This window comes from Oncorhynchus keta, chromosome 1, assembly GCF_023373465.1.
Source record: "Oncorhynchus keta strain PuntledgeMale-10-30-2019 chromosome 1, Oket_V2, whole genome shotgun sequence".
NCBI classification, from domain to species: Eukaryota; Metazoa; Chordata; class Actinopteri; order Salmoniformes; family Salmonidae; genus Oncorhynchus; species Oncorhynchus keta.
Window position 1 is genome coordinate 55,397,885 of NC_068421.1, and position 101,791 is coordinate 55,499,675.

The window sequence follows — 101,791 nt, forward strand, 5'->3', positions numbered from 1 at the left end:
GGCACGCAGATCGGTAGAAATGGTAGGATAAATTCTTAGCTTCCCCAAATGTGAAATGTAACCATGGCCAGTAGAGAGGAAAGGAAAGGGAGCTAGGAAAGGAAATAAGGACATGAAATAGGGAAGGAAGCTAGGAAATGGAAAGGAGGAAAAGGAAACGATGAAAGGAGAAAAGGAAACTAGGAAAGACTATTAATGAAGGAAAGGAGGAAATTAAGAGGAAAGGAATTAAGGAAACGGATATAGGAAATGGAGGTATGGAAAGAAAGGAAGTCATCAAAAGGAGGAAAGGAAGCTAGGACATGAGGGAAGGAAAGGGAAAGGAATCTAGAAACAAAAAGGAGGAGTTCATACATGTGGTAGGGATTAACCACGGCCAGTAAGGAGGTAAGGAAGGGAGAGAGAAAAGGAGATAACGAAAGGGAGCCAGTAAAGAAAAGGAAGCAAGGAAAGGTGGAAAGAAATCTAGGAAAGAAGAGGAGTTCACAAATATGTGGTAGGGATTAAACACGGCCAGTAGATGGCGATAGTATTGCTTTTAATGACTGGCTAGTTTCGTCGCAGGGCTGCAGCTCCATACTATTGGTCATACCAGCTAAACTTGTGTTGTATGAAGCTTGCTGAACACGCACCAGTTCAAAATAACTTCTTAAACAAAAGATAGGACAATGTGTGCCTTCAATATCAAATGCCATACGGAAACAATTTATTATAAAACCGTTTGGAAACATCAAGTAAAAACACAAAATAGATCAATCTTGACACTTGTACCAAGGATGGCCGGCATCCCTACTCAAACAAAAGCAGACAGATGGTCAAACGAGGCAAAGTGATGTGAGCCTGCAAAATTGTTCGAATTCTCAGGTACACAAGCACTTCTCGGCAAACACATTCAATAGTCCAACCCAATCATAGGCATATTCACATCCTAGCCAACTATTTACTCAACATTTGCTTTTGTTTGAATAGGGCGCTAGGCCATACAGTTAGAACCACAAAAAGAAAAACTAGTCAGACAAAACTGGCTTCAAATGAAACAAATATGAACACCACCATACTCTCCATATTCACATAAAATGGACATTAGCACTGTACCTCCAGTATTTCTAACCCAATCACAGAATTAAACAAAAGGGAAAGAATGAATGTGGACATGTTTTTGCATATGTGTCCATTCGACCCTGTAAGTGTGTGACAATGTGTACAGGTACCCTTGTCTACAACTAAGTCAGCATAGAGGCGTTCCGAGAGCAGATAAAATGGAAAATGTGTTCAAATGAGGGTTAAATGCAAGAGAGACAAACCACTGTAGACTAATGGACTATGCTAGTAGCCTAACCGTCTAAGCTTCACTCCCAGCCCTCGAACCGCATGCATCCCCCTTTATGACGTAGATGACGAAAGAGATTATTTTACCGCCCAGTGTTGAGAAAGTGAAAAACATTAGACATACACATCCCGAGAGTGGAAGATTTCATCCCAGTACACACAGAACAAGACCTACAACTATTAGGAAAACAGACCAGTTGTCTATTTGTGGTTCAGGGTATGATGAGTAGGAGTCAAGAGGAAAGTGAAAAAGTTGACTTTGCACACAAATGCTCTATTAGACACACTGTAGAAACCCCAGCACGGGCTGTAGAAACCCAGAGTACCATGCAATCAAGTATGATGTGTCCTTGTCTCATGCAGCATGCAGCTAACAAAGGCGTAAACAAGAGAAAATGCATCATAGTGTATTCTCATAGAACAGTTCGGAAGTTTTACAGTTCCAAAAAGGTACTTGAGTAAAGCCTTTAAAACGGTGTAGTGTTGAAATGCACAGACTGCAATACAATACCTACACAGTACATAGAAACACAGGATTACAAAATACCATTTGTTCAAATTGTACATAGCATGTTCGTTGTAAACAATTCTGACCGGCTTTGCGAGATAGCATGTCCTGGGTATAATTCCATTTCACCACCACTGACTTCTGAGTAGTTCATCAAATCTGAAAATATAGACCTCTTTTGAGGATCTGTTGAGACTTCGAAAGAACCCCCCCTCTGCCAACGTTTGATATATACAGACCGTTACATAACAGCAAGTAAAAATGTACACAATATCAACCTTCAGAACTACTGTAGTGTATAAAAGGCCCAAAATGATGGTGTTCAACACAACATCACTAATTGTACAATATGCATTGCAATACTGATGTGATTCCCCAACCAGCTTCATCCTTGAGGCACATTTTTACAGCTATTTTGTTCACATCGCTTGTGCAACTGGTATGTTGGTATACTCCAAAATATAATAATATTAAGTATAATAATAATGCATATGGCATTAACAGACTCCGATATAAAAATACACAGTGAGGGAAAAAAGTATTTGATCCCCTGCTGATTTTGTACATTTGCCCACTGACAAAGAAATTATCCGTCTATAATTTTAATGGTAGGTTTATTTGAACAGTCAGAGACAGAATAACAAAATAAAATCCAGAAAAACGCATGTCAAAAATTTTATAAATTGATTTGCATTTTAATGAGGGAAATAAGTATTTGACCCCTCTGAAAACATGACTTAGTTCTCCAAGTCATTAAGGTTTCGAGGCTGATGTTTGGCAACTCGAACCTTCAGCTCCCTCCACAGATTTTCTATGGGATTAAGGTCTGGAGACTGGCTAGGCCACTTCAGGACCTTAATGTGCTTCTTCTTGAGTCACTCCTTTGTTGCCTTGGCCGTGTGTTTTGGGTCATTGTCATGCTGGAATACCTATCCACGACCCATTTTCAATGCCCTGGCTGAGGGAAGGAGGTTCTCACCCAAGATTTGACGGTACATCGTCCCTTTGATGCGGGGAAGTTGTCCTGTCCACTTAGCAGAAAAATACCCCCAAAGCATAATGTTTCCACCTCCATGTTTGACAGTGGGGATGGTGTTCTTGGGGTCATAAGCAGCATTCCTCCTCCTCCAAACACGGTGAGTTGAGTTGATGCCAAAAAGCTCCATTTTGGTCTCATCTGACCACAACACTTTCAATCGGCAGGGTAGCCTAGTGGTTAGGGTAGCCTGGTGGTTAGAGTGTTGGACTAGTAACCGAAAGGTTGCAAGTTCGAATCCCCGAGCTGACAAGGTACAAACCTGTCGTTCTGCCCCTGAACAGGCAGTTAACCCAATGTTCCTAGGCCGTCATTGAAAATAAGAATTTGTTCTTAACTGACTTGCCTAGTAAAATAAAGGTAAAATATATATATATTTTAAATCAGTTGTCCTCTGAATCATTCAGATGTTCATTGGCAAACTTCAGACGGGCATGTATATGTGCTTTCTTGAGCAGGGGAACCTTGCGGGCGCTGCAGGATTTCAGCATTCACGGCGTAGTGTGTTACCAATTGTTTTCTTGGTGACTATGGTCCCAGCTGCCTTGAGATCATTGACAAGATCCTCCCGTGTAGTTCTGGGCTGATTCCTCACCATTCTCATGATCATTGTAACTCCACGAGGTGAGATCTTGCATGGAGCCCCAGGCCGAGGGAGATTGACAGTTATTTTGTGTTTCTTCCATTTGCGAATAATCGCACCAACTGTTGTCACCTTCTCACCAAGCTGCTTGGCGATGGGCTTGTAGCCCATTCCAGCCTTGTGTAGGTCTACAATCTTGTCCCTGACATCCTTGGAGAGCTCTTTGGTCTTGGCCATGGTGGAGAGTTTGGAATCTGATTGATTGATTGCTTCTATGGACAGGTGTCTTTTATACAGGTAACAATCTGAGATTAGGAGCACTCCCTTTAAGAGTGTGCTCCTAATCTCAGCTTGTTACCTGTATAAAAGACACCTGGGAGCCAGAAATCTTTCTGATTTCCCTCTCATTAAAATGCAAATCAATTTATAACATTTTTGACATGCATTTTTCTGGATTTTTTTGTTGTTCAAATCATTTTAATGGTAGGTTCAAATAAACCTCACATTACAATTATAGACTGATAATTTCTTTGTCAGCTGGCAAACATACAAAATCAACAGGGGATCAAATACTTTTTTCTCCTCACTGTAAATAAATACATGTACAGTACAAAGACATAAAACTATCATCTGTTTCTAATATCTAAGCCCTGGGTTCTGACTGAAGGTATGTGACACTCCTCCATCGTTGCCTCTTCCTTATGTCGTTTACAAAATTCATGTCAAAATATATATTTTCCTTAGTGCACTTTACCCCAATGTAAACATCAACACACAGAAGGAGATGAAAGAGGAATGGGTTTCTTACGCATGGACATTTTCACACGCACACTAGTCACTGTGCTCAAAAAGAGTCTAATATGTAGATAAAAGGTCAAAGGCTGCATTGAGGATAATTAGAAAATATGCAAGCGGATCTTGTGGAAAGCTTAAACGGTTTATCTTTAACTTGGTGATGTCATCTGGACAGCTGAATTCTAGGATGTAGCCTAAAAACAGGTTTGAGAGCAAAACTATCTGTGGCTTATCAAAACAATATCCTGTCAACAATTGCCTCTGTGACAGAGATTAGGTGACAGCATTTGATAGGATTAAAATTATGCTTTAGAAGTACAAGCATTGGCAGCAAGCTCAAATTGCCATGCTACCATGATTTCAGCGAAATCATGTGGTATAAACCCTGTTGTCCATCAGAATCAGTACAGAGAAACCAGGAAACCCAGAAGTGGATGAGGTCGGGATGAACGAACATAAGGATGAGGTTATGGCATAATATTGTGCAATATAATCAGTAGGTTTCAAAACGAACTAAACCAATAAGATTGGAAGAAATACCCTCTTTGTGATTTGGGTAAAAATGCTTAGAAATATAAACTTGCAAAATAATTGAAGCATTCGTAAAGGTGACTGCATTTTCCTGCTACTATCAAGCCTGCAAACAAGGGAATAAGAGCTATTTGTCAAAGAAGAAAGGCCCTCATTCCATAAGTTATGGGTTAAGAGAACAAAAACAAAACAAATCTGTTTCATGGCAGCTAATACCATTTGTTAGTAATACAATGTCTTCACATCAACTAAAACCTGAACTAGCCACAGTGCATTCGGAAAGTATTCAGACCCCTTGACCTTTTCCACATTGTTACGTTACAGCCTTACTCTAAAATGAATTAAATAGTTCAATCCCCATAATGACAATGTAAAAACAGGTTCTTAGATTTTTTTGCAAATATCTAAAAAACAACAAAACTGATATCATATTTTACATAAATATGCAGACCCTTTACTCAGTACTTTGTTTAAACATCTTTGGTGATTACAGCCTCGATTCTTCTTGGGTATGACCCTACAAGCTTGGCACACCTGTATTTGGGGAGTTTCCCCCCATTCTTCTCTGCAGATCCTCTCGAGCTCTGTGAAGATGGATGGGGGGCGTTGCTGCACAGCTATGAGAGATGTTCGATCGGGTCCAAGTCTGGGCTCTGGCTGGGCCACTCAAGGACATTGAAACTTGTCCTAAAGCAACTCCTGCGTTGTCTTGGCTGTGTGCTTAGGGTCGTTGTCTTGGCTGTGTGCTTAGGGTCATTGGAGCAGGTTATCATGAAGGATTTCTCTGTACTTTGCTCCGTTCATCTTTCCCTCGATCCTGACTATTCTCCCACTCCCTGCCGCTGAAAAACATCCCCACAGCATGATGCTGCCACCTCCATGCTTCACTGTAGAGCTGGTGCCAGGTTTCCTCCAGACGTGACGCTTGGAATTCAGGCCAAAGAGTTCAATCTTGGTTTCATCAGACCAGAGAATCTTGTTTTTCATGGTCTGAGTCCTTTAGGTACCTTTTGGCAAACACCAAGCGGGCTGTCATGTGCCTTTTACTGAGGAGTGGCTTCTGTCTGGCCGCTCTACCATAAAGGCCTGATTTGGTGGAGTGCTACAGAGATGGTTGTCCTTCTGGAAGGTTCTCCCATCTCAACAGAGGAACTCTGTTGAGATGTTCTGTCAGAGTGACCATCGGGTTCTTGGTCACCTCCCTGACCAAGGGCCTTCTCCCCCGATTGCTCAGGAAGAGTCTTGGTGGTTCCAAACTTCTTCCATTTAAGAATGATGGAGGCCACTGTGTTCTTGGGGAACTTCAATGCTGCAGGCATTTTTTGGTAGCTTTCCCCAGATCTGTGCCTCGACACAATTCTCTGTCGGAGCTCTTAGGACAATTCCTTCGACCTCATGGCTCGGCTTTTGCTCTGACTTGCGCTGTCAACTGTGAGACCTTATATAGACAGGTGTCTGCCTTTCCAAATCATGTCCAATCAATTGAATTTACCACAGGTAGAATCCAATCAAATTGTAGAAACATCAAGGATGATCAATGGAAACAGGATGCACCTGAGCTCAATTTCGAGTCTCATAGCAAAGGGTTTTAATACTTATGTAAATAAGGTATCCGTTTTTTATTTTAAATACATTTGCAACAAAAAAAAAAATCAAAAAACAGTTTTTGCTTTGTCATTATGGGGTATTGTGTGTAGATTGAGGTAACTATTAAATAAATGTTTTAATAAGTGTGTAAAGTAACAAATTGTGGAAAAAAGGTGTCTGAATACTTTACGAATGCACTGTAATTAGTTCAAATAACAATTGCCCTGCAGTTTTATATGATTCAAAATATACTTCAAACTGTTCAAGACGCAGTCCGGGATCTTAAGCACAACAAATTCTTAATATATTGTTTGAATTGGATTTGCAACAAATCATACGAATTGAAAAAAGAAAGAAAAAACGTAATGGATGGCATTGTACACAATTGGATGATGTAGTACCCGTTTTGGGACCCGTTTTGGCTCGTTAGCACCACTTTCAAAACTACTGTCTGAGATTATACAAAAGCATCACTCAGTCTCAGTAAACGAGCCTAAATCAAAACATGAATGTGTAAAAAATGAATTCCTCTCAAACTACTCACTTCTTTGAACTACTATTAGCAACTACTCTGTAGAATGTTTTAAAATAGACATAACAACAAAATATATGGACACAAAACATGATTTAACCTTGGCTAGCCACTATCAATTTAACATTTTCCTTTTTTGGCCCCAAAAATCCACTTAGCTTATAAAAGTAATAAATAAGCCCAGGAAATAAAGTGCAATCTATTTCCTAGTGTTACATATTTATAAAACAATATCCTGGATCAAGTGAAATCTACAAAATAAAATCAAAGTCGTGATTCGTTTGAGTTCCTTCGGAGAAACACTCTTTTGCCCAAACATTTCCTTCCTTCAACAGTGAGTGTCAAGGTGCATCCTTGGAAGATATGTGCTGCATGAAATGATTCAAGGAAATGTCACTTTCTTGGCTTCCCTTTCTGGGGGCTAGAGTCTTCTGCGGTATCCCCAACCTTATCAGAGGCAGTCTTTATGTAAAGCAGCTGTCGCTTCTGGTGCCTTACTGGAGACGTTCACCGTGAGAGAGACATCCTTAACAAGCTGCTGTGTGCCAACGTTGTTATCGGTAGATTCGGGCTCCTGTCTCTTGCCGTCCTCCTCCTCTCCGTCTGAGCACGGCTCCCAGTCATCCTGCTCTTCACTCTCCGTCGAGCCCTGCACAGCAATCTGAGGCACCAGGGTGAAGCGTTTCACCTCAGTCACCTCCTCGCTGGGTTGGGACATGGGCGTCCAGGAGGCTGCCCTCTGCTGGAGCCTGTTGGCTCCAGGGGCAGTGAGCATCACGGTGAACGTGGGACTTGTCTTCTGGTCGTCAGACTCGTCAAAGCTCACCTCCTGCACCGCCTCCTGCTTCTTGAAGGAGTCACGGCGTTCCGAAAGGTTGAGCTTCCTCATCACCACCAATTGCTCTGAACGCTCCGCCGCCCAGTCCCTCAACCTCTGGCAGCCCCCGTAACCCCCCAGCAGCCTCCCGTGGTCCCCGAGGTAGGAGACCCCCCCGCCGCAGACCCCCTCCACCTCCACGTCCTCTCCCTCGCCCTGGAAAGGCACCTCCAACGTGTGCCTCCGGTGGGGGTACGACTTCTTGTCAACGTGGTAGGCGCTGGAGAGCCTCTCAGCCGACTGCACCCTCTTTAGGAGGGGAGAGCGGGGCGGCTCTGCGCTGCGGGGGCGCACACAATGGCGAACAATGGTTGGGGGGGACAGAGTCTTGCCACGGACTGTGTGGAAGGTCTTGGTGATGCCAGGGAGGGGAGAAGGGGAGCGCTGGGGCGACAGAGGCTGGGGAGAGGAGTTGCAGGCCAAGGGGGACGGGGGGATGCTGCTGGTGGACTTGCGGCGACCCACCTTGGTGTAACGCTGGATACTCAGCTTGGAGCCCAGGCCGTGCAGGGAGCTGGGCCGGATGTGTGCAGCCGGGGAGCTGGGAGAGCTGGAACAGGGAGAAGTGCTCTGTGGAGAGTTTGTGTCTGAGGGAGAGGTAAATACAGAGTAAGTTTACAGTCCACCTCAAAGGGGCTATTGCATTGTCATGGACTAAGAGATATTGCAAGCAAAATGGGGAGATAAAAGCTCAAGTTAGTGGTAACAGTAGTCGTTTTAGTAGTAGCCTAGTAATACAGTAGTGACTGTAGCCACAGTAGTAGTAATAGTGACAGTAGTATTAGTAGTCATAGTTACAGTGTCAGTAGCAACATTGCTGCAGGAGCGTGGGCCTTGTCTTACCTGCAGCCTGGTGGTCGGGGGCAGGACTGCGGCAGGGGGTGGAGGGGCCAGGTGATAGGCTGTGTGTGGGGGAGCCTGGCAGGCTCTCGCTGGACGACACAGAGTGGTGCTGCAGTCCAGAGTTGAAGCTGCGGCTGCTGTGAATCACCGTGCTCTGCTTGGACAGCTTCTTCAGGATGCTCCTCCGCCTAGCTCAGTCAGTGGTTACAAAGAGTTATGAAGGGGTTGCGAAGGGTTTCGAAGGGTAAATAGAGCCCTAACATTATTATTATAGTACGTGATTCACGTCTTTTTTTTCTGAAAATGTATACTGTAAAACAAATTTCTCATCAAGGATCATTTGTTTTTCTAATTGATCGGGGTTAGGTCAACTTGTTTCACGATGATGACAGTAGAGTTATAGAAATGAGAGGGAATACTCTGTGCACTAAGGAGGTCTTCTACAGTATGTATACCTTACGTTTCTTAACCTAAAGTCAAGGCTTAGATTTCTTACTCCATTTTGAAAAAAGGCGACACAGGTGAGGTATGCAGTTTGTCGTCATCCATGCGGTAGTGTGTTGTGTGAAGTGATCTCGATTGAACACTGGGGGGAGATTCACGTCGACGGGCGTCAAGTTCCTCTGTGTCCACATCACTAAGGATCTATCATGGTCCACACACCAACACATGCCTCTTCCCCCTCAGGAGACTGAAAAGATTTGGCTAAGATCCTCAAAAATGTTATACAGCTGCACCATTGAGAGCATCTTGACAGGCTGCGTCACCGCTTGGTATGGCAACTGCTTGGCATCCGACCGCAGGGCGATACAGAGGCTTGTGCGTATGGACCAGTACATCACTGAGGCCGAGCTTCCTGCCATCCAGGACCACTATACTAGGCAATGTCAGAGGAAGGCCCTAAAGACTCCAGCCAATCAATTCAAGTCTGGAACCAACAGGACCCTGAACAGCTTCTACCCCCAAGCCATAAGACTGCTAAATAGTTTGTTAAAAAGTTTACCAAATTGCTACTCGGACTATCTGCATTGACCCTTTTTGCATGAACCCTTTGGACTCATCACATACACTGCTGTTACTGTCACGTTATTCCTAGTTAAATGTACATATATAGCTCAATTACTTTGTACCCTTGCACATTGACTCGGTACTGGTACCTTGTGTGTATAAAGCCAAGTTATCGTTAACCATTGTGTATTTATTATTACGCAAATACTTTTCTATTATTCCTCTACTTTATTTCTCTCTGCATTGTTGGGAAGGGCCGGTGGGTAAACATTTTTCTGTTAGTCTACACCTGTTGCTTACGAAGCATGTAACAAATACAATTTGACTCGATTTGGAATAGTGACTTTTGCAGTACGACTCTTGCCGGATGTACTTATAACAAATGGCAATACGGCAGCAATATTCCATCAAATTAAATGAGCACAAAAACATATCTAAATATTTTCCCTCACCTGTCCTGATTGTCCCTTCTTTTGCTCTTCTTGCTGCGTCTTGCCATCTTCCCCTTGTGGCTGGTCTTTCGAGCCGGCCCAACCTTGATAGACGTGTTCTCCAATGCCGTAGTCTGAAGGGCCACCTTGCCGCCACTCTGTTGGGTGTTTCACAAAAAAAAAACTATGAAGGATTGGATCTTCTACTATCTCCAACAGTGTTGTTATAGGTTGACAATAGGTATAGGCTCTAGGGTGTGTATTGTTTTCTATACCTTCAGAAGCAGCTCCATCATCTCTGTGTGGACCAGACCCTGCACGGACTCTCCGTTCACGTGAGTGATGAGGTCACCAGCCCTCAGTCCTGCCTCGTGGGCTGGGCTGCCATCTTCAACACTCTGTAAAACAAGTGTTTTTTTTATTATCACAATTCCTCAGTCTTTGCGGGGTGATGCCGCCTTTTATTGTGTGACTATTGGCTAATTCTGGAGCAGGATAGAAAAGCGGCACTCACCGAGACCATGTGGTGCACCGTGTAAACGTCGCTGTCGCCCATGTAGACGCGGATGGCCTGCATGGTGAAGCCGTATTTCTTCCCTGAGCTGTGGATGACGATGGGTGGCCGCAGGCTTCTGAGGCTAAGCGACAGGTCACGGCTGGGGGACGAATCACGGGACGAATGATTGGAGGAGAGCGAGCGCGAAGAGATGGGGCTGGGCTGGAGGCCGCTGGGCATATCATCTGGAATGGTACACAAAGGATGAGTTCAAGTTCAAGAAATGAGAAAAGGCATTGGGTAATGGTTGTATTTAGAACAAGAGCCTGCTCTTGTTTAGCATTTACAATCAACTTAACAGCCATTAGCTCTGTACAAACACACCTGCCATACCATACCCTATTCAGTGTATGACTAACTTACAACAACGCAGCCACTGCCAGCTAGCCTACTTCAGCAGTACTGTATCATTTTAATCATTTTAGTCAATAAGATTCTTGCTACGTAAGCTTAACTTTCTGAACATTCGAGACGTGTAGTCCACTTGTCATTCCAATCTCCTTTGCATTAGCATAGCCTCTTCTGTAGCCTGTCAACTATGTGTCTGTCTATCCCTGTTCTCTCCTCTCTGCACAGACCATACAAACGCTCCACACCGCGTGGCCGCGCCACCTAATCTGGTGGTCCCAGCGCACGACCCACGTGGAGTTCCAGGTCTCCGGTAGCCTCTGGAACTGCTGATCTGCGGCCAACAAGGCAGAGTTCATCTCAGCCTATGCCTCCCTCCAGTCCCTCGACTTCTTGGCACTGACGGAAACATGGATCACCACAGACAACACTGCTACTCCCACTGCTCTCTCTTCGTCCGCCCACGTGTTCTCGCACACACCGTGGTGGCACCGGGATCCTCATCTCTCCCAAGTGGTCATTCTCTCTTTCTCCCCTTACCCATCTGTCTATCGCCTCCTTTGAATTCCATGCTGTCACAGTTACCAGCCCTTTCAAGCTTAACATCCTTATCATTTATCGCCCTCCAGGTCCCCTCGAGAGTTCATCAATGAGCTTGATGCCTTGATAAGCTCCTTTCCTGAGGACGGCTCACCTCTCACAGTTCTGGGCGACTTTAACCTCCCCACGTCTACCTTTGACTCATTCCTCTCTGCCTCCTTCTTTCCACTCCTCTCCTCTTTTGACCTCACCCTCTCACCTTCCCCCTACTCACAAGGCAGGCAATACGCTCGACCTCATCTTTACTAGATGCTGTTCTTCCACTAACCTCATTGCAACTCCCTCCAAGTCTCCGACCACTACCTTGTATCCTTTTTCCCTCTCGCTCTCATCCAACACTCCCACACTGCCCCTACTCGGATGGTATCGCGCCGTCCCAACCTTCGCTCTCTCTCCCCCGCTACTCTCTCCTCTTCCATCCTATCATCTCTTCCTCTGCTCAAACCTTCTCCAACCTATCTCCTGATTCTGCCTCCTCAACCCTCCTCTCCTCCCTTTCTGCATCCTTTGACTCTCTATGTCCCCTATCCTCCAGGCCGGCTCGGTCCTCCCCTCCCGCCCCGTGGCTCGACGACTCATTGCGAGCTCACAGAACAGGGCTCCGGGCAGCCGAGCGGAAATGGAGGAAAACTCGCCTCCTGCGGACCTGGCATCCTTTCACTCCCTCCTCTCTACATTTTCCTCCTCTGTCTCTGCTGCTAAAGCCACTTTCTACCACTCTAAATTCCAAGCATCTGCCTCTAACCCTAGGAAGCTCTTTGCCACCTTCTCCTCCCTCCTGAATCCTCCTCCCTCCCCCCCTCCTCTCTGCAGATGACTTCGTCAACCATTTTGAAAAGAAGGTCGACGACATCCGATCCTCGTTTGCTAAGTCAAACGACACCGCTGGTTCTGCTCACACTGCCCTACCCTGTGCTCTGACCTCTTTCTCCCCTCTCTCTCCAGATGAAATCTCGCGTTTTGTGACGGCCGGCCGCCCAACAACCTGCCCGCTTGACCCTATCCCCTCCTCTCTTCTCCAGACCATTTCCGGAGACCTTCTCCCTTACCTCACCTCGCTCATCAACTCATCCCTGACCGCTGGCTACGTCCCTTCCGTCCTTCAAGAGAGCGAGAGTTGCACCCCTTCTGAAAAAACCTACACTCGATCCCTCCGATGTCAACAACTACAGACCAGTATCCCTTCTTTCTTTTCTCTCCAAAACTCTTGAACGTGCCGTCCTTGGCCAGCTCTCCCGCTATCTCTCTCAGAATGACCTTCTTGATCCAAATCAGTCAGGTTTCAAGACTAGTCATTCAACTGAGACTGCTCTTCTCTGTATCACGGAGGCGCTCCGCACTGCTAAAGCTAACTCTCTCTCCTCTGCTCTCATCCTTCTAGACCTATCGGCTGCCTTCGATACTGTGAACCATCAGATCCTCCTCTCCACCCTCTCCGAGTTGGGCATCTCCGGCGCGGCCCACGCTTGATTGCGTCCTACCTGACAGGTCGCTCCTACCAGGTGGCGTGGCGAGAATCTGTCTCCTCACCACGCGCTCTCACCACTGGTGTCCCCCAGGGCTCTGTTCTAGGCCCTCTCCTATTCTCGCTATACACCAAGTCACTTGGCTCTGTCATAACCTCACATGGTCTCTCCTATCATTGCTATGCAGACGACACACAATTAATCTTCCTTTCCCCTTCTGATGACCAGGTGGCGAATCGCATCTCTGCATGTCTGGCAGACATATCAGTGTGGATGACGGATCACCACCTCAAGCTGAACCTCGGCAAGACGGAGCTGCTCTTCCTCCCGGGAAGGACTGCCCGTTCCATGATCTCGCCATCACGGTTGACAACTCCATTGTGTCCTCCTCCCAGAGCGCTAAGAACCTTGGCGTGATCCTGGACAACACCCTGTCGTTCTCAACTAACATCAAGGCGGTGGCCCGTTCCTGTAGGTTCATGCTCTACAACATCCGCAGAGTACGACCCTGCCTCACACAGGAAGCGGCGCAGGTCCTAATCCAGGCACTTGTCATCTCCCGTCTGGATTACTGCAACTCGCTGTTGGCTGGGCTCCCTGCCTGTGCCATTAAACCCCTACAACTCATCCAGAACGCGCAGCCCGTCTGGTGTTCAACCTTCCCAAGTTCTCTCACGTCACCCCGCTCCTCCCGCTCTCCACTGGCTTCCAGTTGAAGCTCGCATCCGCTACAAGACCATGGTGCTTGCCTACGGAGCTGTGAGGGGAACGGCACCTCAGTACCTCCAGGCTCTGATCAGGCCCTACACCCAAACAAGGGCACTGCGTTCATCCACCTCTGGCCTGCTCGCCTCCCTACCACTGAGGAAGTACAGTTCCCGCTCAGCCCAGTCAAAACTGTTCGCTGCTCTGGCCCCCAATGGTGGAACAAACTCCCTCACGACGCCAGGACAGCGGAGTCAATCACCACCTTCCGGAGACACCTGAAACCCCACCTCTTTAAGGAATACCTAGGATAGGATAAGTAATCCTTCTCACCCCCCCTAAAAGATTTAGATGCACTATTGTAAAGTGACTGTTCCACTGATGTCATAAGGTGGCGAAGTGGTAGGCCACACAAGCTTTCAAAACGGGACCACAGAGTGCTGAACCGCTTCACGCATAAAAATAGCCTGTCCTCGGTTGCAACACTCACTACTGAGTCCCAAACTGCCTCTGGAAGCAACGTCAGCTCATTAACTGTTCTTCAGGAGCTTCATGAAATGGGTTTCCATGGCCGAGCAGCCGCACACAAGCCTAATATCACCATGCGCAATGCCAAGGGTCGCCTGGAATGGTGTAAAGCTCGCCACCATTGGACTCTGGAGCAATAGAAACGCGTTCTCTGGAGTGACGAATCACGCTTCACCATCTGTCAATTCGGCGGACTAATCTGGGTTAGGCGGATGCCAGGAGAACGCTACCTGTCACAATTCATAATGCCAACTGTAAAGTTTGGTGGAGGAGGAATAATAGTGTGGGGATGTTTTTCATGGTTCGGGCTAGGCCCCTTAGTTCCAGTGAAGGGAAATCATAACGCAACAGCATACAATGACATTCTAGATGATTCTGTGCTTCCAGCAACAGTTTGGGAAAGGCCCTGTCCTGTTTCAGCATGACAAATCCCCCGTGCACAAAGCGAGGACAAAAAATCACCAATTCTGTAGGAGCGAACAGGGCCGTGTGCACTCTGACAGAGATGGGCTATTTATGAACTCAGGTTTGATCACTAGTTTCTCCTGGCATCTGTGGCGCTGCTTTCCTGTGCTAGTCTACAAGCCATATGCACTTTAAGCCAAACATCTGTACAGATTTCCTATCTTTTCATTAAAAATCTTTCTCTCGAGCTGGCCAGTTCTGGTTGTAGACCACACGTACACAGACACATAGAAATGTATAGAGGGAACACTTGCCACTACACGGGAAAGCCCTCCATGGGCTTTGTTTTCACAGAAGTGATCAATGGCAAAGATCAGAGGTGAGCCCTCTATATATTTCTATGGACAGCAACTGTCATGACATTTCTCCAAACCAGAGAGCTCGTTCAAGATTGACGTCGAAATTGAACATCTATCCATGTCCCAAGGCCGTCGGGAAATGCCTTCAAAACTGTCCATTAGGGGCAACAGTGAGCACTATTACCATCAAGTAGGCTTGTGTTTTGCTAGGGTGCTGTGGACAGAGGTGGTGGATAAGTGTTATCCCATGACTCTGGATCAGAAGGTTGTGTGTTTGATTCCAGTCGTGGACACAGGTTTCACATGATTTCTTTTAACCCTATTCCAAACCTTACCTTAACCCTTAACTTCGAAATTTGATGTTTGGAGAAATGGGCCCACATAGAGCAGCAGGAGTCAACCCAGGGTGTCAAAAACACTCTGAAATTTGGAGCAACGTGGATAAATGTCTAATTCAGCAGTGAGACTGTGAGAGCTTGTTGCCTTTCTGTAATCGCTCGAGAAATAAATGAGGAAACAAGTCGAGATCAGATCATGGAAACGTGCCCGTTAGAGATATGATTGTGAAAGTAACGCAAGCGTTGTTTGACAAAGCAACTGTAATAATATTACCCCGTTTGACAAAGTAACCCATTACTTTCCTCAGTTACTCATAAAAGTAATCTGATTTACGTAACGATTTACTTTTGTAATGCATTACCCCCAACACAGACCTGCAGTGATGATGAGAGACAGGGCGGAGATGGAGGCAGACTTGGGGACTTTGCCCCCAAGCCTCGGTCTGTCTGGTGTCTGTCTATCTGGTGTCTCCAGCTGGTTTCCAAAGCGTTGGGGGGCTCTGTGATTCCTGGGAGAAGAGTGTTTGGCCCCGGTGCTGTTGCTACGAATCCTGATCCGATGCAGGTTTGACACTACCACCTCAGCTGTAATACACAGGAATAAGGGTTCAAATCAAATGTGTTTGACCAAAAAAGGCAATGTCTGAAGTATCTTTGCAAATAATTTGGTCTGGATGGAAGCTCACTATAAAGAGAAAGTCCATACACTTGAACTCTGTGTTTGTGACTAGACTGCTTTTTGTTTTGACAGTTTGCCCTTTGATCAGTCTGCACCTGGCTTGGTCATGAATCCTCCTATCGACACAAATCTGTTTGTGAAGAATGTTTCAAGAGAAATTAAATATCTTATGTAATATTTCAATTTTTGTTGGTTTCCATGAAGCTGTGGAGACTTGAAGAAGAGTGGAGGGGCTTGAGACTGAGCTCACCTTCGTCGTCTGTGGAGAAGGCGAAGCGGGGCATGGTCTCCAGACTGTGGGTGCTGCTCATCACCAGGGGGCTGGTGCCCCTCTCAGAATGGAAGGAATTGGACGAGGCCCGAGGGCGCAGGCTGCAACACATCAACGGCAGTGTCAGTTAGGAGTAGAAGGGGCAATGGTGACATCCTATCTACAGCTAAAATAGTAATTGATGATGTGTGCAGCCATTGGTTATGCCCATCCTATTCAGCAAACATTTCTTGACTTTTCAGAACTAATCATCATTTTATGCACTTTTCGCCCACTGTTTTGGAGTGCCTCCAATAAATATGTGTTTTAACTCTTACACAGGGAATCCTAACAGAAACAGAGCGCTACAAACTCATTCTGGCTCTGCTCACCTTCCCCTGCGATCTTGGTGCTGGCGTTCCTGTCTCAGAATGTCTCCTCCCGGGGAGGGTGTGAAACGCCCATCCCAGCCCTCTTTGTCCTCACTGTGGCTGCGGTCCGATGAGAAGCTCAGGTTGGACGGTGTGGCCAGATGTTCTGTGCTGCTGTACACCTGAAAGCATGGAGTAGCCACGTTAGCTAGGGTGGTCACGCTTGGTGAACTTGGCACCAACAAAACCTTTTTTTTTCTCTTTCACAGATTTAAGGAGTTTTCCATTATATTGATATTTACAAAGAACTGCTCAGCAAATGACTGATATTATTGACATTTCTAATATTTGAAAAGTTACGTTCCGAACCTTGCTGAAGCGGTTTGACCAGGAGGAAAACTGACGGATTTCCAGGGAAGACTCTTCATCGTTGGTTTCGTCATCCTCATCTGAGGCCAAATGGTGGTAACGCTCTAAGCGAGCTGAAAACATGACAACACAAAATGAGTGGAACTCAGGAACAGGGACCGTACCATAAAATCCGAACCAGGACATTTAGTGTATTTCAGGAAAACATATAGTTTTCATTAAACACAATTGACTAATGAGAATATCAATAAGCATTAGACAGGCATGAAGAGCAAATATCACTACATCTGTGGAGATATACTGGCAATAGAAAGAATGAATCTTTAATAAAAGCACTTATGAAGGACTGCCCGTACTGTCAAAGTAACTGGTGTCGTCCTCCGCTTCCAGTTGGGGGATGAATTCGGCTTTCAGTCGCAGTAGCCCGTTCCAGTCCAGACTTAAGAAAAAGGGGTGTTGTTTTACCTCAGATGCTCCTCCTAGAACAACATTTATTTTTCCGATTACAGTCGTGCGCAAATCTCAGGAAAAATAGCCAACAGCAAAACGTCAGACCAGGAAAAACGAGGCCCCGGGTTCCAATATCTAGACTAGCGCACCACTTAGAATGAAGCAATAGGACATGCATTCTAAGTGGGATGCTAGTATGGACATTGGAACGTAATTTTGTGGTCTATACGAACCTGTCCCCAGGCGCTCCAGAGGGCTCTGCCTCAACAGCCGTGTGATCATGTCCTGGGCGTCTGCAGGTAAAGCATCATCCCCATCGGGCCAGATGATGTCATCTGTACATCGAGCAAGCAAACGTTAATGAGAGGATCTCCACATTGTACACAATTAAAGAAAGCCTACATACTGTACATATTCCAGCAACGGAATACTTACCACTGACAACCTGCCCAAAGAGTTCCTCGGGCGTGTCCCCAAAGAAGGGCACACATCCAACCAGGAACTCGTACAGGATGACTCCCATGGCCCACCAGTCTACTGGCTTCCCATAGCCCTGTCTCAGTATCACCTCTGGGGCTATGTACTCTGGGGTGCCACACACCTAGAGAACCACACCAATAATATTCAGTTATACTGTAACATTTGCATTCAGATTTCTGTAACACAATGGAGTTGAGTTACAACAGTAGTTATGAGATGGTATACCTATCCTGGGTTGAGTATTTGAACGTATTTGACCTATGCATTTGACCCTGGTGTGAGGATGTGTTCACAAAACTTGTCTGGCATTTGGTTATATTGTTTTCCTGAATGTGTTTATAGTGAAAGGACAAAAAGAGTTACGCGGTTGACAAGACTCTCACCTGTTTGTCGATGAACTCCCTGGTGTCTTTCTCCATGTGACCCTCGTAAAGGTTGGTGGTCATGTTCATCAGGCCAATTCTGGACAGGCCAAAGTCGGTCAATTTGATGTGGCCCATAGAAGTGATCAACAAGCTGCAGGTGGCATAGAGAGAAATGTTAAAGATATATTTTCTTTGACTTGAGGTACGGTACCTTCAGAAAGTATTCACACTCATTTTTCCACATTTGGATGTGTTACAGCCAGATTTTAAAATGGATGACATTTAGATTTTGTGTCACTGGCCTACACACAATAACCCATAATGTCAAAGTGGAATTACATTTTTAGAAATAGCTACACATTTCCTAAAAATTAAAAGCTGTAATGTCTTTAAGTAAATAAGTATTCAACCCCTTCGTTATAGCAGGCCTAAATAAGTTCAGGAGTAAATATTTGCTTAACCAGTCACATAAGTTGCATGGATTCACTCTGTGTGCAATAATAGTGGTTAACATGATTTTTTAATGACTACCTCATCTCTGTACCCCACACATAAAATGACCTGTAAGGTCCCTGAGTTGAACAGTGAATTTCAAACACAGATTCAATCACAAAGACCAGGGAGGTTTTCCAATGCCTTGCAAAGAAGGGCACCTATTGGCAGAAAAAAAGACATTGAATACCCCTTTGAGCAGGATGAAGTTATTCATCATTCTTTGGATGGTGTATCAATACACCCAGTCACTACAAAGATACAGGCGTCCTTCCTAACGCCTAAGTTGCCAGAGAGGAAGGAAACTGCCCAGGGATTTCACCATGAGGTGAACCAATGGTGACTTTAAAACAACAGTGTTTAATGGCTGTGATAGAAGAAAACTGAAGAAGGATCAACAACATTGTAGTTGCTCCACAATACTAACCTAAATGACAGAGTGAAAAGAAGGAAGCCTGTAGAGAATAAAAATATTCCAAAACATGCATCCTGTTTGCAATAAGGCACTTTAGTAAAGCTGAAAAAAAAATGGCCTGAATACAAAGTGTTATGTTTAGTGCAAATCCAATGCAACACATCACTGAGTACCACTCTTCATAGTTGTGGCTACATCATGTTATGGGTATGCTTGTCATCGGCAAAGACTAAGGAGTTAAAATAATTATAATAATTAAATGTACGGAATAGAGCTAAGCACGTGCAAAATCCTAAAGAAAAACCTGTTTCAGTCTATTGTTCAACAGACACTGGGAGACAAATTCACCTTTCAGCAGGACAACCACTAAAACACATGGCCAAATCTATACTGGAGTTGTTTACCAAGACGACATTGAGTGTTCTTTAGCTCCTAGTTACAGTTTTGACTTAAATTGTCTTGAAAACTTATGGCAAGACTTGAAAATGGCTGTCTAGAAATGATCAACAACCAACTTAAAAGAGCTGAAGAATAAAAAAATAATGTGCAGATATTGTACAATCCTGCTGTGCAAACCTCTGAAGAGACATGCCCAGAAAGACAGCTGTATTTGCTGCCAAAGGTGATTCTAACATGTATCGACTTAGGGGTGTGACAAATTTGCAAAAATGTAGATGTATTTTATTTTCTTAACTTTGTCATTATGGGGTATTGTGGGTAGATGGGTGAGGGGGGGAACAACTATTTAATCCATTTTGAATTCAGGGGGTATGAATACTTTCTGAAGGCACTGCTTGTAAAGAGGTTTAAAGTTTGTTCTGGACTCACTTGTCAGGTTTGAGGTCTCTATGAACAATGCCGTAGTTGTGAAGGTATTCCAAGGCCAACACAGTCTCAGCAAAGTACATCCGGGTCATGTCCACGGGAAGGGGGCCCATGTTCTTCAGCAGGTTAGCACAATCCCCACCTACAAGAGATAATCAACAGTTATGCTAAAGCTAGGAGAAATCATGGGTGGATCAAATTCGCCTTTCCAACTATACTGAACAAAAATATTATATATATAAACACAACATGTAAAGTGTTGGTCCCATGTTTCATGAGCTGAAATAAAAGATCCCAGAAATGTTTCATACCCACAGAAAAGCTTATTTCTCTCAAATTTGGTGCACAAACGTGTTTGCTTCCCTGTTAGTGAGCATTTCTCCTTTGCCAAGATAATCCATCCACCTGACAGGTGTGGCATATCAAGAATCTGATTAAACAGCATGATCGTTACATAGGTGCACCTTGTGTTGGGGGACAATAAATGGTCACTCTATAATGTGCCGTTTTGTCACACAACACAATGCCACAGATGTCTCAAGTTTTGAGGGAGCATGCAATTGGCATTCTGATTGCAGGAATGTCCACCAGAGCTGTTGCCAGAGAATTAAATGTTAATTTCTCAACATAAGCCGCCTCCAACGTCGTTTTAGAGAATTTGGAAGTACGTCCAACCAGCCTCACAACCGCAGACCACGTGTAACTACACCAGCCCAGGAGCTCTACATCCAGCTTCTTCACCTGTGGGATCATCTGAGACCAGCCTCCCTGACAGCTGATGAAACTGAGGAGTATTTCTGTCTGTAATAAAACCCTTTTGTGTGGAAAAACTGATTATGATTGGTTGGGCCTGGGAGGGCATAGGCCCATCCACTTTGGAGCCAGGACCAAACAATCAGAATTAGTTTTTCCACACAAAAGGGCTGTGTCCCTACCCAGTCATGTAAAATCCATAGATTAGAGCCTAATTGACGGATTTCCTTATATGCACTGTAACTCAGTAAAATCGTTCATTGTTGCGTTTATATTTTTGTTCAGTATATTTCCATTCCAACATGACGAACAGAGTCATGATAAACATATCGCTTTTGGGTTAGAATATCATGACATTACCTTCCACATACTCCATCACCATGCACAGGTGGCGTCGTGTCTCAAAGGAGCAGAACATGGAGACCACAAATGGGTTCTCGGCAAAGGTCAGGATGTCCCGCTCCACAAACACCTGCTGGATCTGGTTCCTCAGGACCAGGTTTTGCCTGTTGATCTTCTTCATGGCGAAACGCTGCCGAGTGTCTCTGTGTCGGACCAGGTATACAGCCCTGCCAACCACCACAGTACAGGAGCCGTGTCATACAAGACCTCCACATTGATAATCCATGACTACAGGGACACTTCAATCCATAAAAGGTGGAATTGTAGTTAATATTCAATAGTTTTCTAAATGTTTACTAACCATGACAGAAGTCTACAGTTTGCATTTTACTGTTAAACCTTTAACTGACTATATCTGAGGTGACAGAGTGCATTGATTTCAGATCAACATGATAATAGCTAATTGGGAGTCCATGTTTTCAGTGATCAGCGTGGTTAACCACTTGCCTGTTTAGCGCTTACCCATAGGCTCCATTACTGATGAGCTTGATGGTTTCAAAGTCACTCTCCAGTGGTTTCCTTCGCGTCGGGGTGAGTGCCTGGGGACACTTGTTCTGCTGCAAACAGTGCAAACAATTAGAGAATTAAGAGGCAGCCATTATTCAAAAGGTGCCGGGGGACCCATTAACCCACTGGTGCCAGTATGATTACATAGCCAGTCTACCAAATAACGTCATGTAAATAAAGCTGCCTATGTTGTTAACTGAAAGTCCAGTTTATGTGATTCTGTTGGCAATCTCACACTAAAAACCTAGTACATCACAGGCAAGCTAATGCCCAATTTGCAGTAAGTCATCTTAACGCAATCTCGCTCTGCTACTGGATGGAGCGCATAGGGTTTCACAATGCAAGACAAAATGGAGGAGAGCCTAGTTTCTCGTCCGAGAACACATTTATTTTGCAAAATAGGCCCTTTTCATTCAAGACTGTAGAAACATATTGTTTCAGGTGATAATAAAACATGTTTCGTTGAGTTACTTTTTCCTCAACTTCTTTCTCAAACTTTCTATCAAGTCAAGCTAGCTTACAGAGCAACTAGCTAGCTAACTAAAAGCAAGGCTAGGTTGAAAATACTGTAGCTAGTGATCTCCACCTAAACATTATTATCAAAAACAAAAGTCATTATCATCACAATAAACCAAAACAGACATATAATATAATTGGCTTAACAGCCAACATTTCTATTAAAATAGTACTCAATTATAGGAATGGGTAATTGTTTAGAAGTTGCTAGTTAAAGCCATCGCCGAAAACCACATATATTTTCATCTTGTTCTGTGGTTTGGTAACTTCCTATTCTATTGACAGACTCGGGTTGCACTGAAGACGTTGCATAGTTTGGAAAAGTGTGTCACCCGTTTCGCAATGGAGCCTTCAACCGCAGGGGGGTGCTGCGATACCACTCCGTTAAGGAAAGTTCAGGCGGAATGTGAATGAGGCATAACTCCTTACCTCCACAGACTCATCAGACTCCAATGTCATCGATGGAGCGGACTCATACTGCTCAAGCTGTACCATATCTAAAATAGCAGGGTAGAAAGATATGATTTAACAGCAATGCAATGATGTTGATTGGTACTGGATGTCTGTCTCAAGTGCGGGAAATTCAGGTCAATGTTATGGCAAAGGATATACCAATACCTTCGAGGGGGTCGCGAGTCAAGCCCAGTTGGTTGATGATGTAACGTGGAATATCCGTCTTGATGCCCTGGCCCTCTTTGGCATGACCTTCGGCTGCCTCCAGCAGATGATAGAACTCTTCCGGGTCAAATTCCTGCCAATGACATCCAAGGGCCATTAGATTAGATTGGATTAAAGTGAATAAAATCACTTAGTCATGAAAGAGCTTATTGGCGATACAGTGGCTTAAAAACCAGAGACAAAACAGATTAAGAGAGACAGCTTTCCAACGCTCTCAACAGAATCAAATCGCATTTTCAATCGGAATTAGATTTTCTCTCCGTCTCACCAGGCACTCGAGCAGCCTCGCCGGTCGGGATATGATGATGAGAATCTTCTTCACCAGCTGGGTGATGACAGATACCTCCTCGCTCTCCGAGCGATCGTACGCCTGAAATGCAAAGCCAAAATGTTATCAGCTTCTGAACAGAGCACAACATGGAGATGATAAACTTTGTTGATGACGCAGATAGCTCAAAAACAGAGGATCCTTTATCTCTCTTTCACCATAGCAAGAGCGCAACCACATAGCATTAAAGCCAACCTAGCTACCTGCAGCATGACCACAGAATGCAGTACTTGCAGACATAGGCCCTGTCTAGAAAGAAACCCTGCCCCCTAGGCACTTCTGTAGATCTGAGAGGACTGAATAAATTATATAGCGATAATTCCACCCAAGTGCTTAGGGGGAAGGTACAATGGGTTGTTCTTTGTTCTTCAGTGGTTAATCAATTCCAGAGAATAAATTGTTCTACAGAACACAAATCAGGAAGCCAATGGATCTTAAGCCCTCGCACTATGCATCATTATTGGCTACCCCAAGCATCACAATCAAGTACCTGGGCGGCAGGTAGCCTAGTGGTTAGTGTTGGCCCAGTAACCAAAAGAGCACTAGTTCGAATCACAGAGCCGACTAGTTGAAAAATCTGTTAATGTGCCCTTGAGCAAGGCACTTAACCCTTATTGCTCCAGGGATGCCGTTGATAATGGCTGACCATGGCCATGACCTCACTCTCTGAGGTTGTCTCGGGGGCAGTTGGAGTATGCAAAAAACACTGACGGAAAATTTGATGTGAAGAGACAGCCTTGAAAATGTTCATCTTGTCTTAGTGTCATAAATAATCCTTGGTTCCTGCCTGTGCTTGGTAAAGACATGAGGGGTGGCGACATGACCCCCTCCTTAAGACCATCTGACAGAATGCCAAGAATATGGTCTATAAGTTAAGATAGGAGACAGTGCCTGACAAATGCCCAGAACCAACCCAATGAACTATGCCTATGTAAGCAGTATATAAGAGATCTAACAGGACTGCCCCGGGGGAGCTCACTTCAAACCGGTACTTTAAGCATCTAAGTTTGACTGTGACCTCTCCAGCTTGCTGTCAATAAACAATGATTAATTTAAGATTGACTTCGAGTGTCCTTGTGTAGAATTTCCACGACAACACATTTGAAATAAGACAAATATAAGCACCTACCAAATTATTATTACCGGTATGTTTTAGTTTGTATACCAGGACCAATAGGGAGAATAGCATTGGCTTTTGATTCGCTGTCCTTCTGAGGCCAGTTGCAAGTGACTGGACAGCTGGGTCACAATGTACAGACACCAGACCTGAGTTCAAATACATGTGTATTTGAGTATTTTCAAATAGTGTGGACAAAATCTACTACTGCTATTTGAAGTATTTGAAAGTATTTTCAAATAATTTCCTATTTAGCCTAATAACTATTAGGTTAAAGTGCATTGGAGTATTTATTTGTATTTGAAAAGACACTGTGTATTTTAGTATTTTCAAATACATGCCAAGACTTTCCTAGTGTATTTCCAAATATGTTCCAATATTCAACTACTATTATTTTCCAAATAAATGATCTGAATACTTACTCTTAAATATATGTGAAAGTAATCCAAATAATTGAAATAGTATTTGAACTCAGGTCTGATACACACACACAAAGAGGATGACTAACTACACTGAACAAAAATATAAACGCAAAATGTAAAGTGTTGGTCCCATTTTTTATGAGCTGAAATAAAAGATCCCAGATATGTTCAATATGCACAAAAATATTATTTTTCAAACATTTTGGGCACAAATAGTGAGCATTTGTCCTTTACCAAGATAATCCATCTACTTGACAGGTGTGGCATATCCAGAAGCTGATTAAACCACATGATCATTACACAGGTGCATCTTGAGCTGAGGACAATAGGAGGTCACTAAAATGTGCAGTTTTGTCACACAACACAATGCTACAGATGTCTCAAGTAGAGGGAGCTTGCAATTGGCATGCTGACTGCAGGAATGTCAACCAGAGCTGTTGCCAGATAATTGAATGTTCATTTCTCTACAATAAGCCACCTCCAACGGCATTTTAGATAATATTTCAGTATGCCCAACTGTCCTCACAACCACAGACCATGTGCATGACGTCGTGTGGGCGAGTGGTTTGCTGATGTCAACGTTATGAACAGGGTGCCCCATGAATGCACAGAGATACTGTGACGAGATCCTGAGGCCCATTGTTGTGCCATTCATCTGCCGCCAGATGTGTTTCAGCATGATAATACATGGCCCCATGTCGCAAGGATCTGTACACAATTCCTGGAAGCTGAAAATGTCCCAGTTCTTCCATGGCCTGGATACTCACTAGACATGTCACCCATTGAGCAAGCTTGAGAAGCTCTGGATCGACTAGTAAGGCAGCGTGTTCAAGTTCCCGGCAACTGCTCCGCCCACAACCGTAAGGCTCTCCAGAGGGTAGTGAGGTCTGCACAACGCATCACAGAGTGCAAACTACCTGCCCTCCAGGACACCTACACCACCCGATGTCACAGGAAGGCCATACAGATAATCAAGGACAACAACCATCCGAGCCACTGCCTGTTCAACCCGCTATTTTTTATTTATTTTTATTTCACCTTTATTTAACCAGGCAGGCTAGTTGAGAACAAGTTCTCATTTGCAACTGCGACCTGGCCAAGATAAAGCATAGCAGTGTGAACAGACAACACAGAGTTACATATGGAGTAAACAATAAACAAGTCAATAACACAGTAGAAAAAAAAGGGGGAGTCTATATACAATGTGTGCAAAAAACATGAGGAGGTAGGCGAATAATTACAATATTGCAGATTAACACTGGAGTGATAAATGATCAGATGATCATGTACAGGTAGAGATATTGGTGTGCAAAAGAGCAGAAAAGTAAATAAATAAAAACTGTGGGGATGAGGTAGGTGAAAATGGGTGGGCTATTTACCAATAGATTATGTACAGCTGCAGCGATCGGTTAGCTGCTCAGATAGCTGATGTTTGAAGTTGGTGCAATTCGTTCCAGTCACATGCAGCAGAGTACTGGAACGAAAGGCGGCCGAATGAGGTGTTGGTTTTAGGGATGATCAGTGAGATACACCTGCTGGAGCGCGTGCTACGGATGGGTGTTGCCATCGTGACCAGTGAACTGAGATAAGGCGGAGCTTTACCTAGCATGGCCTTGTAGATGACCTGGAGCCAGTGGCTCTGGCGACGAATATGTAGCGAGGGCCAGCCGACTAGAAAAATCAAATCAAATCAAATTTTATTTGTCACATACACATGGTTAGCAGATGTTAAATGAGAGTGTAGCGAAATGCTTGTGCTTCTAGTTCCGACAATGCAGTGATAACCAACAAGTAATCTAACTAACAATTCCAAAACTACTGTCTTATACACAGTGTAAGGGGATAAGGAATATGTACATAAGGATATATGAATGAGTGATGGTACAGAGTAGACTAGAGCATACAAGTCGCAGTGGTGGGTAGTATAAGGTGCTTTAGTGACAAAACGGATGGCACTGTGATAAACTGCATCCATTTTCCTGAGTAGAGTGTTGGAAGCTATTTTGTAGATGACATCGCCGAAGTCGAGGATCGGTAGGATAGTCAGTTTTACTAGGGTAAGCTTGGCAGCGTGAGTGAAGGAGGCTTTGTTGCGGAATAGAAAGCCGACTCTTGATTTGATTTTCGATTGGAGATGTTTGATATGAGTCTGGAAGGAGAGTTTGCAGTCTAGCCAGACACCTAGGTACTTATAGGTGTCCACATATTCAAGGTCGGAACCATCCAGTGTGGTGATGCTAGTCGGGCATGCGGGTGCAGGCAGCGATCGGTTGAAAAGCATGCATTTGGTTTTACTAGCGTTTAAGAGCGGTTGGAGGCCACGGAAGGAGTGTTGTCTGGCATTGAAGCTCGTTTGGAGGTTAGATAGCACAGTGTCCAATGACGGGCCGAAAGTATATAGAATGGTGTCGTCTGCGTAGAGGTGGATCAGGGAATCGCCCGCAGCAAGAGCAACATCATTGATATATACAGAGAAAAGAGTCGGCCCGAGAATTGAACCCTGTGGCACCCCCATAGAGACTGCCAGAGGACCGGACAGCATGCCCTCCGATTTGACACACTGAACTCTGTCTGCAAAGTAATTGGTGAACCAGGCAAGGCAGTCATCCGAAAAACCGAGGCTACTGAGTCTGCCGATAAGAATATGGTGATTGACAGAGTCGAAAGCCTTGGCAAGGTCGATGAAGACGGCTGCACAGTACTGTCTTTTATCGATGGCGGTTATGATATCGTTTAGTACCTTGAGTGTGGCTGAGGTGCACCCGTGACCGGCTCGGAAACCAGATTGCATAGCGGAGAAGGTACGGTGGGATTCGAGATGGTCAGTGACCTGTTTGTTGACTTGGCTTTCGAAGACCTTAGATAGGCAGGGCTATCATGCAGAAGGCGAGGTCAGTACAGGTGCATCAATGCAGGGACCAAGAGACTGAAAAACAGCTTCTATCTCAAGGCCATCAGACTGTTAAACAGCCACCACTAACATTGAGTGGCTGCTGCCAACATACAGACTCAACTCCAGCCACTTTAATATTGGACAAACTGATATAAAAAATGTATCACTAGCCACTTTAAACAATGCCACTTAATATAATGTTTACATACCCTATATTACTCTTCTCATATGTATATACTCTACTCGATACCATCTACTGCATCTTGCCTATGCCATTCTGTACCATCACTCATTCATATATCTTTATGTACATATTCTTCATCCCTTTACACTTGTGTGTATAAGGTAGTTGTTGTGAATTGTTAGGTTAGATTACTCGTTGGTTATTACTGCATTGTCGGAACTAGAAGCACAAGCATTTTGCTACACTCGCATTAACATCTGCTAACGATGTGTATGTGACAAATAAAATTGGATTTGTTTTGATATACAGCATCTTCACACAGCTATTGAAGAGTGGGACAACATCCCACAGGCCACAATCAACAGCCTGATCAACTCTATGCGAAGGAGATGTGTCGCACTGCATGAGGCAAATGTTGGTCAACAGAGCTGTTGCCAGAAAATGAAATGTTAATTTCTCTACCATAATCCGCCTCCAACGTCATTTTAGAGAATTTGGCAGTACGTCCAAATGGCTTCATAAGCGCTGACCTCGTGTATGATGTCATTTGGCAGAGCGGTTTGCGGATGTCAACGTTGTGAACAGTGCCCCATGGTGGCGGAGTGGTTATGGTATGGGCAGGCATAAGCTGCGGACAAGGAACACAATTGCATTTTACCGATGGCAATTTGAATGCTCAGTGATACCGTGACGAGTTCCTGAGGCCCATTGTCGTACCATTCATCCGCTGTCATCATCTCATTTCAGCATGATAATGCACAGCCCATGTCGCAAGGATCTGTACATAATTCCTGGAAGCTGAAAATGTCCCAATTTGTCCATGGCCTGCATACCCATCAGACTTGTCACCCATTGAGCAGGTTTGGGATGCTCTGGATCGACGTCTATGACAGTGTTCCAGTTTCCGACAATATTCAGCAACTTTGCACAGCCATTAAAGAGGAGTGGGACAACATTCCCCAGGCCACAATCAACAGCCTGATCAACTCCATGCGAAGGAGATGTGTCGCACAGCATGAGGCAACTGATGGTCACACCAGATACGGACAGTTTTTCTGATCCACACCCCAACAGATGCATATCTGTATTCCCAGTCATGTGAAATCCATAGATTAGGGCCAAATACATTCATTTCAATTGACTGGATTTCCTCATATGAACTGTAACTCAGTAAGATATTTGAAATTGTTCCATGTTGCATTTATATTTTTGTTCAGTACATTTACCACACAACAGTGGTAAAGTGAGTTTGCCTTTAAGGAAAACTGTCTGCTTGGAGTGGTGAGAGCAAGACTAAGTTTCGGTATAAGCGGAACTCAGGGGAAGAGAATGCACGCTGCTCTGGATAGAGAAGCTCTGGATAGAGGAGATCTGGATAGAGGAGCTCTGGATAGAGGAGCTCTGGATAGAGAAGCTCTGGATAGAGGAGCTCTGGATAGAGGAGCTAAACACAGAACAATAGTGGGCAGTGAGAACTCCTGAAATGTGTTGCGCATCACAGAAAAACGACTAGCTGGAAACAACCCCACGGAACCACATGAGACAGCCTCAGTCATGCTGTGGCCTCCGTGAGGGCAAATTTGATCCATCAATAACAAAACAAGCCAAGGCAATGAGGACGAACGTCTGAAAAAGGAGGAGAAAAGCGATGTGTCCTTAACAGATGGGTTAAATGTGGCCAGAAATATTATACACACACACGTATCCCCAAGAAAATGCATCAGACAGGACGTTACATCAACAAAGGAGAATACTCCTTGGCTGTATTCTGAGGGCCTCCTGATTCAAACGGTGAGTCCTCATCATTGGCTGCGCTACCTAAACCATACAAATAACATGCCATCCAAAAACAACTTATTCATTCCTCAGGGGGTTGACATATCATATGCAAATCATAAAACAACTGGATGCCCAAGGGAAGTGGTGAGGAAACACATTTTAGACTCAAGTGCCGGCAGTTATCGTCCGATCACACTGATAAACCTAGACGCAAAGATATTTGTGGATATCCCACCTCGTGGAGCAGCTTCTCCAGTTTCTCCTGCAGCTCCACAAAGTAGCGTGAAGTGACCAGGCCCGTGTGGGACTTGTCCAGGCAGTCTCGGACCAGCTCCACCAGCTGGTGCTGGATGAAGCCCAGCACGCCATCGGACAGTGGGAGGGTGCTGTCTGGGGAGCAGGCGGTGATGATATCCAGCAAGCGCTCTTCCATCTGTGCTGTGGCCTAAAAGGACAGCAAACACACACAACATTACACCAACAAAAAAAAAACACAATTAAGCATTAGTTCAGAAATAGAAATAGAGAAAATGCATTCAATCACAGCCTGTAATCCTCAGTAGCACCCAAAACAGGGTGCTACTGGTTAAGTGGTCCTTCTGGAGCACCCACTACTGCTAACTACCTTCAGACATGTTATGGCGACCATGGTTAGTCCAAGTGCAACGTTCAGAAAGTCAGATAAGTCAGAGTAATCACATTCCCCAGGAGCAGAGGGGAAATTAGCTTTCGGATTATGGCAAATACAAACAGACATTGCTTCCTGTACAACAAAGGGGGAGGAGACAACATGACATACCTTGGGGAACCGTTCTTTGTAAACATGGTTCATCATGACGACCTCATTATCGAATGAACCCATTGTTCTTCCGGGGCTAGAACAGAAAAGGACACAGATCTTGTCAATGTTTATTATTCCAATCCAACCAAATGGACTGACAAGAGCTCGCAAAAATCTGTGAAGCAGTCGGTATTGACAGTTCTTATTGGGTGTTTGCAATATTTTGAATAGTGGCTAAAATGATCATCCCAGGTGAAGATTCATTGTGGAATAGTGAACGTGCAACATTGCGTCCAAGCTCATTTCCTGTTTTACTTTGCTACTTTAGATTTTTTTTTTTACCCTTCAGTTTTAGGTAAGAGAACAGCTGGTGTAAGACATGGCCACATCTACACTGTCTGTCTGGCCCATGTAACAGACCAACAGGCCCTTCCCTCTCACGTTGTCCCGCCTAATCTCATTGTCCAAGAGTTAGGGGTACGGTGCAGAAATGCACCCCAGCCACAGACGCATTCAGCGCTTTTTTTTTTGCAATGAAAGAGGCTTCTGTTGCAGCAGATGGCAGCCTGACCACCACACACTGCAGCCCGCCCCCTCCCCCTAACCCTCCCCCTCCCCATAACCCGCCCCCCCGAGAACCTCCAGTCTAGCTGGTCCCCGCAGTGCTCTGCACCCACCCACCCACCTACGCATTGCACGCCATGCCACGACAACACAGGGAGCTCGGACAGAGCATGGTACACAACGCTGCTCGCCTTAGGCCACGCAGCAACACCACGCTCTGCGTCCTAATCTATGCTTAAATCGGACCCGACGAGAGTCCCACAAATTGGTACAGTATGTTACTTATTACAAAACAGGCTCATTTTCTACAATATTATACCACACGAGAACAGTGAAGGTGGGAACTGCAATCCCACTGTGTCGTGAGTTTAGCTAGAGGTCAAATTGAGGCGTACTGAACATTAGCAACCGCAAAATACTTTAGCTTTGCTTTGTTACAGGACTGAATACATTTTGACTGACCACACTGTGAGAACTAACATCAGGGATGGATTGTACAAAGCAGGATCAATAACTAGCTAACGCATTGATTGTGCTTTGTGACACAGCCCCCCAGGTAAGGGGATGTAGACGAATACATTGACTCCATTCGTCAGTTCAAAATACTCCACTGACTCATGCTGTCGTCCACACCTAAGTTCTCTATCGCAACACAAAGTGAGGTGCGTTCATTAAGAACCAGGCAAAACAATGAGATCCTGGTACGGTAGAGTCAAATCTGGATTTGACTTAACACATTGTATTTGAAGATGTTCCAATTAGCATGTAATAAATTCCTAGGTCTGATTGGGAAAAAAAATCCTCAAAAATGTACGTAAGGGCAATGATGCATTAAATCTCATTTTGATGATATGGCACATTACAGTTAAGGCGAGGATTAACGGACGGCTACCTGAGGCTGCGGGAGCGAGGGCGCATGAAAGGCGAGGGTCGCACATCCTCGTCTGTTACGCTCTCTGAGCTGCGGAAGTGCTTGAACAGGAAGTGGAGCTCGTCTTGAGTGGGCTGGTAGGGGAGCTGGTGCAGGCGCTCCTGGGAAGAGGAGGAGGACTGGAGGAAAATTAGTACTTTTAACATTCAAACGCCAACACTTTATCCTGAAGGATGGAGGATCGGTATCATAATTAGGACAAGAGAACGGTTATTTCATGTGGCTTTTGAGGCTGAGTACATTATTTTCCTGATTATTTTTATGAGATGAAAGGCACACTCCGGCAGCTCCTGGCAATCTGTCAGATGTTTTTCCCCATGGGTCCTGAATAGCAGTAGATCATGGTGACTTGGCCTGCTGCATCTGTGATGCCCCTTTTCTGCCTGCTCATAAAGAGGTCACTGAGGATCACTGAAAGGCCTATTGTCTCAGTCTGACCTTGCCGCATATGCCGACCTTTCCCTTATAAAACTACTCACAAATGGAGGAACACATGGCCTGTTCTCATCTTAGACCTTCATCTAATTTTTACACCACCCTTCTCCTTCAGAATGGAGACCTTGAATTATTATTTATTTCAACCTAATTCAGCCTTGGGACTACATTTTTCTTGAGCGGATGGTCAGGGGGCCAGAACATAATTACAAATAAATCTGAAGACTGCTAATTGACCGCAAGAAGTCCAAACATACAGTGCATTCGGAAAGTATTCAGACCCCTTGACTTTTCCCCCCTTTTTGTTACGTTACAGCATGATTCTAAAATTGATTAAAATGTTTTTTTCCTCATCAATCTACACACAATACCCCATAATGGCAAAGCAAAAACAGGTTTTTAGACATTTTTGCAAATGTATAAAAAATAAAAAAGCGTAAATAATACATTTACATAAATATTCAGACCCTTTACTCAGTACTGTGTTGAAGCACCTTTGGCAGCGATTACAGCCTCGAGTCTTCTTGGTTATGACATTACAAGCTTAGCACACCTGTATTTGGGTAGTTTCTCCCATTCTTCCCAGCAGATCCTCTCAAGCTCTGTCAGGTTGGATGGGGAACGTCGCTGCACAGCTATTTTCAGGTCTCTCCAGAGATGTTCGAGGTCCTGAGCGCTCTGGAGCAGGTTTCCATCAAGAATCTCTTTCCACTTTGTTCCATTCATCTTTCCCTCGATCCTGACTAGTCTCCCAGGCCCTGCTAGTGAAAAACATCCCCACAACATGATGCTGCCACCACCATGCTTCACCGTAGGAATGGTGCCAGGTTTCCTCCAAACATGACACTTGGCATTCAGGCCAAAGAGTTCAATCTTGGTTTCATCAGAGCAGAGAACCTTGTTTCTCATGGTCTGAGAGTCCTTTAAGTGCCTTTTGACAAACTCCAAGCAGGCCTTCATGCCTTTTACTGAGGAGTGGCAATGGAGCATCAATGCTGCAGAGATTTTTTGGTACCCTTCCCCAGATCTGTGCCTCAACACAATCCTTTCTCTGAGCTCTATGGACAATTCCTTCGACCTCATGGCTTGGTTTTTGCTCTGACATGCAATGTCAACTGTGGGACCTTACATAGACAGGTGTGTGCCTTTCCAAATCATGTCCTATCAACTGAATTTACCACAGGTGGACTCCAATCAAGTTGAAGAAACATCTCAAGGATGTTCAATAGAAACAGGATGTATTCAGACCCATAGCAAAGGATCTGAATACATATGCAAATAAAGGTATTTCTGTTTTTCATTCTTAATAAAAACCTGTTTTTGCTTTGTCATTATAGGGTATTGTGTGAAGATTGATGAGGATGTATATACATGTTTTAATCTATTTTAGAATAAGGCTGTAACGTAACAAATTGTGGAAAAGGGGAAGGGGTTGGGCACACTTTCCGAATGCACTGTACATAATACGTGGCTAAAACAATCATTTTAAACCTTGCTGCCATTTGTATACGATATATCTCTCAATTATGCGTGGGAATCATTTGGAACAAATCTCCAAAATGTAAATCACTTAGAGCTGATTTGCTGGTTATTTTACAGTCGTATTTTTAAAAAAATTAAAAAATCACACGCCTAATGCTGCCAGTTTGTGAACCCTGTCCTACTGTCTCACGCAACACATATAGAGTGAAAAGGTACCAAGTTCATCTGTCTGTCAGAAACGTAGATAATGGTGGATTTGTGAGCATGAGAGTTTGTATTAGATTTGTTGGGGCGTATGGGGAGCAGAGGGCTAAACTCTCCCCAGCCGCTATAAAGCCCCCACTGTTGTATTCTCTCATATAGAATATTTGATGTTCACATCTTATTCTGTTAATTCTGTTCATGCTTAACCATGAACAATATCCGCAGGGTAAGCAAAAGATATGAGGGCATTTAAGTGCGCACCCTTTCGGCACAGGAGCATTGATAATGCTCTTTGAAGCATCAAATCCTATTACAAGCACAAATACAGAACATTAGCTCATCACGTCACACTCGAATACATTAATGTACTGTGGGCCCATTATCACTAGACATTATCCACCGCAGGCTAGGAGCCAAACATAAATGACTCATTCAGACACATGATGATTCAAGATAGGATTTGTCCCGTTTGATCACATGGTCACAGTGTTGTCTCTTTCAGCAACAGACGCATTTCTTATCCTATTCAGATCTTGTTGAATGGTTTATATGGTGTTGTGATACTGCAGTTTCATATGGACCCTGCGGGAGCTGGGTGAGGGCGAGAGACTTACAGAGACCGTGGAACTGGGGGGGTTGGTTCCATAGCCGGAGGAGGGGAGGGACGCCAAAGACCATCGTCTGCCTTCCGCTCTGGAGAAAAACAGACAGACATGGTTATGTTACCGTGTACATTTTTGCATGTCATATCAACTGCCTTATAACACGTTACGTCTTCCCCGCACTACACTGAAAGCCTTGTGTCTTGCTATTACTCTGTTCTTCGTGATGTAATACGCATTCGGGGATTGTGTCATGTGTAATTACTATGCACTTGCAATGTACAGTCAGGTCCATCATTAATGGCACCCCTGATAAAGATGAGCAACCAAGACTGTATCAAATAAATAATACAAATACTGAGCTATACTGTATGCTCAAAAAATACGAGAAATTATATTATTCGATACTAATACAATTGCTCAGAGGAATAGATTACTTGTTAAACAATCTAATCTATAGGGGTCAAAATTATTGGCGCCCATGTTTTCAATACTCCAGCACCCTCCCTTTGCGAGGATAACAACATTGAGCCTTCTTCTAAAATGTGTTATGAGAACACGTTGGGAGGGGTCTTAGACCATTCCTCCATACAGAATCTTTCCAGATCCTTCATATCCTTCGTCTGTTCTTATGTACTGCCCTCTAATTCAAACCACAGGTTTTCAATGGGGCTCAACTCCGAAGACTGAGATGGCCGTTGCAAAATGTTGACTTTGTGGTCAATGAACCATTTCTTTGTACTTGGGGTTATGGTCTTGCTGGAAGAGCCACTAGCTGCCAACTGTCACCCTCCTGGCAGAGGCAACCAGGTTTTTGTCTAAAATGTCCTGGTACTTGGTAAAGTTCATGGTGCCGTTTCTAAAGTCCCCTGTAATCGAGGACCTGTGTGGTTATGGTACTGGTTCCAACAGACATTTTAACTTACAAATTGATCTGTGGACACCGTATATATCGAAATGGCTTGCATTGAGCGGTAGCCCTGGTTCCCACGGACTCATGAGCCAATCTCTTCCGCCTGTGTGACGTAGGATGTGAAATCTGACAGCATTATCAAAGTCATCTAAAATAGATTTAAACAAAAAAAACACTTCCTGCATATGGTTCTGATTTTCTAACGCCAAACCCACCACTGGTGTGTGACCAAAGAGCTCTATTTTCATGTCATATGACCATAGCACCGGTTCCAATCCAAGTGGCAATGCAGTTTATCTCTGATGTTATGGCTATTTAGCTTTCACTGGTACTGTGGCCAGTGAACGGCACCATTGACCTTAATAGCTCAATATAGCTGCAACATAGCTACAATAACAGCTGCAATATTGTTGTGTTTATATGACCTATTTTACACAAGGTATTTTTTGCTGTTCTTTATCAAGGGTGTAAATAATTACGGGCCTGACTGTATCTGGGCTGATGAAGGACAAGGGGATGTGATCTTTTCAGAAGAAGTGGTAACCAAATATAGAGGTGTGAAAGGAGAAAGGCACGAAGGACAATAGGATAAGAGAGAGACCTACCTGTCAGCACGAGCCATGTGGCTGAGGTCACGACAGCAGGAGAAGCAAGAGAGAGATTACGGGGGAACATGTGAAACTGTTACAGGTTAAGTTTGCATCTTTCCACAGTCTCATGCTTAGATTGAACATGACTGCGATAGTGAGCCAACTGACCTGTGACATTTCATTTGACGAATGAAGTCGGACACAATTGGCTAATGTGTCAGCCTTCATTTGTCTAGCATGGGGAGAACAGGTTCAACATGAATTCAAAGAGCAAAATAAAAAATGCTGTAGCATTTATTTGCTCTTTCTAAAAACCAGGGATACGGGCAAAGGAAATGATCAGGGGGCTGAAATTATAAAGGGTCTTATCATTTCAGTGCAGTTCCTTTTCAGCCCATATCAAATTTCCAGAGACATTGTGTAAAACCATATATTTTCCTATCAAATCTGGGTTTAAGAAAAATTGGTTATGCACATTTCTCTACATGTTGCATAACCAATAATGAGTTGCCATCAGGAATCGAAGCCAGGGTTGTGAATAAAGGGATGTTGAGTAACTGCAAACACACTGCTGGCCAAATGTGGTTTTAAAGAGGATCAAAATGAAAGCCGACTAAAAACAAATTGTTCCAGCTTAAAGGATTCAGCAACTCCTAGTTGAACGTTCTGACTTTTCCAGCCCGAAAACAGCTTCCCGATGGCAACAGCTGTCGACAGTCTTCCAACACTGGGTACATCTTCTTAACGAGAAAACATTGGAATAAGACTGATTTAGTATAAAACCACATCCCATTATTGGTTTCTGCAATGTCTTGATTTCTGTGTGGAAACATGTCTGAATGTTTAAAAAAATGTCTGATGTTTGCGGGTATCTGTTCGTATATGAAGTTCTCTTGTTTTTATGTTCACCTGCTCAGGGACTGCAATGCATCTTCTCACGTATATTGAGACTAAAGTTTTTGATGTACATTGTCACCGCTCAAATAAACATAACAAATAAACATATTTTATAAATACAAAAAAAACGAGTTTATATTGAAATATCTTTTCACGCACGCACGCACGCACGCACGCACGCACGCACACACACACCTCATCTGAGTGAGGAAAAGGCTAACCTAGCAGGAAGGATGTGATCTCCACTATTTATTTATTTTCATTTTACCTTTATTTAACTAGGCAAGTCAGTTAAGAACAAATTCTTATTTTCAATGACGGCCGAGTTTGCGTCTCTCACATGGGTAGGCAGACCATTCCATAAAAATGGAGCTCTATAGGAGAAAGCTCTGCCTCCAGCTGTTTGCTTAGAAATTCTAGGGACAATTAGGAGGCCTGCGTCTTGTGACCGTAGCGTAGGTGTAGGTATGTACGGCAGGACCAAATCAGAGAGATAGGTAGGAAAATATATCCATGCGTTTGTCACTTCTAGGTTAGACTACTGCAATTCTCTACTTTCCGGCTACCTGGATAAAGCACAAAATAAACTTCAGTTAGTGCTAAACACGGCTGCTAGAATCTTGACTATAACCAAAGAATTTGATCATATTAATCCAGTGCTACACTGGCTTCCTGTTAAGGCTGGGGCTGATTTAAAGGTTTTACTGCTAACCTACAAAGCATTACATGGGCTTGCTCCTCCCTATCTCTCTGATTTGGTCCTGCCGTACACACCTACGCTAGGGTCACAAGACGCAGGCCTCCTTATTGTCCATAGAATTTCGAAGCAAACAGCTGGAGGCAAGGGCTTTCTCCTATGGAGCTCCATTTTTCTGGAACGGTCTGCCTATCCATGTGAGAGATGCAAACTTGGTCTCAACCTTTAAGTCTTTATTGAAGACTCATCTCTTCAATAGGCCCTATGATTCAGTGTAGTCTGGCCCAGGAGTGTGAATGTCAACGGAAAGGCACTGGAGCGACGAACCGCCCTTGCTGTCTCCGCCTGGCCGATTCCCCTCTCTGCACTGAGGTTCTCTGCCTCTAACCCTATTATGGGGCAGAGTCACTGGCTTACTGGTGCATGCTGTCCTTAGGAGGGGTGCGTCACCTGAGTGGGTTGAGTCACTGATGTGATCTTCCTGTCTGGTTTGGCGCCCCACTCGGGTTTGTACTGTGGGGGAGATCTTTGTGGGCTATACTTGGCCTTCTCTCAGGGTAGTAAGTTGGTGGTTGAAGATATCCCTCTAGTGTTGTGGGGGCTGTGCTTTGGCAAAGCGGGTGGGTTTATATCCTGCCTAGTTGGCCCTGTCCGGGGTTATCGTCGGACAGGGTCGCAGTGTCTCCCGACCCGTCCTGTCTTAGGCTCCAGTATTTATACTGCAATAGTTTATGTGTGGGGGGGCTTGGGTCGGTCTGTTATATCCGGAGTATTTATCCTGTTTTATCTGGTGTCCTGTGTGAATTTAAGTATGCTCCCTCTAATTCTCTCTCTCTCTCTTTCTTTCTTCATCGGATGTGCTACCTTGTCCCGGACCTGCTGTTTTCGACTCTCTCTCTCTACCGCACCTGCTGTTTCAACCTCTGAATGATCGGCTATGAAAAGCCAACTGACATTTACTCCTGAGGTGCTGACCTGTTGCACCCTCTACAACCACTGTGATTATTATTATTTTACCCTGCTGGTCATCTATGAATGTTTGAACATCTTGGCCAATTACTGTTATAATCTCCACCCTGCACAGCCAGAAGATGACTGGCCACCCCTCAGTCTGGTTCCTCTCTAGGCTTCTTCCTAGGTTCCTGCCTTTCTAGCCACTGTGCTTCTACATCTGCAATGCTTACTGTTTGGGGTTTTAGGCTGGACATCTGTATAGCACTTTGTGACATCGGAGGATGTAAAAAGGGCTTCATAAATACATTTGATTGATTGATTTCAATCTAGAATCTGGGATGTTGGCTATCAACAACAAGGCAACTCCTATGACTTGGGAATGGGACGCAAGCGTAGGTTTGATCACCCTGTTGCTGGCCGCCTTTGGGGAGGGTGTATAGTGTGAAAGGCCGAAACACCCTAGGAACCAAAGGTACACTACTGATAGGCGGTTTTAAAACTCTGCAGCTGCAATGAAAAAAAGTATAATCTTTACCAGAGAAGCATATAACTTAACAGTTCAATTTCACGCCATGCTAGTCATATAAATAATGTATTATAATTTACTGGTGTCTCACAGTTATTTATTCCAGGAAAAGGGATTGATTATGGGCGGTAAATCCCGGTAAAATGTCGGTAACAGGGTTTCCGCCATTCAACCCTACCACATACCTGCGAGCAAATGGGAAGTTGAGGGAGGCACTGGTGGACACATTTCGGGGGCTGTCTATGGGACTGCTTGCAGCTGAAAAGAAACAAGGGATGATTATCATCATTACAATGAATTAAGCTTGGATAAATAAGAATAGGTAATTATAGCGATTGAAACCCTATTCATATTTGAATAAGGTCGAAGCAAACTGTATGGAGGCAAGTCTCAGGTACTGTAAGTAGCTAGACTGAATAATATCTCAAATAGGTCTGGTTTATGGTGCCAAACATTGCAGCAGTTAGCATCAAAGGGCATTAATGGAGAGGAGGCTATGCGCCGTTGTAAAGTATCATTTTGTTTGTCTTTGACAGTGCCTGGACCTGTGTGTACTCGAGACACAAGTGTTCATTAACATGGGAGCATTTTGCTACCAATTAATTCAACTGTAAACATAATGAATGCTTAAATTGTGCCCCCTAATCAGATAAGTCTCGACATGATAGGACTTGAAAGAGAATGTCTGCACATCTCTGGCATGTAGGGCCCTCGTGCAGAACTCTATTCATAGGGTGCACCTGCTTGACAACCAGAAGTGATACAGTGCCTTCAGAAAGTACTCATACCCCTTGACTTATTCCACATTTTGTTGTGTTACAGCCTGAATTCAAAAGTTATTACATATATTTTCTCTCACCCATCCACAGTACACACAATACCCCATAATAATGACAAAGTGAAAACATGTTCTTAGAAATGAAATACAGAAATTTCTCATTTACATAAATATTCACACCCCTGAGTCAATACATGTTACAGTAACCTTTGGCAGTGATTACAGCTGTGAGTCTTCCTGGGTAAGTCTCCAAGACCACACCTGGATAGTACAATATTTGCACATTATTATTTTTCAAATTCTTCAAGTTCTGGTTGTTGACCATTGCTAGACAGGCATTTTCAAGTCTCGCCATAGATTTTCAAGCCGATTTAAGTCAAAACTGTAACTAGGCCACTCAGGAACATTCAATGGCATATTAGTAAGCAACTCCAGTGTATATTTGCCCTTGTGTTTTAGGTTATTGTCCTGCTGAAAGGTGAATTTGTCTCCTAGTTTCTGTTGGAAAGCAGACTAAATCAGTTTTTCCTCTAGGATTTTTCCAGTGCTTAGCTCTATTCCGTTTCTTTTTATCCTAAAAATCTCCCTAGTTCTTGCCGATGACAAGCATACACATAACATGATGCAGCCACCCCATGCTTGAAAATAATATGAGTAGTAATATTAACTCAGTGATGTGTTGGATTTGCCCCAAACATAACGCTTTGTATTCAGGACTCAAAGTTAATTTCTTTGCCACATTTTTTTTCAGTTTTACTTTAGTGACTTATTGCAAATAAGAATATTTTTTATTCTGTACAGGCTTCCTTATTTTCACTCTGTCATTTAGGTTAGTATTGTGGAGTAAATACAATGTTGTTGATCCATCCTCAGTTTTCTCCTGACACAGCCTGTTTAAAACAACCGTTTTAAAGTAACCATTGGCTTCATGGTGAAATCACTGAGCGGTTTCCTTACCCTCCGGCAACTGAGTTAGGCAGGGTGCCTGTATCTTTGCAGTAACTGGGTGTACTGATACACCATCAACAGTGTAATTAATAACTTCACCATGTCCATAGGGATATTCAATGTCTGCTTTTTTCCCCAATAGGAATTGGAAAACCTGGTCTTTGTGGTTGAATCTGTGTTTGAAATTCACTGCGTGACTTAAGGACCTTACAGATTATTGTATGTGGGGTACAGAAAATCATGTTAAACACTATTACTGCACACATTGTGAGTCCATGCAGCTTATTATGTGAAGTGTTAAGAAGAGTTTTACTCCTGAACTTAATTTAGGCCTGCCATAACGAAGGGGTTCGGTACTTATTGACTTCAATACAATACTTATTGACTCAACATTTCAGCTTTAGATTTTTTAGTAATTTGCCAATGTCTGAAAACATAATTCCACTTTGCCATTATAGGGCATCTAATCCATTTTAAATTCAGGCTGTACCACAACAAAATGTGGAAAAAGTCAAGGGGTGTGAATACTTTCTGAAGGCACTGTATATACTCCCATTGATTCAAATGCTAAAGGGAAACACAAAAACCCACCCTTTACTGAAGAGCCCATTTTTGTATTTTCTGACCATTAAGATGTGTCTCCTCCTTTATTTTCTACAATCAGCACAGCATATATCTGAAAATGCTTTGAGGTCCCAATAATAGCGAGAGAAATCCAAAATATTGATACTTGTACTTGCTAAGTTGTAGTAGGACAGCCTACTCGAAAACATTCAAACGTGTCAACGGGTAGGAATAAGTCTACGTAGTGTACTATAGGCTACATAAACAGGCTACATAAACAGGCTACACATACATTGGAGACAAACAACTGTTCCTGTGATGGTTCTTACCGGTGTGGACGGAGAGTGGGGAGAGAGGGCGTGACAGAGTGGGCGATGGAGTCCCCAGGCCAAGACTCTTCCTGTTGCTGCTCCGGCAACTGTGGAACATAAACAGGAACAGAGATGTCAGTCACCAGCTACAAAACACTTCAGTCATCCATCTGGCAGTGCTTCAAAACATGAGTTAGTTCCGCCTTCAAATAGCAATAGGAATAGTTCAAGTGATGTCATGAAAATGTCTTTAAGCACAGCAAATACACCAGTCTAAACCAGAGGGGGGGAAAAGATCATCAAAAACAGGCTTGTTTCTATTCTGGAAGGGGCAAAGATGCATTGCTTTCAATGTGAGTAATTGGCTATGACTAGCAAGCAATGCAGGGATTTTTCTGCCAATGAAATCCTTGAGCGGGCCACCTAAGCGTTTTTTGGGGTTGCCTAAGTCCAAACAGTGTAATAAACAAACGTTGTCTAAACTTAAACAACTAAAACAACATATGTATGTAGAAAAGATAATGGACACATATTATTTTACCATCTTTGAAAACTAAAAGCTAGGCCGTCAGAATTGAAATTTCCAAAAACAACAGCATTATCTATGACATAATGCATATAATTGCAGGAAACTAACTTCTAAACGGGAAAACTTTCTTTCAAAACTTAAATAGAACCAAAATCAACACAATTGCAAACGACTATTGTTAATAACTGTGAAGCAACAAAATATGAGGGTGAGACACTTGTATAACAAAACATCCACTAAAAATCTACCACTTTGAGCATAGGCCGATGTACATCAACAGGAGGCATACTCACAGACAGAGAGTCAGACAGTTTATTATAAAGACTGAGGAGGAGTCCAGTAAATCATCTCATCGATTTGACCCGAATGGCCACAATAAGGGTCAATAAAGGACAGATGAGCATCACATGTATGAAATAGGACAAATATCAAATATAAGCACCCATCAAATTAGTTTAAGTGACTCCCATAGGTCATCCAGAACTAGGATGTTTTTGCACAGCAGTGAGCAACCAAAAATTATACGTGAACCAGGAATATTTATTCTGCATAGTATCATTGTTTTGGATCTAACAAGGACTGTACTTAGGTCATTAATTATTGAATACATAACTATTTTGTTCCCCTTTTGTTATAACAGTATTACAGACTTAAACACGAATAACCTGAAAGCCTATTTGTTTTGCCTTTCCATAACTATATTGTAGCCAACGATACATATTCACAATCAGCACATTTTCTAAGCACTGACCACGTTTAGCTGAACGCTCTGAAACTAAAACAATGGGGATAAGACCGCGCGTGGCACCAATATCGAAACCAAATGGGAGCCAATGAATGAGCGTCAACATCGGCTATGTTATCACTTACAAAGTCATGTTTTTATCTAGTTACATTGTTTCTGAATATGTGAAATGGACACAATGCAAGTTGAGGTCAAGCATGTGTCCATCTGGATGGCCATCTGGACCATAGACGGGTTATTTCAGAGACTTGTCTGAGAACATCAGCAAGGCCAACACAAGAAAATATCCTTTAAAAAATAATACGCAACACATTAAAAGGACCATAATTGTCTGCCGTTAAGCTTTGTTACATAACTACATAAACCAGAACCTTTCCTACCTACCTTTTTGATCGTTTTAGCATTGATCCTGTTACAAAATGACACTTGTTGTGGGTTGGCACTGCGGTCCAGTAACTTGGATCCGACATGGTGGATGTTGTTTACAACGAAAAAGAACACACATTCCGATCCAAAATAAATAATTATTGAATCTCCTCGATGGTAGATACAGGACCCAAGGATGGAACCCACAAAACCACGGGTAGACCCTCCATCGCCGTGGCAGTATGTTGTGTTCCCTGGACTAGCTAGTCAGCTTGGCTATCATTCAACCAGCTTTCAGCGCCACCTTCGCTTTATTTTGCCTCATATCCAAGCACCTAGGCCTACATCTTCTGCCTGGAAAGTGTTCCCGGTGGACATGGGCTACTCTCTCTGCTGCCAAAACTCCGTCGCTGACTGATATAGCCTACTACCATAGACACAGTAGACTTTTCACTAGTATTCTGTTCAGCACACACGATGACGTCACTTCCCTGCGTTAATAAAGGAAACCTTTAAAATAAAAGTCGGCATTTCAAAACATTGCAAGGTGGTTACCTCTTTCAAAAGATATTACATTTTTATTCATGTCGATTTTTATTGTGCGTATAAGCAAATGCAAGAAGGAATGTATGGTAAATGTTTTAAATATGTAAAACTTGAGACCACCATTGAAAAATACAATGCTCAGACTGGATTGTTGACAACATTGGGCTTAGCGCAATTTTTTGGGGGGTGCCTATGTAAAAGTGGGGTTGGGAGCAGGGTCTGTAGAATCTACATTGAACAAAAATATAAACATTTTCCAAGATAACCCATCCGCCTGAAAGTTGTGGCATATGAAGAAGCTGATTAAACAGCATGGACATTACACAGGTACACCTTGTGCTGGGGGCGATAAAAGGCCACTCTATAATGTGCAGATTTGTCGCACAACACAATGCCACAGATGTCTTAAGTTTTGAGGGAGTGTGCGATTGGCAAACTGACTGCAGGAATGTCCACCAGAGCTGTTGCCAGATAATGAAATGTTAATTTCTCGACCATAATCCGCCTCCAACGTCATTTTAGAGAATTTGGCAGTAGGTCCAAATGGCTTCATAAGCGCTGACCTCGTGTATGATGTCATTTGGCAGAGCGGTTTGCGGATGTCAACGTTGTGAACAGTGCCCCATGGTGGCGGGCTGGTCAGGCATATGGGCAGGCATAAGCTGCAGACAAGGAACACAATTGCATTTTACCGATGGCAATTTGAATCCTCAGTGATACCGTGACGAGTTCCTGAGGCCCATTGTCGTACCATTCATCCGCTGTCATCATCTCATTTCAGCATGATAATGCACAGCCCATGTCGCAAGGATCTGTACATAATTCCTGGAAGCTGAAAATGTCCCAATTTGTCCATGGCCTGCATACCCACCAGACTTGTCACCCATTGAGCAGGTTTGGGATGCTCTGGATCGACGTCTATGACAGTGTTCCAGTTTCCGCCAATATTCAGCAACTTTGCACAGCCATTAAAGAGGAGTGGGACAACATTCCACAGGCCACAATCAACAGCCTGATCAACTCCATGCGAAGGAGATGTGTCGCACAGCATGAGGCAACTGATGGTCACACCAGATACGGACAGTTTTTCTGATCCACACCCCAACAGATGCACATCTGTATTCCCAGTCATGTGAAATCCATAGATTAGGGCCTACTGAATTTATTTCAATTGACTGATTTCCTTAAATGAACTGTAACTCAGTAAAATCTTTGAAATTGTTGCATGTTGCGTTTATTTTTCTGTTCAATATATACAGTATATGGTGTAATTTCATGGGGCACTGAATAATACGGAGTGTTGCTGGAATTTTACTTCAACCATTCCATAGGTCATAATGCAAATATATATGAACTATATATTGGCCTATAATGACAAAAGGATTCTGGAGGCATGTTTCGGTCTAAAAAGGGCCTAAAAGGGTCTAGAATGTTCACTTTCATCATGATGTTCTCTAAAAATGATTTGTGATACAAATGTGGGACTTTTCGCACAAAAGTACTTTCATCTCTTGGAGACATATCATATCCTGAGCGGTATGTCGACTGCATGGTCCCATGGTGTTTATACTTGCCTACTATTGTTTGTACAGATGAACGTGGTACCTTCAGCCTTTTGGAAATGTAATTTATTTTAATGTATCAATTTATTTTCTGAGGTCTTGGCTGATTTCTTTTGATTTTCCCATGATCAAAGAGGCACCGAGTTTGAAGGTAGGCCTTGAAATACATCCACAGGTACACCTTCAATTGACTCAAATCATGTCAATTAGCCTATCAGAAGCTTCTAAAACCATGACATCAATTTCTGGAATCTTCCAATCTGTTTAAATGCACAGTCAACTTAGTGTATGTAAACTTCTGACCCACTGGAATTGTGATACAGTGAGTTATAAGTGAAATAATCTGTAAACAATTGTTGGAAAGATTACTTGTCATGCACAAAGTAGATGTCCTAAACGACTTGACAAAACTATTAGTTTGTTAACAAGAAATGTGTGGAGTGGTTGAAAAACTAGTTTTAATGACTCCAAACTAAGTGTATGTAAACTTCCGACTTCAACTGTATATACACTTTTGAACGAGAAATTGCCAAGAAACTGAAGATCTCTTACAATGTGGTGTACTACTCCCTTCACAGAACAGTGCAAACTGGCTCTAACCAGAATAGAAAGGAGTGGGAGGCCCCAGTGCACAACTGAGCAAGAGGACAAGTACATTAGTGTGTCTAGTTTGAGAAACAGAAGTCCTCAACTGTCAGCTTCATTGACCACATGACTGAGACAATGCTGGGGGGAAAGGCCAAAAAACTGTACAGATAATGCCTTCATCAAACAACACTGTTTCACGACACATCAGTGACATAGCAGGAGACGTTTTGAACCAATTACTGCTTCTCATGCAAGCCAGTGAATTCTATGCATTACAGCTGGATGAGTCAACAGAGGTGGCTGGCCTGGCACAGTTCCTGGCATATGTCCGTGTCATAACGAGGAGACCAAGGCGCAACGTGATAAGAATACATACTTCTTTTAATGAAGAATAAACACTGAACAAACTATACAAAACAACAAAATGAACATGAAGCTAATAACACGAGTGCTAACAGGCAACTACACCTAGACAATAACCCACAAAATACCCAATGAATATGGCTACCTAAATATGGTCCCCAATTAGAAACAACGATAAACTGCTACCTCTGATTAAGAACCAATCTAGGCAACCATAGACATATAAACCCCCAGACTAGAAAAAACATAAACATACAAAAACCCTAGACAGAACAAAAACACATATACCCACCCTCGTCACACCCTGACCTAACCAAAATAATACAGAAAACATAGATAACTAAGGTCAGGGTGTGACAGTACCCCCCCAAAGGTGCGGACTCCCTGCTGCAAACCTAAACCTATATGGGAGGGTCTGAGTGGGCATCTAACCTCGGTGGCGGCTCTGGTTCTGGACGCCGTCCCCCTTTTTTACTCTGAGTCTTCTCTTGTAGCACCGACCCGTGGATCATCGTCGGAGGCTCTAGACTGCAGATCCTTGCTGTAGGCTCCGGCCTGGGGACCCTCGCTGCGTGGATCATCACCGGATGTTCTGGACTGGGGACCGTCGCTGGAGACCCCGGACTGGGGACCGTCGCTGGAGACCCCGGACTGGGGACCGTCGCTGGAGACCCCGGACTGTGGCCAGTCGTTGGAGGTTCCAGACTGTGGCCCGTCCTTGGAGGTTCCGGACTGTGGCCCGTCCTTGGAGGTTCCGGACTGTGGCCCGTCGTTTGAGGTTCCGGACTGTGGCCCGTCATTTGAGGTTCTGGACTGTGGACTGTCGCCGGACGCTCTGGACTGGGTACTGTCGCCGGACGCTCTGGACTGGGTACTATCGCCGGACGCTCTGGACTGGGTGCTATCGCCGGACGCTCTGGACTGGGTACTATCGCCGGACGCTCTGGACTGGGTACTGTCGCCGGACGCTCTGGACTGGGTACTGTCGCCGGACGCTCTGGACTGGGTACTGTCGCCGGACGCTCTGGACTAGGTACTGTCGCCGGACGCTCTGGACTGGGTACTATCGCCGGACGCTCTGGATTGGGTACTGTCGCCGGACGCTCTGGACTGGGTACTGTCGCCGGACGCTCTGGAGTGGGTACTATCGCCGGACGCTCTGGACTGGGTACTATCGCCGGACGCTCTGGACTGCCGAGGCGCACTGTAGGCCTGGTGCGTGGTGCCGGCACTGGTGGTACCGGGCTGGTGACAGTCCGTTACGTTTATGGGGTTCAATTAAGGACGACATCCTCTTCTGCAAACCACTGGAAACCAGGACAACAGGAGAGGATATTTTTAAAGTGCTGGACAGCTTTGTGACATCAAATGGACTTTGGTGGTCAAGATGTGTTGGTATCTGTACTGATGGCGCAAAAGCCATGACAGGGAGACATAGTGAAGTGGTAACGTGCCTGCAATCAGATGCTCCCGACGCCACTTGGGTACACTGCAGCATCCACCGAGAGGATCTTGCTACCAAGGGAATGCCTGACAGCTTGAAAGACGTTTTGGACACTCCAGTAAAGCAAGGCCCCTGAACTCTTGTGTATTTTCAGCACTATGCAATGATATGGGCAGCGACTATGTAATATTTTTAAAACATACTGGTTATCATTGGGCAAAGTATTGACACATTTTTTTTAATTGAGAGACTAATTTTCACTTGTCTGACCACTTGCATGATGACGGGTTTCTCACACAACTGGCCTATCTGGGTAATGTTTTTTCTCGCCCGAATGATCTGAATCTAGGATTACAGGGACTCTCCGCAAATATATATTCAATGTGCGGGACAAAATTGAGGCTATGATTAAGAAGTTGGAGCTCTTCTCTGTCTGCAGTAACAAGGACAACACACAGGTCTTTCCATCATTTTATGATTTTTTGTACGCAAATGAACTCAAGCTTACAGACAATGTCAAATGTGATATAGCTAAGCACCTGAGTGAGTTGGGTGAGCAATTATGCAGGTACTTTCCCAAAACGGATGACACAAACAACTGGGTTCATTATCCCTTTCATGCCCTGCATCCAGTCCACTTACCGATATCTGAACAAGAGAGCCTCATCAACATTGGTTCAGTGAAAATTTAATTTAATCAGAAGCCACTGCCAAATTTCTGGATTGGGCTGCGCTCAGAGTATCCTGCCTTGGCAAACCGTGCTGTTAAGACACTATTGCCCTGAAACCACGTACAGATGTGCGAGTGGATTCTCTGCCCTCACTAGCATGACAACTAAATACAGGCACAGACTATGTGTGGAAAAAGACTGAAACTCTCTCCAATACAACCCAACATTGCAGAGTTATGTGCATCCTTTCAAGCACACCCTTCTCATTAACCTGTGGTCAGTTATTTGATCATCGAAAATTGTGAATAAGGCTTTATATGTAAGATGGTTAAATAAAGAGCAAAATTATTGATTATTATCATATTATTATTTGTGCCTTGGTCCTATAAGAGCACTTTGTCACTTCCAACAAGCCAGGTTGTGACAAAAACTCACACTCATTCTTATGTTTAATAAATGTATTGTATAGTGTGTGTGTGGCAGGCTTACAATGATGGCAAAAAAACAACATTTGGGAGTGCACTGAGCCTGGTGTTGGAGGGGGTACGCAGCTGGAGGTTGAATGTTTGAAGGGGTTCGGGACTATAAAAAGTTTAGGAACAACTGGTGTAGAGAAAGAAATTGATGCATAACACTTTAGTGTTGTAAAATAAAGAAATCTTGGTGGTCAAATAAATAATTTGATCAAACTAAAATGAAGTTCAACCAAATGTCATTTAAAAGACTATGACTGGTATATTACAGTTTCTCTGTGAACAGAACTGAACAATATTCTTGGTAGTTTTGCCAAATTATCAGGATACAGATGATTTCTCACTATATGTATTACAATAACCTCGTGCTCTACATAGCATTCTGTATGCTGCTCGGTTTGCCATATGGTTTTCCTTTCCTCTGCAGTGTACCATTGGGGGTTGCCAGGCAACCACCATAAGCCAGGCAACCTTTCCTCTAAATGACTTCCAATAGTTAAGACAATTTCTAGCAGCTGCATTTTGCACGTTGCAACATTTTATCTAAACAATATGGTTCAGTGTTTTAACGTTTATTGTTCAACAAATTAGGCATTGTTACTGCGATGAAAAATCTGTGAAATTAAATTTGCAAAAATACAGTCCGTAAAAGCAAAGTCTGCTTTAAAGGTATCTTCATAATTTCTCACAGGAGCTGTTCTCAAGCCACCTGTCCGTTCTATAAAGTGGGCCTGATTGCCCTTGTGTGGCTGTATGTGGCTGTGTGCTGTATGTGGGCTGTCTTTCTTACCTCCAGGGATGTAGGGTTTGTAAGGGGCTGCAGGGGCTGCATGGGCTGCATGGGCTCAGTAGAGTTGGGCTCTGGCAAGTGGGTGACAAACTGTAAGGCAAGACACGGTCACATGGATCAGTGTGCTGACTCAGCACGGTCGCTGTTGCCTACCAGTGCCTGGGTAATGGCTGAGATGCACCCCAAGGTCTCACTTTCATTGGCTGACATTATAGGTCTGTGATAGACACTCGGCAACTGTTTGCAAATGACACCAACTTACTTCCCAGCTGTGTTTTGGGATACTTTTTCCAGATAGTATTGTATGGATAATAGTCTGTCATCGGATAGCCATTTCAGTGTTCTGTACATGACACCAGATCGATGTCCAGGGTATGTCACAGCATCATTTTTTGCTCACTTGCTTTCATTTGTATTTTTTTTTACCTTTATTTAACTAGGAAGGGCTCATTGAGATTAGAAATCTCTTTTTAAAGAGCGTCCTGGCCAATAAAGTCAGGTCCAAGTCATTACACAATTACAGACAGACAACATGAAAAACTACAAGTAATCTAGTAAAAACTATAGAATTCACAAGAGTATAAAAGAAAAATCATAAAATAGCAAATTAAAAACATTGACAGGTCAGGGAATCAGTCTCAAAATCCTTCATCAGTGATTTAAAAACACCAATCGGGACAAGTTCTTCCAGTTTAAAAGTATTTTGTAAGGTGTTCCAAGCTGATGGCGCAAAGTACATAAAAGCCCTTTAACCAAATTCAGTTCGGACATTTGGAACAGTTAGCAGGATAAAGTCCTGCGAACGAAGAGAGTACCCACCACATTTCTGAACAATAAAAATTCCCCAAATAAAATGGTAGTGAACCCAAAATGGCTTTGTAAATAAAAGTATACCAGTGACTGAGCCTACGAGTGACTAGAGAAGGCCAGCCAACCCTGGTATATAAAGTGCAGTGGTGCGTCAGGGCTTAGCAGTTTAAAAATACATCTCAATACACCATGGTAAAGGGTGTCAATTGATCTCAAACACTGAGCGGAAACATTCATATATAAAATATCCCCATAGTCTTGTAAAGGCATAAATGTAGCTCATACTAGCCTCCTTTTGGCATCAAAAGAAAACGGGCTTATTCCTAAAATAAAATCCCAACTTCAATTTCAATTTTTTTGTAAGTTGTTGAATATGCAATTTAAAAGAGAGGCCGTCAGCAATTAAAATTCCAAGATATTTATATGAGGTTACAGTCTAAATCTCATTGCCCTGACAGGTAGTAATGACAGGTGAAAGGTTCAGAGATCTATTTCTTGTATTAGAAAACACCATTAGTTTAATTTTGTCAGTATTGAGGATAAGCTTCAATTGACACAGGGTATGTTGAACAGTATAACAAGCAGTTTGGAAGTTCTGGAAAGCTTAGTCATCAAACCATGCAACTGCATGCTCTGAAAGACCTACACTCGACAATCTCTGCTTCAGTATGGCATGAGCAACTGTATCAAAAGCCTTAGAGAGATCAATAAAAAGTTAGACACTGTGCTGTTTTTTGTCAAGGGCTTCAGTGAAATCATTTAAAACCTTCATGGCTGCTGTAATTGTGCTATGCTTCTTCCTGAAGCCCGATTGGTATATAAAATTGATCAAATTGAGTTAGTATATAAAAACTATTTTAGCTGTTCACTCACAAGGGTTTCAAGTATTTTCATCAGGGGTGACAGCTTTGAGATTGGCCTATAATTATTTAAAATAGTTGGATCTCCTCCTTTTAAAAGTGGTAGGACAAATGCTGATTTCCAGATCTTTGGAATTTTATTACAATCCAGGGTTAGATTGAACAAATATGTAAGTGGTTCAGCTATGAAATCAGCTGCCAGTTTTAAAAAGCAGGGATCAAGAAGATCAGGACCTGCAGGCTTTCTCTGATCTAAGGATTTCAGGGCTTTTATGTATCTCCTGTACTGAGAATGGCAAAAAGCTAAAAGTTTGACCAGCTCTCACTGGTTCATCCACACAGGGTTGAACAGAGACAGAAGACACAATCAAACAGCCTACCAGATGATACAAAGTGCTCATTGAAACAATTCAACATTTCAGTTTTGTCATATGCAGCAACAAAGTCCTTCAATACACTTGACAGTCATTACTGTTTCCAGACATAGATTTAATAGCCTTCCAAAACTTTCTAGGGTCCTTCAGGTTATCAGTGGTAACTGACATAAAATATTCAGACTTGGCCTTCCTGAGAAGAAAATAACACTTGCTTCGTAACTGCCTTAAAATACATCAATCAGCATTAAAACATGATTTCTTTGCTTTAGCCTAGGCTAGATTACGTTCGTGAAAAATACAAGAGAGCTCAGAAGAAAACCATGGATTATCCCTCCCTTTAACTCTGAACCTGCGGAATGTGGCATATTCTGAAAATATTTGGAAAAAAACATCATGAAAGAATTTCCAGGCAGTTTCCACATCAGGAATAAGCTTAATCTTGCTCCAGTCAAAATAAAACAAATCATGAAAGAAAGCCTGCTCATTAAAACTCTTCAAATTCCTCTTAAGAATGAAGCGTGGGTTTGTCTTAGGAACCTTGGTATTTCTAACAGCAACAACAGCACAATGGTCTTGCTGTTTTCAGTCAAAGCAGAAGTTAAAGACCTTTCAGACCATTGATTACTTTGGCCTGGTTTCCCATTAAAAGGTTATTGGCCAAGTCTAGCTCTATAACACTGGTTATCTGATAGGTCTAGCCTAATGTCCCAAAGTAGACACCATCTGAGAATTTAAATATATAGCGTGTCAGATATATACATACCAGTACACAGTCTTATATTTACATTTGACATCTTAGTCATATAGCAGACGTTCTTATCCAGAGCGACTTACAGTTAGTGCATTCATCTTAAGAAAGCTAGTTGGGACAACCACATATCACAGTCGTAGTAAGTACATTTCTCCTCAATAAAGTAGCTATCAGCAAAATCAGAGCCAGTAAGTGGGAAATTACTAAATTGGGAGTGTTAGTTCACAAAAGCTTTTTTGTGTGGTGGGGGGGGTGTCAGGTTTGGGCTTGAGGAGGGGGTAAGGGGGGGGGTTCTTGGACAAAAGACCAGATGTGGCAGAACGGAGTGCTTGGGTTGGGGTGTATGGTTTGGGCATAGCTTCAAGGTAAGAAGGGGCAGTTCCTCTTGCTGCTCCGTAAGCAAGTACCATTTTGTAGTAAATCAAAAACTTTGACTGGAAGCCGATGGAGTGTGTGGAGAAGCAGGGCAACATGGGAAAACTTGTGAAGGTTGAACAGCAGGCAGACTGCAGCATTCTGAATACGTTTCAGGGGTTTGATGGCACAAGAGGGGATCTCAGCCAACAGCAAGTTGCAGAAATCCAGACAGGAGATGACAACTGCCTGGATTATGACCCACGGAGCTTCCTGTGTGAGATAGGGTCGAACTCTACGGATGTTGTAGAGCATGAACCTGCAGGAGCGAGTCACTGCTTTGATGTTTGCAGAGAATAACAGGGTGTCCAGGGTCACACTAGGTTCTTTGCATTCTGGGAGGGAGACACTGTGGAGTTGTCAACCGTAATGGAGAGGTCTTGGAGCAGGTAGTCCTTTCCTGGGAGGAAGAGCAGCTTCATCTTGTAGAGGTTGAGCTTGAGGTGGTAGGCCGACATCCAAGCTGAGATATCTGCCAGGCACGTAGAGATGCGTGTCGTCACCTGGGTGCCAGAAGGGGGGAAGGAGAAAAGTAGTTGAGTGTCATCTGCATAGCAATGATAGAAGGGCAGCAGGTAGCCTAGTGGTTAGAATGTTGGACGAGTAACCAAGAGATTGCAAGATCGAATCCCTGAGCTGACAAGGTACAAGCCTGTCGTTCTGCCACTGAACAAGGCAGTTAACCCACTGTTCCTAGGCCGGCATTGAAAAAAAATATTTGTTCTTAACTGACTTGCCTAGTTAAATAAAGGTAAAATATATATACATTTTTTAAAGAGACCATGTGAGGATATGACAGAGCCGAGTGACTGGTGTATAGAGAGAAGAGGAGAGGGCCTAGAACTGAGCCCTGGGGGACACCAGTAGTGAAAGTACATGGTGCAGACACAGATCCTCTCCATGTGACCTGGTAGGAGCGGCCTGCCAGGTATGATGCAATCCAAGAGTGTGCCAAGCCTGAGACCCCAGCCCTGAGAGGGTGGAGAGGAGGATCTGATGGTTCAATGTGAAGAAAGGCAGTGGATAGATCTAAGAGGATGAGAACAGAGGAGAGTGTCAGCTTTGGCAGAGAGAGCCTCCATGACACAGAGAAGAGCAGTCTTGGTTGAGTGACTTGTCTTGAAGCGGGACATGTTAGGGTCAAGAAGATCTTTCTGAGAGAGATAGTGAGAGAATTAGTCAGACGCAGCAGGCTCAAGTGTTTTGGAAATAAAAGCAAGAATGGATACCGGTCTGTAGTTTTCTATGTCAGAGGGGACACAGCCAATGATCAGGGATGAGTTGATGAAGGAAGTGAGGAATGGGAGACGGTCAAAGTTGTCCGCATAGAGGGAGGAGGGAGGGGAAAGGGGTGGAGGACTAAGGAGACAAGCTGCCGCCGGGGGGAGCCTAATAAATAAAAAAGCATAGGCTGAGATGAACTCTGTGTGCTTGACCGCAGATTGGCAGTTCCAAGGAGGGAAGAGAAGGTGGAAAAGAGTTTCCTAGGGTTAAAGGAAGAAGCTTGAAATTTAGAGTGATATAAAGTAACTTCTGCAGCAGATATAGAGGAAGAGAAGGAAGAGATGAGGGAATGAAAGGACGATAGGTCCTCCGGAAGTTTCATTTTTCTAAATCTTTGCTCAGCTGCCTGCAGCCCTGTTCTGTAAGCTAGCAATGAGTGACTCAGCCATGGAGCAGCAGGGGAGGGCCGAGCCGGAGAGGAGGAAAGGAGAGAGTGCAAATCATAGGATGCAGAAAGGGAGAAGAGTAGAGTCGAAGAGATAGAATCAGGAGACAGGAGGGAGAAGGATTTAGCAGAAGGGAGAGATGATATGATAGAAGAGGAGAGAGTAGTGGGAGAGAGCGAGAGAGAGAGAGAGAAGATTGTGACGGCTCATGATCATCTTGATAGAGGCTGAGTGGCTATGGTTGGAAGAGAGGGAGACAGAAAAGGAAACAAAGTAGTGATCAGAGACCTGGAGGGCGGTTAAAGTGAGATTAGTAGGCGAACAGATAAGGTCAAGATGAGGTCAAGCATATTGCCTGCCTTGTGAGTGGGAGGAGACTGCGGAAGGTCAAAAGGGGCAAGGAGGGGAAAGAAAGAGTTGGAAAGAAATTAATCAAAAGCAGGCATCAGGAAGTTGAAGTCGCCAAGTACGAAGAGGGGTGAGACATCATCAGGAAATGAGCTTATCAAGGTTTCAAGCTCATTGAGGATCTCTCTAAGGGCACCAAGTGGGAAAGTGGGAAATAGATGGCAACAATGGTAAGCCTGAGTGGATAAGTGACAGTGACGGCATAGAATTCAAATGGGGAGATGGACAGGTGAGAGAGGGAGACAAGAGAAAATGTCCACTTGAGTAGCCCTGTGTCACCACCACGACAACCAGATGCTCTCGGACTATGACAGAAAAACGTAATCAGATGAAGTGAGAGCAGCGGGAGTAACAGTGTTCTCTGGGGTGACCCATGTCTACATCAGGGCCAAAAAGTCAAAGGACTGAAGGGCAGCATGTGTCGGACCCCAGTAAGACAAGGCGTTGGCTAATGGGTATCCTATTTTTTTTTAAAGCATAGGCTGAGACGAACTCGACGTTCTTGACCACAGATTGTCAGTTTCAAACGTTGCAAGAGACCAGGAATTCCACATGGGTTGTGTGAGCAGGTTACACTAAATTAGAAGGGTTGCAACCAAGGGTGGGGAGTGTCTGTATGCCTACGAGGAAAGGAGCAAACAGGTATAGAAAACACACACATAGTTGCTAAAGCTACAAAATAGCCAAATGAAAACACACACTTAGTTGCTAAAGCTACAAAATAGCCAAATGAGATCATCTGAAAATAACTAGGTAAGATACTCAAGTGAGAGAGTGGTGTGGAACCTTCCTCTTTTATTTCCTACCTCGAATAACTCAGCAGAACTGTCTTTGTTTTGGCGATGGTCTTAGTTTTGCCACTGACAGCTGCCACTGAGAAAACAGGGGAGACTGAATTACTAACACTAATTCCCTTTTTATTATTATTTTTTATTTCACCTTTATTTAACCAGGTAGGCTAGTTGAGAACAAGTTCTCATTTGCAACTGCGACCTGGCCAAGATAAAGCATAGCAGTGTGAACAGAACACAACACAGAGTTACACATGGAGTAAACAATAAACAAGTCAATAACAGTAGAAAAAAATAATCTATATACATTGTGTACAAAAGGCATGAGGAGGTAGGCAATAAATGGGCCATAGGAGTGAATAATTACAATTTAGCAGATTAACACTGGAGTGATAAATGATCAGATGAACATGTGCAGGTAGAGATACTGGTGTGCAAAAGAGCAGAAAAGTAAATAAATAAAAACAGTATGGGGATGAGGTAGGTAAATTGGGTGGGCTATATACCGATGGACTATGTACAGCTGCAGCGATCGGTTAGCTGCTCAGATAGCTGGTGAGGGAGATAAAAGTCTCCAACTTCAGAGATTTTTGCAATTCGTTCCAGTCGCAGGCAGCAGAGAACTGGAAGGAAAGGCAGCCAAATGAGGTGTTGGCTTTAGGGATGATCAGTGAGATACACCTGCTGGAGCGCGTGCTACGGGTGGGTGTTGCCATCGCGACCAGTGAACTGAGATAAGGTGGAGCTTTATCTAGCATAGACTTGTAGATGACCTGGAGCCAGTGGGTCTGGCGGCAAACTAGTAGCGAGGGCCAGCCGACTAGAGCATACAGGTCGCAGTGGTGGGTGGTATAAGGTGATTTAGTAACCAAACGGATGGCACTGTGATAAACTGCATCCAGTTTAGAGTAGAGTATTGGAAGCTATTTTGTAGATGACATCGCCGAAGTCGAGGATTGGTAGGATAGGAGGCTTTGTTGCGAAATAGAAAGCCGACTCTAGATTTGATTTTATATTGGAGATGTTTGATATGAGTCTGGAAGGAGAGTTTACAGTCTAGCTTTATAGATGTCCACATATTCTAGGTCGGAACCATCCAGGGTGGTGATGCTAGTCGAGCGGGTGGGTGCAGGCAGCGAACGGTTGAAAAGCATGCATTTGGTTTTACTAGCGTTTAAGAGCAGTTGGAGGCCACGGAAGGAGTGTTGTATGGCATTAAACCTTTTTGGAGGTTAGATAGCACAGTGTCCAAGGAAGGGCCAGAAGTATATAGAATGGTGTTGTCTGCGTAGAGGTGGATCAGGGAATCGCCCGCAACAAGAGCAACATCATTGATATATACAGAGAAAATAATTTAATTGAACCCTGTGGTACTCCCATAGAGACTGTCAGAGGACCGGACAACATGCCCTCCGATTTGACACACTGGACTCTGTCTGAAAAGTAGTTGGTGAACCAGGCAAGGCAGTCAATAGAAAAACAGAGGCTACTCAGTCTGCCGATAAGAATATGGTGATTGACAGAGTCGAAAGCCTTGGCTAGGTCGATGAAGACGGCTGCACAGTACTGTCTTTTACCGATGGCGGTTATGATATCGTTTAGTACCTTGAGCGTGGCTGAGGTGCACCCGTGACCAGCTCAGAAACCAGATTGCACAGAGGAGAAGGTACCGTGGGATTCGAGATGGTCAGTGATCTGTTTGTTGACTTGGCTTTCGAAGACCTTAGATAGGCAGTGCAGGATGGATATAGGTCTGTAACAGTTTGGGTCCAGGGTGTCCCCTTTGAAGAGGGGGATGACCGCGGCAGCTTTCCAATCCTTGGGGATCTCAGATGATACGAAAGAGAGGTTGAACAAGCTGGTAATAGGGGGTTGCGACAATGGCGGCAGACAGTTTCAGAAATAGAGGGTCCAGATTGTCAAGCCCAGCTGATTTGTACGGGTCCAGGTTTTGCAGCTCTTTCAGAACATCTGCTATCTGGATTTGGGTAAAGGAGAAGCTGGGGAGGCGTGGGCGAGTAGCTGCGGGGGGAGGGGGGGGTGAAGCTGTTGGCCGAGGTTGGAGTAGCCAGGAGGAAGGCATGGCCAGCCGTTGAGAAATGCTTGTTGAAGTTTTCGATTATCACGGATTTATCGGTGGTGACCGTGTTACCTAGTCTCAGTGCAGTGGGCAGCTGGGAGGAGGTGCTCTTGTTCTCCATGGACTTTACAGTGTCCCAGAACTTTTTGGAGTTAGAGCTACAGGATGCAAATTTCTGCTTGAAAAAGCTGGCCTTTGCTTTCCTGACTGACTGCATGTATTGGTTCCTGACTTCCCTGAACAGTTGCATATCGGGGGGACTATTCGATGCTATTTCAGTCCGCCACAGGATGTTTTTGTGCTGGTCGAGGGCAGTCAGGTCTGGAGTAAACCAAGGGCTGTATCTGTTCTTAGTTCTGCATTTTTTGAACGGAGCATGCTTGTCTAAGATGGTGAGGAAGTTACTTTTAAAGAATGACCAGGCATCCTCAACTGACGGGATGAGGTCAATATCCTTCCAGGTACCCTTGCAGAGGTGAAGAGCACATCTAGCAGAAGAAACATTTCAGTTGAATGCATTCTGTTGTGCAACTGACTACGGTAGGTATCCCCTTGCCCCGTCCTCACCTCCAGGTAGTGATTGTCTAGGAGAGGAGAAACCACTCCCCCTCCAATAGAGCCACTGATTATGAAGACAGCAACAGTCACACATTTCCATAAACCTTAATCCTGGTTAATATGTCAACAATCATCTGCAAGTTGATAGCAGTCAGCAGTTCATACATAGGGAGCACAGACAGCACTTAAAGTAGATGGCCCTAGCTAGCAAAAAGACAGCAACTGATTAAGACAGAAATTACACTTCTCACTCCTGGAGATATCAGGAGTCCTTTAGATATAGAATGAAGCACACTGAGATGGAGCCTGGGAAGTTCTGTTCTTGTGTTTTGGAACATACAAAAGCTCATGCCGTCCTCTGTATTCTATAGTAGGGCTGGCACAATTACCTTATAACCTGTGTAACCGACAGTTATGGGTGAACACTGTCATAAAAAAAAGAAAATAAACTGTCATAACTGTTTTTGTTTGTTTTGTGGAACGAACAGCTGACTGAAGACGGCGAGGCCGGGAATCTGCGCGTTTGAGTCTGTTTCTGCGACAACATGGACTCTTAACAACGGGATGAACCTTTCTTGCTCCCTGCTGAAACAAGCAAGGTGTTCTAGCAAACAAGTCTTTGGCTACCTAGGCTGACACCCCCCTTGCAGTAGCAGCACACATATACATATCATCTATTTATATGGAAGCACATGCAGTCAGGAGCGGGAGGAGAACTTTTAAAAAATACACATTAGAAAATAAACAATAACCGTCCTCGAAATTCCATGACCGTCACAGCCCTTATTCCATAGGAAGACTTGCTATAGAAACACACCCGAAAACATCTGCCATCGTGCTCACGTGTCAAAATATGACAGTTCAGCTATAATACCGTAGCAGGCTGGCCGTCAGAAGTCATCTGCTGGAAGGCTGGCTTTATTGATTTTCATGTACAGATCTGTGCTTTGCACAATGTTGATATGGTTTTAGTGTTGCTGCGGCAGAGGGCTCTTCAGATCCAGTGCAGAACATAGCACTGGCTTCTGCGGCAGCGAGATGAGCCTGTTGTCATAGTAATAAAGAGATGGTTGGAAAACAAGCCTCTGCACGAAGACACTGCACTGTGCTAACTCATAATTACCTATCACTCACAGTCACGCCTCATCATTTCAAAATATATTTTTCTCACCCCTCCAACCCATCTACGACGCTCTGAATTAGATTGTTCCACATTGTGCGTCACCTCATTGTTAATCGTTAGATTGCAGCTCTCCAGCTACTTAATTAGTGAGTGAGGTGTTATGTTTATATCCAGTAGTGGTAGACGATTGGGGGACCTGCATTTGCTGCAACACACGGTCAAACCCGACAGCTCCCATGTTTTGCTTTCGTTTTGTGATAAAAAAAAATAAAAAACTTTGTGTGAAGCTTTCTGTGAACACAGTGGTTGCTCAGAAAAGGGTCTCTGCAGTGCGCTCATGTTGCTCATCGTGCTGCACCCACAAAACTGAGGGGTCAATACCCTACGCTGAGCCTGTGATCCATGGGAGAGTCAGATTTTGGAGAAAAAGCTCCTACGCTTTATGGATCAGCGTCTAGTGGGCAGCAGGCAGGCAAACAGGCAGCCCCTGGCTACATTGGCTCAGAATGGAGAGTGGGTGGAAAGACGAGAACTGCAGCAATGCTAATCCTTTGAAGGAGGCAAGAATCACAGTAAAGCGTTTGGGAAATGGGTGCATATTTCCAAAATGACAGACATTTGTGTAGGGAGTGAGTGATATGTGAAACAAGTGTTTGACACTGGCCTGAATCAAAGCTATGTGACATCTTGACAATAATTCTGAAAAGGGCAAATAATCTGTGTGCCGAGGTCACTTTCAAAAACATCTAGTCTAATGTATTTCTGGATTGAATGTAGACAAGCTCCTATCCCCCACCCACCATCAAAGTGAGAAGCACCCCTCAAATTCACATTCAGTTTATGATCAGATAATTGGTTCAATCAACAAAGTACAGTATATACCAGCATCCATAAATTCACCAACATAAATATGCCAAGTAGGCTGGCTATAGTAGCTCATCTTGCAGAACTAGCTTAAGTCATTGGTCAAATCTCAATAGACAAAGAGACAGAAAAATAAATTAAAGTTCTGAGTTCTACACCACGATAATCACTCACTCAATGCGTGTTCAAAACTCCTGCAGCCTACAAGCTGAGTGGGTCTCATTGGGAAACACACTAGGTGTCTGTAGGTTCCATACTGCGTGTTAAATACTGCGTGCAAGAAACTGGTTGCAACTGGTAGAGTTGAGAAATACATTGGCACACCACTGTAGCCTGTATTATTTTCTTATCAAGCACATACTGTAGGCTAGCTACTATTAGGGCTTCAATCGCTGTAAACTCTCAGAAAAAAAGGATTCTTCGGCTGTTTGCATAGGAGAACCATTTTTGGTTCCAGATAAAAAATCTTTTTGGATCCAGGTAGAACCATTTTGGGTTTCATGTAGAACCCTCTGTGGAAAGGTTCTACCTGGAACCCAAAACGGTTCGACCTGGAACCAACAAGGGTTCTCCTATGGTGACAGCTGAAGGACCCTTTAAAGGTTCTAGATAGCACCTTTTATTCCAAGTGTACCATATCTATCACTTCAAATACTCACAGAAAAATAAGCATGATTTGAGTGCATCAGAGTACAGTAGTCTATAGGGATTGTAGACTATTATAATATCTAAGACATTAATTGATAATATATAGTCAAACATAGGCTACAATAGGCCCTACATACATGAATAATAGAACATTATACCCAAAGGGGCACTTAGGCTACATTTACTTACCTTAATAAAATACAAGTGATTTCCCATGGTTCCCCCGACAACATGAATGAATGGTCATGTAGATCAATGTGCATAAGTTATACACTATATAAAAGCATGCAAACTTACTCCAAAGTAAGGGAGGGGATTTTCAGCTTGTCTCTCCTCGACTTCATCCTTCTACGACTCCTGCCAAGAGGGACCTCCGTTGACTGCTGCTTGCACTTCACTTGTCACGTTGCGACACTGGTGATTTTGCGAACAGTTTCTCTATCATAGTGCGGCGGGACCTAAAAGGAACTGTCAAGTAGCTGTCGTTTATCAGTGGCTTCGGCACATCGTCGCTAACTGGTACAAACACAACATGTCAATAAAGGCAAACTCGACATAGGCAATCCATTTCTGAAAAGGCGCGCGTCAAGTGTGTAGTCCAAAGCGCACCAGTGAAGAACTGAGGAGCAGCAGCGCGGTTGGAACCGCGGTCACCACCAGGGACGGACTTGGACCAGAAATCGGCCTCAGGCTTTTCTATCACACCAGCGCATTTTTCCCCTCGAGGCCTCCACACCGGTCGATTTTTTATATCAAGGCCACCAATATTAGCCATATAATTACAATTTTGCACAAAAAAATAACAACAATTTAGACAGGCGCACTGTGCTAAAAATGGACCAGCCCATCTGGCTTTTGCCAGACTATGGTGCGAGGGTAATGGTGAAGGTGTTGATCAAATAAAATAAAATAAAATAAAATCAAATGTATTTATATAGCCCTTCGTACATCAGCTGATATCTCAAAGTGCTGTACAGAAACCCAGCCTAAAACCCCAAACAGCAAGCAATGCAGGTGTAGAAGCACGGTGGCTAGGAAAAACTCCCTAGAAAGGCCAAAACCTAGGAAGAAACCTAGAGAGGAACCAGGCTATGTGGGGTGGCCAGTCCTCTTCTGGCTGTGCCGGGTGGAGATTATAACAGAACATGGCCAAGATGTTCAAATGTTCATAAATGACCAGCATGGTCGAATAATAATAAGGCAGAACAGTTGAAACTGGAGCTGCAGCACGGTCAGGTGGACTGGGGACAGCAAGGAGTCATCATGTTAGGTAGTCCTGGGGCATGGTCCTAGGGCTCAGGTCCTCTGAGAGAGAGAAAGAAAGAGAGAAGGAGAGAATCAGAGAACGCACACTTAGATTCACACAGGACACAGAATAGGACAGGAGAAGTACTCCAGATATAACAAACTGACCCTAGCCCCCCGACACTACTGCAGCATAAATACTGGAGGCTGAGACAGGAGGGGTCAGGAGACACTGTGGCTCCATCCGAGGACACCCCCGGACAGGGCCAAACAGGAAGGATATAACCCCACCCACTTTGCCAAAGCACAGCCCCCACACCACTAGAGGGATATCTTCAACCACCAACTTACCATCCTGAGACAAGGCTAAGTATAGCCCACAAAGATCTCCGCCATGGCACAACCCAAGGGGGGAGGCGCCAACCCAGACAGGATGACCACATCAGTGAATCAACCCACTCAGGTGACGCACCCCTTCCAGGGACGGCATGAGAGAGCCCCAGTAAGCCAGTGACTCAGCCCCTGTAATAGGGTTAGAGGCAGAGAATCCCAGTGGAAAGAGGGAAACCGGCCAGGCAGAGACAGCAAGGGCGGTTCGTTGCTCCAGAGCCTTTCCGTTCACCTTCCCACTCCTGGGCCAGACTACACTCAATCATATGACCCACTGAAGAGATGAGTCTTCAGTAAAGACTTAAAGGTTGAGACCGAGTTTGCGTCTCTGACATGGGTAGGCAGACCGTTCCATAAAAATGGAGCTCTATAGGAGAAAGCCCTGCCTCCAGCTGTTTGCTTAGAAATTCTAGGGACAATTAGGAGGCCTGCGTCTTGTGACCGTAGCGTACGTGTAGGTATGTACGGCAGGACCAAATCAGAGAGATAGGTAGGAGCAAGCCCATGTAATGCTTTGTAGGTTAGCAGTAAAACCTTGAAATCAGCCCTTGCTTTGACAGGAAGCCAGTGTAGAGAGGCTAGCACTGGAGTAATATGATCACATTTTTTGGTTCTAGTCAGGATTCTAGCAGCCGTATTTAGCACAAACTGAAGTTTATTTAGTGCTTTATCCGGGTAGCCGGAAAGTAGAGCATTGCAGTAGTCTAACCTAGAAGTGACAAAAGCATGGATTAATTTTTCTGCATCATTTTTGGACAGAAAGTTTCTGATTTTTGCAATGTTACGTAGATGGAAAAAAGCTGTCCTTGAAATGGTCTTGATATGTTCTTCAAAAGAGAGATCAGGGTCCAGAGTAACGCCGAGGTCCTTCACAGTTTTATTTGAGACAACTGTACAACCATTAAGATTAATTGTCAGATTCAACAGAAGATCTCTTTGTTTCTTGGGACCTAGAACAAGCATCTCTGTTTCGTCCGAGTTTAAAAGTAGAACGTTTGCAGCCATCCACTTCCTTATGTCTGAAACACATGCTTCTAGCAAGGGCAATTGTGGGGCTTCACCATGTTTCATTGAAATGTACAGCTGTGTGTCATCCGCATAGCAGTGAAAGTTAACATTATGTTTTCGAATAACATCCCCAAGAGGTAAAATATATAGTGAAAACAATAGTGGTCCCAAAACGGAACCTTGAGGAACACCAAAATTTACAGTTGATTTGTCAGAGGACAAACCATTCACAGAGACAAACTGATATCTTTCTGACAGATAAGATCTAAACCAGGCCAGAACTTGTCCGTGTAGACCAATTTGGGTTTCCAATCTCTCCAAAAGAATGTGGTGATCAAGGTAATCAATCGGCCCTGGAGAAGGTGTTGGAAGAGAAAAGTTGTGTTGAGAGTGTAAGATTAATTTATCTCCTAAGTTAAAGGGATAGTTCATCCAAATGACAAATGACATTTGGCTTTCCTTGCCCTGTAAGCAGTCTGTTTACCTGGCCACTGTTTTAAATGCTAACTTTTTTTCATTTGTGGCACGAACCAATGAAAGTCAATGGTAAGTTACCTATATTAGAATGTTTTACACTTCATGTCCAAATCATCTATAGTAACTTAATTAAGTTAGCCTACATAATACATTTTTAGATGCTTTAGGGTGATTTGGACATAAAGCACTAAAATACAATAGGTATCACTGACATTCATTGGATTTGTGTCACAAATGCTAAAAAGGTTACCATTAAAAAAACACGTGGTCAGCTAAACAAAACCAAAGCATGGATTTCTGTCATACCTTGAAAAAAGGGTTCCAAAAGCATTCTTAGGCTGTCCCTATAGGAGAATCCTTTTAGGTTCCATATAGAACCCTCTCTGGGACCAAAAAGGGTTATTCGAAGGATTCTCCTATGGGGACAGTCGGAAAACAGTTTTAGGTTCTAGATAGCACCTAAGAGTGTATACTGTTTACAGGGTAAGGAAACCAATTACATTTTGAAATTTGAGTGAACTATCCCTTTAAATCTATTTGAATTGATACAAATACGGCTAAATCAATGACGGTGTGCAATCTGAAATAACATGCAAATTGATGTGCATAATTATAGCCCGGGATAGCCGTCAGTAGGCAATTTACTGACGCACCGACAACATAATCACAAGCTGTTGCTCAAGATGAGGACTGTTGGTAGCCTATCCCAAAGCTGCTCCAGGAATTCCTCTCAGTCTACTATGCTATCACCAGAGCCAGATCTACTCTGTATATTAGTCTCTATAAGATTTGTGCGTGTGTGTGCGTGTGTGTGTGCGTGTGCGTGTGTGTGTGCTCCTGTGTGCAGGTCATGTTTGTGTGTGCATGCGTGTGCTGTGCATGTTTGTGTGTGAGTGTGCATGCGTGCATGCATGTGTTTGCATAAGTGTGTGTCTGGGCATGTGCGTGTGCGTATCTGTACTAATTAGGTTTAATGCTTATATCTTATTCTACAAAAATGTAGACAACATTGGTTACTAAGGCAGCACATGGTTACTGGTGGTTGCTAGGAGCCTGCGCATACTCCAGATTTGACCCTATGCATCTGTGATTTTCAAAGCTTGCTTGGAAAGACACATTTTGGAATTCCACCCTTAAACTCCCCCTCCCCTGAACACCCCCTGTATTCCATTAATCAAACCACAGCTCTCTCTCAAAATCACAATGTATTAAAGCATTGACACATTAACTAATGGGATATTTAGTGTGAAACATTGACATTAGAAGGAAGAACAAGAGATTCTACGTTCATAGAGGACATGAGTGAAAATGGAGGACATAAGTGAAAATGGAGGACATAAGTGAAAATGGAGGACATAAGTGAAAATGGAGGACATAAGTGAAAATGGAGGACATAAGTGGAGGTTTCCTGTTAATGCTTTTCTCTTGTTTTGAGAAGCTTGCTGCTTGGAACAGCTAAAGAGAACAGGTTCCTCTGTTACCATGGTGACAAGGGCTATACCTCCGCCTCACTCTTTTCTAACTATCTCTTCCCCATCCAGATGGACATTTAGGCAGAACAGAAAACAGAGTGCAACAAGTGAGCCACAGCTAACGTTGCTTTCATATTCAGTAATGAATTCAATTGAACTTTATTGTCAACATATTTGAATAAAACAGCCATTAAAACAGCAGTTCAAAAAGCACAGGAGCATGATTCCTCTGGATTTTGAGGTTGCTTCATGTTTGGATTAATTCAATTCAGGCCCTGATGTTGTATGTCACAATTAGCAAAAAAAAGAAAACAGATTTGTGATCCGGTCTTTGATCAGAATGATTCCAACAAAATGAAGTACTGAGAATTTGTTCACGATTGTGTCATATCATCTGAAAAGGCACCAGTTATTCTATAATGAAAATAATCAAATGAGTCAGCAATGATGAACATTAGCCAAAAAAGACTGTATAAAATAAATAATACAAATACTCAGCTATATTGTCTGCAAAAAATATAGTTTTTACTCATAAAATTGAAAAAAAATTGGTTTGACAATTATTCTTTTTTTAAATCTAAAAAAGAAAGGGGTCTTGGCTCCCCTGTTTTCAATACCTTTCAATATCTCACATTGCGAGGATAACGGCACTGAACTTTTTCTAAAATGTTTTATGAGATTAGAGATCACATTGGGAGGGATCTTAGACCATTCCTCCATACAGTCTTAAAAAAGAAGATGCTATCTAGAACCTGAAAGGGTTCTTCGGCTGTCTCCATAGAATAACCTTTTGAAGAACCCGTTTTGGTTGCAGGTAAAACCCTTTTGGTTACAGGTAGAACCATTTTGGATTCCACAGAGAGTTCTCTGGTGAACCCTAAAAGGTTCTACCTGGAACCAAAAACAATTCTACCTGGAACCAAAAATGGTTCTCATATGGGGACAGCCAAAGAACCCTTTTGGAACCCCTTTTTCTAAGAGTGTATGGAATCTTTTCAGATCCTTGATATCATTCAACTGCCCTCTTCAATTTATAACCACAGGTTTTCAATGGGAGACTGAGATGAGATGATTTTGTGGTAAATATTGATATTGTCTTGCTGGAATATCCACTTACGGCCAAGTTTCAGCCTCCAGGGAGAGGCAACCAGGTTTTAATTGACCACAAAATCTGAGATGTCTGCCAGGCATGCAAAGATGTGTGCTGCCACCTGGTTGCCAGAAGAGGGAAGGAGAAAAGTAGTTGAGTGTCATCAGCATAGCAATTATAGGAGAGGGGGCCTCCCGAATGACGCAGTGGTCTAACGCAATGCATTGCAGTGCTAGCTGTGTCACTAGATAACCTGTCGCAAATCCAGGCTCTGTCGCAGCCGGCCGCGATGGGAGACCAATGGGGCAGCACACAATTGTCCCAGAGTCATCAGGGTTAGGGGAGGGTTTGGTCGGCAGGGATTTTCTTGTCCCATGTTCTTGTCCCATCGCGAACTAGCAACTCCTGTGGCACGCTGACACGGTCGCCAGGTGTACGGTGTTTCCTTCGACACATTGGTGCGGCTGGCTTCCGGGTTAAGCGGGCATTGTGTCAAGAAGCAGTGCGGCTTGGCTGGGATGCGTTTCGGAGGATGCACAGCTCTAGACCTTCACCTCTCCTGAGTCATTCTGTAGTTGCAGCGATGGATACCACAAAATTGGGGACAAAAAGGGGTAAAATAATTTTTAAAAAGCAACGATAGGAGAGACCATGTGAGGATATGACAGAGCCGAGTGACTTAGTATATAGATAAAAGAGGAGAGTGCCTAGAACCGAGCCCTGGGGAACACCAGTAGTGACAGCATGTGGTGCAGACACAGATCCTCTCCACGTCACCTGGTAGAAGCTGCCTGCCAGTTAGGATGCAGTCCAAGAGTGCGCAGAGCCTGAAACATCCAGCGCAGAGAGGGTGGAGAGGAGGATCTGATGGTTCACAGTCTCAAAGGCAGAGGATAGATCTAGGAGGATGAGAACACTGGAGAGCTCTGGCAGAGAGGAGAGCCAGCCATGAAAGTGGTGAGGCTAGCAGCGAGTGAAGTGAGGAATGGGAGATGGTCTGGAGGAGGGAGGAGGGGATGCTCATGGTGGGGACGGACAGCCCATCTCAGTATGAAGTGCAGTTCACAATGCATCTCATCATGGTAACTTTATTCTTGTGACAGGTAGGCCTACATGCAGCACAGCCTATACTAAAGTCATATAAGGACCGTCTGTCTAATTTACACATCTCCATCTGGCTTTTGGAGGTCACCATATTGTTTTATCGTAATGATGTATTTTATTTTACTGCAGCTGTAGAGTTTTGAAACAGGCTATCACTCGAATATCGTTGTTTTAAATCAGAGCACGTGCGAGCAGTCTCTCTCTCTCCATCAATTTCAATTCAAATTGCATCAAAAATACATAATCCTATATATGTCCAAGCCTACCTCTTTCATGTAATAAAATCAATGCAGTATTAGCCTTATGTTTAGCTAATTAATGATAGCTTATGCATAATAAGCTTCTAACTTACACTACAATTCAGAAATTCCCTTGTTTTTGAAAGAAAAGCTCATTTTTTGTCCATTAAAATAACCTCAAATTGATCAGAAATACAGTGTAGACATTGTGCAGACATTGTTAATGTTGTAAATGACTATTGTAGCTGGAAACGGCAGGTTTTTAAAGGAATATTGACATAGGCGTACAGAGGCCCATTATCAGCAACCATCACTCCTGTGTTCCAATGATACGTTGTGTTAGCTAATCCAAGTTTATAATTTATTTATATAATCCCGCTCCGTGGCTCGACGACTCATTGCGAGCTCACAGAACAGGGCTCCGGGCAGCCGAGCGGAAATGGAGGAAAACTCGCCTCCCTGCGGACCTGGCATCCTTTCGATCCCTCCTCTCTACATTTTCCTCCTCTGTCTCTGCTGCTAAAGCCACTTTCTACCACTCTAAATTCCAAGCATCTGCCTCTAACCCTAGGAAGCTCTTTGCCACCTTCTCCTCCCTCCTGAATCCTCCTCCCCTCCCCCCTCCTCCCTCTCTGCAGATGATCAACCATTTTGAAAAGAAGGTCGACGACATCCGATCCTCGCTTGCTAAGTCAAACGACACCGCTGGTTCTGCTCACACTGCCCTACCCTGTGCTCTGACCTCTTTCTCCCTCTCTCTCCAGATGAAATCTTGCGTCTTGTGACGGCCGGCCGCCCAACAACCTGCCCGCTCGACCCTATCCCCTCCTCTCTTCTCCAGACCATTTCCGGAGACCTTCTCCCTTACCTCACCTCGCTCATCAACTCATCCCTGACCGCTGGCTACGTCCCTTCCGTCTTCAAGAGAGCGAGAGTTGCACCCCTTCTGAAAAAACCTACACTCGATCCCTCCGATGTCAACAACTACAGACCAGTATCCCTTCTTTCTTTTCTCTCCAAAACTCTTGAACGTGCCGTCCTTGGCCAGCTCTCCCGCTATCTCTCTCAGAATGACCTTCTTGATCCAAATCAGTCAGGTTTCAAGACTAGTCATTCAACTGAGACTGCTCTTCTCTGTATCACGGAGGCGCTCCGCACTGCTAAAGCTAACTCTCTCTCCTCTGCTCTCATCCTTCTAGACCTATCGGCTGCCTTCGATACTGTGAACCATCAGATCCTCCTCTCCACCCTCTCCGAGTTGGGCATCTCCAGCGCGGCCCACGCGTGGCGAGAATCTGTCTCCTCACCACACGCTCTCACCACTGGTGTCCCCAGGGCTCTGTTCTAGGCCCTCTCCTATTCTCGCTATACACCAAGTCACTTGGCTCTGTCATAACCTCACATGGTCTCTCCTATCATTGCTATGCAGACGACACACAATTAATCTTCTCCTTTCCCCCTTCTGATGACCAGGTGGCGAATCGCATCTCTGCATGTCTGGCAGACATATCAGTGTGGATGACGGATCACCACCTCAAGCTGAACCTCGGCAAGACGGAGCTGCTCTTCCTCCCGGGGAAGGACTGCCCGTTCCATGATCTCGCCATCACGGTTGACAACTCCATTGTGTCCTCCTCCCAGAGCGCTAAGAACCTTGGCGTGATCCTGGACAACACCCTGTCGTTCTCAACTAACATCAAGGCGGTGGCCCGTTCCTGTAGGTTCATGCTCTACAACATCCGCAGAGTACGACCCTGCCTCACACAGGAAGCGGCGCAGGTCCTAATCCAGGCACTTGTCATCTCCCGTCTGGATTACTGCAACTCGCTGTTGGCTGGGCTCCCTGCCTGTGCCATTAAACCCTACAACTCATCCAGAACGCCGCAGCCCGTCTGGTGTTCAACCTTCCCAAGTTCTCTCACGTCACCCCGCTCCTCCGCTCTCTCCACTGGCTTCCAGTTGAAGCTCGCATCCGCTACAAGACCATGGTGCTTGCCTACGGAGCTGTGAGGGGAACGGCACCTCAGTACCTCCAGGCTCTGATCAGGCCCTACACCCAAACAAGGGCACTGCGTTCATCCACCTCTGGCCTGCTCGCCTCCCTACCACTGAGGAAGTACAGTTCCCGCTCAGCCCAGTCAAAACTGTTCGCTGCTCTGGCTCCCCAATGGTGGAACACACCCCCTCACGACGCCAGGACAGCGGAGTCAATCACCACCTTCCGGAGACACCTGAAACCCCACCTCTTTAAGGAATACCTAGGATAGGATAAAGTAATCCTTCTCACCCCCCTTAAAAGATTTAGATGCACTATTGTAAAGTGGCTGCTCCACTGGATGTCATAAGGTGAATGCACCAATTTGTAAGTCGCTCTGGATAAGAGCGTCTGCTAAATGACTTAAATGTAAATGTAAATAATTTTAAAAGACTAATTGATCATTAGCAAACCCTTTTGCAATTATGTTAGCACAGCTGAAAACCGTTGTGCTAATTAAAGAAGGAATAAAACTGGCCTTCTTTAGACTAGTTGAGTATCTGGAGCATCAGCATTTGTGGGTTCGATTACAGGCTCAAAATGGCAAGAAAGAAAGAGTTTTCTTCTGAAACTCGTCAGTCTATTCTTGTTCTGAGGAATCAAGGCTATTCCATGCAAGAAAATGGGTTTCCATGGCAGAGGAGCCGCACACAAGTCTAAGATCACCATGCGCAATGTCAAGCGTCGCCTGGAGTGGTGTGAAGCTCATTGGACCGTCATTGGACTCTGGAGCAGTAGAAACACGTTCACATTCTCTGGAGTGATGAATCTCACTTTACCATCTGACAGTCCGACGGACGAATCTGGGTTTGGCAAATGCCAGGAGAACGCTACCTGCCTCAATGCATAGTGCCAACTGTAAAGTTTGGTGGAGGAGTATAATGGTCTGGGGCTGTTTTTCATGGTTCAGGCTAGGCCCCCTAGTTCCAGCGAAGGGAAATATTAACACTACAGCATACATTGACATTCCAGAAGATTCTGTGCTTTGTCGTGGAAAATTACATAATTAGTCATGCTATCCCGTGTTTTACTGCTTAAAGAATAGTCTCTTGTTATATGCTTGTGTTTTTTCTAACCTGATACGAACTTAACTTTGTGGGACAGAAAGACACATGTATGGAAACTTGCAGAAAGGAGCACATTATAGTGTTTGCTGAATACAGTTAGATGGTTGAGCCCTTGGGTTAGCAACCTCGTGCTATGTTAAATCTGCACAGACAACTAATTGCCTTTTACACACTATCTGCTGACTAACACTCATACAACAAATATGTATTTTTCTATAAAAGTAGAGATCCGACTATGTTTGTTAAGCTTTCAACTCTTAAGCATTCTTGGTGATGGTTGATTGCTTCATTTTTGCAAATCTTGTCAAATTGTTGTTTGAAAGAATCTCCAGTCTCTCTCTTCCTTGCTTCCAAATTTTTGGCAACAGTTTGAGGAAGGCCCTTTCCCATTTCAGCATGATAATGCCCCCTTGCGCAAAACGAGGTGCATACAGAAATGGTTTGACAAGATCAGTGTGGAAGAACATGACTGGCCTGCACAGAGCCCTGACCTCAACCCCATCGAACACCCTATGGATGATTTGGAAAGCCGGGCCTAATCGCCCAACATCGGTGCCCGACCTCACTAATGCTCGTGGCTGAATGGAAGCAAGTCCCCACAGAAAGCCTTCCTGAAAGAGTGGAGGCTGTTATAGCAGCACAGGGGGGACCAACTCCATATTAATGCATATGACGTTGGAATGAGATGTTCGGCAAGCATTTAGTGCATTTCTTATTATACTTGTGAGGACTGTTTGGGGACCAATAATTGATTCCCAATTATAGTCCTTTTTTCCCTAACCCCTAACCCTAACCCTAAACCTGACTTAGAGTAACTGGGTTGTGAACTCTACTGTATATGTTATTAGCTTCTACTTAGAAGTTCTACCATGCAGACCTGATGGCCATGGACTTCATGGCAGTGAAAGGAATTCTATAATATCTGTCACATCTGCTCCTGCTACGCCCTCTGGTGTTCATCTGGTGTCCTCTTGACCTGCAGTTACTCCCCCTGTACACACTCTCTCTCTCCCTCTCCCTCTCTCTCTCTGTGTGATTGTGTGGTTGGAGACAGGTGTGCTGGAGTCAGAGCAGATCCCTACCAGCTGCAACTCGTTCCATAATCAAGACCTGTACAAATAGTCAGTCCTGCCACTTCCACTCTGCCAGATCATAATCTCTGCTTAGTCAGTTCATGATTCTAGCCATTTATGATTATTCAAGATCCTGTTACGCTGATGTGCCTGCGTCCCTGCCTGACACAGTTTATCCTCTCATTGCAGTTACCTCTCTGGCTCCTGTCTCCTGTTCCACATCTCACCACCCAACTACCTTGCTCTGGATTTTACTCACAACCACTATCTTGGATTCCCCTCAGGACCTGTTTACCCTGTTCTACTCAGCTAACTCCAACCTCAGTCTCCACATCTGTTTTTTTCTGCAACTCATCCGAGCTTCCCCGGATCTGCCCTCCATATCTGCCCTCCATATCTCCCTGTGTAACAAATATTTTGGTTCATTTATCCCTGTTTCCTCATCCGAGGCTCTTGGGTTCCCCTGTGTCACTCCGCTTAACAAATATCTGTACATTATTGGAACACCTGTAATTACAAAAGTACAATGATCCATGTTTTGCTTTAGCTTGAGATTAAGAATCAGTGGTAGACACTTTAAGTGCATGAAGAGCTCAATTGTACAAAAGCCATACAAATGCCTGTTTGAAACTTTCAGTTTCTGTTGATACTATGTTCCAGTCTTACTTCCGATAGCAAAAGGAGGAAGAAGGATTGGGAAACTAACTGCAAATAACAAACTGAACTCCACCTAGCAGAAACATCTTTGTGTTAGCAGCTATTAATTATGAGCTTATATGGTATTCATGTTAAGGGGCATCACCCTGGGCAGGGTGAACCTTAGTAGCATAGAGTTAAACAGGAACAAAACAAGCGAGTTTTAATAAGAGTTAAAGTTGAATCAACTCTGGAAATGTAACACTTGGTGAAGAGTTAATTTTACACTGTGTGTAGTGGGACCATGTTATCTGAGGCAGTGTTACATGTGTGTCGTTCCACGAAATGAGTGCCTTTTGTGTCTCTTATTTTAAGTAGAAATTGTGCACCAATATTGAGTTTTGAAAGACTTATATTCAATGAAGTGCCCTTTAATATAAACCACATTGGAAATTAAATAAATCCCTCTGTGACTTCCAGGAATATTTTAACCCACTTAACCCCAACATTTCTCCAAGTTGTCACCATCATTGTAAAGTTATTTTGTTCCTTTGACAAAGCCATTTCTGAAGATTATTATTGTTCAAGAGAGCATGCCCAGGTCGCCGCAGGTCTGTGGAGATCTTTACAATTGCTGCAATAACTTGAGCAGAATCTCAAACGGCATTGATCTCTTGCACCATGTACTTTCAATGTAATCTCAATTGCAATCCAGGACATTTGTTGATGCTTTTAGATGAAGCAGAGGTATAACACATTCATCTCGTGAATAAATAAATAAAATATCTGACATTGTATTCCAATTTGAACTTTGCTGTGCTTTGAAAATGGTTGAAAGCGCAGTGATAGACATTTGTGTCATTCCCTGGTCTTAGTATTTTGTGTTTTCTTTATTATTTTGGTTAGGCCAGGGAGTGACATGGGTTTATTATGTGGTGTGTTTTGTCTTGTTTTTTGTAGGTATTGGGATTGTGATATAGTAGGGTTATCTAGAATAGTCTATGGCTGTCTGGAGTGGTTCTCAATCAGAGGCAGGTGTTTATCGTTGACTCTGATTGGGAACCATATTTAGGCAGCCATATTCTTTGAGTGCTTCGTGGGTGATTGTTTCTGTCTCTGTGTTTGTTCGCACCAGATAGGCTCAGTCACTTTGGTTTTTCTTTTTTACTTGTTTTGGAAGAGAACGAGCGCCATTCTCCTTGCGGAGATGGTGCTAAATACATCAACACGGTCGGTCCCTGGGATTGGGCTGGCCAACACGATTCGGTTTGCTTGGAAGGAAAAGGAGTTGGAGCCTTTAGGACGGGAATCTTTTGGAAGGATAATATTGATGGGGATTCTAAAGCTGACGGTGAAGGACGTGTTTTGTTTCCAAGGCAACTCGTTGGAGGGAGCATACGACATGGCACTATATACAGAGGAAAAACACGATGATATCCTGAGAAGGGCAAGAGCAGTGGAAGGTGAGAGGCCGATGTGCCACTACGAAATAACAAGCCTGGCGAACAATAACTTTATGGTTGTAACTGTCAACATTTACAACCCTTACGTTAAGGACGAAGAGGTGAGGGCTTTTCTGGGGAGATACATGGATAACGTCTCCTCAGCAAGGCACCTCAAAGACTCCCTTGGGTTTTGAAATGGGAGGAGAGGCTTCCAGGCCCTCCTCCGAGAGGACCCAAAGGGACATGGTGGCTACCTCCATCCTCCTGCTATGTTCTCCCTCGGGGCTGACAGGGGGATGTTGTTTTATGCACGTCAGCCCCCATTTTGCAGGTGCTGTATGGCCTACGGTCACATTCGCCTCGTGCAGCACAAGAAAATGCAGATTTTGTGCATCTGAGGATCACGAGGCGAGGGATTGTGACAAGCCTAAGACGTGCCATGGGTGTGGCTCGTCAGAGGTCATATGCGTCTGCGGCTGGGGGGGGAGCAGGGGCGGGGGATTGGGGAAGAAGAGGAGGGGAAGGAAGCACGCCTCATGACCAGAGTACAGGTTCAGAGGGGAAGGCCACAAGGAAGGAGGAGGAGCAAGAAGCGGCGGATGGAAGAGAGAAGGAAACGGAAGGCACGGGAGTAGGAGAACCAGGAAAAGCGGCGGAAGAAGGCAACCGAGTGGAGGAGCATGAGAGAGAAGAAAGCGAGGGAGGAGTGGTGGAGAAGGAGACGGTGGAAGAGCAAGTGGACTAGGGGAAAGTGCCCTGGTGGAAGAGATGAGGGGTATGGTGGAGGAGCTGGCGGGTGGGGAGGGTGGTATCTCTCCACTGCCGCCATCAACAAAGAAGAGAATGAAGAGGAGGGTGCGATTGGCCGACAGTGAGAGGGAGGGGATGGCCAAGAGAGTGATGGGGCACCCCCTATCCACATCGATGGAACAGTAGTGGAGAGGGTAGCAAGTTTTAAGTTCCTCGGCATACACATCACAGACAAACTGAATTGGTCCACTCACACTGACAGCGTCGTGAAGAAGGCGCAGCAGCGCCTCTTCAACCTCAGGAGGCTGAAGAAATTCGGCTTGTCACCAAAAGCACTCACAAACTTCTACAGATGCACAATCGAGAGCATCCTGGTGGGCTGTATCACCGCCTGGTACGGCAACTGCTCCGCCCTCAACCGTAAGGCTCTCCAGAGGGTAGTGAGGTCTGCACAACGCATCACCGGGGGCAAACTACCTGCCCTCCAGGACACCTACACCACCCGATGTTACAGGAAGGCCATAAAGATCATCAAGGACATCAACCACCCGAACCACTGCCTGTTCACCCGCGATCATCCAGAAGGCGAGGTCAGTACAGGTGCATCAAAGCCGGGACCGAGAGACTGAAAAACAGCTTCTATCTCAAGGCCATCAGACTGTTAAACAGCCACCACTAACATTGAGTGGCTGCTGCCAACACACTGTCATTGACACTGACCCAACTCCAGTCACTTTAATAATGGGAATTGATGGGAAATGATGTAAATATATCACTAGCCACTTTAAACAATGCTACCTTATATAATGTTACTTACCCTACATTATTAATCTCATATGCATACGTATATGCTGTACTCTACATCATCGACTGCATCCTTATGTAATACATGTATCACTAGCCACTTTAACTATGCCACTTTGTTTACTTTGTCTACATACTCATCTCATATGTATATACTGTACTCGATACCATCTACTGTATGCTGCCCTGTACCATCACTCATTCATATATCCTTATGTACATATTCTGTATCCCCTTACACTGTGTATAAGACAGTAGTTTTGGAATTGTTAGTTAGATTACTTGTTGGTTATCACTGCATTGTCGGAACTAGAAGCACAAGCATTTCGCTACACTCGCATTAACATCTGCTAACCATGTGTATGTGAAAAAATAAAATTTGATTTGATTTGATTTGGGGGTGGGAGAAACCTCTGGGATGCTGCTGGTTTCCCCAGGTCCTCAACTTCTGTTGGGTGGGGACACACCTAACAAGACTCAGGACTGGGTACAGGAGGAGGTGGGGAGTTTTTTGTTTGGGGACTCAGCCTCCCCAATTTTTTTCCAAACCAGCTGCAACACTGGGGAGGGGAGGATTGTGGGGGTAGACCCAGGGTGCAGGGCACCCCGGACCAAACACTATTCCTGCATCCTGGGATGGTGTGATGGAGGAAGAGGGGGGGATGTCTGGAGTACGGATGGTGTTCTCACCGGTAGATATGGAGCAGGGGAGCATTGGGTGAGTCTCCTGTTTTTTTCTTTTTTTTTCTGTCTGGGTTTAGAATTTGTGTGTATTACATGTTTTTATTTTTTCATGGGGTCTAATTTTACTTTTGTTAGTTTAAATGTAAGGGGTTTAAGGGATTTTGTTAAGAGGAGGGCGGTTTTTAGTTATTTGGAGGGTGTGGGGTTTGATTTTGTTTTTTACAAGAGGTTCACCTGAGGTATGGAGGGGATGTTAGTAGGTTTAAGAGGGAGTGGGACAAGGGGAGTCGGGTTGGGGGGTGCACTCATCGGGGTAGGGATTTTGTGTGGGCACAGGGAGGTAAAAGTGGAGGATTCTTTTGTGGTAATGCAGGGGAGGGTTATAGGGGTGGATGTCACGGTAAGGGATTGTAAATTTAGATTAGTGGTGGTGTATGGGCCACAGGTGGTGGCAGACAGGAGGAGATGGTGGACTGTCTGACGCCCTGTGTGTCACAAATATGAAATTAGTGATAGGGGGTTTAATACAGATTTAGGAAGAGGGGGGATAGCATTGTGAAGGCGCCATTGCCAGGCTAATGGCTTGCCATGGTCTGGTAGATGGTGGTCTGCACACTACTCCGAAAATGGACGGTCCTACATGGCGCAACTCCAGGGGGGTTGAGCGGAGGCTCGACTATATTTTTGTACCCAGGTCTTTGGGTAAGTTGTCTGGGCGGCTGTTGCCTGTTTTCTTTTCGGATCCCGACAGGGTGCTCCTGCAGGTGGGGTCGCCAGTCTGCCTCTTTGGTAGGGGGTACTGGAAGCTAGATCGGGATGTGCTGGAGGAGCAGGCTTTTGTTGACGGGTTTTATGGTTTCTTTTGGAGGCTTGAAGGCCTCCGGTCCATGTGCGAGGGGGTGTTAGAGTGGTGGGAATTAGTTAAGGTGAGGATTAGGGCTTTTATAATAGGGTATTGCAAGAGGAAAAAAATGGAGGAGAGGAGGGAGGTGGATCGTATCCAAAGGTTAATTGAACTCGAATACGAGGCAGGCAACCTCGGCGGGTCGTTTGACTGGGAGAGATCCGCAACCCTAAAGGCGCAGCTCAGGGAGTTGCAGGAGCGGAAGGCTCGAGCTTTCCTGGAGCGTGCGCATAGTGGCTTTCTAGAACATAATGAGACTTGTTCTGCTATGTTCTTTAAGTTGGTTAGGGCCAGACAGAGTAGGAAGGTAATGCATGGTGTTAGGAAGAAAATGGTAGTATAGTTAGAGAACCAGAGGATATGGTCAGGGTGACAACTGATCATTTCCAAGGTTTATTTAAGGAAAGGGAAATAGATGTAGAGCAGGGAAATGTGTTTTTAGAACACTTGTCCAGGCGGTTGCCGGAGGACATTAGAGAAGTGATGGAGGCCCAGATCTCACTAGAAGAGGTTGAGAGCGCTCTTAAGAGGATGGGAAAAGGGAAGGTGCCTGGGATGGATGGGCTGCCGGCTGAGTTTTATCTCAAGTTTTGGGGTATACTTGGACCAGTGGTCCTCGAAGTCTTGAAGGCCATCCTTGAGACGGGGGTCCCGGGGGGATCAATGGCTGTTGGTGTGCTGTCACTTTTATATAAGAAGGGGGAAGTAACAGACCTTGGCAACTGGAGGCCGTTGACCATGCTGTGTGTAGATTACAAGCTACTTGCAACGGTTTTAGCAGACCGGTTGCGCACAGCCCTTCCCTACGTCGTTCATGAGGATCAGACGTGCGGGGTAGAGGGCCGCTCTATTAGATGGAACCTACAGTTAATCAGGGACTCCATCGCTTGGGTTGAAGATAGAGGACTGCCTTTAATGGTAGCAGCGCTAGATCAGGCGAAAGCCTTTGATCGAGTGAATAGAACCTTTTTATTCAGAGTGTTAGGTCGATTAGGATTTGGGGAGAAGTTCATAGGATGGATTCGTACATTATATGTCGGAGCGGGGTGCCGAGTTAGTGTAAATAGTCACTTGGGTGACGTTTTTGACCTCTCGTCTGGGGTCAGGCAGGGGTGCCCACTCTCGGCTCTCCTCTTCGTTCTGTACATGGAGCCTCTGGGGGCTGCCATTAGGGCAGACACAGTGGTGGAAGGCTTGCTGATCCCTGGAAGTGGTGGGCTGCGTGTTAAGATGACGCAGTATGCCGACGACACTTCCTTGCGGCTGTGCAAGGACTCGTGCCTGACAAGGTCCCTTGCCATCTTTGGGGATTTCACCCGACTGTCGGGAGCAGTTCTGAACCATGCAAAGTCTTCCGTCAAGTTTTTCGGAAGATGGCGCGGTAGAACGGATGTGCCTGGGGGGTTATCTCTCTGTGAGGGGGCCCTGAGGATTCTCGAGGTCCATTTTGAGACCTCCGGCTCAGCGACGCTAAACTGGAACATTCGTATCGCAGTGGTACAGAGGAAGCTAGCAATGTGGAAAGCTAGGTATTTGTCTTTTATGGGCAAAGTCCTGGTCCTAAAGGTGGATGTGTTGCCGTCTCTTTTGTATTTGGCATACATCTACCCATTGCCGGCTTGTCTGAGGAGGCCTCTAGTGAGGCTTGTGTTTCAGTTTATGTGGAGTGGCAGGTGTGAGTGGGTCGCCAGGGCATGCATGATCTGTCCCATCGGGGAGGGAGGTAGGGGGGTACCACATTTCCCCATCAAGCTGGACACAATTTTTGTTTCTTTCTTGTTAACGGAGCTTGCTCAGCCAGTGATACACCCGTCCGGTTACCTCCTGCGGGTGTTCTTCTCGTATCAGGCGAGAAGCGTAATGGTGTGGTCTAACACGGGTCCTCTGGCGGAACAGCTGCCGTGGCACTTTGGTCATGCGGCCAAGTGGCTGCGTGCACACCCTGAGGTTGAAGTTGCCTGAGTAGGTTTAGATCACAGGCACCTGTACGAGGAGGCCAGAAAGGCAGGGAGTCCGGCGCCTGTAGTGGGCATCTCGGAAGTGGTCTGGGAGGGAGTGCAGGCGCGGGGTCTGGACAACAGGCTCAAGGACCTGAATTGGTTGAGCCTCCATAAGTGCTTGCCGGTACGTTCCATCATGTACCGGTATAGTTTGGTGCAATCCCCCACCTGTCCAAGATCCTCTTGTGGCAGGGAGGAGACTGTGCGCCATGTCTTTTTGGACTGTGCCTTTGCCGGAGTAGTATAGGCTAGGGCACGGGTGTTGTTAGGTTTGGTAAAGGGGGATTTTGTATTGACGTGGGCCAGGTTAGAGAGAGCTGTAGGGAGAGCGAGAGGGACGGATAGGGACAGGTTTCTGCTCTGGCTTCTCATGAGTCTCTTTAAACGGGGGCTGTGGGAAGCAAGGCAGAACATGGTGAAGACAGGGAGAGATTGGGGGGTGGAAGGGATAGTGAGGAGGGTGGAAGGAGATTTGAGGGGGAGGATGAAGAGGGAGGAGAGGAAGTGGGGGCAGCATGCTGCTCGGGAGAGGTGGAAGGGGGGTTTAGGGCTGGGTGTCATTTAGATTTGTAAGGGGATAGATTAGGGACGGGGAGATAGGGAAAGGTAGTTTGTAGGGTGACGGGGAGGAAGATGCTCCCCTGAGGTTTTGTTTGGGGTTTATGTTTAGTTGAATTAGTTTAATTAAAATACCATTATTTGAGTATGTATGAAAATTATGTGTGGTAAATAATGAATGGTATTGAAGATAATAAATTATTTTTCATAAATAGGCTGTTTAGGTTTTCACGTTACGGTTCTTGTTTTGTGTTGTTCGTGTTTATTTGTTTATTAAACATGTATCAAAATTACCACGCTGCATTTTGGTCCTCCTCTCCTTCATCGGAAGAAAACTGATCAGGCTGCTGATTGTAGCTGTGCGAAGTTGCTGGATATTGGCAGAAAATGGAACATGCTGTCGTACATGTTGATCCAGAGTATCCCAAACATGCTCAATGGGTAACATGGCTGGTGAGTATGCAGGCCATGGAAGGACTGGGACATTTTCAGCTTCCAGGAATTGTGTACAGATCCGTACGCCATGGGGCAGTGCATTATGATGCTGAAACATGAGGTGATGGCGGTGGATGAATGGCACGATAATGGGCCTCAGGATCTCATCACGGTATCTCTGTGCATTCAAATTGCCATCGATTAAAATGCAATTGTGTTTGTTGTCCATAGCTTATGCCTGCCCATACCATAAACCCACCGCCACCATGGGACACTGTTCACAACGTTGGTATCAGCAAACTGCTCACTCACACGATGCCATACATGTGGTCTGCGGTTGTGAGGCTGGTTGAATGTACTGCCAAATGCTCTAAAACAATGAGGGAGGCGGCTTTTGGTAGAGAAATTAATTCCCATTGTTCTCTGGCAACAGCTCTGGTGGACATTCCTACAGTCAGCATGTCAATTGCATGCTCCCGCAAAACTTGAGGGATAAAACTGCACATTTTAGAGTAGCCTTTTGTCCCCAGCAGATGGTGCACCTGTGTAATGATCTTGCTGTTTAATCAGCTTCTTGATATGCCACACCTGTCAGGTGGATGGATTATCTTGGCCAAAGAGAAATGCTCATTAACAGGAATGTTAACAAATTTGTTTCCAAAATTTGAGAGAAAGAAGCTTTTTGTGCGTATGGAACATTTCTGGGATCTTTTATTTCAGCTCATGAAACATGGGACCAACACTTTACATGTTCCATTTTTATTTTTGTTCAGTGGACATTGTTGAATTTCCAATGTGTTATCTCTATACTTTCAACAAACTTTTGACTGTCTCTTTGAGTGGTTGAATATACTGTAGGTTGTAATGTCATTGATCAACGTCTCAACCAAACATTACCCAGTTATCCACGTTGAAATGACGTGGTGTGCGCAGTGGAATTTGCACAAAGAAATCTAACGGAATGCACCTTTAATGTGGAATAGGTACAAAGAGAGGTATAAAGTGACTAAGCAATGTTTAAGAAATGTAGTCATTTCATAGAAAATGGAAATCCAATTTGAGGATGTAAGAGATGAGAAATTGCTCAGAATTGCCCACGCCTTCAGCTGATTGCCTGAAAAGTCCTACCAAAGTGTCTTCATTCAGATTGGTCGAGCAAACCGTTGCAAAGCCAGTTTTCTAAACCTCAGTGATGAGTGATGCTTTTAATATGAAAGAGTCTATCAAAGCCTAAGCTGCATGGCAGGGGTTAGCTTGAGAGTGATGTGAAAATAGATTATGCTTCTGAACGTAGGAAAGGTAAAGTAGGTCATTTTGTGTCACTGCAGAAGATTGCAGTGGCCAACATCCTCTCTGAAACATTAAGTCAACATTTCTTTTTTAACCTGCCAACAGTCAGCACGCTTCCCTCCCCAACATTGTGGTTTGTGGTGCAGAGACATGTTCTGCCCTTTTATCTGAGAAAGAACAAGAGCATGCAGACATTTTTCGCCCCCAACAGTTTCATTTACGAGAAGCGTAACTGAAACAGTTTTGAGGAGCTGTCGACGGCTGCATGGAACTGTGTTAACAGTTAGCAGTTAGCAAACCCAAGTCTCTTTGGTCAAACGCAGGCTGATCAACCCTGGATTGTCACCTGTTTGGAGACTTTACACACTAACTCCGTCAAGGGGTTGTCGAGGTGATGGAGACAAAGGAACACTGGTTCTTGCAAGGATTCCTGCTTCTTGCTATGGTAATAGCTCAAGGTATGAATCTTTTTCTCTACTCAGTTAGTCTCAGGGGCTTTCAAGTGGCTCTTGGCCCTGCGTCAATTTTGTTCAGCTTATCTCCGTAGTGATACAATTATCATACTACCAAAACCATAAAAGACAAATAAGAAGCATTTACTGTGATTGAAGTTTGACATGAGGCTGAAGATTATGGTTAGCTTATCAGGGCAGCATGGTTTTCACAAACAAGAGTTTGTGACAGGGCTGCTACTGTAAATGAACTGTGCAGAAATACAGATGAAAGATATGCATATTATTTATTGCACACTGATAGTTACAATTAGTAGTATTTCAATTCAACTTTTGTAATATCCATTTGTAATTTGGGGATAATTTTGCAAAGTAACATCTAATATAATAATTTCTAGAATATATTCTATTCATAATATCTATTAAATTAACTTGACCCTCTCTGGTGAAAGCAAAGAAGTTGTACGTGGGGTCTGAAATGATTATACTCCAAAATGACACAATACATTATTTACCATTAATTTCTATTGGGCACAAAATAATCTGAAACACAACCGAAACAAACTGTACATGCAGCCAACCAGTTTGTAGAGTCACAAGCTTGATTTAGTCATTGCGTGCTAGGAATATGGGACCAAATACTAAACTTTTGACTACTTTATTATAAAAATCTATTAGGGGTGTCAATTTTTATTTTATTTTTTACAATAATTACTTGTTAAACAAAATGTATTTCTCTGAACAATTGTATTGGTATGAAATTATACAATTTCCCAAATGTTTTACATACGAAAATATACCTCAGTATTTTAATAATTTATTTTACACAGACATTATTGCTCATCTTTAACAAAGGTGTCAATAATTTCAGACCCCATGTATATATACCAATGAACAGGACAGCAACTCACTGAAGTTTGTATTATTATTATTGTTTTTACATTTAAACACTTTAAATTTCCTTTATAAAGGGGCAACTATTAAATGTCCTTCTAGTCCTCTGTGCTACAAGAAAACTGAAAGTGACACCATCTATACATGTGAATGGGAGACATCTGAACCTATGAAGAATGCAACTTATGAGCTTTTTTACAGGTACGTGAACTAGCTATGCATGCTTGGGAACTTTCCATAAGTTACACAGACAGAGAAGTTGTATTATGACACCGGAAAACCGGCAGGTGCTGTGTGTGTAGTGGCTAAACGATGCATGAGCAAATGAAGAACTCCTCATTTAAGAGCTACCTGTATACACACTGTAACAATTGTATTATAGCAGACAAAAAGAAAATAGTGTTGTGACATGTGAGCGTGTGCACGTTACGGTCACCGGCACATAAAGCAAGACGGAGGGTTTGACAGTAAGGAAGAAAGAATTGCCTTGTGCTTGAGAATGAACTATCAACCTTAGTAGAACCACAGGTAATAAAACATTGATCATACAAATATCTGTTCAGTGTGCGAACCAAATGTTGCTCTCATCCTTAATGTTTTCAGCCGCTCCAATTCCGCTGCAAGTAGAACATCATTGGGCAGTAGCAGGAAGAGCTATATCTGTGTGCAAGACAATACAGTGCTCAACAAAGTGTTGGTGGATATATGGGTGGTCGCGTACATGGGCAACGAGAGCTGCCAGTCACTTAATACAACTGTTACACTTTCTGAAAGAGGTAAATCATTTTTTTAAAAACTGTTATTCGGTGTAAAATGCAGGCTAAGAATCCACTAAGTACTTTACACAACTGACCACGGTACGATTTGAATCCCAAGATTCCTATTGTAATCTTTGTTTTTTTTGTGTGTGTAACGTGATTTTGCTTTCTCCCTACAGTTAAGTATGAAGCTCCCCAACGTATGTCTATGGCAAGATCCTCGAGCAATCTTACCCTCAGCTGGGATAACACGAAAGGTAGTTAAAAGGGTGCTCAGGGCCTTGCACAGTCCTTTGGGAGGGCAGGTGCTCAACAGATTTCTTCCAAGATTCAAGAGGTTATGAGAGATTAGCTCGTTTTATGTGTTAGAAGTAACGAGATTTACGTTGATTTTTTTTGGGGGGGGTTGTAAACACAACCAATCTGAAAAAGCCATTTCTCATATGTGCACGTGCCTGAAGATGCTGTCATAGAGGTGAAGTTCAGAAGACTAGAGGAAACCTCAGGGACATGGGTGAGACCTCTTCTTTTCCTTGCAACAATGCGCTCATTCATTATTTTCTGATGAGTTTAGTATTTTTGCCTCAATTAATTTGACCTTGTCTCTGTTGGTCGAGAAGACATTTAAGAAAGAAGTCAAACAAGGTGAGCTCCTTTCAGTTTCATTTTAAGATCTTTTGAAATATAAGCAGCCACATTATTGTAATGTTTATTTCATTATTTTACTGCAGTGTGGGTCTCAATAAAATGGAGTATTTGAAAGGTACAAAGCTATCACAACTAGAGTGAGACTTGCAGTAAACCTGTGTTTGTCTGTACAGCCATGGTCACTCTGGAGAATCTCCAGAACGAATCTGTCTACCAACTACAGGTCAGACAAATGTCCAAGCATGTCAAACATCCCCTGTGGAGCGACTGGACTCCAATCCTGGACGTTCCCACTGGTGAGCAATGGATATTTAAATAGTCTGTGCGACAGCCTACAGTGAAACTCACCAGGGTTGATGGCAATTCTATTCAAAATCAGTCAATTCTGTTCACATGATGATTGGAAACAGTGGCAAGTTTTTAAATTCATGAATTGAATTTCAATCTTCTGTATTGTCAGATTTTTTTTATTTGACTCTATATCCCGAGATGAAGACATGTTCCTGGCTTTGCCCTTCTAGAATTGCAGAGGATGTACCATTTCTGGTTGTAACTGTCATTTTGCTGCAGAAATCCCAAATCCCCCAGAAGTTAACTGGACAGTAGAGGATTTTAACAATGGTACTCGACTACTCAAGCTGACTTGGGGTGTAAGTTACAAAGTGCTACAAAACATTGAAAATTAAGTAACATTATAGACTCTGCTGGTTACAATTAGGCTCAAATTGTGTTTCAAAGAGTTGCATCACTTACATCCATTTGTGTACCCCTGTGTCTTCCAGACACCACCTTATCCAGTCTCTATGCAGGTGAATTACAACCTCTCTCTCCATATTTGGCCATGCCTACTAAAGCGAAAGAACTTCACCATTGTCACTACCACTGAGTTCAATGTTTACGTGACTTACTCTGCTGTCAGTGGTGACATTATTGCCTTTAATAAAGTGGGAAAGTCATCCCCGACACATATCCTTGTCCCAGCAAAACATATTTCATTTCCCTGCAAGTGTAAGTATATATGTGTGTGTGTTTTTTGTGTGTCTGCGCTTATGCTTCATTTACCTCTACACAATGATGTTAATTCCTGAAATCAAAATGTTGTTATTTAATTTCCAATTAGCTTGGCCTAATGACAGACTCATCCCCCTCAAGTATGCGCATGGCTTTATGAAATCCTGCCTGGAGTGGTACAAGTCAACAGACGGAGAAACGCGACCAGAAAAAGTGAATAGATCAAAACTAAATGGAACCGTGAAGAAAAAACTAAAACTTGTCAGAAAAAGTAAGGGGGAATTTCACCCAGAAACATTTTTTTGGGGGGGGGAGAATAGGAAATGTCTCTATTCGTTTTACTGTGCTTTATCAAGTGTGAAAAATCAAGATATACAGGTGGTGTGTCTCGCAAACTGAGATAATAAACACGTCTGGTTTTGTTCCAGAGATGGACGACTATGTACGTTACTATTACCTCGTTCACAAACAAACTGATGGAAAGCCACAATCAACAGAGACGTGTCTCATGTATAAAAAGGAGGGTGGTAAGATAAGCTCATATAAAAAAAATCTGACTGTCACAGCAATGCTTGTATGCAGTTCTTTCCTACATAATAATGTATACATCATCTAACACGGATGTCATGTTTTCAGCACCCAGTAAGGCACCTGATCATTTCACTGCTCCTATTCTTAATGTTACAACCAATTCTGCAATGCTGCATTGGAAACCTATTCCTGTGCCAGACCAGCGAGGTTTCCTTACACACTATGAAATCTGCTACACAAGGAGAAGCCAAAACAATGAGTCACAAATTGAATCTGGTAAAGTCCTCCTCCAAACTTAATGAGTCGATGCCCTGTGATAAACGTGTAATTTATGTAATTGTGTAATTAATGTATATAGATGAATATCACATTTTTGTCTCTTATCAGAGTGTCTCAAGAGCTTTGCATCAAAAACAGAGTATCTTGTTCAAAACCTGACACCTGGGTCCATCTACAACATCCATCTCGCTGGAGCAACAGCTGCAGGTTCAGGACCAACGACAACTATCGAAATCACGACAAAGCCCGTACCCCAGTCCGTTATTGGTAGGAATTAGGAATGTATTATTTTTATGGCACAGACTAGACCAGAGAATCAGCAAAAATGTTAAACAATTTTGAAATTATGAGAGTCCACATTCATGGTATAATTGACTTTATCACTTGTGATTTTCAAATTAGTGATATGTGGATGTTGCCTGCATTGTTTCCCCTTACAGACTCAAGATGCTTATCGAACTCAACAACATAAAATTAAATTATTATCTCCTTTATCTTTTCCAATAAGGTTGGATCATAGCTGGCATAATTGCAATATTAATAACAGTATGCTTGTTCATCATCAAGAGGTAAGCTGAAAATATATACTTTTTAATAACATCCGATCTTCAGGATTAGCAAGGAAGCCTAGTCTTTCAGGAATGAATATTGTTCATTTTTCAATGACTTCAAAAACATTTCACACATCATTCTAAACAGCATCTATAACTTTTGTTCTAATTCTAAGACATAAAAAAAAAATCTTCCCACCAATACCACGTCCTGTGGTCGTAGAGTCGGTGAATTATCGAGCGAGGAATCAGGTAAAATCCTTTTAACAATTGACATATTTAGGATTGTGTTCAGACTTGACTGTGCAGAACTCTGCATTTTCCCTAAATGTCCTGCTTTGTAAGTCAGAATGCACGCAGCACATGATTGAACTGAAACAAAATTGAAAGTAGACATCATGTGACATGATTTGATCTTTTACACTAAATCACAAATTATAAAAGTAGTCATGATTGAGCCCTGTCAGGCTGCCATCATAAAAGGTAGGTTTAGTTATTGTGTCTACAGAGGTGCTCAGGTCTATATGAATACACTGGTGGGAGGAAAGCACCTGCTGAGCAAGGAAAGCACAAACATGGTGAGAAGAATCTTCCCTTGGCACTCAGTAGCCACAAACCTTCCATACATTCCACAAACAATAATGCACGCCAAACTTATTAAATAGCTGGTTTATCAACTCAACTTTTTACAAAACACGTGAAACTGATGCGTTATTGGTGCAAAGCAAAAATATCTGGTGCACGACTTTATGTGTGTGCTTAACTTGAACATTTGTCCAAGTCATGTGTTGATGCTGACAACATTGAGACATTGGCATGATTTGATCCTGAATGGGTATCCCTTTGTCTCAACAGAGTATGCATGAGAAGGAGGAGGTGCATGAGCTGCAGCTATATGACAACTGCAGCCAAGGCCCCAACCCCGAGGAAGCCACTGTCCTGGAGGTGTCTGAGACATACGAGTGTGAAGACACGGACGAGAAGTGCATGGGAGACTCCAGCACACCAGTCAGTGACCCGCGGAGCCCTGATTACAAGGCCCAGGTGCTACGTCTAGAAACCCCTGATTCAAGCCAAGGAGAGATTGACTGTTTGGTCACCATGTTGATGTACAGGAACGGTCTGGTCTTTGATATGAAAGCATACTCCACCGAGGATGTCGGGATCCCACTTTAGACATCACTGCTGTAGCACTCGCTCGAAGCCTGTAATTATAATATATGACCCCCTTATTATGGTGTATTGTCACTTTCTATTGGTCCTGACTAAATAACAGCCATCTTGAGTCAGTTGAGAGAATTGACATATTATAAGCCTTATAATAATACATTATAAAGGCTTATTCTTGTTTCTAACAAGTTATAAAGCGTATCTGCATCCTTTAAGTAAAGTGTTAGGCAACACTGCGAGAGAGTGGTGACAGTGGCCTGGCTGGGCCGTTTGGCACTTTGTCTGTTCAAATATTCAGGCTAGTTCATTAACAGGTAATTATTATATTATTGTGGACATTAAAATATGTTTAAATACTGTAGATATAAATAATACTGAAAATGTTTGCATTGATGTATTTCTTTAAAATATTTGATTAAACTTATTTTCTTGACAATAAGCTAAAACATGGGCAAAAACAGACAACTTAATTTACATACATTTCCACAAACATTAGTGGCATCACACTTGCCCAGACCCACATGTTCCCACACAAACAAAGAGGTGTAATGGGTTGGCACTCAAAAAGATGTCGCATAAAGCGTACAGTACTTCATTATTCAATGTTTTTCATTATTTTCACTGCATCAGACGTTTCGGCTTTAGTGCCTTCTAATGCTCTGCCCCATGTGACTTCAAATTGTGTTATGTTGTTTCTGTCTGTAGACAGATTTTTTCCCCATATTTAAATAATAAAGCATTTGATTCTTCCATTCTCTTAAAGATGGAGTATCATTTGACTGGGGACGGTGGGATATGACCCCCCACATTCTAAAATTGCATTTTTGCCCTCCCCCAAGTTTTACCTGTCACCGTGCTGATAATAGGCAGACCAAGGCGCAGCGTGTGTTCGGAGATCCACATCTTTTATTTAAGTGAAACTTTCAAACAAAACCAATAAACAAGCAACAAAATGTGACTTACGTGGTGCAACCAGCACAAACATAAACAATATCCCACAACCCAGGTGGGAACAATGGAGGATCCCCAAGTAGGATCCCCAATTAGAGACAACGATCATCAGCTGCCTCTAATTGGGAACCATACCAAGTACCAACACCCCCCTAGTCACGCCCTGACCTACAACACCATAGAGAACCAAGGGCTCTCTATGGTCAGGGCGTGACATTATCATTGCACTGTGATACAAAAAAAGGGTAATCGGTGTGCTTTATGACCATGTGGTCATGTGGTCGGGGAGGCTGTGTGGCTAACATTAGCTAGCTACCTCACTAACTGTAGGTATTATTTTTGCCTCACTCACACTAGACCTGAATTAAATGATGAAACTAGCGGCCAAACGTTTCTTGACAGCGCAATGTGAGTTTTTATTAGAGTCAGTATAGCAATGTAACGTTATTGATTATGTTCATATAATCTCAGACATAAATTACTGCAGTTTAAGACAGCTTGGAGAGAAAGCTGACTGGAGGGAATAGACCCCACTGGGGCTGTCATGGGCTAGCTACCCATGTTGGCAGTCTCCGACGCTGTTTCAGTATGTTGGAGACACCCGCTAAGTGCTACTGAAAGTCAACAAAGGAACATACCCCTAGAGCCTGCGAGAGCTGGGGCGCAAGATGGCTCAACGACTGATCACACGGTTACGGACCCAGGAACGGAAACGACTACGAGTAGGAACATAGCACGAGACAACCATAACAGCAGCAGGACACACACTTCAGGTGTGCAGCTGTGGTTGGGAGAGAGTAACATCGGCAAGGGGGTTAAGGATCCATCAAGGGAGGAAAAGGTGCTTGGGAGAGCAGAGACAGGGACCTCGCATTGACCAGTACTTCTTACGAAGCAGCCAGTCAAATCAGTCGAATGAAGCACAGCGACGGGACGCAAACCAAAGTTCGCAGAGCATCAGCACCCCTGTAACTGAGGAGGATAACACAAGCACAGAAATGCCGGTGGATGAACTCACCCAACCACAGAGACCTCTAAAAGAGGAAAAGATCAAAGGGCACAGACCGAGTGTGAAGTGGCCCAAAGCTGTTGAAAAGAGAGAGTGGGAAACATTCAACAACGACCTGACAAAAATCTTGGAACAACAGGTAGGAACAGCAGAGAAAAAGCTTGAAAGGATGGGAGACATTATCTACCACTACGAAGAAGAGCGCTTTGGAGTAAACGAAAGGAGAAGTGGCAAGACACCACCCCCGCCAGCCATATCTAGGAGACAGCAGGAGATCGAGATACTTGTCAGAGAGAGAAGGCAGCTGAGGAAGCAATGGAAGAAGGCCTCTGATGCAGAGAGAGAAGGTCTCATGCTACTCCAAGCAGACATTAAATGTCGGCTGGCAACCTTGCGAAGAGCGGAGAACTTAAGGAAACTTCGTAGGAAGAAGGTACACTCAAGAACACGGTTCTATAAAAACCCCTTTAAGTTTGTCAAAGATCTCTTCGCAAAGGAAAAGTGCGGAATCCTAAAAACTCCAAAGCCTGAACTGGAAGAACATCTGGAAAATGTCCACCAGGACATGAAAAGGCATGAGCAGATAGTCATCCCACATGACATCCCACCTATTCAACCACCAGAATTCAATCTGGACACTGACCCTCCAAAATGGAGGGAAGTAGAGAACGTTGTCCGAAGAGCAAGAGCGGCCTCTGCTCCTGAGCCTAATGGAGTACCATACAAGCTCTACAAGAACGCCCCGGATGTTCTACGCTTTCTTTGGAGGCTCATGAGGATAGTGTGGCAGAAGTAAATAATACCAAAGGCATGGCGAAGGGCTGGTGGTGTGCTAATCCCGAAAGAGAAGGATGCGACAGACATCAGTCAATTCCGACCAATATCCCTTCTCAACGTCGAAGGGAAGATCTTTTTCAGTATAATAGCACAGAGGCTGTCCACTTATCTGGAAAGGAACAAGTACATTGATACATCTGTACAGAAAGCAGGCATTCCTGGTTTCTCTGGTTGCCTTGAACATACTAGTATGATTTGGCACCAGATCCAAACAGCTAAGAAGGACAAGAGAGACCTCTATGTCATCTTCCTCGACCTGGCCAATGCCTTTGGCTCAGTTCCCCATGAACTCCTCTGGGAATCCTTCAACATTTTCCACGTACCAGAACCCATCACTACACTGGTAAAGGCCTATTTCTAAGACCTGCAATTGTGTTTCACAACACCTGACTTCACAACAACATGGCAGCGCTTGGAAGTAGGCATAATGGCAGGCTGTACAATTTCTCCTCTGGCCTTCACTATGGCCATGGAAGTCATCATCGGGGCATCGAGATGGGTGGTCGGCGGTGAGAGAACTAAGGAAGGGCTCCGTCTCCCACCTATCCGAGCATACATGGATGACATGACTATACTGACCACCACTGCAGCATGCACCAGGCGGCTACTTGCAAAACTGCAGGATAACATCAAGTGGGCCCGGATGAAAATCAAGCCAAGCAAATCTCGAAGCATCTCCATAGTCAAGGGACAGCTTAAAGATGTGAGGTTCTGCATTGGAGATGACCCGATACCAACGGTATCTGAGCAACCCATCAAGAGCCTGGGTAGACGGTACAACGAAAGCCTCCGGGATAAATATCAAGTGCAGCAAGTAAGGCAGGACATCGCCGACGGTCTTGAGAACATCAACAAGACCCTACTGCCTGGGAGGCTCAAGCTTTGGTGCCTACAGTTTGGACTTCTCCCCCGGGTAATGTGGCCACTCACCGTCTATGAGGTCCCAATAACAACAGTGGAGAAGATGGAGCGAACCATTATCTCATACGTGAAGAAATGGCTGGGTGTCCCACGATGCCTGAGTAACATCGGCCTCTATGGCAAAGGGGTCCTTGAACTACCTCTTACAAGTCTAACGGAGGAGTACAAGTGCTCTAAAGTAAGACTTCAGATGACATTGAAGGACTCCAAAGACCAGACCATTAGCAAGGCTGCACCTCTCCTACAAACTGGACGGAAATGGACATCATCCAAGGCTGTGCAGCAAGCAACATCAGCCCTGAGACACCAAGACATTGTGGGGAATATCCAGCATGGAAGAGGAGGCTTTGGCCTGGCAGCAAGCAAACCAACGTCCCATAAGGCAACAACATCTGAATGCAGGAAGCTGGTGGTCGAGGAGGTGCGCAGACAGGAGGAGACTGCAAGAAGTGCAAAGGCTGTCTCTCTTGCTAAACAAGGGCAATGGACGTGGTGGGAAGGCCTGGAGAGGAGAAAGATCAACTGGAGTGAGCTTTGGCAAATGGAGGCAAGCAACATCAGCTTCATCATAAGAGCTGTTTATGATGTGCTTCCATCACCAAAAAATCTACATCAATGGTATGGCGAGGACTTGCCCAGCTCCAGCGACTCTCAGGCATATAATGACAGGTTGCAAGACCAGCCTCTCACAAGGCCGCTACACCTGGAGGCACAATCAGGTCCTCAAGAGCCTGGCTGCAGCACTTGAGACCAAGAGGAGTGCAACCAATTCATTACCTCCAAAAACAAGCAATCCCGTCAAAACAACAACATTCATCCAGGAGGGACAGAAAAGGCCCAAGTATCCTCCTACAAAGCCAGAAACTGGACACCTAGCCATGGCCCGGGACTGGAAGATGCTTGTCGATATTGGCCAGCAACTCATTTTTCCACCTGAGATTGCTTCTACCAACCTTAGGCCAGACATGGTACTCTGGTCCCCTTCACGAAAGCCTGTGTACATCATAGAGCTCACAGTCCCGTGGGAAAACTCTGTTGAAGAGGCCTACGAGCGTAAGAAACTGCGTTACACAGAGTTGGCAGCAGACGCAACTCAGCGTGGCTGGAATGCAAAGGTCTGGCCATTTGAAGTGGGATGCAGAGGATTCGTGGCTTCTTCCATCATCGGGTTGCTGAAAGAACTTGGAATCCATGGACAGGCTCTGCGGCAGACCGTCAGAGCAGTTTCTCAAGCAGCTGAAAGAGGCAGCCAGTGGATCTGGATCAAACGGAAGGACCCTTGCTGGGCTATAACTTCATGACCCCCCACCCCCACCTGAGAACCCAATTCAGATCCCTCCAACTTGAGGAGGGCATATGAGGTATGCGGTCAGCTGTATGGCTGGCTCAGGGAAGAGGACGCCCCTGCCTTGCATAGTCCCGTGGGACATCTTAATTGGGCATGGGACACAAGCTAGGGCTTGATTACCCTTTAGCTGGCCACCTTTGATGAGGGTGTTTAGTGATTAAAGGCCGAAACACCCACTGATTCTACTGAGGATGTGTCCCAAAATTGACATCTTACCCCAGTCTAAGAAATAAACCTCCCATGCCACTCTGTCAACATCACGGCAAATCTCATGTGAGTGCATTCCATCTGTTGGCACAATGGACAGTTTTTAACATCTCGTCCCGTGTTTTATGATTCCATCCATAGATCGTACTATATGCCAGTGAAACTGAATAACATGCACTCGGAAATGTATTTCCTCTGCTGGAGGTGTAAAATACAGAAGGGGGGCCTCCCGGGTGGCGCAGTGGTCTAGGGCACTGCATCGCTGTGCTAACTGTGCCACCAGAGACCCTGGGTTTGCGACCAGGCTCCGTCGCAGCCAGCAGTCCGTGGGGCGACGCACAATTGGCCTAGCGTCGTCCGGGTTAGGGAGGGTTTGGCCAGTAGGGATATCCTTGTCTCATCATGCACCAGTGACTCCTGTGGCAGGCCGGGCACAGTGCACGCTCCTCCGACACATTGGCGCGGCTGGCTTCCGGGTTGGATACGTGTTAAGAAGCAGTGCGGCTTGGTTGGGTTGTGTTTTGGGGGACGCATGGCTTTCGACCTTCGTCTCTCCCGAGCCCGTACGGGAGTTGTAGCAATGAGACAAGATAGTAATTACTAACAATTGTATACCACAAAATTGGGGAGAAAAGGGGGTAACATTTATTTTGATTTAAAAATGTAAAAAACACAGATGGGAACATATGCCTGCACTCCGCCCGTGCCGAGTGAATGTGGGTATTGAGCCTAAGGGAGAGGTGCGAGTAGTATGCACCAGATCTTCAGTGCTCACCCACAGCCCGGTTCAACCTGTGCTTGCACTCTGGAGGGTCCGGGCTAAAGGGGTCATCCAGCCTGGAGGAGTGGTGCCAAGGCTGCGCACCAGAGCTCCAGTGCTCCCCCACAGCCCGGTCCATCCGGGTGCCTCCTCCACGCATCAGGCATCCTGTAGGTCTCCCCAGCCTGGTGAGCCCTGTGGCAGCCCCACGCACCAGGCTGTCTCTCCGTCTCCTCTCTCCAGGTTCTCCCGTCTGTCCGGAGCTGCCAGAGCCGCCCGTCTGTCAGGAGCTGCCAGAGCCGCCCGTCAGTCAGTAGCTGCCAGAGCCGCCTGTCTGTCAGGAGCTGCCAGAGTCCGGCGCTGGCGGAGTCTCCTGTCTATTTGGGGCCCGCCGCTCCAAAGGCGCCACGTAAGTGGATCAAGACTATTGTAGAGCGGGGTCCCGCGCCAGAGCCGCCACCGCGGACAGATGCCCACCCAGATCCTCCCTATGGGTTTAGGTTTTTGCGGCCAGAGTCCACACCTTTGGGGGGGGGGTACTGTCACACCCTGACCGTAGATTACTTTGTATGTTTCTATTTTTAGTTTGGTCAGGGTGTGATGTGGGTGGGTATTCTATGTTGTATGTTCTAGGTTTACTTTTTCTATGTGTTTGGCCTGGTATGGTTCTCAATCAGAGGCAGCTGTCTATTGTTGTCTCTGATTGAGAGCCATATTTAGGTAGCCTGTTTTCCCATTTTGAGTTGTGGGTGATTCTTTTTTGGTTAGTGTTTGTTGCACCTGTCAGAACTGTTCGGTTATCGTTTTGTTGTCTTTGTTCGTGTATTCATTCTGAATTAAAAGTATTATGGATACATGCCACGCTGCACTTTGGTCCTCCTCTTTCACTCCACGAAAATTGTTACACACCCGCCATTTTGGGGTTATTCATTGTTTCATAATAACTTCATTGTGTGCATTGTTTGCTGTGCCTATTAATTCCCCATTACATATATCACTAGCCTACATTTACCGTTAATTCCCAGGATTTCTCATCTGCAATGTTTGTTTGGTTATGGTCATTTCTGTTAATGCATTCAATATATTATCATTCGTCATTTACCTTTCTCGTTGTTGGAGTGGACATGTGTTTTACAGAACTCAACCTATGCTCAACCTATACCACTCGTCTTTTGTTTTTAAAATCAAAATCAGTTCCTCAAAGTATTTTAACAATATTAGCCGTTCTCTCCCTTTCGATAACCACACAGCATGAAAGGGAAAAATGTAATACTCTAATCCAGTGGAAATGTCATCAAATGCCTGATTACTTCTTATCCCTTACACAAATAGCCTACCGCTGGCACACAGATTGATAGAAATGGTAAGATAAATTGTCACTCCAAATGAAAAAGGTTGCCGACCACTGGTGTAGCCTATTACCGGCAACTTTAGGAGCATAAGGAGGGTCGAAAACAGTTTTTTTTTCTTCTGGTTAGGATATCTTCATCTCTGGCTACCTCTTGAATCATTTTTGTGTCTTCATTATTGAATCAAACAGCGAGCTTAAAGCATCAGATGAGTTCAGGACATATAGCCTTGTTGATTTTATTAAAACACATAGGGTGTGTCTATACACAACCAATCGATTGGTCGAAAGAAAACACTACTCTTGGTGGACCAAGATGTTTTGGTCGGAGACAGCCCAAGTAGAAAGGCAGGAAATTAGTTTAGATGCCAGAAATAATTATGAGGGAGGACCCCCTGCCAGGTTATGTCCCCCACCCCACTTCTAAAACCAAAGTTGCGTCCCTAACTTCTTCAATATAATTGCCAAAAATAATATTGTCTAGCCCATTGGGTATCTCACTGCACACCCATATGCCGTGTCTTGAAATATGCACATAGACTGGTTAAAATACATTTACATTGTAAAACTTCTGTCAGCCAGCTTTCTAACTCTGCCCATAATTTCTGGACTTTATAGCACTCCCAGAAAGCATGAATTATTGAGTTATTGTTAGTTTTACACTGAAGACATGACTCTGCCGTTGTGCTGTAGAATTTGTGAATCTTGTCTCTCACATAAATTATATACACTACCATTCAAAAGTTTGGGGTTACTTACAAATTTCCTTCTCTTCCATTAAAACATACATACCCTTTTTCGAATCCAGGCTGTATCACAACCGGCCGTGATTGGGAGTCCCATAGGGCGGCGCACAATTGGCCCAGCGTTGTCCGGGTTTGGCTGGTGTAGGCCATCATTGTAAAAAAGAATTTGTTCTTAACTGACTTGCCTAGTTAAATAAAGGTTAAATACAAATATTACAATTAAAAAACATTTCTGTATGGACCTCGCCTTGTGCATGGGGGCATTGTCATGCTGAAACAGGAAAAGGCCTGCCCAAAGTTGGAAGCACAGAATCATCTAGAATGTCATTGTATGCTGTAGCATTAAGATTTCCCCTCACTGGCAGGTAGCGTTCTCCTGGCATCAGCCAAACCCTGATTAATCTGTCGAACTGCCAGACAGTGATGCGTGCTTCATCACTCCTGTATACTTCTGGCCCTTCCTTGGACACTGTGCTAACTAACCTCCAAACGAGCTTCAATGCCATACAACACTCCTTCTGTGGCCTCCAACTGCTCTTAAACGCTAGTAAAACCAAATGCATGCTTTTCAACCGTTCGCTGCCCGCACCCGCCCGCCCGCCCGACTAGCATCACCAACCTGGACGGTTCCGATCTAGAATATGTGGACAACTATAAATACCTAGGTGTCTGGCTAGACTGTAAACTCTCCTTCCAGACTCATATTAAACATATTAAACATCTCCAATCCAAAATCAAATCTAGAATCGGCTTTCTATTTAGCAACAAAGCCTCCTTCACTCACGCCGCCAAACTTACCCTAGTAAAACTGACTATCCTACCGATCCTCGACTTCGGCGATGTCAAAATAGCTTCCAACACTCTAATCAGCAAACTGGATGCAGTCTATCACAGTGCCATCCATTTTGTTACCAAATCACCTTATGCCACCCACCACTGCGACCTGTATGCTCTAGTCGGCTGGCCCTTGCTACATATTCGTCGCCAGACCCACTGGCTCCAGGTCATCTATAAGTCTATGCTAGGTAAAGCTCCGCCTTATCTCAGTTCACTGGTCACGATAACAGCACCCACTCATAGCACATGTTCCAGCAGATATATCTCACTTATCATCCCCAAAGCCAACACCTCATTTGGCCGCCTTTCGTTCCAGTTCTCTGCTGCCAGTGACTGGAACGAATTGCAAAAATCGCTGGAGTTGGAGACTTTTATCTCCCTCATCAACTTTAAACATCAACTATCTGAGCAGCTAACCGATCGCTGCAGCTGTACATAGTCCATCGGTAAATAGCCCACCCAATTTACCTACCTCATCACCATACTGTTTTTATTTTATTTACTTTTCTGCTCTTTTGTACACCAGTATCTCTACTTGCACATCATCATCTACTCATTTATCACTCCAGTGTTAATCTGCTAAATTGTTATTATTCGCTCCTATGGCCTATTTATTGCCTACCTCCTCATGCCTTTTGCACACACTGTATATAGACTTTCTTTTTTTCTACTGTGTCATTGACTTGTTTATTGTGTTATTGGCTTGTTTATTGTTCACTCCATGTGTAACTCTGTGTTGTTGTCTGTGTCACACTGCTTTGCTTTATCTTGGCCAGGTCGCAGTTGCAAATGCCTACCTGGTTAAATAAAGGTGAAATAAAAAAATAAACTCCAATACCAGTGAGCTTTACACCACTCCAGCCAACGCTTGGCATTGCACTTGGTGATCTTAGACTTGTGTGCTGCTGCTTGGCCATGGAAACACATTTCATGAAGCTCCTGATGAACAATCCCACGTGTGCCACCCTATGTGATTCCCGATCACAGCCAGTTGTGATACAGCCTGGGATCGAACCCAGGTCTGTATTGACGCCTCTAGCACTGCGATAGAGTGCCTTAGATCGCTGTGCCGCTCGGGAGGCAGTACAGACAAATGTTATGCGCTACATTCTTTAGCGCTCGCCGGTCCCGTTCTGTGAGCTTGTGTGGCCTGCCACTTCGCGGCTGAGTCGTTGTTGCTCCTTGGCGTTTCCACTTCACAATAACAGCCCTTACAGTTGTATGGAGCAGCTCTAGCAAGGCAGAAATTTGACTAACTGACCTATTAGAAAGGTGGTATCCTATGACGGTGCCACGTTGAAAGTCCCTGAACTCTTCCGTAAGGCCATTCTAATGCCAATGTTTGTCTATGGAGATTGCATGGCGGTGTGCTCGATTTTATACACATGTCTGCAAAGGGTGAGGTTGAAATAGCCAAATCCACTAATTTGAGAGAAAGTGTGTCAACATACTTTTGTATATATTGTGTAAGTTTCTACAAGTCTAGTGAGCCTATTAACAGTAGGGGCTGTAACTCTGAGCTAGATGCTGGATGCTGGATGTGACAACCAGTATAGAATCCAGGCTCAGAGTTGCATCCAGCATCTGGCTCAGAGTTACATCCAGCATCCTGCACAGAGTTGCATCCTGCACAGAGTTATATCCAGCATCCGGCTCAGAATTACATCCAGCATCCGGCTCAGAGTTACATCCAGCATCCGGCTCAGAGTTACATCCAGAATCCGGCTCAGACTTACATCCAGCATCCAGTATCTGCCTCAGAGTTACATGCAGCTTCCAGCATCCGGCTCATAGTTACATCCAGCATCCGGCTCAGAGTTACATCCAGCATCCGGCTCAGAGTTACATCCAGCATCTGGCTCATAGTTACATCCAACATCCGGCTTAGAGTTACATCCAGCATCAGGCTCAGAGTTACATCCAGCATCCGGCTCATAGTTACATCCGCCATCCGGCTCATAGTTACATCCAGCATCCGGCTCATAGTTACATCCAGCATCTGGCTTAGAGTTACATCCAGCATCAGGCTCAGAGTTATATCCAGCATCTGGCTTAGAGTTACATCCAGCATCCACCACAGCATTACATCCAGAATCCGGCTCATAGTTACATCCGGCATCTGGCTTAGAATTACATCCAGCATCCACCACAGCATTAGATCCAGCATCCGGCTCAGAGTTACATCCAGCATCCACCACAGCATTACATTCAGCATCCGGCTCATAGTGACATCCGGCATCTGGCTTAGAGTTACAGTTCCTGAACTAAGTGGAATTGTGAGTGTAGAACAACCTAGGTGAGCCATCCTTACCTTTACTTGACGAGAACTCTCCTTTCTTGCCAAAGAGTGACCGGGATTCAGTGAGATTCCACAATTCAGTTACGTAGCAATGCCCTAGCCGTTCATGTGTTACTACTGCCACCTAGTGGTGCTTTAGATTAGACCCTGTGCTGACCAACTGGCAGGTGTCTTCACTGACATTTTCAACATGTCCCTGATTGAGTCTGTAATACCAACATGTTTCAAGCAGACCACCATAGTCCCTCTGCCCAAAAACACGAAGGCAACCTGCCTAAATGACTACAGACCCGTAGCACTCACGTCCGTAGCCATGAAGTGCTTTGAAAGGCTGGTAATGGCTCACATCAACACCATTATCCCAGAAACCCTAGACCCACTCCAATTTGCATACCGCCAAAACAGGTCCACCGATGATGCAATCTCTATTGCACTCCACACTGCCCTTTCCCACCTGGACAAAAGGAACACCTATGTGAGAATGCTATTAATTGACTAAAGCTCAGCGTTCAACACCATAGTACCCTCAAAGCTCATCACTAAGCTAAGGATCCTGGGACCAAACATCTCCCTCTGCAACTGGATCCTGGACTTCCTGACGGGCCGCTCCCAGGTGGTGAGGGTAGGTAGCAACACATCTGCCACGCTGATCCTCAACACTGGAGCCCCCAGGGGTGCGTGCTCAGTCTCCTCCTGTACTCCCTGTTCACCAACGACTGCATTGCCAGGCACGACTCCATCATTAAGTTTACAGATGACACAACAGTGGTAGGCCTGATCACCGACAATGACATCCTACCCATGCTAGATTATGGAGACGTAATTCATAGATCGGCAGGTAAGGGTGCTCTCGAGCAGATAGATGGTCTTTACCATTCGGCCACCAGATTTGCTACCAATGCTCATTATAGGACACATCATTGCACTCTGTACTCCTCTGTAAACTGGTCATCTCTGTATACCTGCCGCAAGACCCACTTGTTGATGCTTATTTATAAAACCCTCTTAGGCATCACTCCCCCCTATCTGAGATACCTATTGGTGTCCTCATCCTCCACATACAACACCTGTTCTGACAGTCCCATTCTGTTAAAGGTCCCCAAAGCACACACATCCCTGGGTCCCTCCTCTTTTCAGTTCGCTGCAGCTAGAGACTGGAACAATCTGTTGTCTCTACCTTCTTTGCCCTTTGCACTGTTGTCTGTGCCCAATAATGGTTGCACCATGTTTTGTGCTGCTACCATGTTGTTGTCATGTGTGTTGCTACCATGCTGTGTTGTCATGTGCTGCTGCCATGCTATATTGTTGTCTTCGGTCTCTCTTTATGCAATGGTGTGGTGCCTCTTTTGTCGTGATGTGTGTTTGGTCCTTTTGCCTTTTGGTAGGTCGTCATTGTAAATAATAATTTGTTCTTAACTGACTTTCCTAGTTAAATAAAGGTTAAAAAAAAATACAGTCATGTAAAATACAGTTCATATAAGGAAATCAGTCAATTGAAATAAATTAATTAGACCCTAATCTATGGATTTTACATGACTGGGAATTCAGATATGCATCTGTTGGTCACAGATACCTTAAAAAAGGTAGGGGAGTGGATCAGAAAACCAGTCAGTATCTGGTGCGACCACCATTTGCCTAATGCAGCGTGACACATCTCCGTCACCTAGAGTTGATCAGGCTGTTGATTGTGGCCTGTGAAATGTTGTCTCATTCCACTTCAATGGCTGTCTGAAGTTGCTGGATATTGGCGGGAACTGGAGCATGCTGTCGTACACGTCGATCCAGAGCATCCCAAACATGCTCAATGGGTGACATTTCTGGTCTGGTGAATACGCAGGCCATGAAAGAACTGGGACATTTCCAGCTTCCATGAATTGTGTATAGATCCTTGCAACATGGGGTATTGCATTATCATGCTGAAACTTGAGGTGATGGAGGTGTATGAATGGCATGACAATGGGCCTCAGGATCTCATCACGGTATCTCTGTGCATTCAAATTACCATCAATAAAATGTTATTGTGTTCATTGTCCGTAGCTTATGCCTGCCCATACCATAACCCCAACGCCACCATGGGGCACTCTGTTCACAAAGTTGGCATCCGCAAACTGTGAGGCCGGTTGAACATATAGCCAAATTCTCTTAAATGATGTTGGGGGGCGGCATATGGTAGAGAAATTAACATTCAATTCTCTGGCAACAGCGCTAGTGGACATTCCTGCAGTCAGCATGCCAATTGCACACTCCTTCAAAAGTTAAGACATCTGTGGCATTGTGTTG

At 44.4% G+C, this 101,791-nt stretch overlaps 2 protein-coding genes across 11 annotated transcripts; one reads left to right on the top strand and one right to left on the bottom strand.

Annotated features, from left to right (window-relative positions):
* Window positions 1–673: 673 nt before the first annotated feature.
* Window positions 674–61,883, bottom strand: LOC118388259 (microtubule-associated serine/threonine-protein kinase 3). Of its 7 annotated transcripts, none has more exons than XM_035777129.2 (29): window positions 61,546–61,587; window positions 49,895–49,984; window positions 46,949–47,823; window positions 41,836–41,924; window positions 39,402–39,474; window positions 36,158–36,178; window positions 34,652–34,730; window positions 31,878–32,035; window positions 30,440–30,515; window positions 29,876–30,085; window positions 23,186–23,287; window positions 22,858–22,990; window positions 22,669–22,736; window positions 21,679–21,770; window positions 21,175–21,383; window positions 20,065–20,203; window positions 18,348–18,480; window positions 17,920–18,085; window positions 17,718–17,819; window positions 17,391–17,513; window positions 17,035–17,147; window positions 16,687–16,847; window positions 16,295–16,416; window positions 15,741–15,950; window positions 10,575–10,801; window positions 10,336–10,458; window positions 10,082–10,218; window positions 8,622–8,809; window positions 674–8,365 (listed from the first exon to the last, which is right to left on the bottom strand). In XM_035777129.2, exons 3-29 carry the CDS (start codon window positions 47,314–47,316, stop codon window positions 7,353–7,355), a joined length of 4,635 nt encoding a protein of 1,544 aa, XP_035633022.2. In that variant the 5' UTR covers window positions 47,317–47,823; window positions 49,895–49,984; window positions 61,546–61,587; the 3' UTR covers window positions 674–7,352. The 7 variants fall into 7 exon arrangements, with proteins under 7 accessions (XP_035633022.2, XP_052384034.1, XP_035633031.1 ...); XM_052528074.1 differs by having other exon boundaries at window positions 21,679–21,773; XM_035777138.2 differs by lacking the exon at window positions 46,949–47,823 and having other exon boundaries at window positions 21,679–21,773; window positions 61,546–61,883.
* Window positions 61,884–81,902: 20,019 nt separating this feature from the next.
* LOC118388286 (interleukin-6 receptor subunit beta-like) lies at window positions 81,903–88,694 on the top strand. 4 transcript variants are annotated; one of them, XM_035777193.2, is made up of 16 exons: window positions 81,903–82,412; window positions 83,378–83,501; window positions 83,904–84,076; window positions 84,238–84,315; window positions 84,520–84,572; window positions 84,676–84,703; window positions 84,880–85,002; window positions 85,277–85,356; window positions 85,489–85,714; window positions 85,827–85,988; window positions 86,146–86,244; window positions 86,447–86,524; window positions 86,636–86,794; window positions 87,036–87,096; window positions 87,255–87,330; window positions 87,934–88,694. In XM_035777193.2, exons 1-16 carry the CDS (start codon window positions 82,349–82,351, stop codon window positions 88,252–88,254), a joined length of 1,905 nt encoding a protein of 634 aa, XP_035633086.1. In that variant the 5' UTR covers window positions 81,903–82,348; the 3' UTR covers window positions 88,255–88,694. The 4 variants fall into 4 exon arrangements, with proteins under 4 accessions (XP_035633086.1, XP_035633077.1, XP_035633096.1 ...); XM_035777184.2 differs by having other exon boundaries at window positions 81,904–82,412; window positions 84,679–84,703; window positions 86,354–86,524; XM_035777203.2 differs by having other exon boundaries at window positions 81,904–82,412; window positions 83,403–83,501; window positions 86,354–86,524.
* The last annotated feature ends 13,097 nt before the right edge of the window (window positions 88,695–101,791 follow it).

Bases quoted from the DNA above. Each gene is read 5' to 3' on its own strand.
- LOC118388259 (XM_052528074.1), bottom strand. From the start codon at position 47,316: ATGACGGGCCACAGTCCGGAACCTCAAACGACGGGCCACAGTCCGGAA. The intron at 34,731-36,157 runs GTAGGTCTCTCT...GTTTTTCTCCAG, and splicing joins CACATGGCTCGTGCTGACAG to AGCGGAAGGCAGACGATGGT. The intron at 30,516-31,877 runs GTAGCCGTCCGT...TTTCTGTTCTAG, and splicing joins CCTCGCTCCCGCAGCCTCAG to CCCCGGAAGAACAATGGGTT.
- LOC118388286 (XM_035777176.2), top strand. From the start codon at position 82,349: ATGGAGACAAAGGAACACTGGTTCTTGCAAGGATTCCTGCTTCTTGCT. The intron at 85,989-86,145 runs GTAAGGGGGAAT...GTTTTGTTCCAG, and splicing joins ACTAAAACTTGTCAGAAAAA to AGATGGACGACTATGTACGT. The intron at 86,795-87,035 runs GTAGGAATTAGG...TTTTCCAATAAG, and splicing joins CGTACCCCAGTCCGTTATTG to GTTGGATCATAGCTGGCATA.